We start from the raw sequence: 144,179 nt of genomic DNA on the forward strand, positions 1-144,179 counted from the left end.
TGTGAAAGGAATGATAGAATTTGAAAATCACCATTTGACAAACACCAAAGGAATAACTCTTGCAGGCAAGAATCTTCGAGGATGGTTTGTATTGGGCAAAAGAATGACGACAAATGGGATATTTGACATCTCGAAGAATCTCCCCACAAGATACTTATCAAAGACAAAGGGGAAAAGAGTTATCACTTTACAGTGGAGAAATCCTACAGACACCACCTTCACCAAGTGACCAAAGGTAACATCAGCAGTAATAATGAGACACACTGACTTCAGGTAACTCCTCATATGATGCACTAAAAAGGCCAAGTGTGGCATTTCCAAAAAAAAAAAAAAAAAAGGCATAATCGCTATCTAATCATGGGAAAACATAAGGGAATCTCAAACTGCGAAATATTCTTGAACAACTGGTCAGTACTCTTCAAAAGTATCAAGGTCATGAAAGATGAAGGAAGACTTTGAGTTCCAGATTCTGAACTGGATCTTGAGCTAGAAAAGGAAACTTAGTGGAACAATTGGCAACATTTAAATATGGTCTCTAGCTTAATATTGTAGCAAGGTTACTTTCCTGATTTTGATCTTTGTACTGTGGTTATATAAGATGTTGTCACTTGGGGAAGCTGGGTGAAAGGTTTTTCTGGGAACTCTGTACTATTTTTGCAACTTTTTTCTACATCTAAAATTATTTCAAAGGGGGAAAAAAGATCTAGGTTGGAGACAACAGTAACAGGATTGCTGGTCAATAGGTGTGCTGGGGAGGAGGGAGAGGGAAAAAATATTTACTGCTTTGTTGCTTTGTCATCAAGCAAGATAAGAAGAAACAGACACACGTAGCAATTCTGGGCCAGGTGTGGTGGCTCACGCCTGTAATCCCAACACTTTGAGAAGCCAAGGCGGACATGCAGAAAGACTGCTTGAGCCCAGGAGTTCGAGATCAGCCTGGGCAACAAGCGAGACCCCTCATTTCTAGCAAAAGAAGAAAAAAATAAAAAAGCCCTAACACTTAAGATAAACTGTATAATCCATGTATTTCCATCTGTTTGCATACAGTAAAATCTATTTTATACGTTAAGTGCATAATTGGGCATCATCTCATTCACACATTTCTGGAAGGGTTGCATGTGATGGTGAGGAGAGGAGAACAGCTTTATTAATTTATATCTTGATTTCATTATCTGAAATTAGAATATTTTCTGAATATTTGAGACCAAACACTAGAATTAGCCAGTATTTATTTTGTGTCTGTACCAGAGTCTATTTTGACAGGTCAAGAATTTTTGGAGGATCAAATACAATGATCCATTATTAACTGAGCACCTATTATGTGCCAGGATTTGGACCAGGTGCCAAAAATGCCTCATCTTACATAATCCTCCCAGCAACCCTGTGAACACCACTTAGATGAGAATGCTGAGCTTCCAAGAAATTGATGGACCGGCTTACGATCTTACAGTGAGGGAACAGTAGTGGAGGCATTTGGGAATAACTTGCCCAGGTCTCTCAGCCAGTGAGCAGCAGAGCTGGTCTGAGATGTGAGTCTACACTTTTTTCTCTTTTTTTTTTTTTTTTGAGACCAAGTCTCGCTCTGTTGCCCAGGCTGCAGTGCAGTGGTGCGATCTTGGCTCACTGCAAGCTCCGCCTCCCGGGTTCATGCCATTCTCCCGCCTCAGCCTCCCGAGTAGCTGGGACTACGGGCACCCGCCACCAGGCCCAGCTAATTTTTTGTATTTTTAGTAGAGACGGGGGTTTCACCATGTTGGCCAGGATAGTCTCGATCTCCTGACCTCGTGATCTGCCCGCCTTGGCCTCCCAAAGTGTTGGGAGTACAGGCGTGAGCCACCGTGCCCGGCCATGAGTCTACACTTCTGACTACAGCTGCAGGGCCTGTTCTGTCTTCCATTCTCCACAACTAGCTGAGGGCAGGACCATTTAGGGAGTCTTTACGATTTTGTCCGAGTCAGTGTGTTTACTTGCAAGAGCAACATAGCAAGTTTGTATATTTTGGGGACTGGATACTCAAATCCCATGTTTATGTTTTAGCTACCCCTGCCAACACGCGTATCACCAGGTGTAAAACGTCTGCCAGTCTTACAGTTGGAAACAATCTCGCTTGTTCTCAGGTCTATTTCCCTGTCAGGTTAAGTCCAGCTCTTTTTATGTGGCACTAACTGCGTCTGTCCTCTTCAACCAATGTCTGTCCACAGCTTCTGTCCACGTTCTCCCCAAAGGATCAACTTTTTCTGATTGATTTGAAGGAGTTCTTTGTGCACTCTGGATGCTGGATGTTAACCATTTGTTTAATGTAGGCAAAAAATATTTTTCCCCATAGCCTGCTTACCTTTTTACTTTCCTTTTGGTGTCTTTTTTTTTTTTTTTGAGATTGAGTCTCACTCTGTTGCCCAGGCTGGAGTGCAGTGGTGTGATCTCAGCTCACTGAGACCTCTGCCTCCTAGGTTCAAGCTATTCTCCTGTGTCAGCCTCCTGAGTACCTGGGATTACAGGTGCGCACCACAACACCTGGCTAGTTTTTTGTATTTTTAGTAGAGATAGGGTTTCACTATGTTGGTCAGGCTGTCTTAAGCTCCTGGCCTCAAGTGATCCACCTGCCTTGGTCTCCCAAAGTGTTGGGATTATAGGTGTGAGCCACTATACCTGGCCAATCCTATTGGTGTCTTATTACCATTACCATTATTGCTGTTTTAAATCTGGAGGTGTCAAATCTCTTTATTTGATGGTTTTGTATCTTTTAAATAAAGTCATAAATATATGCTTCTATATTTTCTGCCACAACTATCATAGTTTTTGCTTCTTAGGTTTTGTTATTTAATCAGTGAGGATTTATTTATTTTTTTTATTTTCGAGATGGAGTCTTGCTCTGTCGCCCAGGCTGGATGCAGTGGTGCGATCTCAGCTCACTGCAACCTCCGCCCCCCGGGTTCAAGTGATTCTCCTGCCTCAGCCTCCTGAGTGGCTGGGATTACAGGCATGCACCAGTATGCCCGGCTAACTTTTGTATTTTTAGTAGAGATGGGGTTTCACCATTTTGGTCAGGTTGGTCTCAAACTCCTGACCTCGTGATCCGCCCACCTCAGCCTCCCAAAGTGCTGGGATTATAGGCATGAACCACTGCACATGGTCCAGGATTTAGTTTTATAAGTAGAGTAAGGTAGGGAAACTAACTACTTTTTTTCCAAATTGACAATTGTTTTCCCAGCCAACTTTATTAAATTGTCCTCCATCTTCCTCTTCTTAAATTATATATAAGATTTAACTCTTTTAAAAATGAACATACATTATTTGTATAATAATAAGAAATACAATTACTTAAAAGGAATATAGATTGGGTGTAGTGGCTGAAACCTGTAATCCCAGCACTTTGGGAGGCTGAGGCGGGAGGATCACTTGAGTTTGGGAGTTCGAGACCAGCCTGGGCAACACAGTGAGAACCCCATTTCTACAAATAATTTTAAAAATTAGCCAGGTGTGGTGGCGTGCACCTGTGGTCCCTGCTACTTGGGAGGCTGAGGCAGAAGGATCACCTGAGCCTGGGAGGTTGAAGCTTCAGTGAGCTATGATTGCACGACTGTACTCCAGCCTGGGCAACAGAATGAGACCTGGTCTCCAAAAACAAAGAAACAAAAAGGGCTGGGCTTGGTGGCTCATGCCTGTAATCTCAGGCCTTTGGAAGGCCAAGGCGGGCAAATTATTTGAGGTCAGGAGTTCAAGACTAACCTAGCCAACATAGTGAAACCCCATCTCTACTAACATTACAAAAATTAGCTGGGCATGGTGGTGCACACCTGTAATCCCACTCAGGAGGCTGAGGCAGGAGAATCACTTGAACCCAGGAAGCGGAGGTTGCAGTGAGCTGAGATTACACCACTGCACTCCAGCCCTGGGTGATAGAGCAAGACTCTGTCTCAAAAAGAAAAGAAGACAAAGGAATACAATTATATGCTGATGCTTACCTTTCTTGCGTTTCTCAGTTGTCTTGCACGAGACCAGGCACATAACATGTGCTTAATAAGTATTTCTGAACTTAAGGCACCAACTTGTCTATTTTCTATTTTAAAAGATTACGGACAATACCTTCCTCTTGTTAACTATGGCACCATTCCAAGCATTTGGTGGTGAGATCACGGTACTGAAGGTTTTGTTCTCTTGGTGTCAGTTTTTAGTTAGATTGTAAAGAATCCCATTCTACAGATATAAAAACAGTAATGTTGGGTGCCAGGATTCGCTATTTGAAAACATGAAATTGACAAGCCACATGTAATCTTTACACCCTCTTATGCCCTTATTGGATTATTCATATCACACATTTTCAGCTATTCTTAAACTACTTTGCAGCAGTGCTGAATCTTTTCCCAAATAAGTAAACAAGGTTACAGAAATAAGGGTACAATGAGTAGCCTTTTATAGATACTGCCTGGGCCTGGTGCGGTGGCTCATGCCTATAATCCCAGCATTTTGGGAGACCAAGATGGGCAGATCACCTGAGGTTGGGAGTTCAAGGCCAGCCTGACCAACATGGAGAAACCCCATCTTTACTAAAGAAAAATACAAAATTAGCCGGGCATGGTGGCGGGCGCCTGTAATCCCAGCTACTTGGGAGGCTGAGGCAGGAGAATCACTTGAACACGGGAGGCGGAGATTGAGGTGAGCCAAGATTGCACCATTGCACTCCAGCCTGGGCAGCAAGAGCGAAACTCCGTCTCAAAAAAAAAAAAAAAAATAGACTGGCTGTGCATTTCTCCTTCCTTCGTTTTAAATATGTCAAGTTTTAAGGGATCTCTGGGGGAGGATTTCCTCCAGCGCCCGCCCTCGCCCCTCCCCAAGGCAGCTCCCATTCATTTTCTGACATAAGGAGCTTTGTCAACCGCTGCGCATTTCCAATTTTCAGGTTGCCCTCAGAGTTACTGAAAATCCGGCAAAGCTGTCCATTTATTTTATTGTGGCGCCCACCCCATTGGCTTTCCTTGATCACTGCTTTGTCCGGCGATCAAGATTTACATTTAAATATAGGAATAGAAACAGTCTTTGAGGCTATTAGCAATGAAAGATAATCAATTGGAAATGGTTCCCTGCCGGGCAATTTTCAAGCAGAGTCATCACCAAAAACCAATTGTGCTGGCAGCTTTTGGCCGTTGTGAACATCACCGTCCAATTAGAATTACAGCCCTTGCCGAGTCCCGGGATTTATACACAATTGATATTGAATATTGATTCAGCAAAGCAAGGCCTATGGGATAAATTCCCAACATTTGGGGAACAAAAAGATTTTAAATAATTCCTCTTTTTGCTGATGGTTATGTACAAAAATGATGAAACTTCAAATGATTTTATGCTTATAGCACTTACGTTGTCTGATTAAGGGGTTGGTAGATTTTATATATGTATATTGACACCTGGTCACTAGAACACTCATGATCCTTGATATTTTTGGTATACTTTTATTTAATATACTATATATCAGCTAAACAATGCAAAAATATGATCTCATATGGATTTTCAAAAATTCTTTACTAATGTCATTGAGTTATTAATGCTATAACAATAATCAGCTTATCTAAATTAGTACAGTACTTAACAAAAGAATATGCATTTTGGAAAACGGGACAGTCACCATTTTGGCCTTTCACCACTGCTGAGGGTAAACCGGTATAGTCCTTGTGGAAAACAATTTGGCAACGTTTAGCAAAAGCCTTAAAAATGTTCATAACCTTTAACCCATTAATTCAATTTCTGGGAATCTATCTGAAAAAAATAACCCTATATACGGAAAGAGCTTGAAGCATTAAGATGATAAATACAGCATTATTTTTAATTACAAAAATGCAGGGTGAGGTGGCACACACAGTCCTGGTTATGGAGTAGGCTGAGGTGGGAGAATCGCCTGAGCCCAGGAGTTCGAGGCTGCAGTGAGCTACGATTGCACCGGTGGATACCCATTGCACTCCAGCCTGGGCAACACAGCAAGACCTACCTCTTAAAAAAAATTAGAAGAAAACCAAATGTCTACCAAGAGATTAATGGTCAAGTAACATGTTTTTAAGTCATATGTAATAATATGAAGAAACGCCATATTAGTTTTCAAAGAAGGGAAAAGAAAATGTTCACATTGTACATACATTAACATACACCATACAATGATGTAAAAACATAATAGAGCAAAAGGCTAATAGAGCAAAATGTTAGCAGTAGTGGCCTATAGATTTGGGACTAGATTATAAAGGTAATTCTACTTTCCTGTATTATTTTGTATTTTCCAACATTTCTGTATAATACATGACTTTAATGCATATAATGAAAACGAGTGACTGTCTTATATTTTCTTTTCTTATGAAAATACCAATAATACATTAGTGTATTGTCTCCCAATACAATATTAATACTTCTTTTTTTTTTTTTTTTGAGACGGAGTCTCGCTCTGTCACCCATGCTGGAATGCAGTGGTGCCATCTTGGCTCACTGCAAGCTCCGCCTCCCGGGTTCACGCCTTTCTCCTGCCTCAGCCTCCCAAGTAGCTGGGACTACAGGCCCTGCCACCATGCCCGGCTGATTTTTTGTATTTTTAGTAGAGATGGGGTTTCACCACGTTAGCCAGGATGGTCTTGATCTCCTGACCTCGTGATCCGCCCGCCTCGGCCTCCCAAAGTGCTGGGATTACAGGCGTGAGCCACAGCACCCAGCCAATATTAATACTTCTTAAGAGGAGTGGTGGCCGGGCACGGTGGCTCATACCTATAATCCCAGCACTTTGAGAGGCTGGGGTGAGTTGATCATTTGAAGGCAGGAGGTCAAGACCAGCCTGGCCAAGATGGTGAAAGCCCGTCTCTACCCAAAACGAAAAACAAAAACCAAAAATGAGCTGGACATGGTGGTACAGCTTGTAATCCCAGATCCTTGGGAGGCTGAAGCAGAAGAAGCGCTTGAACCCGGGAGGGGTAGGTTGCAGTGAGCTAAGATCGCGTCACTGCCCTCCAGCCTGGGTGGCAGAGTGAGACTCTGTCTCAAAAAAGAAAAGGAGTGGTAAATTTTTGGTAATATTTTATTGAACAAAAGCGTAAGAGTGGGAGGTAAACTATAGATGGAGTCAGGCAATAGACCCACTCTATGATGGAAATGGGTTTTTTTTGCAGTAACAAGGTGAGCTGCTGAAATGACTGTTACACTAACTGAATAAACTCCTGTTTATCCTAAATTAGAATCCTGGAGGAATAACAAAGAAGACTAGGAAGGCAATTTTTTTTTTTTTTTTTTGAGATGGAGTCTTGCTCTGTCGCCCAGGCTGGAGTGCAGTGGCATGATCTCAGCTCACTGCAAGCTCCGCCTCCCAGGTTCACGCCATTCTCCTGCCTTAGCCTCCCAAGTAGCTGGGACTACAGGCACCCGCCACCTCGCCCGGCTAATTTTTTTGTAATTTTTAGTAGAGGCAGGGTTTCATCATGTTAGCCAGGATGGTCTTGATCTCCTGACCTCGTGATCTGCCCACCTTAGCCTCCCAAAGTGCTGGAATTACAGGCGTGAGCCACTGTGCCCGGCCCAGGAAGGCAGTTTGTTCTCCAGACTCACATCTAGAAAGGAGAGATTACATGCAATTCACAAATTGCATTATAAAAAGCTCTTTTCGGTTTGTCACCCTAGTACTTTCCAGACAGTGGCAGAAAACCAAGTTAAAAATATCCAGGCCGGGCGCGGTGGCTCATGTCTACAATCCCAGCACTTTGGGAGGCTGAGGTGGGTGGATCACAAGGTCAGGAGTTCAAGAGCAGCCTGGCCAAGATCATGAAACCCCATCTCTACTAAAAATACAAAAATTAACCGGGCACTGGGCCGGGGGCACTGGTTCACACCTGTAATCCCAGCACTTTGAGAGGCTGAGGTGGGTGGATCACCTGAGGTCAGAATTTCGAGACCAGCCTCTACTAAAAATATAAAATTAGCCGGGTGTGGTGGCAGGCGCCTGTAATCCAACAGACTGAGGCAGGAGAATCACTCGAACCTGGGAGGTGGAGGTTACAGTGAGCAGAGATTGCGCCACTGCACTCCAGCCTGGGCAACCAGAGCGAAACTCCGTCTCAAAAAACAAAACAAAACAACCCCCCCCAAAAAGGTGGTGGATTACCAGTGGGGAAATCTGGGCAAAATGTAGAAGAGATATTTCTTTATTATTCCTCATGGCTGCATGTGAATCTACAATGATCTCCATGTAGACTGAGATTCAAATAAAACTATTTACAAAAACAGGTGGCAGGACAGACTTAGTCCCTGGACTGTAGTTAGCTGATCCCTGGATAAGACTATTGGGGCCAGTTTTTACTTCCCTGGGATAGGATTCTTTGTGCACACCCTTTGTGATATAAATTTGCAGAGCTCTCCCACTGCACACAAAGTATATTTCCCCACCCTCTGATGCTGGACTTGCATCATTAGTAGTGGAACATTAGTAGACATGATGCAAAGAGGGGCTCTACCCTGTTTTGTGAGTTTGCTTGCCCTCTTGCATTCCTGTGATCTGCCATGAGAAAATCATTCATTGTTGACCCAGGGAGAATGTAGTGATCCAGGGAATAGAACTGAATCCAATCTAAATCTGAAGCCATGCCCAGTTACCCAGAAGCCTAGAACAGAGCTGCCCTGTTCAATCATGAGCCAGAAAAATAAGCACTTGCTGTAAGGCCCTGGGCTTTTGGGGGTGGTTTGTTATGGGGCATTATCTTAGCAATAACTGACTAATACACCATCCAGCATTCTTGGCCAACAAGCAATAGATGTTGCTTTGCACAGCCGGGGTGACCTCTGTCAGGGTATGTGTTTTGTTCACTCCACTACAGTCTCCATTTTCCAGATGAAGGACTATTGATTTGCAGCAAACAGTAGAATAAAACAAATGTGGAATTATTTTAATAGTCAACCATGTCCACTGGATATAAAAATGCAAGTTTTGGCCAGGCACCATGGCTCATGCCTGTAATCCCAACACTTGGGAGGCTGAGGCGGGTGGATCACCTGAGGTCTGGAGTTCGAGACCAGCTTGGCCAACATGGTGAAACCCCATCTCTACAAAAATTAGCCGGGCGTTGTGGTGGGTGCCTATAATTCCAGCTACTTGGGAGGCTGAGGCAGGACAATCGCTTGAACCCAGGAGGCGGAAGTTGCAGCGAGCCAAGATCGTGCCATTGTACTCCAGCCTGGGCAACAAGAGTGAAACTCCATCTCAAAAAAAAAAAAAAAAAAAAAAAGGTTTATTACTAGAGGAGGAAGAGAAGGAGGAAAAAGTCAGGGGATGTGTGCTCTTTTAGTCTTGGCTTACCCAAGAACAATTCTTAAATCTTGAATAATTTTAAAGGAAAGAAGAGCAGATCATCAATGCATCCTCAGTGCACTGACGCTTGAACAATGCAGGGGTTAGGGGCACCAACGGCACATATTTTGTACATGTATTACATACTGTATTCGCACAATAGTACAAGCTAGGGAAAAGAAAACGTTACTGAGAAAAGTGGGAGTGGATCATCATGCAAGTCTTCATTCTCGTCATCTTCACAGAGTAGGCTGAGGATGAGGAGGATGAGAAGGGATTAGTCTTGCTGTCTCAGGGGTGGCAGAAGAGGAAGAAAATCCACATATAACTGGACCCACATAGTTATAGTTCAAACCTGTTTTTTTTTTTTTCTTTTTTTTGAGATAGGGTCTGTGTTGTGTTGCCCAGGCTAGGGTGCAATGGTGCTATAACAACTCACTGCAGCCTTCAACTGCTGGCTTCACGCGATCCTCCCACCTCAACCTCCCAAGCACCTGGGACTACAGGTGTACACTACCATGCCCAGCTCATTTTTTATTTTTATTTTTATTATTATTTTTTTTTTTTGAGGCGGAGTCTCGCTCTGTCGCCCGGACTGGAGTGCAGTGGCCGGATCTCAGCTCACTGCAAGCTCCGCCTCCCGGGTTTACGCCATTCTCCTGCCTCAGCCTCCCGAGTAGCTGGGACTACAGGCGCCCGCCACCTCGCCCGGCTAGTTTTTTTTTGTATTTTTAGTAGAGACGGGGTTTCACTGTATTAGCCAGGATGGTCTCGATCTCCTGACCTCGTGATCCGCCCGTCTCGGCCTCCCAAAGTGCTGGGATTACAGGCTTGAGCCACCGCGCCCGGCCTTTATTTTTTTATAGAGACAGAATCTCACTCTGTTGCCCAGGCTGGTGTGAAACTCCTGGGCTCAAGTGATCCTCCTGCCTTGGCCTCCCAAGGGGCTGGGATTATAGGCATGAGCCACCATGCCAGCCAACCAAGCAGCTTTAATGAGATAGTCACAGGCAATGTGTTATGACAGATGGGAATGCGTCTCCAAGGTGACGGGCAGTGACCCCTGCAGGAACCTTGTACTGCACATCCTTCTCAGGTGGGGCACATGTGTTGATGGAAGCAGTGAAGAGAGAGAAAGCAGAGAGATGTCATTCACAAGATGGCGATGAGAAGGGTCATTGCTGCTTGGTGTGTAGGAATGACATACGGTGGTTAGAGGGATACATCGCAAAGAAATGCTCTGGGAGCACTAACTGCTGATGTCTGATGACTCTGCCCTGTGGGAGCCTCATCCATAATGTGGGTCAGCATCACTTACATTGGAAAGTTGCTGGATGATACTGAGGTGTTTGTGAAACTCACAGCAACACCTGGCACTGGTAGCTACTGTAATTGTTAATTTGTCAGCTAACACAAAAACAGCCACGATGACAAATTTTAAATCAAAACTTTTGGCTGGGCATGGTGGCTCATGCCTGTAATCCCAGCACTTTGGAAGGTCAAGGTGGGCAGATCACTGGAGGTCAGGAGTTCAAGACCAGCCTGGCCAACATGGTGAAACTCTGTCTCTACCAAAAATACAAAAATTAACCAGGCGTGGTGGCATGTGCCTGTAATCGTAGCTACTTTGGAGGCCAAGGCACGAGAATCGCTTGAACCCGGGACGCGAAGGTTGCAGTGAGCTAAGATTGCACCACTGCACTCCAGCCTGGGTGATGGAGTGAGACTTTACGTCAAAAAAGCCCCACAAACTTTTACAAATACACAAGACACTATTAATGATGACTGCTTTTTGGGAGGTAAAATAAGGGATAGTGAAAAGATATGTTTTCCTATACATCCCCAGGTATTGCTTGACCAAAAAAAAAAAAAAAAAAAAAAAAAAAAGCACATTATTTTAAAAGACAAAATGTTTTAAGGATGTAGGAGTTTTTATAAATGGCTTTCCTGGCCAGGCCTGGCGGCTCACACCTGTAATCACACCACTTTGGGAGGCCGAGGCAGGCGGATCACTTGAGGTTAGGAGTTCAAGACCAGCCTGGCCAACATGGTGAAACTCTGTCTCTACTAAAAAAAAATACAAAAATTAACCTGGCATGGTGGCGTGTGCCTGTAGTCCCAGCTACTTGGGAGGCTGAGGCAGGAGAATCGCTTGAACTTGGGAGGTGAAGGTTGTAGCGAGCCGAGATTATGCCACTGCACTCTAGCTTGGGTGACAGAGTGAGACTCCATATCCAAAAATAAATTAAATAAATAAATGCTTTCCTATTTAGAAAAGATGTGTTTAGTTTTGGAGTGGAATGAACATTTGACACATGCAAATTTACTTCATATCATTTATATATATTCTTGAGAAACACTAGTCTCTAAATATACCCACAACAAGATGACAAAGGCCTTTGTATTTGAGCTTAATATAAACCAATATTTGGGAACAGCATGTATCAGAAAAAAAAATCACAAATACTGTGTTCACGTCAAAAACAGTCTGAGAAATACAAGCAGTTTAATTCTCATGTTTATTGCTGCACTATTCACAATGCAAAGGTAAAATCAACCTAAGTGTCCATCAACAGACGAACGGATAAAGAAAATCTGGTACATATATAGATGGAATGCTATTTGGCTATAAAAAGAATAAAATCCTGTCATTCGCAGCAACATGGGTGGAACTGGAGGTCATTGTGTTAAGTGAAATAAGCTAGGCACAGAAAGACAAATATGCATGTTCTCGCTTGTATGTGAGTGAGAAAAAAAAAAGTTGATCTCAGGGAGAGTAGACTGACAGATACCAGAGGCTGGGAAGGGCATGTGGGTGTTGGGGTAGGGGGTGGTGAACAGAGGTTGATCAATGGATACGAACATACAGTTAGAAGGAATAAGTTCCAATGTTCAATAGCAGAATAGGTTGACTATAGTTACTACAATGTATTGTGTATTTCATGGCCTTTTTTTTTTTTTTTTGAGACGAAGTTTTGCTCTTTCACCCAGACTGGAGTGCACTGACACGATCTCAGCTCACCACAACCTCCGCCTCCCGGGATCAAGTGATTCTCCTGCCTCAGCCTCCTGAGTAGCTGGGATTACAGGTGCCTGCCACCATGCCCGGCTAATTTTTGTATTTTTAGTAGAGATGGGGTTTCACCACGCTGGCCAGGCTGGTCTCGAACTCCTGATCTCGTGATTCTCCTGCCTTGGACTCCCAAAGAGATGGGATTACAGGCATGAGCCACCGTACCTGACCTGTGTTGGTATTTTAAAGCAGCTAAAAGAGAGGACTTAAAATGTCCCCAACACCTAGAAATGGTAAATACTTGGCCAGGTGCAGTGGTTCATGCCTGTAATCCCAGCACTTCGGGAGGCCAAGGAGGGTGGATCACCTGAGGTCTGGAGTTTGAGACCAGCCTAGCCAACATGGCGAAACTCCATCTCTACTAAAAATACAAAAATCAGCCAGGCGTGGTGGCGGGCGGCTGTAATCCCAGCTACTCAGGAGGCTGAGGCAGGAGATTTGCTTGAACTGGGAGGTGGAGGTTGCAGTGAGCAGAGATCGTGCCACTGCACTCCAGCCTGGGCAACACAGTGAGGCTGTCTCAAAAAAAAAAAAAAAAGAATACTCGAGGCGATAGACACCCCAAATACATTGACTAGATCATGACACATTCGACGCATGTAACAAAATATCACATGTATCCTATAATCACAAATATCATGTATTAATAAAAAAAATTTTTAAAGCAATAGTTTAAAATTCAATACCATATTTCATAAGCTGCTCTGACCGGCTAGAGCAGGAGTTAGGAAATTATGGCCTATGGATCAACTCTAGCAAATAACCTGCTAGTTAAATTGAAATTTTTGAGATAATTGTAGATTCATGTGCAGTTGTAAGAAGTAATACAGAAAAATCCCTTGTATGCTTCACCCAGTTTCTCCAGCGGTAATCCACCTCTTTTAGGTAACCTACCACCATGCGCTAAGAACTTTTTTAAATTTTTTTTCTTTTTGGAAACAGGGTTTTTCTCTGTTGCCCAACCTGGTATACAGTGGTGCAGTTATGGCTCTGGACTAGAGACTGGGCTAGGATTAGTGAAGAGATGAGTATCTAGAATAAAAATTATTCTTTCAAAGATTAAAAATTTTAAATGACATCTGCACCATTGACTCTCTTAAACATTCATATAAAAACTGTTTTCTTGCAACCAGGGACAAATGGATAACTGAAGTACAGCTAATATTTGGTTTTTCTCAAAATCCAGGGTTGTCTATGCATTCATTCATTCATTCATGAAAAGTTCTGTTGCCCAGGCTGTAGTGGTGTGATCATAGATCATAGCAGCCTCAGTCTCCTGGGCTCAAGACATCCTCCTGCCTCAGCCTCCCGAGTAGCTGCAACTACAGATGCATGCCATCATACCTGGCTAATTTTTAAAGTTTTTTGTAGGGACGGGGTCTACTCTATGTTGCCCAGGCTGGTCTCAAACTCCTGGCCTCAAGCAATGCTCATATCTTGGCCTCCCAAAGCACTGGGATTACAAGCATTAGCCACTGCTCCTGGCCAGGTCTATGCCTTTTAAAAGAACTATACACAGAGAATCAATTTCTTTTAAAGAGATAGTTTATCAAAAGGATGCTTAAAGTTAACAAGTGCAGATGACACCGGACTGGGTACTAGAATTAACTGTTATTCATGTGTTGCCCCTCCCAACTATGGGACAAGAATCCTGCCCTTGGCATTAGGATGAAATCAGTCTTTTGTGACCTTTCAAGAAATAGATATCACACAGCGTGAGAAACAGCACTAGTGCAATGTCTTTAGAATTTTGGGACTGACAAATGTACATTTGTTTTCTGTATGCCTAAGTCCCTCAAACTAACACATGGAGATTGAGCCATCCTAAGAGCAGTTTATGGGGAAAAGACTAAGAGAGAGGTATTACAAAGAGCCCTGTTTGCAGAATCCTTCCCAAATGCAAGGGTTTTTTTTTATAGAGATGAGGTCTCACCATGTTGCCCAGGCTGGTCTCGAACTCCTGAGCTCAAGGGATCCTCTCACCTCGGCTTTCCAAAGTGCTGGGATTACAGGCATGAGCCACTGTACCTGGCCCAAAGGGTTTTTTTTTTGTTTTTTGTTTTGTTTTGTTTATGTGGGGGAATACATATTCAAATGCTGGTTCTACTTGTTCTGGTTAAGATGGAAGCAATTGCAAGTCAAAATTTTACCAAGAAAACTGGACCCCAGAAACTCCTTTAACATCAGACTTTGAGACAGAGCCTTGCTGTGTCACCCAGGCTGGAGTGCAGTGGTATGATCTCAGCTCACTGCAACCTCCGCCTCCTTGGTTCAAGCAATGCTCATGCCTCAGCCTCCTGAGTAGCAGGGATTATAGTCACATGCCATTACACCCGGCTAATTTTTGTATTTTTAGGAGAGACAGGGTTTCACCATGTTAGCCAGGCTGGTCTCGAACTCCTGGCCTCAAATGATCTGTCCTCCTCGGCCTCCCAAAGTGTTGGGGTTATAGGTGTGAGTCACTGTGCCCAGCCTTAACATCAGAGATCTGAGGTCAGGGGGACAGTGTACGGAATTTTGCAAGTCCAGGAACTTGTGTGTGAAAATCTTTTTAAAATTTTGTGTAGAGGCAGGGTCTCACTTTGTTGCCTAGGCTGGTCTCAAACTCCTGGCCTTCAGTGATCTGCCCACCTTGGCCTCCCAAAATACTTAGGTTACAGGCATGAGTCACTGCACCTGGCCAGAAAATGAATCTTTAGTTTCACTAGCCTCTGAACGAAATCCAGTATTTCTGCCAATTTTGGATGTAGGCACCAAATCACAGTAGCATTAGCCAACCTGTGCTTTAGTCAACAAAATAAATTGGATATTTTCATATAACATCATGGCCACTGTAGATTGCTAGTTCAAAATAAAAGTAGTGACTAGATCTGCTGCCAGAGCTTGTATTTAATGTTAATAAAAACACACCTAACGATTTAAAAAATATTTTGATAACTATTTTAATGGCAATGGTTCCTTTTGCAAACCTATGCATTTTATTCTTTTAAACATCACTGAGCAGATTCACGGATTTCATCGAATTACCAAACGGGTCCATGATTCAGAATGAACTGTCTTAAAGCAGGTCTCCTAAGCAAGGGGCATGGGGTATTGAAAGGGGATCTACCTCAGAGACCCAAGACACAGGTTCTAATCCTAACAAGCTGCTTGACCTCAGACAGGCTTCTGTCTCTCATGCCTTCACTTGCATCTCTATTAAAATAGAAGTGGGCCAGGTGCAGTGGCTCACAGCTGTAAAAAGCACTTTGGGAGGCCAAGTGGGGAGGATAGCTTGAGGCTAGGAGTTGAGACCAGCCTGGGCAACAAAGCAAGACCCCATCTCTAAAGAAAAAAAAAAAAAAAGCATCTGAAGCAGCCTGTGGGGAGTAAACGAGATGCAATCGTGAGCGTCTCCTAAGAGTAGCTTCTCAAGCTCAGGTGGCCACTGAAACTCACATAAATAATCCATGTTTGGTTACCAGAGATCAGCATTTGAGCAAAATTTATAATTTTGTAACCTGCCTATGTTGGGGGAATGCAATGTTGGTCATTCCCGCAATACTTGCCCCAGCACACACGCAGCCCAGGGACATTTTTCCAACCTAATGATACTCACATTTGAAATTTTTTCCCATCCTACTATAGACCTCATCATTCTTGCAAAAAAGACTTTGTTCTATCTCAACACTTAGAACTCATGATTCTGTTCCTGAGCTGCCCACCTCTGCAAGTGGGAGACGCCCTAGACTAAGGTGAGAGGTTAAGGAAGCTAGTAGAAGGCTGGGCATGGTGGCTCACACTTCTAATCCCAGCACTTTGGGAGGCCGAAGCGGGCGGATCACTTGAGGTCAGGAGTTCAAGACCAGCCTGGGCAACATGGTGAAACCGTCTCTACTGAAAATACAAAAATTAGCCAGGTGTGGTGACATGTGCCTGTAATCCCAGCTACTCGGGAGGCTGATGTGGGATAATTGCTTGAACCTGGGGGGCAGAGGCTGCAGTGAGTACCACTGCACTCCAGCCTGGGTGACAGAGCAAGACTCTGCCTCAAAAAAAAAAAAAAAAAAGGAAGCTAGTGAAGAAAGACTACAGGTGCCCGGGTCCAGCACAGCAGGTTAGACTCTCCTGTACCAGCTGCATGACGCTGAGTGAGTTAACGTCTCTGAAGATCAATTTTCCTTGCAAAGATGAAGGCAAATGCCTTCCATTGTGAGGTCCCATCAAAATCATGGAGGGGACGCGAGTGAATGTTAGTGGGCGCCAGTGCTTGTTCCTCCCATCCAGAGACCTGGATGGTCACCCCTATCCAGGAGTCTTGATTTCAATGGTCAAAGGCCCTTCCCACAGCTTATTAGTGATGCAGACAGGCTTAGGTATGCCCTTGTCTTCAGAAAACTGGCTATGTTATTTGCAAAGCTCAATGCAAAATATTTTCAAAATTGTTATTCAAAAAATTAAGCAATTTCCAGTTGGTGACAGAACATGCAACTCCACAGGGGGCCTCCTGACTACGGGGCCCTTCGTGACAGCACAGTCCGTGACCACGGTCCATCTCCAACTCGCGCGACTCTTCCCACCCTGGTTCCACGCTACAATCACCTGCAGAACTTTAGAAAGTAGAGATGCCCTTGTAGCTCCCCCGAGAGAGCTCAGACACCAACGAGGCTCCCAGGGGACCGCGGCAGGCAGGCGCGGTTGAGTGCTGCTGGAGTAGAGCCTTAGGATCCCTTGGAAGACTGTCTTGGCCCAACATCCACAAGCAGCAGGCAAAACTGTCCCCATAAAGCCCCGATAAGACAAATGCTTGTGAACAGAACACCTCAGGGTCTTTAGGACCCACATCACGTGCTTAATACCTCCAACCCCTATGAGCCTGCCTTACTGTGCAGAGCAGAGGATGCTCATGGGTTCAGCATCTCCCCTTCCAGGTTTTAACCGGCACAGCCCACTCCAGAGGAACCTGCTTCCCCGTGTCCTTTGTAGAGTTATGGTGTGTGACTAGGTGGGGAGGCAAGCAGCAGCTTATGTGTGACTTTCCAGCAGTGTTAAGGACACGACCTGCCGTCCTGGTTGAAGCTTAAGGTGTCATCTGGGACTATGTGTTAAAGATGTGTGTGGTGTGGGGCATGGGAAGATACAAGTCATGATCCCTGCTGATCATAAGGCCACAGTACCTAGATCTTGGTTATTCCTCCTCCCCCTACAAAAGAAAAAAAGCAAGCAGGGCTCAGGGGGTGGGGGAGACGGGGGAGCCAACTTCTCTTAAGTCAGTAGATTGTATCATTAGGCCAAATGCCGGGACGACCCATTTTACAGAAGAGGAAACAGACTCACGTGACATCCCTCTAGCTGAACGAGGCAGGGATATCCCATCTTCAACTGCATTAGCTTATAACTAAAAAAAAAAGGTGGCTTCTCAGAGTAGAAGGATGGTTGCCAGGAGTTGGGGGAAACGGGGAGATGTTGATCAAAGGGCACAATCTTTGTCATGACATGAACAAATTTTGGGTTGTAAGGCACAGCATGGGTTGTGGTGGCTGTGTTGATCTGTGGTAGTCATTACACAATGCTTAGGTATTTCCAGTCAACACATTATAGACACTGAATATATACAGTCTTTGTCAGTTAAATATTTAAAAGAGGCAGCTTTTGGCCAGGCACGGTGGCTCATGCCTGTAATCCCAGCATTTTGGGAGGCCGAGGCAGGTGGATCATGATGTCAGGAGTTCGAGACCAGCCTGGCCAACATAGTGAAACCCCATCTCTACTAAAAATACAGAAAATTAGCAGGTCATGGTGGCAGGCATATGTAATTCCAGCTACTCAGGAGGCTGAGGTAGGAGAATTGCTTGAACCCAGGAGGCGGAGGTTGCGGTAAGCCAAGATCGCACCATTGGACTCCAGCCTGGGTGACAAGCGTGAAACTCCATCTCAAGGGAAAAAAAGAGACTTCTAGGAAATCACCACCCTAACCCAATTTATTACTGTGTCAAATTGTTATGTTTTAGGAAGTTTCTTCCCCTTATCCTTCAGTTTCTGCATTTAAACGAGGGACAGGGGCTAGGTGGGGTGGGAGAGGCCATGGCCTCAGGCACACATTTAAGGTAGTATCCCAGATCTCAACTGATAAATACCATAATGCAACTTTTTAAAAACCAAAATGGATGCAAAAGAAACCTACAATGAACAGGATGTCAGAACTCTAATCATGGGCTCCAACTCTGCTTGCAGAGCCCTGACTTGCCCTAATCCCAGGCCAACTTTCCACAAAACTACGAAAACAAAGCAGATGACCTGTGAGGCCACCATTTGCCAATCGGCATTCAAATATTTTTTGGCGACTGAGTTCTCAGTACTCCCTTAAGTCTCATGTCCCAGGCGAGTGCCTCACCCTACAGAAAAACACCTGCAGACAGGTAAAGTTCTTACTGCAGTGCCTGGCTGAGTCATGATGGCAACCTGAATTGAGGCTCATCTGCTTTCTTAGAAGAGGTTAAATACAGGGAGACAAATGAGCTATTTGTGCTCTGTAGTGTCTAGAAGGCAGCAAGAAACCTTAAGCAGAGGGGCAGGAGATTGCCTTGATTTCTGCTCTTCAATGGGGATTTTACAAGCTGATCTGAGTCAAGATCAAAAGGATCCAGTTTTCCCCAATACCTGACGGGAAACTCATCTGTCTGTGGCATGAAGCAACACCTTCCTTAAAGTGGCCCCATGAAATTTTTTTAAAGATGGAGTCGTATTGCTACCCAGGCTGGACTTGAACCCTTGGGCTCAGATAGTTCTTTCCAGCTCAGTCTCTCAAGTAGCTGGGACCATAGACACTCATTACTGATGCTGGCACAATTTCGTGTTAACATTTCTCCCTTGCCTTTTATCCAAGGCCAATCACCCTGTTGCTTGTACTCAGGGGTTAATAGACTGGCCTTCCAAATCATGTCCTTTTTATAAATAAAGTTTTATTGGCCCACAGCCAAACCTATTTCCTTCCCTATTCTCTGTAGCTGCATTACAGTGGCTGAGTTGGAGCCTCTGTGCTGTAACAGCCGGGGCAACAGAGCTGATGACAAGTAGGACCAGCAAAGCTCAAAACATTTACTATCTGGCCCTTAACTGGAAAAGTTTGTGGATCCCCGGGGCTCAGGTGAAGTCAAACTGCAAACACTCTGTTTCCTCTTCCAGATCCAGAGGGCTCTGCAAATGGAGGCTGGTGTAAGAATTGCCATTCTGGTCTGTGCCATGTTAGCTGCTTCTATTAAGGCTGTTTTAATTGGTCATTACCTGTACATTTTAAGTCTCATTCTAGCAGGTTTAGCCAGTTCAGCCCCCACTTCTGAATGATTTAACTCCACTCACTGCCACCTTCTAATTTCCTAGAAACGGTAAGACCACCCCTACTCCTAGAAGTTTCCTGGTCCTAGACTTCCCTCTGCGCCTACTTTTCTGAATGTTGGAATTCTTACCAGTCTCAAAAATTCTTTTCCGTTTCCCCAAGTTTTTTATAATACTCATTCAGCCTTAGTCTCTTGAACTACACTCTCAGCTTTGTGCAAATCCCATTTGTGTCTCTGCCAGAAAATTTGGTATCTTTTCATGTGTTTTACAAGTCACACTTGCCAGTTCCGAGCAAAGTCCTCTGCAGGAGAGTTTGCTATATTCTAGGACCATGGGCCAAATTGAGCCTGCCACCTGTTTTTGTAAAGTTTTATTGGAACACAGACACATTTGTTTTTTCTTGCAATCTATGGTTGCTTTTGCACTAAAACCACAGAGCTGAGTAGTTGCAAAAAACTTTATGGCCCCTTCACTGCCTGAAGTATTTAATACTGGGTTCATAGCTTTTTACTCACCTCTGCTTTACTGGGAATCCAAGTTTGCTGGGTGATACCAGCTTGGATATAAAACCCTTAAAGTCCATACAGCTGTTAATAACAACAACAAAAAAGCCTTCTAAAAAGGCTGATATCTTTCCTCTTTATCTAAAGAGCTACAACAAGAAATACAAGGAAGGTTTATGTGATTTCAATCTATGGGTTCCCACTTGAGATGTCAACAACCTTCTAGAACAGAAACGCAGATCAGACTCAACGACAAACAGCAGAAAGGTAACAATAGCAACTGTACAATCGCACCAGCATTCAGTAACCAAACACTTTTCTGATCAAAACCATTATTTCCAAAGAGACTAATTCTATCCTGGGTCTCTTTTCTTCTTACAATAGAGACTCAGCAGTATGCTATCACCCTGATGGAAAACTTCAACGGAGTCAGATTTGCCCAAACTACCACCATTAACAAACTAGGTACCTCTAGTTCACAAGTGAAATAGTGCCTTCCATACCATCTATAACATTTTACATCCTTTTTTCCTCATTTACCAAGAACAATGGATCCACTTAATCTGTTTCAATTCCAGAGATATTCAGTTTGATGAGGGCACACAAGAATTTATATTAAAAAAGAGTATTTGAAGGCAAGATGCCAAAAGTAGAAACCAAGCAACTTTGGGTAAGTATTACATCCACTGAGATTTCATAACCTCCTAAGGATCCATCTATGAGAAGAGGTTGGATTTTCAGTAGTTTGTCAGTTCAGCAAACACTAAATGCTTTCCGTGATGAAACAGATGCTGGTGTGAGGCTGTCCCACGTATCACATATCCCAGCACTAAGCTCAGGGCCCACTGGGCCCCTAGACTTTTCTCTCCAAATAGAAGTAAACAGAATTTTGAATTCCACAACAGACAAGCACAGGCTGGGCTAGTTAGCTTGATCTTTGGCGCCACCTCCAGATCAAACTGCATTTCGTTTTACTACAGTAGGAACTCATTGAGAAATGCAACGTGCATTTATAATTAAGTTACTGAATGGGGTGGGGGCTGGGGATGGAGAACCTCCTACCATAACTGTCTGTGGAGGACTGCAAAATTGAGTATTCCTTACATCACACTACCATGAGTCTGCCTTTTTTATTGTAAGACAACAGGTAAAAGAAACCACACAAACATAAGGCAAACACTTAGAACAATCACCCAGGTTATGAAATAGAAGTTTTCCAGCAACCCCAGACCCTTCATGTACACCTTCCTCACCTTAACCCTTTCCACTACAGAGATTCGTTTTCGTTTTCTATATCGTCTAACTAGTTTAATAATTCCATCAGAGATGGATCAGTTTTAAAATTGGAATTCATTACGTAGAAGCTATCCCCATGGGAGAGAGCAGGGCTCGGTGGACCCCTCCTTTGAATGACCAAGTCGACTTGCTCAGATAATCCTTGGAGGGAAGGGACAAATGCGAGAAGTGTCTCCACAGCACTGTTTTGCTTTCATCACTGTCGCCCCAGCCATCGCCTCCGGAGGCCTGTGAAGTTGGAGCAGCCAGCCCCACAAGCGGTGCCCAAAACTTGTCTCACTGGCCTCACACCTTTGGAGGGCTGGGCAACAGTACCGCTCAGAAGTTCCGACAGCTGACGACCCTCTTCGGCTGAGCTAGAGGTCTTGGCTGGGCTCTAGCGGAGACTCGAGCTGCCCCACGGAGACCAGGGTGCTGAGCTGCCCCGACGCACCGCTTTCCGGTGGGAAGGTGACCAAGTCCGAGTTCTTGTTCTCGCTCTGATCACTGTGCTGCTTCTTGTGGCATCTCAGAGAGTCATCCCTGACGAAGGAGGCGCCGCAGGTCTCACAGCGGAAGGCCCTCTGTGTCACGATCTTGGCCACATGTTGAGAGCTGCTCTCTCTGAGCCCTTCCTTGACCAGAGGGGCCCAGTTCTCCGTCTTGGCCTCGTCCCTGTGCACTTTGTCGATGTGCTTGGCCAGGCTGCTGGGCCGCTTCGTGTCGAAGCTGCAGAAGTCACACTTGAAGGGACGGTCCTTACAGTGGACTCTGCTGTGCACGCGCAGGGCGGCCGCGCTGGAGCAGGAGTAGCTGCACTCTGGGCATTTCTCCGGGTGGTCGGCCTGGTGCAGCCGGCTGTGCTCCAGGAGGTCAGCCCGGTCCCGGCCCTGGAAGGCACAGTGCAGACACTTGAAGGTGTGCTTGATGCGGATGTGCGATTTGAGATTCGCCTTCATGGTGCAGCGGACGTCGCAGAACTCGCACTTGAAAGGCTTCTCCCCCGAGTGCACGATCATGTGCCTTTTCAAGTCCGAGCTGATTTTGAACTTGGCGCTACAGAGCCAGCACTGGAAGGGGGTATCCCCTAGCAATGGAAGGTGTGTTTCCATTAGAATAGGCAGGCAAAACAGTCCCTCCCACCCCAACCTGCCTCAGCACACTTGGCCGCAGTGAGATGGTTGAGTTTTGTGAACTCTACCTACAACCTCCTAAGGACACTTGTTGTGCATATTAATGCAATCTTCACTACAATCCTATGAGTGGGTACTGTTACTCCCACTTTACAGATGGGGCAACTGAGGCTCAGAGAGGTCAAGTTACTTGACTTAGGTCAAACGGCAGGGATTTGGAACCCAGGCACTATGGCACTCAAGTTCATACTCTTGATGACCCCTTCAGTTTCAAATCTAAACTCCCATTTAACTTGACATCCCAGAATTGAATGGGCAAGAAGAGGTGAGATTTAAATTACAAACAACTGCTTCAAATCAAGCTAAGACCTGTGAAGATGCTTACTATAGTGTTTAATCTATATGACATCAGTTATTGAGCTTGTATTTCAAGTTAAAGCTTCTTACTTTTATAACTACAGGCTGAATTTTATTTATAATATTAATGCATAATTATGGCACCAGGGGACAAATAATAAAGAGCCATGGTCTATTCTCTAATTTAGAGTCCCATTCCCTGGAGACATTGCTAAGGGTTTCTACTTGTTTTGAAGGTTGTTGCTTTAAACATCAGTTGAATATACACAAAGATAAGCATCTTATCCTACACACCCATCCTTTCCCTAACCTCTCCCTGCATTCTGGTGGTTGTGACTTTTACACTTTTTTTGTTTTTGTTTTTGAGACAGTCTTGCTCTGTCGCCCAGGCTGGAGTGCAGTGGTGCGATCTCGGCTCACTGCAAGCTCCACCTCCCGGGTTTACGTCATTCTCCTGCCTCAGCCTCCTGAGTAGCTGGGACTATAGGCGCCCGCCACCACACCCGGATAATTTTTTTGTACTTTTACAGTACAGGTGGGGTTTCACCATGTTAGCCAGGATGGTCTCGATCTGCTGACCTCGTGATCTGCCTGCCTCGGCCTCCCAAAGTGCCAGGATTACAGGCACCCGCCACCACACCCAGCTAATTTTTTTGTATTTTTAGTAGAGACGGGATTTCACCATGTTAGCCAGGATGGTCTCGATCTCCTGACCTTGTGATCTGCCCACCTCAGCCTCCCAAAGTGCTGGGATTACAGGCGTGAGCCATCGCGCCCGGCCGACTTTTATGCTTTTAGGCTGAGTAGTAGCCTCACATCTTAGTCCATCAGCTTGAGATTTTTTGAGGATTCACTCCTCTTCTCCACACTTAACTCCTCACTTGTTAGAAGTAGCTTTCTTTTCACCTTTAAGTAAAAAAAAATTTCCATTCTGTCTGGTGAATTCTCATACTTTAATCATTTTCAGATTTCAAGTTCAGAAGCCAACTATAAATAATTTAAATGGTGACTAGGAATGTGATATTCATCGGAGCCAAACACTGCACCAGGATTACAATCACTTCCTTCTAAGTCTGCTGTCACACTCAGGCCAGTGGATGGGGTAACCCATCAATATAATTTTGTTTTCTTTTCTTACATGCTGCTCATCTGGGGGCACATTTTAGCTTGCTTCTTGATTAGATTGTATTTCTGGAAAAAAGGCATCTCAATTTCAGAAGTCATCCACTCTCATAATTTTGTAACTTTCGCAAGGAATTTTTTAAATGGATTTTTAAAACTTCTGATTTAGTTTCTCTTGACCTTCTATACAAGTATCAGCCTGATGTTTCTCTTTGCTGCAATCCCAGTTAGCCATATTCAGGTATTCACATATCAAATATCTCATGCCAGATGTTTTCTCCCTTCCTTTGCTAGAGTTTATCTTCTAGTAACTCCCACTAGCATGGTGGCTGGGAGTAAAGTCTTGAGTCCTTGCACATCATTCTGTTTGGCCCTCACACTTGAGGTAGTTTGGCTGGGTATAGAATTCTAAGTTCAAAATCATTTCCCAACTCTTGAGGGAGGGCACTGTTCCATTGTCTCCTAGAAGCCAATACTACCCAGACATATTTCTAAATACAGATGTCCCCTGTCCACTCCCTTCCATCCTGTTGGAATCTTGTGAGAACTTTTACTTTCCTGGCCCCTTAGAAGTACGGACTTTATTTCTCATTTGATTTTCTATTTTCCCTCTATTTTCTTCTCACTTCCATTTTCTTTTCTTCCTAGACCTGGTTAGAAACCACACTTCAGGACTGGCTCTTATTCTCAGTTCACTCACCCAATTTTTCCCCCTAATCTCTGGGAAATTAATTTTATGGCTAGCAATCCTAGTTTTTTTTCATACCTCTTTGTTCTCATTATTTCTTCATAGGTCTCTATTTGGATGCAACATTTCTGCCAGTGGGTAGACACCAATTAGAATGTGAAAATTACCCAAGTACTCTTACTTCCAGGATTAGTTATTGACTTGGCTCATTTTATTCCATTCATTTCCTATAAATGACTCATGATCCTTGGTTGACTGTATTTGGGGAAGTAGACTGGTTTAATGATTAGACATGGACGCCAGAGGTTTCACCTGCTGCTGGGTTAGTTGGGCAGTTTCGCCAGGCCTTGGCTAGTCCCCCAAGCTTTGTGGCCCTGGCTGTCTACATGCTTGTTCCAAGCTCAGAGCCCTCAGGGCACTTGGATATTGGCTGGAACATTGGCTCCCAACTGTATGGCTGCCTCCCATTTGTCTGCTGGGATACAGCTCTCTATACTCAATTTTAAACATCACTATGTTCCTGTCTGCTCATCATTTTCCAGGAATTCATTGAAAATTTTCAACTTATGAGCATCCTTATGAATATCTCAAACCCCATTTTTCCATGCCACAATGAGTTGGTCCTACCGCTTCAGTAGGCTCCCATAAAGAAAGGAAGGAAGTTCCTAAGGTTAAAAGTTTGTGATTTTTAATTATACTTAATGGATCTTGCGTCGTTCCCAATTAAGCCATGCAATCAGTGTGTACGTTTACTGAAACATCTAGTTTATAGGCCTGACTGGAGATACATCCTTAGCTTCTTGGCAGTTATAGTGGGTATCCACCCCCAGCTGGATTCTATGTAGTCAAGATATAAAACCCAGCTGTCAGTCATATTTTACCAAAAGCTGCTCTTCCGGCAACAGAAAAATGACAAACCTCACAATGATTACAGAAGTTCCGAATTCTTGTACTTCTACCACACCAAGTCATTTAAGTTGCTTAAGTAAATGAAGGTTAAGAAATTAAAGAAAAAGTAAGGGACTGAGGTTTCCCGGTCAGGGACTCACCCGTGTGGGATCGCAGGTGGACGGTGAGCTGGCTGGAGTTGCGGCTGGCGTAGGGGCAGAGCTGGCATTTGTATGGCCGCTCGTCCGAGTGGATCCGCAAGTGCTTCTTGAGGCTGCTGCTGTCCACGGCGGCGTAGTCACACAGGTGACACTTGTGTGGCTTCACACTGGTGTGGCACCGCATGTGCATGGTCAGGTTGTCCTTCCGGCTGAAGCACTTGTCACAAAACTCACACTTGTGCGGTTTGTCTCCTTCAAACACATAAGGAGTCAAAGTTAAGGGTTTTTTGGTCAAAATGGCTACAGAGATTTGACCAAGATGGTAGCCTGGGCATATGGGTGTGCCGCCTCCTCCTCTCCAAATAACGAGAGAGGAAGATACTGAAGTCCACATCAGCATATTGGGAAATAAGAATGTGTATCATTCATTGATAGCTCAGAAATCCTAAGGGACAGATGACATAAAAATCAGATTGATGGAGGAAATTATAGGCCAAACCCTGTTTGGGAAAAATGGGAGTCATTTTAGAAGTACTCAGGATAAGTAGTGGCAGCTGTAGGGATCTTGGACAGCTTCATGAACCACATAGAGAATGATCAGGTGGACCCTTTCCTCTCACTTCCTCCAAACAGCGAGCAGCACGCCATCTCCCCCTGGGCTGTTGGTCAAAGGACGCTGAGGTCAGAAAAAGAATCCAAGGGCCTGGTAGAGATGCCAGGGATGGCAGAAAATCACATACCCAGAACATTTCCATCCAGCCATGTTTCATCACTACCCCCAAGCCCAACCATTCCAGGCTGATATCTAAATAAAAGTTAGTTTACCCAATAAACAAATGCTTGGGGAAAGCCAGAACCAGGAAGACACGCCCAAGTCAAGAACTTAGATACTAAAGCAAAGGGAGGAAATGAAATTAGCAAAATGAAAACTATGGACATCAAAATAAAAGTTCTAATACGTTGACTAGCAAAAAGGATGTTGAATGACAGCTATTGGTGGACATATGCCATCATACATTTGTCCACACCCACAAATGTACAACACCAAGAGTGAAACTTGGCCAGGTGTGATGGCTCACACCTGTAATTCCAGTGCTTTGGGGGGCTGAGGTGGGTGGATCGCTTGAGCCCAGGAGTTCGAGACCGGCCTGGGCAACATGGCAAAACCCTGTCTCTACACAAAATATACAAAATATTAGCTGGGTGTGGTGGTGCATGCCTGTAGTTCCAGTTACTTGGGAGGCAGAGGTGGGACGATCACCTGAGCCCAGGAGGTTGAGGTTGTGAGTGGAGATCATGCCACCGCACTCCAGCCTGGGTGACAGAGCAAGACACCGTCTCAAAAAAAAAAAAAAGTGGACCCTACTGTAAACTATGGTCTTTGGTTGAGAATGTTGTAGCAGTGCAGGTTCATTTATCCTAAAGATGCAAGACTCAAATGTAATATTGGTAATGGGGAAGGCTGTGCATACGGAGAAGCCGGGGGCATATGGGAAATATCTGTATCTTCTGATCTTTAAGTTCACTTTTGCTGTGAACCTAAAACCGCTCTTATAAAATAACAAAACAAAAACAAAAAACCACCTATTAAGAAAAATCTTAGAAATGGAAGATACGTTAAAGAATCTCCCAAAAGGACAACAGGAAAAGATGCCAAAAGCTAAGACACGAAAACTCATTCTAGATGGTCCAGGACAGAACAGAGAAGAATTATTTCCCAACACTAAAGACAATCATGTATCTTATTTAGAAGCAGGGTGGTCCAATTTCAGAACCCTAAGAATGGTGGGATCTGGAAGCTTCCAGAAAGAAAACCACCAGCAAAATGCTCACATCAGCATAAAGCTCCTCAGAACAGTGGATGCCGGCAAGATAGGAACAGGATCTTCAACTTTCTATAGAAACTGTTTTAATAGAATCTTATACTTGAATTAGCATTCAGTGAGAGGAGAAGATAGTTGATATATGACTTGGTATCACACTTAAACAGTGTACACCAGAATAAAAAATAAGGGTGATGGTGAAGGTAAGATGGGAATATGAGAAAATAGTACAATGGAAAAAATATAGCTTTCAGACAAGAGGAAAGCAAGCATCAAAAGACTTGGTTGGGGCAACTGGGCACAGTGGCTCACGCCTGTAATCCCGGCACTTTGGGAAGCCGAGGTGGGTGGATCACCTGAGGTCAGGTGTTCGAGACCAGCCTGGCCAACATGGTGAAACCATCTCTATTAAAAATACAAAAATTAGCTGGGCATGGTAGTGTGCACCTGTAATCCCAGCTACTAGGGAGGCTGAGGCAGGAGAATGGCTTGAACCCAAGAGGAGGAGGCTGCAGTGAGCCAAGATCACGCCACTGCACTCCAGGCTGGGTGACAGAGGGAGACTCCGTCTCAAAAAAAAAAAAAAAAAAAAGACTTGGTTGGGCACAATGGCTCATATCTGTAATCCCAACACTTGAGTCCAGAAGTTCTAGACCAGCCTGGGCAACATAGCGAGACCCTGTCTCTACCAAAAAAAAAAAAAAAAGGATTAGCTAGGTGTGGTGGTATACCCTTGTAGTCCCAGCCACTTGGGAGGCTCAGGTGGGAGGATCACTTGAGCCCAGGAGGTGAGCTCTGATCATACCACTGCACTCTAGCCTAGGCGGCAGAACAAGAACTCGTCTCAATGAAACAAAAAAAACCAAACAGCATAAAATAAAAACCACATCAAATATCAGATAACTAGATGTCAAACTAAATATTATAAACAAAAATGTATTACAGTTCCCTCTTAAAGATCTAAATTATAGGTCAGGTGTTGTGGCTCACACCAGTAATCCCAGCACATTGGGAGGCCGAGGCAGGAGGATTGCTTGAGGCCAGAAGGTTGAGACCAGCCTGGGCAACATAGGGAGAGCTCATCTCTAATAAAAGTATAAAAATATATTTAAGTTAAATTAAGAAAAAAAGCCACAAAATGCTCTGAAGATACATAAATCAAAGTGATAGGAACAGAATAAGAAATTCTAGAAAAATGCTTTAAAAAAGTAGGAATATCAATTTTAGCATCAGGCAAAATAGAAATCATGGTGAAATTCATTAAAAACTTCATACGGATGAGAGAGTTCAGTATGTAGATATAAATCAAACTTTCATGAGTATAACATGGCTTCACAAATGGTTTTTCAAAAATGTCAGCTTAGAAGTTTTAGAATGTCTTTTAGGACAGTTTTTGTCAAAATTAGATTACAAACTCTAGAAACAGATAAGAGTTTCCTATTTCAAAACCTATAGCCGTGGCTGGGCTCGGTGGCTCATGCCTGCAATCCCAGCACTTTGGGAAGCTGAGGCAGGCAGATCACCTGAGCTTGGGAGCTCGAGACCAGCCTGGCCAACATGGAGAAACCCCGTGTCCACTAGAAATACAAAAAAATTAGCTGGACGTGGTGGCAACATGCCTGTAATCCCAGCTACTTGGGAGGCTGAGGCAGGAGAATCGCTTGAACCCAGGAGGTGGAGGTTGCAGTGAGCTGAGATCGCGCCATTGCACTCCGGCCTGGGCAAGAAGTGCGAAACTCCATCTCAAAACAAAACAAAACACAAAACAAACAAAAAGCCTATAGCCTATAATGGCTTTAAAGAAGTTTGTAGACTTAAGTTCATTTTTAACAAAATGCTGAAATCAAGTGCACAGTATGCACTTCAAGAAACCAAAAGACAGAATTGAGGCTATGTACAGTACTTGATCAATAAAGGTAAAAATGGTGCCAAAGAAGGAAGGCTTAGCTCAAAAAGAGAGGATACCAACAGACCAGGGTTCTTAATCTCAACAGTACTGGCAATTCTTTGATGTTTGGTGCTTTCCCCTGCGTTGTAAGATGTTTAGCGGCATCCCTGGCCTCCACCCACCTGATGCCAGTAGAACCCTTCCTTCCCCAGTTGTGACAACCAAAGATGTCTCCAGACATTGTTCCCTTGGGGGGCAAAATTGTACCCGGTTGAAAACCATTCCAATGGACTTCGGAAAAGCAGAAGGGGAATACGGATACACAAAGTCAGTCGTGACTATTAAGCAGAACTTTACCACAATAAATTTAGAAGACTCCATAAGATGAGTGATGGTCCAGGAAGATGTAAAATTACAAAGCCTGGATTAAAAGATCGAAAACAAGGCCAGGCGCCGTAGCTTACACCTGTAATCCCAGCACTTTGGGAGGCCGAGCGGGTAGATCACGAGGTCAGGAGTTCGAGACCAGCCTGACCAAGATGGTGAAACCCCGTCTCTACTAAAAATACAAAAATTAGCCGGGCGTGGTGGTACTTGCCTGTAATCCCAGCTATTCAGGAGGCTGAGGCAGGAGAATCGCTTGCACCTGAGAGACAGAGGTTGCAGTGAGTGAGATCATGCCACCGCACTCCAGCCTGGGCGACAGAGCAAGACTGTGTCCCCCCCCTCAAAAAAAAAAGATCAAAAACAGGCTGGGTGTGGTGGCTCACACCTGTAATCCCAACACTTCGGGAGGCTGAGGCAGGCGGATCAGCCTTGACTTGAGGTCAGGAGTTTGAGACCTGCCTGGCCAACATGGTGAAACAGCGTCTCCATTGTAAAAATACAAAAATTAGCCAGGCATGGTGGTGCATTGCTGTAATCCCATCTACACAGGAGGCTGAGGCACAAGAATCACTTGAACCTGGGAGACAGAGGTTGCAGTGAACCAAGATTGCACCACTGTACTCTAGCCTCGGTAAGAGGAAGACTGTCTCTCAAAAACAAAACAAAACAACCCGAAATGAAACAGATCGGTGACAATGAAGAATTATGTTAAAGATCTACTCTCCAAGGTGAATTGTTTATTGTTCGCAAGTATGTGCTGTAACTTCTGTGGAGAATTATGCTTCGCTGTCCCAGCAGTCTCTGGTTTGGGCATGACATACTCTGGCTAATGAAATATGACAGAAAGTGACAAGAATTGTTGTCAAGGGCCACTGTGTGGTTCCTCACACTTGTTTCTCTTGCCCAAGATACCCTGCAGTGTTCCAAATCAGGAGATTTAACAAATTTTTTTTACAGACAGAGTCTCACTCTGTCGCCCAGGCTGGAGTGCAGTGGCGCAATCTCGGTCCACTGCAACCTGCGCCTCCCAGGTTCAAGCGATTCTCCTGCCTCAGCCTCCCAAGTAGCTGGGATTACAGGCGGCTGCCACCACATCTGGCTAATATTTGTATTTTTACTGGAGATGGGTTTCGCCATGTTGGCCAGACTAGTCTTGAACTCCTGACCTCAGGTGATCCACCTGCCTCGGCCTCCCAAAGTGCTGGGATTACAGGCGTGAGCCACTGTGCTCCACCATCGGGAGATTTTTATCTGGGGTCTGCATGTAAATTTCACAGTCTAAGATCTGATATGGGAAATGATTACATTTTTATCTTCCCTACCTCTAGCTACAGTTTAGCATTGCCTCCAATTATGGATGTAGGCAATAAACTACACTAACAACAGTGCTGAAGACGCTCGTCAATGGACCTGAAATGTGGTCGTACCACATTACACTCACTGTAGTTCTCCAAGTTACCACTTATGCTCACTTCTGCAATTAGGGTAATTAATTTGCTAGCCACTAGGCTCCTGACATTAAATGCAGGTCTCTGGGACGACTGTGCATATTAACCGCCTGGGCTTGGGACTGTCTCATTAAGATGCAGATTCTGATTCAGGAGGTCCGCGGTGCAGCCTGGGTTCCTGCATTTTGATCTACCAAGCTCCCGGCTGATATGGATATTTCTGGTCTTTGTACCAGTTTGGGTAGCAAGGGTTTAAAGTATGAAAATTGCACATTTAACATTGATGATTATATAATAATATGGTTTTTTAAAATGTCATATATCTTATTAGATTTAAAGACATCTTTTTGAGAAGAGTCCATCCAAATTGCCAGCAGTGCATAGCAGAACAAAGGTCAAGAATGCCTTCATCTGGCTGTTCTGGACAGAGGCAGATCTACCAACTGGATCCTGGAGAGAAGACCACAAGGAATGCAGCTGGGGTGACTGTGGGGGACAGTGGCATATACGGAGCAGTCTTCAGTTGTCACTGAGGTTGATATTGCTATCTCAGCCTGATCTATACCTCCTCCTATGCTCCTAAGGATTGGAGCAGAGAGGGGATTGTGTGTACGTTCTACCAAACTTTCAAGGAAAGGTGTTTCTATAGTCAACTGTTTCAGAGCACAAAGATTTTCACTTTATAACAGCTATCTGATAGCAATGCCAAATGAAGAAATGCAAATACAAACATAAATCAATCTTCTTTACAAAGCTAAATAAATGCTACAGGAGCTAGCAATACAGGGCTTGGGGGAACGGTGGCTCACGTCTGTAATCCCAGCACTTTGGAAGGCTGAGGCAGGAGGATCACTTGAGGCCAGGAGTTTGAGACCAGCCTTGACAACACAGACCTCATCACTATAAAATAAAATAAAATTAGCTGGGCATAATGGGGCATGCCTGTAGCCCAGCTACTGGAGAAGCAGAGACATGAGGAGCACTTGAACCTGATCGCACTACTGTGTTCCAGCCTGGGCGACAGAGCAAGACCCTATCTCAAATAAATAAATAAATAAATAAATAAAAAATAAAAAGGAAAACGCAATACATTTGAAATGCAACGACTATTTCCAATTAAACACACACCTCAGAAAACCAATCTCAGAAAGCTAGGAATAAACTGGAATGCCATAAGCGATCTTAACCAAAATCCCAGGGCTTCTAACCCTACAATGATGGCGACCTCAAAGCATGCCCACGATGAGGGAATAAGACAGCTGGTTTGCGTTGACTGCTCCTCTTTAATCTGAACGGAAGCACCAAAGCCAAGGCACACAAAGTACAAAGTCATACACAGAAAACTTATCTGCATATGTTAATTTACTTAGGCAATCCAAAAGAACCACGTTAGAATCATTGCCTCCCACTTATAGCTGGGTCAGAGACACCCTGATCTTTCCCCTCTTCCCTTGGTAACAGAACCTTCTTTGCAGCTGGGCACACGAGCACATAGGAGAAACTTCCTTTTCCCAGCCTTCATTTCCACAGCTGGGGGTGACCATGTGATTAAGTTCTGGCCAAACGGGTGAGCCCCAGCGATGTGCCTTTAAGGTGGCAGGAGGCCATTGTGGAGCAGGCTAATGAGAGCTGCACCCTTGGGATGACAAAGCAACGCAGGAGCCTGGGTCTCTGAAACCTCCAGGCCGGTCCCACACCAGCCTGATCACTTACACCTGGAACATCACGGGCCACAAATAGTCTGGCTTTAAACCACCATTACTTGAGTCCCAGTAGTCACAAAGGATGCGACTTCTGGGTCACGCCCCAAGGGAGGAATACTGTGAGGCTCCCCATGCCTCTTCTCCTACTTTCCATTAGTTAAATTCAGAGAACTAAAGCAGTCACCTTGGGCCAAGAGAAGTGGCCTAACTTTGCTTACACTAGGGAGGTGCGTCTGCTTCCCCCACTCAGGAACAAGGCCTTACCTTATATGTCCTGGATCCCCAGCATCCTCTGCAGTACCTCAAGAAAACATTAATCCAGCCCCTGTACATCTCTTGGGGTCGACCCCAGCACAGGGAACATTCTAGGCCTTTAATTCTTGTGAAGGTTATCTTGTGAATTTTAAGATTTTTGGCCTCCACCCATTGAAGGGCAGTAGCCTAGCCCCAGTTGACAACAAGTGCTCAAGTTGTTTTCAGGATAGAGTCACCCACTCTGAAATTCCTTAAACTGAGCTGCCTCATCTTTCTTCAAAGGGTTCCGGAACCTGCATGCTTTCACTGACATCGTCATCCTGGTAGTCTGTCTTTCAAGGTGAAGATCAAACATTTCCTTGCTAACATGCTTGTCATGATGCACCGTCCCCAGGCAAAAGTGGCCCTCTATTATAATGCCCTCTATTAAATATTACATAGGGCCTCTATTAAAAGTGACCCTCTACTATAATATTACAATGCCCATCTTTCTGGACAGAGACTGCCATCTTTGTGCAAAAATCTCTATCCTCTCAGTGAAGGGGCTCCAGAGGCTCATTTGGGCACATGCTGCTCCTCCTAAAACCATCCCTCATGTCCCCTTGACGCTCAGTATGGCCATGACTAAGTCCCGCTCATGTTCCCCTAGGTCACAAGGGCCGCTGCTTCTGAGTCACAGCCTGAGGGAGGCATGCCGTGGGACCCCTGGCCTGCTTCCGCTGCCCGCTGGCTAAGAGATGCAGAGAACTACAGCACCTGCCTCAGACCCAGAGGCTAAGCCACGTGTCCAGGATGGCAGAGCCATTGGACCAGCTATGGACTATGTGCCTCTGAGGCTGTATTCGAGAAATAAACCAGATTACGTTTAAGCCACTGAGAGTGGTTTCTGAAAGAACAAACCAATATCCTCCCTCAAACACACAAGTATAGGATTTGTACTATACACTAAGGGTTGGTAAAGTGTTTTGTAAAGGACTAGATAATATTTTAGGGAGGAAGGGGCCTGGTGGCTCATGCCTGTAATCCCAGCACTTTAGGAGGCTGAGGCAGGTGGATCACCTGAGGTCAGGAGTTCGAGACCAGCCTGGCCAACATTGCGAAACTCTGTCTCTACTAAAAATAGAAAAATTAGCCGGGCGTGGTGGCAGGCACCTGTAATCCTAGCTATTTCAAAAGGCTGAGGCAGGAGAATCACTTGAACCTGGGAGGCGGGGGTTACAGTGAGCTGAGATTGTGCCACTGCACTCCAGCCTGGGTGACAGAGTGGGACTCTGTCTCAAAAAAAAAAAAAAAAGTATTTTAGGCTTTGTGCACCCTACAGTCCCTGTAGCAACTACCCCCTTGTGAGGCCAGAAAGCTGCAAACAATAAGTAAACAAAGGAGCACGCCAACAGGCTGGAGTTGCCCATGGGCTGCAGTTTGTAGACCCCTGGTATAGATCATGGCACTCCTTTGCTTCAGCACATCTTATTTCTCTTCTCAGCAGCTCGCTGCCCTAAAAGAAAGCACCTTCAAGAAGCCACCTTATTGCTCTTCTAAGATTACTATAGCCACAGGCCTCTGTGTAGCTCATCCTGGCAACCTCTTCATCTTCATCTCATACCCCTTTGTTCCTTCTCCCAAGCCCACCCTACTAGACTGAGTTTCACGAGGCAGATGAGGCAGAAACCGTCCTGTTCATTACTGTGTCCCTAGTGCTTAATTCACATTCACTTCCTATCTTCTTACTGAGCTGTTGAACAGAGTGGATACCTACCCGTATGGATTCTGAGATGGCGGTCCAAGTCTTTCATGCCATGCACAGTTTTGAAGTGGCAACCTACAAAAGAAAAATACAATTTTTTTTTTTTGAGATGGAGCCTTGCTCTGTTGCCCAGGCCAGAGTGCAGTGGCATGATCTTGGCTTACTGCAACCTCCACCTCCTGGGTTCAAGCAATTCTCCTGCTTCAGCCTCCCGAGTAGCTGAGATTATAGGCACCCACCTCCACGCCCGGCTAATTTTAGAATTTTTGGTAGAGATGGGGTTTCACCATGTTGGCCAGGCTGGTCTCGAACTCCTGACCTCAGGTGATCTGCCTGCCCCAGCCTTCCAAAGTGCTGGGATTACAGGTGTGAGCCACCATGCCAGGCCTGAAAAATACAATTCTTTTTTTTTTTTTTTTTGAGACGGAGTCTCGCTCTGTCACCCAGGCTGGAGTGCAGCAGCACGATCTCGACTCACTGCAAGCTCTGCCTCCTGGGTTCATGCCATTCTCCTGCCTCAGCCTCCTGTGGAGCTGGGACTACAGGCGCTCGCCACCACGCCCGGCTAATTTTTTGTATTTTTAGTAGAGACAGGGTTTCACCGTGTTAGCCAGGATGGTCTCGATCTCCTGACCTGGTGATCCGCCCGTCTCGGCCTCCCAAAGTGCTGGGATTACGGGCATGAGCCACTGCGCCCGGCAGGAAAAATACAATTCTTAAAAGAGAACCTCAGTTGAGTGTGGTGGCTCATGCCTGCCATCCCCAAGCTTGGGAGGCCAAGGTGGGAGGATCACTGGAGGCCAGAAGTTTGAGACCAGCCTGGGTAACATAGAGAGACTCTCATCCCCTCCTAAAATGCTGGGATTACAGGCATGAGCCACCAGGCCCATCCTCACTAAAATATTACCTAGTCCTTGACAAAACACTTTGCCAACCCTTAGTCTATAGTACAAATCCTATACTTGTGTGTTTGAGGGAGGATATTGGTTTGTTCTTTCAGAAACCACTCTCAGTGGCTTAAACGTAATCTGGCTTATTTCTCGAATACAGCTTCAGAGGCACGTAACTTTTAAAACAAAAAAGTTAGCCAGACATGGTGGTGCATGCCTGTAGTCCCAACTACTCAGGGGGCCGATGAGGGAAGATCACATGCATCCAGTGAGTTGGAGGCTGCAGTGAGTTATGATCACACCACTATATTCCAGCCTTAACAGAGCAAGACCTTGTCTTGGGAGTCTGAGGCAGGAGAATTGACAGAACCTGAGAGGCGGAGGTTGCGGTGAGCCGAGATCACGCCATTGCACTCCAGCCTGGGCAACGAGAGTGAAACTGTCTCCAAAAAAAAAAAAAAAAAAAAAAAAGGGTCTGTATATGTATAACCTCAGGATGGAAGCTCCTACGAATCCAATGTTCTGGCGAGTCCCACGCTGAGCTCTGGATGCTACAGGACTCTTAGGCCCCCCAGGGAAGGCTGTGTGTGCTGATGCAGATGCTCGCGTGTTATCAGCATGCAAGAGTAACATGAGCAGGCAGCTCGGTCACACCGGGCTTGCATATCAGCACTTGGCTCAGAGGGGGCTCAGCACGCCGGGTTTTATTCTTACCTGGGTAGCAACAGTTGAATGTCCTCTCTCCAAGGGTGGCCATTTGCTCCCTTGCCCCTGAAGGAAGAGTGATGACAGGGGTCTTCTGAGTGTCACTGCTTTCAGTGGAGAGGCAGGCTGCTTTTGGAACATCGTTATCAAGCTCTGAAGCTGAAATTGAGGCATAAGGTTTTGCTTAGTTTTTCAATTATAACCACCATGCTAAGTCTTAGAATACAGTAGGTTTGAGCTTATTTCACCTTCTTTCACCTTTCCAGAAATAATTAAAAACAAAAATGAAAGCCATGTGCCCAGGCGCGGTGGCTCATGCCTGTAATCCCAGCACTTTGGGGGGCCAAGGTGGGTGGATCACGAGCTAAGGAGTTCAAGACTAGCCTAGCCAATATGGTGAAACCCCGTCTCTACTAAAAATACAGAAATTAGCTGGGCGTGGTGGTGTGCGCCTGTAGTCCCAGCTACTCGAGAGGCTGAGGCAGGAGAATCACTGGAACCCGGGAGGCAGATGTTGCAGTGAGCCGAGATCATGCCACTGCACTCCAGCCTGGGTAAAAGAGCAAAACTCTGTCTTAAGGAAAAGAAAGAAAAAAAAAAAAGCCACGTATGCTCTGTCTTGCAAAAGTCCTCTTCCCCTTACTACAGTTTCCAAGAAGTACAGGGGACAGGACACTGTCACATAACAGGGAAACTGGCAAAATCCAAACTAAAAAAACGTAACATATGAGTACTTCTTAAACGTGTGAAGACTAGGTTTTTTTCAAACAATTTCTAATCCATCCCAGGCTGATATTTCTGTAAAATATAATAAACACAAAATAGGAGAGAGTGGAATACGACGAAAACAGCCCAAATATCGTTACATACAGCAAAAAGCTGGATGACATGGCAATATCAAAGTTTTGTTTTTTTTTTTTAAGATGCTTACTCTGGATTTCTGATTTGTTTTGCCTCAGTTCAGCAAAAGGTCAGGGGCCACACATCACTGATCTCCAGGATAAAACAGTTGTTTCAACAAATAACTTGAAAGAAGATGGAAGAGGAGAAAAACCAAAGACCGAGACTTGAGATGGTCGAAAACATTGTGACTCCTGAGTAGAATACGCTGGAAAAGCTGTTTGAGATAGTAAGAAGTGTGCTCACTTGCTGGAGTTTTGCTACAAGCGTTTTATACTTTGGTGTGAAAATGGAATTAGAGCTTTAAAAGCATTCCCCATAGTCTAAGGATGAATGCTGAAACATTTACAAGTTGTATGATATGCGAGTTTTTCTTCAAAAATAATCCAGGGCAGGAGGAGAGCTGGCATAAGGAGAAATGAGATTGGCCACATGTAATTAATGGTTGAAGTGGATCCGTGGGTGAGAATTCACTATATTATTCTATTTTTAGGAAGGTTGAACTATGTGAAATTACCATTTTTGTTAGCCAAGACGGTCAAATAATTTCATGTTTCAATCTAATATGTAGGTTTTAAAATTCCTATAGCAAAGATTAAGTACTCCTAGAAGATTCTGAAATATCTCAAAATAGACTTAAATCTAAAAGGAAAAAAGGTCCTATCAAGGTCTGAAGTTTTGTTTTTGAAATGGAGCCTCACTCTGTGACCCAGACTGGAGTGCAGTATCATGATCTCAGCTCACTGCAACCTCTGCCTCCTGGGTTCAAGCGATTCTCCTGCCTCAAACTCCCAGGTAGCTGGGATTACAGGCGTGCACTACCACGCCTGCCTAACTTTTGTATTTTTAGTAGAGATAAGGTTTCACCATGTTGGCCAAGTTGGTCTCGAACTCCTGACCTCAAGTGATCCCCCACTTCAGCCTCCCAAAGTACTGGGACTATAGTCATGAGCCACTGTGTGCAGCCACCTAAAGTCTTAAAAGATTGACTAGCTTATGAATTATAGGCCAAGATCTGGGACTTTCCCTGTTCCAAGGTTATTATAAGAGGCGGATTTCACTTTATTGAGAGGATTTGTGGGGGTAAAGGAATCTTAGCATGAGAAGCTGTACAGCACTGTGGTGAGGGCTTCGGTTTTAGGCAGAGGGTTTGCTCAGCCATGTGCTGTGCTACTGGAGAGCTACTTAACCTTTCTGAGCTTCAGTTTACTCATTTGCAAAAGGAGACAACATACATGCCTCAGAGCTGCAGAGTTAAACAAGATGAAAAAATGTAAGTTCTCAGTACAGTGCTCAGTCTCAGTAAATACAATTATGTGGCTTCAGATGTCACAAAGTGAGGACTACAGATTTCACATCCTAGCAGTTGTGCTCGAAGCCCCTTAACAAGTGATCTAGTCCAGTGGCTCTCAACTGGGGACCATTCTACCACCAAAGGACACTCAGCAATGCCTGGGAACATTTTCAATTGTCATGTTTGCATGCATGCGTGAGAATGGCATCTAGTGGGTGAAGGCCAGGGATGCTGCTAGACATCCTATAGTGTGCAGGACAGCCCCCACAAGGAAATGATACAATCCCAAAGGTCAATAGGGCTGGGGTTGAGAAAGTCTGCATTAGTCCTACTCCCGATGTTTCTTCCAAGTGTAATCCTGATACTGTCACAATCACCTAGATCATGGGTTCAGTGTAGTTTCCCAGGCCTTACCCTATACTCACTGAAAACTTAGGGCAGGGAGAGGGGTGGTAGTGTGGATCAAGTAAGGATTTGTGATTCCAGGGACTTGCAATTTTTTTTGAGACACGGTCTCGCTGTCACCCAGACTGGAGCACAGTGGCACCAACATGGCTCACTGCAACCTCCACCTTCCAGGCTCAAGCCATCCTCCTACCTCAGCCTCCCAAGTAGCTGGGACCACAGGCATGCACCACCACACCTGGCTAGTTTTTGTTATTTTTTGTAGAGACAGGGTTTTGCCACGTTGCCCACGCTAGTCTCGAACCCTGAGCTCAAGCAATCTGCCCACCTTAACCACCGAAAGTGCTGGGATTACAGGCATGAGCCACCATACCTGGCCTCAGGGACTTGCATTTTTGAAGCTCTTGCCAGAGGATTCTGCTGTATTACTTGCAAGTCCTCGACTCAAAGGGCGGTCCCTAGAGCACCAGCATCACCTGAGAGCTTGTTAAAAATGCAGAGTCTCGGCCGGGTGCAGTGGCTCACACCTGTAATCCTACCACTTTGGGAGGCCAAGGCGGGCAGATCACGAGGAGATCAAGACCATCCTGGCTAACACGGTGAAACCCGTCTCTACTAAAAATACAAAAAAAAAAAAAAAAAAAATTAGCCAGGCGTGGTGGCGTGCACCTGTAATCCCAGCTACTCAGGAGACTGAGGTAGAAGAATCGCTTGAATCTGGGAGGCAGAGGTTGCAGTGAGCCCAGATCGTGCCACTGCACTCTAGCCTGGTGTGAGACTCCATCTCAAAAAAAAAAAAAAAAAAAAAAAAAAAGCAGCAGAGTCTCAGGCCTACAGAACCAATCTACACTTTAGCCAGATCCCTAGGTGATTCCTGAGCACAACACATTGCGATTTGAGAAGCACAGCTCACAGCCAGTGGTTCTCAGACATGAGCATGTATCAGAATTGCCTAGAAGGCTGCTTAAAACACAGGTGGCATAGGCTCCCCCTCCGGAGTTCCTGATTGAGTAGGTATGGGGTGGAGCCAGTGATTTTTCACTTCTGACAAGTTCCCAATTGATGCCGATGCTGGTCTGGGAACCATACTTTTAAGACTCTTACTCTGAGCAAGAAACTGGCTCAGATGCTCAAGGTTGCAGGACTGGAAGTTTTCAGCTCATTGGAACCCACACTTGCCAGATCTGCAACCCATCCTATGGCCCTCAGGGGAAGACACAAAGCCTCATTGCTTAGCAACTCAAATACTAGAAGAGAAAACCATGAAACTCGAGGGTTTTAATTTCCAGTCAAGCAAGACTGGAAACAAATCTAAGTGAGGTATGTATAACACAGTGGTTTGGGGGAACAGACTGGGAAACCAGCTGGTAAGTCTCAAGTTTTACCATTTATCGGCTGTGTCCCCCTGGATAAGATACTCAACTTCCCTGTTCCTCAGTTTCCACATCTGTGAAATGGGTATTATGGCCATCTCATTAGCTTAGATGAAGTTCTTTAGTATGTTTAAGAGAACCTCGTGTATTAAAGTCAATACTGTATAAATGCTATTAGTGTTAGTCACTGATATACACACATAAGATTCTACCAGATTCTCAGAGGGAGAAAAACGCGTTTTCAATGGAAACTAGAAAATAAGAGGTGGGTTAAAGGATGACCTAGATAGAGCCTCTGATGAGGAGGTGTGAGGAACCTCAGATTTTATTTACATTTAGACATTCAGGAAACCAAGGGCGGGCCGAAGCCCACTCTCCTGGGAAAGGTGCAGCTGGGGGAGGTTCTCGGCCTCTCGAAGTGGGGGTAGGCCACATCTGACAATTAGAACCCAGCTACTCGGGAGGCTGAGGCAGGAGAATGGAGTAAACCCGGGAGGCGGAGCTTGCAGTGAGCCGAGATCCGGCCACTGCACTCCAGCCCGGGCGACAGAGCGAGACTCCATCTCAAAAAAAAAAAAAAAAACCAGGTGAGCAGGGCGAGGGTTTTAATCCCTGGGGAAACGGATGATGTTCCCTCAGTAAGGTTCCTCTGGCCCCTCCGTCATTTTACTGCTGGTGACAGGAAGTCTACTAGTTACTTTCCATTTTATTTTCCTCCAAAAGCTACTTGAGTTGCAAAGACACTTGCACATTAAGAGTGGCCCAACCTTAGTAAAAAATGTACTCCCTTGCCAGTGTGGCAGACCAAAGATGCTAGGATAAAACGTCAGTTGGAAGACGGCTTTTTCTCCGAAGTGGTGGCTGAGGTTGAGGCACACTACTGGGCCGGCAGAGTCCGCGTTCTGTTCCCACAGAAGGCACCTCAGTACTCCAGGAGGCACAACACCCTCCCCATGCCCGAAACACTGGGTGCGGCTCCAGAAGGCGCCTCGCAGCGCCGGCTGCAGGAATCCAAAGTAGCTCAGTGAACTGGCTTTCCACCCCAGCCTGGGGTTATTCAGCAACTCTCTTCTATAAACACCTCCCACAAAGACTCAGCATCCCCAGTACCTCCCCAGCTTCCCCTAGGTGCAGAGATCAGCAAGAGCCCCGCCCTTCTCCCCAGGGGGGCGGATCCGGTAAGTCTCACCTGTCTATCTCCGTCCCAGGCCTCGGGCACAAGGGTGGTTATACTATTCTGGTTAGGGTAGCTCCACCCGGACAAGCTTTACTTTAACATATAAGCTATTAGTTTAGTGGAGCCTTCATTAAACTACTCCCCTCCACCACCTCCTCGGGAAGGTGTGGTCAAAGGCCACCAGACCGACTGTAGTGGAAGTTGATGCGGAAGTTGGAAAGCCCGCGTCTCTGGAGGGGTGAGCCTCCCCGGAGAGGGGACCCCGACATCCTCCTTTCCGCGCCAGGAAAGAGCGGGGGAGAAGAGGAAGTCCAGTTACAACTCCTTTCGTCACCCTCTTAAGGGAAAGGTACCGGCTAACCACGGGGAGCTGGTAGCCGAAGAGAAAGTAGGAACCTGCAATCTCGATCTAAGCTCAAAATAAGCAAAAAGGGAAGCGCCTTAGAAATGCAGATTCCCCAGCCCCACCCCCGAGATTCCAATGGAGGCGGGGCACGGGCGGGGGCGAGGGGGTCCCTAATGTGGGGGAGGAATTCGGCGAGCGAGAAAAGGTCCCCTCCCGTAGGCTCTTCTGAAGCGGAGGATCCCGGGAGGAGAAATGCTGCCCAGGGGGCTTAGGGTAGCCGAGGATCTCCTTGCTACATCCTGTGTCCACGTGGCAGCCGAGGAGGGGGTGTGGGAGCCGCCTGTTAAGTGAGACAGTATCACTGCTCTATCCCCACCACGGCTCCCACTTCGCTCACATAAAATGCAGAGCTCTTATCGGGGCTCATGGCCGCCCCCCACCCCCCACCACCTGCCCCCATCACCTCTCGGGACTCCCGTGACCTCTCCGGCTACAGCAGCGCTGACGCCCTGGGCCCCTGCGCTTGTGTTCCCTCGGCCTGGAATGCTCTTCCCCCGGGTACCTGCACGGCTCGCTCCCTCCCATCCTTCTGGTCTTCGCTCGAACATCCACTCCTCGGTGAGGCCTTTCCTGGACAATGCATTTGAAACGTAACCCCAGGGCAAGGAGCCACCTTTCAGGCGCGCAGCCGAAGCCTAGTGCCAAGGGGGCCGGGGACTCGGGTGCCCGCGCACCCCGAAAACAGCCTCTGAGGGGTCCTCTGAGCATCCTTCCAGCGTGTTTGGGAGGCAAACTCGTTGACTAGCTCTTGAGAGGAGTGGCCAGAGGAATCCAGGCGAGGAAGGGGACCAGTTGACTCCAGGAGGATGTCATGTACAAAGGCGGGGCGCGGGGACGCCCAGGTCCGAGTCCCTGGACTCTGCGCCGGACGCTTCGCCCGCCCTTTCAGGCCCCCTGCCCGGTCCTCGTACCCGCGCGGGTCCGGAGAACCTCTGAGCACCAGCCCCCAGCCCCCGGGCGGGACTCCAGCAGCCCTACTCACCCGGCTCCCCTGCCACCTGCGGGGCCACCTCCTCACATTCCCGGCGCGCAGGGCAAGGCTCCTCGGAGTTGAGGTGCTGGGGCTTGGCCTGCTTGCGCCGCGACATGGCGCGAGGACGGGGCTCCCCGCGCGTCCCTAGGAGTGGCCTACTTCACACAACGAATTCCCGGAGTTCGGAAATTACCCCCCTTCGGCTGGAACGCGCATGTCCCGGCAATTCTGCTCATCAGCCGAGCAGGGCGATTTATCAAGAGTCCTGACGGCTGATTGGCCTGGAGCCAAGACCCCAGGAGTCCGGTGAACTTGTGGTCCGTGCCCGGGCAGCCCGCGCCACCTGGGAGCTCGTTAGAAATGCAGACTCTCGGGCTCTTCCCCAGACCCGCTGAATCAGAATCTGCATTTTAACAAGATCCCCAGGTGATTCGCATGCACATTAAAGTTTGAGAAACCGTGTCTGCATTTTAACGAGATCCCCAGGTGATTCGTTGGCCCATTAAAATTTCAGAAGCGCAGCTCTCCTCCAACTTTAATGTGCGCACGAGTCGCTGGGGATCTCGTTAAAATGCAGATTCTGACTCAGTGGGTCTGGGGTGGGGCCTGAGCTCCTGTATTTCTAACGAGCTCCCAGGTGAGGCTGTGGCTGCAGCGCTGCACAGGCTGCGCTTTTAGATTCGGACTTAATTGGTCTGGGCTGGGACCTGGGCATTGGGATATATATTTTTTAAAAGCCGTCTCCCTCCCTCACCACCCCCCATCACACACAGGTTTTTCTGATGTGCATCCAAGCTGAGAAGCACGACCTCCACTCCTGGCTCTCAACCCTGGCTGCATACCCAAATTTAAATTTTAAAAGAGTTGGAGACACTCTGGTGTCTCCCTCCAACTGCAGAGAGAACATGTTCCTAGAGGACCCGGTTAAAAATGCAGATTCCGAAAGTTCTGGATTCAGGTGGCCGAGGCCAGGAATGTGTGTTTTTATACAGCACGTGCCCGCTCCCGCCCCGTGACTCGGGCGCACTGGGTCTTGGACCACACAGGAGGGCTTTTGGGGCCAACCCGACGCTGGCCCCACCCGGCAGGTGACGGAGGCGTGGTCCTCGGGGGGTTGAGCTAATTAGCGTTCGTGCTCAGACTGGCTGGGGCCTCGATGAGACCCGAGGGAGACCCCTCCTTGCGCCGCGTAAATGATATCCAACGGGGAGTAAGAGAAGCCACCTACATACCCCAGGTGTTTACTTTCCTCAAATTGGGGAGTTACTTAAGACAGGGTTGTAGGCCGGGCGCGGTGGCTCAAGCCTGTAATCCCAGCACTTTGGGAGGCCGAGACGGGCGGATCACGAGGTCAGGAGATCGTAGACCATCCTGGCTAACATGGTGAAACCCCGTCTCTACTAAAAATACAAAAACTAGCCGGGCGAGGTGGCAGGCGCCTGTAGTCCCAGCTACTTGGGAGGCTGAGGCAGGAGAATGGCGTAAACCCGGGAGGTGGAGCTTGCAGTGAGCTGAGATCCGGCCACTGCACTCCAGTCCGGGAGACAAAGCGAGACTCCGCCTCAAAAAAAAAAAAAAAAAAAAAAAAAAAAGACAGGGTTGTTGCCCCAAGCTTGCCCGAACCTGAGAATCACGTGGGGGCCCTTGTTTCAAAAAAGACCCAGCCTGGCTCTGCTCCGAGTTTTGGGGGCGGGGCCTGAGAATCTGTATTTTTAACAGCGCAGCGTATGAGTTTTACGGGGTGGTCCTGGGGGGTTAGCAGCATCTGTAACGAGCCTTCTATGAGGTTACCGTTGGCGAACCCGGGGCAGGGCCTGCGAGAACACATTTTTTGCTTGATTGTTTCCATTTCTCAAATGCTGACCTGTTTTCCTCAAACTTCCCTTTGATTTTCAGGTTGTGAATGGACTTAGGGATATTTGTGTAATGCCGGGTGAAGTCATGTCAGGTTACATTTCCGAGACTTAAACTTTTTAAAAAACACAACGCTTCAAGTCTTCTTTGGGATGTGTGTGTAGTTACACGTATCTGTAAAGACATTTGAAAATATATACACGTGGCCGGGTGTGGTGGCTCATGCCTGTAATCCCAGCACTTTGGGAGGCCGAGGTGGGCGGATCACATGAGGTCAGGAGTTCTAGACCAGCCTGGTCAACATGATTAAACCTTGTCTCTACTAAAAATACAAAAAATTAGCTGGGCGTGGGGGTGGACACCTGTAATCCCAGCTCCTGGGGAAGCTGAGGCAGGAGAATCACTTGAACCCGGAGGTGGAGCCGAGATCGCACCACTGCACTCCAGCCTGGGTAACAGAGTGAGACTCCACCTCAAAAAAAAGAAAAAGAAAGAAAAAAAAAATATATATATATATACACACACATACACACACACACTCATGTTTATCATGTCTCCTTTTGAGGAGACTGGATAAACAGTGGTTGCCTCTGGGGAAGTTGAAGAGGGAAGTTGAAGAGTTGAATCAATCATTGGTACATGAGGCATTATTAGTGCCCTATTGTTAGTCTACACTTGTACGCCTGCCTACCTTTTTTAGGCTGCTTGCTTGCACCCCTGTTTATTATGACATAATAAGTACCAGGGAACCTACTGCCCCAAAGTAGGACCTTAACCACAACCTACATCTCTCTTTATGTGGCTCCTGATGTCTCCTCCCCTCCTCTGCCCTACAACTGAATAACCATCAGCCTGACTCCTACAGATCTCATTCATTTGCTTTTTCTCTTTAGCAAGTTTTATTTTACCTACATGTATTCCTTAAAAAAATACAATTCTAATATTTAAAGAATATAAAAGGGTATATAATCTTCCAAGAATAACTTTTTTCACTTAATATTATTTTGCTAAGATCATCCAAATTGCTGTCATTGTTTATTGATTTTGACTGCTCTGTAAATATTCCACTGTGTGAAAATGCCAGTTTCATCACCTGCTCTCCTGTTGATGGGCACATGGGCCTTTGCCAGGTCTTTGCCATTGTGAACAGTGCTGCTTTGATCTTTCTAAAAAGTGTCAGCGTTTCTCCTGAGTGAATATATACCTTGGGGTAGTATAAGAGATAATGCCAAAATGATTGTATTAACTTATACTTCCCCAGCAAGGTATAAGAAATAACATAGGTCAGACTCAGTGGCTCATGCCTGTAGTTCTAGAACTTTGGAAAGTTGAGGTTGGTGGGTCACTTGAGCTAAGGAGTTTGAGACCAGCCTGGGTGACATGGCAAAACTCTGTCTCTATAAAAAATATACAAAAATTAGCTGGGTGGGTGACACATCTGTGGTCCCAGCTACTCTGGAAACTGAGGCAGGACGAAGCTGAGCCTTGGAGGCTGAGGCAGTGGGCCACGTTTGTGCCACTGCACTCCAGCCTGGGCAACAGAGTAAGAACCTGTCTTGAAAACAAACACAAAAAACCCAAAATGTGAAGCCCATTCTTTCTCACACTCAGGATTATAAAATGTCTTGATTTTTGCCAACTGTATTGACATAAAGTGGGGTCTCAGTAGAGTCTTGACTTGCATTTTCCATGTCGGTATACTTACAACCAAAAGCAAACTGAAAATTGTAAATGTGTTCCACAAATACAATGACAACTGATAGTCTTATTTTTGAAAAAAATTGTTTTTAGTCTTTTGCAAAACATCCAATCAGAGTTCTAGTCCTAAATTAAGGTTTTTTTGTTTTGTTTTTTTGAGACGAAGTTTCACTCTTGTTGCCCAGGCTGGAGTGCAATGGTGTGATCTCAGCTCACTGCAACCTCCACTTCCCAGTTTTAAGCAATTCTCCTTTCTTAGCTTCCCGAGTAGCTGGGATTACAGATGTCCACCACGACGCCTGACTAATTTTTTGTATTTTTAGTAGAGATGGGTTTTCACCTTGTTGGCTAGGCTGGTCTCAAACTCCTGGCCTCAAGCAATCCATCCGCCGTGGCCTCCCAAAGTGTTGGGATTACAGGCATGAGCCACTGTGCTGGGCCACCATGTTTGGTTTTGGTTTTAATGGCTTTATTTCAAGGCTTAAAATTTAAAATCTGAAAACAAAAAAATCTTACAGGGTCTACAGATGCAAATGAAAGCAAAGTATCATTGGCTATGCATAATCAGTCATGATTCTCCTCTTTCAATCCCATTTGCCAATTACACAGGTTGACTATTCTGTTGAAATCCAGCTAGTAAATTTTCATCTTCCCTCATAATCAGGAGCTTCTGCAAATTAAAGTGAAGAAGACACATCACTATATTGTACCTGGAACAAATGGATTTCAAACCCAGGGAAGCTCTTTTTTTTAAAAGATGTTTAAACAGGCTGGAAAAATCTGCTGGCTGAGTGCAGCAGCTTATGCCTGTAATCCCAGCATTTGGGAGGCCAAGGCGGATGGATCACCTGAGGTCACGAGTTGGAGACCAGCTTGGCCAACATGTCAAACCCCGTCTCTACTAAAAATAACAAAAATTAGGCCGGGCGCGGTGGCTCAAGCCTGTAATCCCAGCATTTTGGGAGGCCGAGGCGGGCGGATCACAAGGTCAGGAGATCGAGACCATCCTGGCTAACACGGTGAAACCCCGTCTCTACTAAAAAGTACAAAAAACTAGCCGGGCGAGGTCGTGGGCGCCTGTAGTCCCAGCTACTCAGGAGGCTGAGGCAGGAGAATGGCGTGAACCCGGGAGGCGGAGCTTGCAGTGAGCCGAGATCCGGCCACTGCACTCCAGCCTGGGTGACAGAGCAAGACTCCATCTCAAAAAAAAAAAAAAAAAAAAAAAATTAGCTGGATGTGGTGGCACATGCCTGTAATCCCAGCTACATGGGAGGCTGAGGCTGGAGAATCACTTGAACTCAGGAGGCAGAGGTTGCAGGGAGCCAAGACTGTGTCACTGCACTCCAGCCTGGGCGACAGAGCGAAACTCCGCCTAAAAAAAAAACAAAATCTGTTGCTAAGTTTAAACACATAGATTGAGGTTCTCATAGGTGACTTTTCATTGTTTTCAGCAACAATATCACATAACAAGGGAATCATGACCAAACATGCATTTAAAAGTACTTTCTCCATAGGATGTTTCTGTTGAAAACTAGTTACTTCCTCATTCTTCATATATCGCCTTTGTCCGGATTTCTTTTTTTTTTTTTTTTTTCCACTTAAGCAAAACACTGAAACTTTAATTGAACCAGAATTACACCTGTCAAAGATCCGGGCGGTATACTCCTAACTCTTCTCTATAGCACCAGTTCCTTGTGAGAGGTTATTTCATCAGCCACCTGAGTAAGTGCTCCAGCTATCCCCAGATCAGCTAGAGACATCCCAAGCATGGCCATGTCAGCATCAATGTCCAGGCATACTCAGGGTTCAGAATCGTGGGTTAGTACCACTTTTCCCACCACCCCCCTCTATTCCACAAAAGACTCACAGCCAGCAGGTTAACTCTTCCCTCCCCACCCCTACCAAACCCTGGAAAACCATAAAGAGCCTTCTTTATGCGTTCTCAGCCCACTTCTTTATGCGTTCTCAGCCCACTTCTTCTGGAAGGCAGTTAGGATGTTTAAGGTCTTCTGGAACTCCTCCTTCTTCCAGTCACTCAACTTGTTCTTCTCAATCAGCCTGGAGATCCATGTCATCTCTGATGCTGGGAAGTCCTCCCCTAGGTCTAAGATTTTCCCTATGATCTTCAGGTGTTGCTTGGCCCAGTTCTTCTCAGTCTCCCTCACACTTGAGAGGTGGTCCTGCCCCTGTTTCAAGAGGGCCTGGCGGGCCTCCACTCCAGAGGCCCTGACCAACTCTCCGGCCAGGGCGTCGTATGCAGGCAGGCCACCAGGCCACCAGGCATCCCTAGATAGACGCCTTTCCCCTTCAGCCGGCGCTGAATGGCTCCAACCTTAACTGCCCCAGTACACGGGACTGGGTTCTCCTCCCAGAAGAGGTAGAAGACCGGGTAGCTCTCCTTGTGCAGCTTGTATTTCTCACTCAGCTCCATGTTCAGCTTGTCACCATAATCTGAGATCCCCCTCTCTGCCACCAAGAGATCATCGCTGGAAGCCGAGTTTTCAGGAAGACGCCTGAACTCATCCTGCTTCTCACCATAGCGGTACTGGGTGTCGAACTTCACCAAGACGAATCAGCTTTTGGGAATGACCTTGTAGAAAGTGACCGTATCCAGGGGGAAGGGCGCCCTTGGTGTGCAAGCCGCTGCCGCCATGCGGACGGAGAGGAGCAGGAAGCCCAGGAGAAGGGGAAGCAGCGGGGAGAGAGACGCGGAGTGGGGCACGGCGGCAGCCATATCGCCGGGTTCCGCAACGGGGAGGTGGGGAAACCGTAGTGGAGAACGGCCCAAGTCAGCGGTCAATTTTTTTTTTTTTTTTTTTTTTTTTTTTGAGACAGAGTCTCGCTCTGTCGCCCAGGCTGGAGTGCAATGGTGCGATCTTGGCTCATCGCAACCTCCGCCTCCCGGGTTCAAGCGATTCTCCTGCCTCAGCCTCCTGAGTAGCTAGGATTATAGGCATGTGCCACCACGCCTGGCTAATTTTGTATTTTTAGTAGAGATGGGTTTCTCCATGTTGGTCAGGCTGATCTTAAACTCCCAACCTCAGGTGATCCGCCTGCCTCGGCCTCCCAAAGTGCTGGGATTACAGGCGTGAGGCACCTTGCCCAGCCTGCAGTTTTTGTTTGTTTGTTTTTTTAATAGTTGTTAGGTAATCCCCTTTATTCACACAGAAAATTAATAAATTTTCAAACATTGTTGCTTTGTAGAAGAAAAATGGAGAATATCTGTAATTCTCACAACTCTTAAGTATTTTGCCAAGAGATAAACAGCATACTTCTGAATTATACAACAGATTCTCCTGGTCACTCTACCTCTCTTTACAAACATAAAGATTCCAGAGGCAGGATAATGTAGTAACTAAGAGCACAGTCTGGAGCCAACCAGAGTTAGAATCCTGGCTCTGGCTGGGCACGGTGGCTCACACCTGTAATCCCAGCACTTTGGGAGGCCGAGGAGGGTGCATCACTTGAAGTCAGAAGTTTGAGACCAGCCTGGACAATCTGGTGAAACCCCATCTCTACTAAAAATACAAAAAATTAGCTGGGCATGGTGGCCAGCACCTGTAATTCAGCTACTCAGGAGGCTGAGGCACGAGAATCGCTTGAACCCAAGAGGCAGAGGTTGCAGTGAGCCAAAATCGTGCCACTGCACTCCAGCCTGGGCAACAGAGCAAGACTCCATCTCAAAAAAAAAAAAAAAAAAAAAAAAAATCCCTGCTCCTCGCTCTGGCTCTGTTCACATCCCACCTGCGTGATCTCGACAAAGCTGTTCTGTGTCCCATTTTTCTCATTATAAAATGGCAATGCCAAGGGTGGGTTGAGGATTAGAGAATTTATATATGTAAACGGGTACAGAACAACATCTAGTATGTAAATACTACTCTAAGTGTTAACAGTTGGTATGAAAATGGGGTAAGAGTTATAGTTATCTATGAAAGTAGCACTCATCTGTCATTGGTTATTCCATTTAGGCACAGTTACTGTTTTACATGGAAATAGATTTGAAGCAAACAAGCACGTGTAACCTTATTCCATTCTTCTGAGTTGCAGAATTCCCATGCTTTCACAGTTTCAATCCACATATTAAATGAGGAAAGCTTACTCTTCTTTTTAAAGAGAAAGAGATAATAACAAAGTATCAATACAATGTCGTTTCTGATTGTCCTGGGCCTCTGGGGATGTGGGCACCCTGGTTGTGTTCTCCTACCTTTTTGTTGTTGTTGTTGTTGTTGTTGGGACAGGGTCTTTCTCTGTTCCCCAGGCTGGAGTACAGTGGCGTGATCTTGGTTCACTGCAGTCTCAACTTCCAGGTCTCAAGTGATCCTCCCACCTTAGCCTCTCCAGTGGCTGGGACTACAGGCACATGCCACCACACCCAGGCTAATTTTTTTTTTTTTTTTTTGTAGAGAATGTGTTTCACCATGTTGCCCAGGCTGGTCTTGAACTCCTGGGCTCAAGTGATCCTCCCACCTTGGCCTCCCAAAGTACTGGGATTACAAGTGCAAGCCACCATGCCTGGCTGGGTTCTCCTTCCTAAGCATCCTCATTAAAGTTGTATCATTAATACTACCATTCTCTACTGTGAATACCAGAATGAACAAATAAATGTTTATCCAGGCACAAATGATTCCCCAAAGGGGTATAAAACTAGACAGGAGGCCGGGTGCAGTGACTCACGCATGTAATCCCAGCATTTTGGGAGGCTGAGGTGGGAGGATCATGAGGTCAGGAGATCCAGACCATCCCGGCTAACACGGTGAAACCCCGTCTCTACTAAAAATACAAAAAATTAGCTGGGCGTGGTGGCGGGCGCCTGTAGTCCCAGCTACTTGGGAGGCTGAGGCAGGAGAATGGCGTGAATCCAGGGAGCGGAGCTTGCAGTGAGCCGAGAATGTGCCCCTGTACTCCAGCCTGGGAGACAGAGCAAGACTCTGTCTCAAAAAAAAAAAAAAAAAAAAAAAAAACTAGACAGAAACAAATCTTATTTATTGATCATTACACTTGTCAGGAATTCTTTTTTTTGAGACCGAGTCTCACTCTGGTGTCTGGGCTAAGGTGCAGTGGCGCGATCTCAGCTCACTGCATCCTCTGTCTCCTGGATACAATCGATTCTTCTGCCCCAGCCTCCCAAGTAGCTGAGATTACAAGGCGCCTGCCACCATATCTGCTATTTTTTTTTTCTTTCATTTTTAGGAGAGACAGGGTTTTACCATGTTGACCAGGCTGGTCTCGAACTCCTGAATTCAGGTGATCCACCTGCCTCGGCCTCCCAAAGTCCTGGGATTACAGGCATGAGCCACCATTAGTTCATTCGATAACAATTCTTTGAGGCCACTTTATTGCCTGGCTCTGTTCTAGGTGCTGGAGATAGAGTGATAAAGACAGACAAGATCCAGAAGGGATTCAGAGAAGTAACCAGAGAATGTACAAGGTCACTTTAGAGAACGATAGGTGCTATGATCAAAATATTGTGGTAGCGTGATCAGGAGTGACTGGGTGGTAGCGGTGGGTACCTGATTTTCGCTATAAGTGACCTTTGAGCTAAAACACTTATAGCCAGCTATGGAAGGAACCAGGGAGAGAGCGTTCCCAGGGGAGGGAGGAGCAACAGCAAAGACTCTTTTAAGAGACCAATTTTGGTATGTTTGAAGCCAGTTAAGGAGATTCAGGGGCTAGGTAGCTCCCAGATAAGAAAAACATGATATGTAAAAATTTGGGAAAAAAATGTTCACGGTCACTGATGATTAAAGAAATGTTAATTCAAATAAATGGAAACGCTGGTTTTCGCCTGTCCCGATAGAAAAGATTAAACACACACACATGCTGAGTGTAAGCCAGCTAGCTATTCCATGCCTATGCTGTATTTTTCAAACTCACTGTGCAGAGAAGTCACCTGGGGATCTTGTTAAAATGCAGATTCTGATGCCAGTGTGTTTCAAAATGTAACATGTATACAGATCACCTGGGGACATTGTTAAAAGTCACATTCTGATTTCAGTGCTTCTCAAACTTTAATGGACAGAAGAGTCACCCGTGGATCTTGTTAAATGCCGATTCGGGGCAACAAACATGGAAGGGGTGTTCAGTCTTACTAATTACAAGGGAATGGCTAGGAAAGCTCATTCCCACTGTTCTTTTCACCTATCGGATCAATACAAATTAAAAACACTCAGAACATCTGTTAGCAAGGGCACAGGGAAATTGGTTTTCTAATGCATTACCAGTGAGAGCATGAATGTTTATAGCCACTTTCGAGGGCAATTTGGCAATACGTTTTTAAATATGTCCTGCCAATCTATCAGTTCTGCTTTCCATCTATTCTCCTCCAGAGAAACATTTGCACAGGCGCACAAGGGAGAATGTCCAAGAATGTTTGTTGCAAGTCATTGTTGTAACAAAAAAAAAATGAAGAAACATCCTCAATGTCCAACAATAGGCAAGTGGCTACATTAAACTGAGGTTTAGCCACATCATGAAATACCAGGCCAGATTTATGAATATAAGCATGCTTAGATCTCTAAGATATATTGCATTAAGAAAAAAAGCAAGGCCCACATAGATATATAGATCTAAACACATACTCCAATCTATACATATTTTCTTTTTTTTTTTTTTTTTAGGCAGAGTCTCACTCTATCGCCCAGGCTGGAGTGCAATGGTGGTGTGATCTTGGCTCACTGCAACCTCCGCCTCCCAGGTTCAGACGATTCTCCAGCCTCAGCCTCCCGAGTAGCTAGGGTTACAGGCATGCACCACCATGCCCAACTAATTTTTGTAATTTTAGTAGAGACAGGGTTTCACCATGTTGGCCAGGCTAGTCTTGAACTCCTGACCTCAGGTGATCCACCTCAGCCTCCAAAAGTGCTGGATTACAGCAGAGTGAGCTACTGCGCCCAGCAGACTGACTCCAATTTTGAAAGAAGTTCTACTGCGGTTAAAATGCTATCAAACAGCGTTGCATGTTACAGATAAATCTTTTGTGACAAGAAGTGTTAATTGATGCAGAAAAACTTCATTGTTGTCTTATTTTAAGAAATTGGCACAGCCACCCCAACATTCAGCAACCACCACTCTAATCAGTCAGCAGCCATCAACCTCCAGGCAAGACCCTCTACCAGCAAAAGGATTATGAGCCACTGAAGGCTCAGATGGTCACTAGCATTCTTTAGCAACAAAATATTTTAAAATTAAGGCATGTACACTGTTTTTTAAGACATAATGCTATTACACACTTAGTAGACTCCAGTATAGTGTAAATATAACATATATTATTTGATTGCAGATACCTTCATACTGTTTTGTTAGTACCTGGGCCTCATAGGCATTGGAGCCCTGGTTTCAAAGTCACTTTAAGAATGAATTGGTTTCCCATGAGTTGACATGAGTGATTTCTGAATCTACAGCCCCTAGAGGGTGGCATGTCTGTTACAGAGAAGTAGCTTGTACACAGTGGTGCTTAGTAAACTTTTTTCTTTTCTTTTTCTGAGGCAGAGTCTCGCTCTGTCGCCCAGGCTGGAGCGCAGTGGCGTGATCTCGGCTCACTGCAAGTTCCACCTCCCAGGTTCACTCCATTCTCCTGCCTCAGCCTCCCGAGTAGCTGGGACAACAGGCGCCTGCCACCACGCCGGGCTAATTTTTTGTATTTTTAGTAGAGATGTGGTTTCACCATGTTAGCCAGGATGGTCTCAATCTCCTGACCTCGTGATCCGCCCGCCTCGACCTCCCAAAGTGCTGGGATAGTAAACTTTTCTTAAGTGAATTCTGATTAAAAGATACATTGTTAAATGTAAAAAAAAAAAAAAAAGTCAGACTATTGGCCACTATGTAGAGTAAGAGCCCATGAAAAAGGATGAAGAAAAAAACTGAAACAGAAAAATAAGCTTGTGTCTGGACAGAAGTTTTCTGAAAATGCACAAAAGAAAACACTACAAATGATTGCTTTTGGGGAGCGGAGTTGGAAATTCAGTGCGAAAAGGAGAATAATTTTTCACCGCATATCACATTGAAATCTCTGAATTTTTTTTACCCTGTGCATGTATTACTTTTCAATGAAAAATTTACTGTAATAGACAGACATATGATAAAGCAAAATAGTAACATGTGAATGATACAATTTTGTGGTATTGAGTGTTCAATAAAAATTCAGCTTTGCTGTATGTTTGACACTTTTTACAAAAATATTGTAAAAAAGCAAATATTTTTTACTTTATTATTATTATTTTTGAAACGGGGTCTTGCTCTGTCACCCAGGCTGGAGTACAGTGGTGCAATCACTGCTCACTGCAGCCTTGACCTCCCAGGCTCAATTGCTCCTGCCTCAGCATCCCAAATAACTGGGACTACAGGCATGCACCACCATGTCTGGCTAATTTTCTTTCTTTTTTTTTGCACAGGCTGGTCTCGAACTTCTGCACTCAGGTGATCCTCCTGCCTTTTCCTCCCAAAGTGCTGGGATTACAGGTATGAGCCACCATGCCCAGCCTAAAAATTTTTACTTTACAAAGTCCTACCACTATGATGAAATCAAAGGCCAGTCCTGAAGCACATCCAGCTCTCAGAAGGAAGGAAAGCATTCGTGGTGTGCTGGGGCATCTTTCAGCGTAAAAGCACCAAGTTTTGTTTGCACTGTTCACGTGAAACCATCTAAGCTGGTGTCCTTGACAAGGGCAAGGGCTGAGCTCACAGCAACGAATTCTACGTTGGTATGGTCACAAATTCTGCCCAACTGGAGTCCTCACTGTTGGTGACAACAGATGCAACCAAAGCTTCTCTCTCTGGGAATGTATTAAGTGCAGTTTGTTGATTACATACACCAGAAACTGACACTGACCAATTAAACCAGGGTGGAAATTTATAGCAGCATATGAAGGAGCTGAGATCATCAATGGGAGGAGAGGAGAGCCAGGCTCAGGTGATGGGCAGAAAGTGAGGTGGGTCTAACAGCCATAACCATGACCAAGGCTGTCTTCTAAGACTGCCCATGATGCTCCTGGTGGCATACTGGAACTGATGCACTGGGAGCCCCTAAGCTGCACCCCACTGCCCAGAAACCCTGCAGCAGCCATCATACACTAGTTCAAGCTCTGCTGAAATGCTGCTACTGCGAACAAATATTAATCTCTTCCCACAGTTTTGTGTGCTTCCTTGGTCTTGGGTGGCAGCAGCTGCCTGGCCAAGCCTACATTACGTGCTTGTTGTCCAGCTACTAGGACGTGGGAGGAGCAGCTGGTGCCTGCCAGCCTGTACAATGCGGGGTGGGTCACTATCTTCCACTGAGATGAACATAATGACTGATACCTCTGCACAGGGAGAGGGTGGACCTGAGCAGCCCTAATGATGACAACTATAAGCCACTGATGGTTTAACACAAGCTATACTGGGAAAACAAATTATTAGAGCTGCCACTGAACATGGCTACATTAATTGACTGCCTACAGTGTGCCAGCTACTTAACAACTTAACATGGTTTTTTTTTTTTTTTTTTTGAGACAGTCTCACTGTGTCACCCAGGCTGGAGTGCAGTGGCGCCATCTCGGCTCACTGCATACTCCGCCCCTTGCATTCAAGTGATTCTCCTGTGTTAGCCTCCCAAGTAACTGGAATTACAGACACCCGCCACAACACCTGTCTACTTTTTGTATTTTTAGTAGAGACGGCGTTTTACCATGTTGGCCAGGCTGATCTCAAACACCTGACCTTGGGTGATGCGCCTGCCTCGGCCTCCCAAAGTGCTGGGATTTCAGGTGTGAACCAGTGCGCCCGGTCCAGGATATGTACTGTTCTTTTTAATTCTTCCCTATAACATTATAAAGTAGGTACTTTTACTATCCCCATTATAGAGAAGAAACAAATTGGGGGAAGTTATTTCACTCATCTGGGTCAGATAATCTGGGAAGATGTGGAGCTGGAATTTGAACCCAGTTCTTTCTGACTTTGGAGCCCTTTGCTTAACCATTACCCTCTACTGTCAATCAGTCTGGTTCTCCATGGGCCTGTTTAAAACTACAACTCAGGCTTAAAAGCTCTTTGAATGACAGCACCTGTCTGCTTAAAGGTAATTTGGGTGCGTCTGTGCTGTCTACACCAGAGGTTGAAAGATGCTCTATAAAGATGACTGCTGGTTGGGTGCAAGAAATTTTAATACTGAGAAAAATTTAAATTCTCATTGCGCATTCAACATATCAATCTTTCAAATCAATCTGAAGTCTGACTCTCCTTCTGGAGATACGTGGTAACTTGGATTTGGCCCAAAACGAATAGAATCCTCTTTAGGATTTTATGTAAAGTCTCATAAAAGCTTAGACATCTCCAACCCCTTATTCCTTTTCTGCATCTTCTCCTGTGAGGTGCTGAGTCTTAGAGCCAATAAGGAACATGGTGCCTTTAATGAAAGACACCCTATAGAGGCAAGCAGGTGGTGGGCAAATTGGGTGGGGACTCCTATGGGCAGGTTTTCTGTCAGTGGAAAGAAGTTTTCTTTTTCTTTTTTCTTTTTAAAGGAAGTGATATGGTTAGGTTTGTCGGAATTATTTTTTCTTTTTTCTTTCTTTTTTTTTTTTTTTAAGACGGAGTGTTGCTCTGTCGCCAGGCTGGAGTGAAATGGCCTGATCTCGGCTCACTGCAGCCTCCACTTCCCAGGTTCAAGCCATTCTCCTGCCTCAGCCTCCTGAGTAGCTGGGATTACAGGCATGCACTACCACACCCAGCTAATTTTTGAATTTTTAGTACAGACGGGGTTTCTCCACATTGGCCAGGCTGGTCTCAATCTCCTGACCTCGTGATCTGCCGGCCTTGGCCTCCCAAAGTGCTGGGATTATGGGCATGAGCCACTGCGCCCGGCCCAGAAATTTTTTTTAAAGGAAGTGATATGGTTAGAAATTTTTTTTTAAAGGGAAGTTTTCTTTTTTTTAAAGGAAGTGATATAGTTAGGCTTTGTGTCCCCACCCAAATCTCATCTTGAATTATGATCCCCATAATCCCCACATGTCAAAGGAGAGACCAGGTAAAGGTGATTGGATCATGAGGGTGGTTTCCCCAATACTGTTCTCATGATAGTGAGTTCTCACAAGAGCTGATGGTTTTATGAGGGGCTCTTCCCCTTTCACTGGGCACTTCTCTTTCCTGCCTCCTTGTGAAGAAGGTGTCCTGCTTCCCTTCGCCTTCTGCCATGACTGTAAGTCTCCTGAGGCCTCCCAAGCCATGCTAAACTGTGAGTTGATTAAACCTTTTCCCTTTATAAATTACTCAGTCTCACACAATTCTTAACAGCAGTATGAAAATGGATTAATACAGGAAGCAAGACAAGAAGACAGGATGGGAAGAAATTTTACAAAGACGAATACTTTTTTCACCATACTTGTGTTGAGAGTGACTTTAAAGCAGTATTGTAGTGAAAACGTGATTTTCACTTATCCAGATATTGAACACTGTCTTCAGCATCTCAGAGGAAATAATAAGTTGAGGATATTCACTAGTAGTCTACTACTGTTTAAGACAGTTTTTGCTATGCAACAACCTCAAAATCTCAGTGGTTTTCCACACAAATGTTTATTTATTTTCCTGGGTCTGTGGGTTCACTGTGGCTCTGTGGAGTTTGGCTGTGGCCTGTGGGTTGGGTTGAGGTCTGCTCCATATGTCTGCTCATTTCTGCTTAGGCCATCAGTTACACAGGGTCTGTTCTAAGGCAGATCACTCCAGGGCAAGAGGCTATGTCAAATTCTACAGCCACATCGAAAGCCCCTGTTCCTGGGCTAGATGTGGAGGCTCACGCCTCTAATCACAGCACTTTGGGAGGCCAAGGCAGGAGGATTGCTTGAGGCCAGGAGTTTAAGACCAGCCTGGGCAACATAGCAAGACTCTCTCTATTAAATAATAATAATAATAATAATAATAAAGCCCCTGTTCCCATCAGGTCCACTGATATTCCACTGGCCAAAGCAAGTCAAATGGCTTTGCCCCATTATGGTGGTGCTCCACCCACCATAATGTCAATGGACAAGGTGGGTAAATATTCTGCAGCTGAAGAAAGTACAGAATTTGAGACCATTATCTAGCCTACCATAGCGACTAACATGAAGACAGGAATAAAATCATATAGCTGGGATGAGAACAGATTGATAAGATGGACTCATTTACAGTATTAATAAATGTATACCTAAACTGCTAGGTGGAAAAACCAAACCAATCTGCTTTGAGGCACGTGATTTGTTATTCTTGGAAAACTGACTGGAGGGAGGTGAAATTCTTTTTTTTTTTTTTTTTTTTTGAGACAGAGTCTCGCTCTGTCGCCCGGGCTGGAGTGCAGTGGCCGGATCTCAGCTCACTGCAAGCTCTGCCTCCCCCGGGTTGATGCCATTCTCCTGCCTCAGCCTCCCGAGTAGCTGGGACTACAGGCGCCCGCCACCTCGCCCGGCTAGGTTTTCGTATTTTTTAGTAGAGACGGGGTTTCACCATGTTAGCCGGGATGGTCTGGATCTCCTGACCTCGTGATCCGCCCGTCTCGGCCTCCCAAAGTGCTGGGATTACAGGCTTGAGCCACCGCGCCCGGCCGGGAGGTGAAATTCTAAACTGCCTTGTGTTGAGTTGCTGCACTCCACCACTGGAGGGCAGCATTAGTCACCATTTTACAGCTTCTGAGCTTGGTCTTCCGTCAGCAACAAGGGCTGATTTCCACCTGGTCTCCCACAGTCTTTACCACTTTCAAAAGTGTCCCAGCTTAGATGATAAACTACACGATCGTCTTATATACATGGTATAACAGTGGCATGTGCTCTCCAGAAATGCACAAAATTCCCAGAAGCTAACACTCCACAAGGACCTCTGACCTCTTTTTTTTCCTTTTCTTTTTTTTTTCTTTGAGACTGAGTCTCATTCTGTCACCCAGGCTGGAGTGCAGTGGTGCGATCTCGGCTCACTGCAACCTCCGGCTTCCGGGTTCAAGTGATTCTCCTGCCTCAGCCTCCCAAGTAGCTGGGATTACAGGCACGCACCACCAGGCCTGGCTAATTTTTGTAGTTTTTTTTTTTTTTTTTGGTTTTTTTTGGTTTTGTTTTCCAGTAGAAATGGGGTTTCGCCATATTGGCCAGGCTGGTCTCGAATTCCTGACCCGCCTGGTGATCTGCCCGCCTCAGTCTCCCAGAGTACTGGGATTACAGGCGTGAGCCACTGTGCCCGGCCTGGAACAGCAACTGTCTTAACGAGAACATGCGACCTGGCTTCCTGATGTGCCCACTTCAGGGATTTCCCTTTTTGGTTTACTGTGCCTTGGGTAGTGGTTTCTCCCTTCTTCAAGAAGGACTTTTTGTCTGGGCATGGTGACTCATGCCTGTAATCCCAGCACTCTGGGAGGCTGAGGTGGGTAGATCGCTTGAGTCTGGGAGTTTGAGATCAGCCTGGGCAACGCTGTGAGACCTTTTCTCTACAAAAAATACAAAAATTAGCCGAGTGTGGTGGTGCACGCCTGTGAACCCAGATGCTCGGGAGGCTGAGGTGGGAGGATCACCTGAGCCCGGGAGGTGGAGGTTGCAGTGAGCCGTGATCATGCCATTGCATTCCAGCCTGGGCAACGGAGCAAGATCCTGTCTTAAAAAAAAAAAAAAAAAAAAGGAGGACTTTTCCCTGTTGCAGGAAATCACACACTCACGCCACTGAGAACTAAATGCTAAGGCAGATTGACTGTGAGAATGCTGAAACTGAGGATCCCTCGGCTCCCCAAAGCCCCTTTTAAGTCCCTGTATTTGTAATTTTACATTTTTTTTAAAAAAGCCTCCCTAGTTGGCATACACTTCAGGCCCCATAAAAACTGGATCCACTCCTGATTTAAAGTCAGATTTTATCCAGGCTGCCTCTCTGCTAAATTTCTCATCTAGTCAGGAGAGAAACTTGCCTGTTCTGTTTCTGGAAGCCAAGCCTTCCACAGTAAGCCACTGAAAAACTGAACTCAAATTCACAGGTGTTTTACAGCAGAGTCACTGATTTATATAAGCAGGAGGTTATTAAGATATTTCAGTTTGGTGGCAAGCACCCTGTTTTAATCAAGCGTCATTGTGACTTAAGCCAGAGCCACTGGGGGGCTGTCAGCTTTTCAGCCCAAAGGTGCTTCTTTGTGATGCTTTAGGAAGGGTGGCACCGAGGTTCACAAACTGCCTTATGCCTTTTCAGGAGTTTATAGGCCAGTTCCGCTACAGGATACACAGTGACTTGGACCATTTCAGGAAAGGGTCTCATACATTTGTTTAATCACGTGCCAACAACAATAGCAACAATCAAAAACCCTACAAGGGGTCTAGTTTTTAAACAGAATTCTCCATTCCAATATAAAAAGAAGTCATAAAATATAAACTCAATCTAATTTGAACTTACGGACCACTTTTTTTTTGTATGATCTGTGAGCTAAGAATGGTTTTCACATTTTTATTTTTATTTTTATATTTTTTTGAGATGGGGGTCTCACTCTGTCACCCAGGCTGGAGTGCAGTGGCACAATCTCATCTCACTGCAACCTCTGCCTCCTGGGCTCAAGCGATCCTCCCACCTCAGCCTCCCAAGTAGCTGGGACCACAGGTGTGCGCCGCCACACCTGGCTAATTTTTTGTATGTTTGGTAGAGACAGAGTTTCACCATGTTGCCCAGGCTGGTCTCGAACTCCTGACCTCAAGTGATCTGCCTGCCTCAGCCTCCCAAAGTGCTGGGATTACAAATGTGAGCCACTGTGGCTAGTCTGGTTTTCACATTTTTAACTGGTTAACAAAAATCAAAAGAAAATTAAATTTTGTGAGGTGAAAATTTTATGAAATTGAAATCTCAATGCCTAGGAATGGAATTTTATTGGAGCACAGCCATGCCGACTGCCCCAGATATTGACTGTGGCTACTTCCCTGCTACCCGGCAGAGCTGAACAGTTGCAACAGAGAAGAGACGACCCACAAAGCTGAAAACATCTACTATCTGGCCCTTTACCGAAAAAACATTGCTGACTCCTGCTCCATGGCAAAAGGTCTTCAAATTGAGGGTTTTGTATTGTGGAAATACACAAAGATTCTTTCCTTCCTTCCTTCCTTCCTTCCTTCCTTCCTTCTTTCCTTCCTTCCTTCCTTCTTTCTTTCCTTCTCTCTCTTTCTCTCTGTCTCTCTTTCTTCTTCTTCTTCTTTTTTTTTTTTGACATGGTCTCACTCTGTTGCCCAGTCTGGAGTGCAGTGGCATGATGATGGCTCACAGTTCACTGCAACCTTGACCTCCTAGGCTCAAGCAGTCCTCCCACCTCAGCCTCCCAAGAAGCCAGTACTACAGGCATGTGCCATCAAGCCCAGCTAATGTTTTGGTATTTTTTGTAGAGGCAGGGTTTTGACATGTTGCCCAGGCTGGTCTCAAACTCCTGGGCTCAAGTGATCCTCCTGCCTCAGCCTCCCAGAGTGCTGGAATTACAGGCATGAACCACTGCCCCTTGCCAAGATTTTCAGTATATACAGGCATGATTAGCTGGGCCCAGTGGCTCACACCTGTAATCCCAGCACTTTGGGAGGTTGAGGTGGGTGGATCATTTGAGGTCAGGAGTTCCAGACCAGCCTGGCCAACATGGTGAAACCCCACCTCGACTAAAAATACAAAAATTAGCCAGACGTGGTGGTGGGTGCCTGTAATCCCAACTACTCAGGAGACTGAGGCAGGAGAATTGCTTGAACCAGGGAGGTGGCGGTTGCAGTAAGCCGAAATCACGCCACTGCACTCCAGCCTGGACGACGGAGGGAGACTCTCTCTCTCAAAAACAAACAAAAACAGGCATGATTAAGGACATCAATTCTCAGATCCTTAACTTCTAGGCATACCTTTTCCTAAAACTGATCACCTAAGAACACACAGAGAAAGTGACCCATTATTAATAAACCATACTGAACCAGTGCCTGGAGCCATAAAATCTGAGCTATCACAGCATCAATGTTGAGAAGGCAAGTGATTCCATAATTGGAAAAGAAACCCAGATTGTTTTCAGTTCTTTGTTTTTAACAAAATTGACCCAATTAATGATAACTGATCAATATGTGATTTTCTGGCATAGAATTCAGAAGAAATTAAAATAATCGAGAAATATTGCTATAATAATACAATTTGTATTTCTATATTCTTATTTATGTGAATAAAACTCAGAGTTTACATAAATAAAAGAGAATTTGACACATAACTGAAAATAAACTGTATCTCATTCTAGCAACTGCTGAAAAACAGTTTTTTAAAAAAGTAATATTCATAAAGAATATATAAGCTGACTAAAAACCAGGCCTATCTACCTCATTAAAATAAAAAAACACCAGTACATTGCTTATATTTAATTGCTATTTTTCAAATTATATAATCTGTGTATGTTGCTTTGGTCAAAAGTTCCTAATTATCTTGTTTTTTGAGACGGAGTCTCATTCTGTTGCCCAGGCTGGAGTGCAGTGGCACGATCTCAGTTCACTGCAACCTCTGCCTCCCAAGCAAGTGATTCTCCCGCCTCAGCCTCCTGAGTAGCTGGGACTACAGGTGTGCACCACCACGCCCAGCTAACTTTTGTATTTTTAGCAGAGATGGGGTTTTGCCATGTTGGCCAGGCTGGTCTCAAACTCCCAACCTCAGGTCATCCACCCACCTTGGCCTCCCAAAGTGCTGGGATTATAGGCGTGAGCCACTGTGCCTGGCCCTAATGGTAATCTGATATTGAAGAAATGTCTAAAGCTTGGAACCCTGTGATCATAGAAAATAAAAGATGTGAATTTCAATTTATATAGGCATAATTTTGTTGCTGAGAAGTATGATGAAATAAACAATTTTTAAGATTAATAATATTTCCTACTTTCAAGCCCCGCTCTCTATCCAAGAAGTTTCAGAGACTGGTTCTCTCAACCTGCTGGCTAGGATGAGCCACTGCCTCACTTTTTTCCCCAGTAACACCATCATTTTGTCTCAACTTTGCTGGGCTACAGGACCTAAGGCATCTAAGAAATAGATCAGATTGGGATTCAACTTTTCATGTCCAGCAGAACAGAGTTTAATGACTACTGAAGAGAAAATAATCTTATGTCCAAGGGTATAATTCATCTGCCAGGACAAAAGAATTCCCACCTATGTGCCCTTCTGAGTAACATACTCCAGGACGTACTCTAACCAAATGAAAATGAAATCAGAGTAAAGGCACAACATAGCGAAGTTGAGGGGTATAAGAAACTATGGTGAACGATGAATGCAGTCATTTTTGGTTAAATCTAAATGGAGATGGTAAACTGACTGAGAATTTGAATGTAAGTTTGCCCCATAGGGCAAAACTTAACAAAAGCCTAGAAATAAACTTATAAGTCATCTCAGCAAAACTCAGAATTTGAGGATGGGGGCTGTAGAAGATGAAGTCCAAAAGCTTCCTCTCATCAGGGAAGAATTTCTTAATGGAAGATTGAGGCATGATTAATGTTTACTTTTTATACAGCAGTAGGCAAATATATATTTAACAATCACAATCATTGTTAGATATTGGAAAATAGGCCAGGTGCATTGGCTCATACCTGTAATCCCAGCACTCTGGGAGGCAAAGGTGGGCAGATTGCTTGAACCTAGGAGTTCGAGACCAGTGTGGGAAACATGGAAAAACTCCATCTTTACAAAAAAAAAAACAACCAACCAAACAAAAATTAGCCAGGCATGGAGGCACACACCTGGAGTCCCAACTACTTGGGGGACTGAGGTGGGAGGATCACTTGAGCTGGGGAGGTCAAGGCTGCAGTGAGCCAAGATCACTCCACTGCACTTCAGCCTGGGAGACAGAGACCCTATCTCAAAAAAAAACAACACACAAAAAATTGGAATGTAACTGTCAGCAGAATGGAGATGGATATATACCTTTCTTTTTTTTTTTTTTTTTTGAGGCGGAGTCTCGCTCTGTCGCCCGGACTGGAGTGCAGTGGCCGGATCTCAGCTCACTGCAAGCTCCGCCTCCCGGGTTTACGCCATTCTCCTGCCTCAGCCTCCCGAGTAGCTGGGACTCCAGGCGCCCGCCGCCTCGCCCGGCTAGTTTTTTTTTTTTTGTATTTTTAGTAGAGACGGGGTTTCACCGTGTTAGCCAGGATGGTCTCGATCTCCTGACCTCGTGATCCGCCCGTCTCAGCCTCCCAAAGTGCTGGGATTACAGGCTTGAGCCACCGCGCCCGGCGGATATATACCTTTCTAGAGAAAAGAAATAAAAAGGAAAAAGAAGAAAACTGCAAACTTTAATAAATAGCAAATACTAAATAAGATGGAAGTGAATAATAGCATGTATATATTACTGTAATAAATACAAATGATTTGAATTCTCCTATCAAAGACAAGGAGAGGCTGATAAAGAAAGATACTGAATAACAGAATGGGCAGACATGAACCAGGCAAATGAAATAAAATACAAAATAAGACTTAGAATGTTATTATGAGATAAAGTATGATTTAAGGCCAGAAGCTATTATTAAATAGAAGGAACAGGTATATAAGAACAAAAGAAAAAAATGACAAAGAACATAGAATAGCTATAAACTTTGTATACATCAAATAACATATGGCAAAATATAATTTAAAAAAGCACCCTGGTAATATAAGGAAAGCTTGGTTTTAAAAATGCAATCCTCATGAGAGATTTTAAAATATTTCTTTCAGAGTTTACCAAATAGACACAAACTAAGAAAGGATTAGAAGAACTGAATTCATAAAAATTTAAACTTTACAGAGACTACACATTCTTCTCTAATAGTCACCAAATAGGTACAAAAATTGGTCATGTAAATAGCCATACAGAAAACTATTAAATTATAAGAAGACATACAAGCAGCCAACAAACATATGAAAAAATGTTCAACATCCTAATCATGAGAGAGATATAAATCAAAAGCACTGTGAGATACCATCTCACACTAGTCACCGTGGCTACCATGAAAAAGGCAGAAAACTAAAGATATTCACGAGGTTGAGGACAAAAGGAAACATTTGTACACTGCTTGTGGGAATGTAACTTAGTTCTGCCAGTGTGGAAAGCAGTTGGGAGATTTCTCAAAGAACTTAGAACTACCACTTGACTCAGCAATCCCATTAATACAGATCATTCTACCAAAGCCACATGCACGCATATGTTCATCACAGCACTATTCACAATAGCAACATGGAACCAACCTAGATGTCCATCAGTGGTGGACTGGATCAAGGAAATGTGGTACGTACACCATGGAATACATCACAGTCATAACAGCATGAAATCATGGACTTTGCAGCAACATAGATGCAGCTGCAGGTCATCATCCTAAGTGAATTAATGCAGGAACAGAAAACCAAATACCACATGTTCTCCCTTATAAGTGGGAGCTAAACATTGAGTACCTGTGGACACAAAGATAGGAACAACAGACACTGGAGCCTACTTGAAGGTGGAGGGAGGGAGGAAGGTGAAGGTTGAAGAACTACTTATTGGATACTATGCTCACTACCTGGGTGACCAAACCATTTATACACAAAACCCCAGTGATATGCAATTTACCTAGGTAAAAAACCTGCACATGTACCCCCTAAACCTAAAATAAAAGTCAAAACAAAAACAAAAACAAAAACAAAACAAAGAAAATAGCATAATGAGGGAGAAAAATATTTATTTTACAGGTCACATTTTCAGGCCAAAACCCAGTAACATCAGAAACCAAAAGCCAAAATATAGCTTCACAAATTGTAATCCAGGCACACCTTGTTTGATTGTCCTTAGCTTTATTCTGCTTTGCAGATGCCCAGTTTTGTTTTGTTTTGTTTTGTTTTTCCACACATTGAAGTTTGTGGCAAGCCCGCGTTGAACAAGTCTTATGGGCACCATTTTTCCAACAGCGGGTGCTCACTTTGGTTCTGTGTGTCATATTCTGGTAATTCTCACATTTCTTTTTTTTTTTTTTTTATTATACTTTAAGTTCTAGGGTACATGTGCATGACGTTTATATCATGTATAACTCCCCAATGCAATCCCTCCCTCCTCCCCCCTCCCCATGATAGGCCCCAGTGTGTGATGTTCCCCTTCCCGAGTCCAAGTGATCTCATTGTTCAGTTCCCACCTATGAGTGAGAACATGCGGTGTTTGGTTTTCTCTTCTTGTGATAGTTTGCTAAGAATGATGGTTTCCAGCTGCATCCATGTCCCTACAAAGGACGCAAACTCATCCTTTTTGATGGCTGCATAGTATTCCATGGTGTATATGTGCCACATTTTCTTAATCCAGTCTGTCACAGATGGACATTTGGGTTGATTCCAAGTCTTTGCTATTGTGAATAGTGCCGCAATAAACAAACGTGTGCATGTGTCTTTGTAGTAGAGTATTTATAATCCTTTGGGTATATACCCAGTAGTGGGATGGCTGGGTCATATGGTACATCTAGTTCTAGATCCTTGAGGAATCGCCATACTGTTTTCCATAATGGTTGAACTAGTTTACAATCCCACCAACAGTGTAAAAGTGTTCCTATTTCTCCACATCCTCTCCAACACCTGTTGTTTCCTGACTTCTTAATGATTGCCATTCTAACTGGTGTGAGATGGTATCTCATTGTGGTTTTGATTTGCATTTCTCTGATGGCCAGTGATGATGAGCATTTTTTCATGTGTCTGTTGGCTGTATGGATGTCTTCTTTTGAGAAATGTCTGTTCATATCCTTTCCCCACTTTTTGATGGGGTTGTTTGCTTTTTTCTTGTATATTTGTTTGAGTTCTTGGTAGATTCTGGATATTAGCCCTTTGTCAGATGAGTAGGTTGCAAAAATTTTCTCCCATTCTGTAGGTTGCCTGTTCACTCTGATGGTAGTTTCTTTGGCTGTGCAAAAGCTCTTTAGTTTAATTAGATCCCATGTGTCAATTTTTGCTTTTGCTGCCGTTGCTTTTGGTGTTTTAGACATGAAGTCCTTGCCCATGCCTATGTCCTGAATGGTACTACCAATTCTCACATTTCAAGCTTTTTATTATTATTATATCTGTTATGGTGATCTGTGATTGGTAATCTTTGATATTACTCTTGTAATTGCTTCGGGGTGCCGTGAACCATGTCCATATACAATGGCGAAGTTAATTGATAAATGTACTGTGTGTTCTGACTGCTCCACAGAACAGCTGTTCCCGTCTCTCCTGCTGCTTAAGCCTCCCTATTCCCTGAGACCCAACAATGTTGAAATTAGGCCAATTAATAACCCTACAATGGCCTCTAAGTGTTCAAGTGAAAGAAAGAGTCCCACGTCTCTCACTTTAAATCAAAAGCTAGACAAGGTTAAGCTTGGTGAGGAAGGCATGTTGAAAGCCAAGACAGGCTGAAAGCTGGGCCTTTTGCACCAGTTAGCCAAGTGGTGAATGCAAAGGAAAAGTTCTGCAAAGAAATTAAAAGTGCTACTCCAGTGAACATATGAATGATAAGAAAGTAAAACACCCTATTGTTGATGTGAAGAACGTTTGAGTGGTCTGAATAGTAGTTCAAACAAGCCACAACATTGTCTTCAGCCAAAGCCTAATCCAGAGCAAGGACCTAACGCCTTAAATTCTATGGAGACTGAGAGAGCTGAGGAAGCTGCAGAAGAAAATTGGAAGCTAGCAGAAATTGGTTCAGGAGGTTTAAAGAAAGAAGCCATCTCCAGATCATAAAAGTGCAAAGTAAAGCAGCAGGTGCTGATGCAGAAGCTGCAGCAAGTTACTCAGAAGATCTAGCTAAGATCACTGATGAAGGAGGCTACACTAAATAGATTTTTCAATGTAGATAAAACTGTCTCCTACTGGAAGAAGATGCCATCTAGGACGTTCATAGCTAGAGAGGAGAAGTCAATGTCTGGCTTCAAAGCTTCAAAGGACAGGCTGACTTTCTTGTTAGGGGCTAATATAGCTGGTAACTTGAAGTTGAAGCCAGTGCTCATTTACCATTCCAAAAATCCTAAGGCCCTTAAGAATGATGCTAAATCTACTGTCTAGGCTCCAGAAATGAACGATGAAGGCTGGATGACAGCACCTCTGTTTACAGCATGGTCTACTGAATATTTTAAGCCCCAGGTTGAGACCTACTGCTCAGAAAATAGGTTCCTTCCACAATATTACTGCTTATTGACAATGCACCTGGTCACCCAAGAGCTCTGATGGAGATGTACAAGGAGACAAATGTTGTTTTCATGGCTGCTAACATAACCTCCTTCCTGTAGCCCATGGATGAGGGGGTAATTTTGACCTTGAAGTCTTATTATTGAAGTAATACATTTTTTAAGACTAGAGCTGTGATAGTCATTCCTCTGATGCATCTGGGCAAAGTAAATTAGAAACCTAAAAAGGACTCACTATTCATTTTTTGTTTTTTTCACCAGCACATCAAGATGAAGGATTCACCATTCTAAATGCCATGAAGATCATTCGTGATTCTTGGGGGGAGGTCAAAATATCGACCTTAGCAGGAGTTTGTAAGAACTTGATTCTAACCGTCATAAATGAACTTGAGGGAGTTCAAGACCTCAGTGGAGGAAGTAGCTGCAGAGATGGTGGAGATAGCAAGAGAACTAGAATTAGAAGTGGCACCTGAAGATGTGGCTGAATTGCTGTAATCTTATGAGAGAACTTGAATGGATGAGGAGTTGCTTCTTATGACTGAGCAAAGGAAGTGGTTCCTTGAGATGGAATCTACTCCTGGTAAAGATGTTCTGAACATTGTGAAAACGACAACAAACAACTTAAAATATTACATAGCCTTAGTTGATTAAGCAGTGCCAGGGTTTGAGAGGATTGAGTCCAATTTTGAAAGCAGTCTTACTATGAGTAGAGTGATATCCAACAGCATTGGATGTTGCAGAGAAATCTTTCATGAAAAGATTTAATTATATCTTTTGCAGCAACACAGATGAAACTGGAGGCTGTTATTTTACATGAAATAACTCAGAAACAGAGAGTCAAACACTGCATGGTCTCATAAGTGGAAGCTCAATAATATTTATACATGGGCATACAGTGTGGAATAATAGACATTACAGACTCAGAAGGATGGGAGGGAGGTAAGGGATAAGAAATTGCTTCATGGGCCTGGCGTGGTGGCTCATGCCTGTAATCCCAGCACTTTGGGAGGCCAAGGTGGGCGGATGACCTGAGGTCAGGAGTTCGAGACCAGTCTGGCCAGCATGGTGAAACCCCATCTCTATTAAAAATACAAAAATTAGCTGGGCGTGGTGGCACGTGCCTGTAATCCCAGCTACATGGGAGACTGAAGCAGGAGAATTGCTTGAACTCGGGCAGTGGAGGTTGCAGTGAGCTGAGATTGCGCCACAGCACTCCAGCCTAGGTGACAGAGTGAAACTCCATCACACACACACACACACACACACACACATACACATACAAACTGTTTAATGGGTAAAATGTACATTATTTGGGTATTGTTTACATTAAAAGCCCAGATTTCACCTCTATGCAATATATCCATGTAACAAAACTGCACGCACTTGTACCCCTTAAATTTATACCAAAAAAGGCAAAAAAGAGGCCAGGTGAGGTGGCTCATGCCTGTAATCCCAGCATTTTGGGAGGCCAAGGCGGGCTGATCACAAGGTTAGGAGTTTGAGACCAGTCTGACCAACACGTTGAAACCCTGTCTCTACTAAACATACAAAAATTAGCTGGGCGTGGTGGGGCGCGCCTGTAGTCCCAGCTACTCAGGAGGCTGAGGCAGGAGAATCGCTTGAACCCAGGAGGTGGAGCTTGCAGTGAGCTGAGATCGTGCCATTGCACTGCACCCTGGGTGACAGAACGAGACTATCTAAAAAAAAAAAAAAAAAAAAAAAAAAAGGCAAAAAAGAGGAAAAGTCCATTGATGTGGCAAACTTTGTTGTTGTCTTATTTTAATAAATTACTACAGTAATCCCAACCTTCAGCAACCACAACCCTGATCAGTCAGCAGCCATTGGCATTGAGGAAGATCCTTTAGCAGCAAAATGACTGCAACTTGCTGAAAGCTTATATGATTGTCAGCAGTTTTTAGCAACATAGTATTTTAAAATTTAAGTATGTACTTTTAAAAGTCACAATGCTATTGTGCCCTTAATAGACTTTAGCATAGAATAAACATAACTTTTATATGCACTGGGAAATTAAAAAATATGTGTGACTCACTTCACTATGATATTTGCTTTATTGTGGTGGTCTGGAACCAGACTCACAGTATCTCCGAAATATGCCCGTACTTGCAAAATAGGAAACATACCTTTATATAACCCCTGGATTCTGGTCCTATCCCCTTCAAAGCAACCAACTAACCATCCCTAAAACTGAAATAACAAAGTCTAGAAGTTTATGGAAAGAAGGGCATGTCATATAAAAGTTTATGGGGATGGATATAAGGAAAATTTTTGAATGATTTTGTAGGCAATAAAGATTACATGATATCAGCCGAGCACGGTGGCTCACGCCTGTAATCCCAGCACTTTGAGAGGCCAGGGCGGGCGGATCACGAGGGCAGGAGATGGAGACCATCCTGGCTAACACAGTGAAATCCCGTCTCTACTAAAAATACAAAAAATTAGCCGGGAGTGGTGGCGGGTGCCCCGTAGTCCCAGCTACTCTGAGGCTGAGGCAGGAGAATGGCGTGAACCCGGGAGGCGGAGCTTGCAGTGAGCCGAGATCGCGCCACAGCACTCCAGCTTGGGCCACAGAGCGAGATTCCGTCTCAAAACAAAAAAAAGATAACAGGATATCCTGTCAGTTCCCGGTTCTGGATTATCTGCTTCTATAGAGGTTAGTGCCCTTTAATGGTTTTGAGCTATTTTACACCTTAGTTTTTTTTTTTAGACACGGTCTCACTCTGTCACCAAGGCTAGAGAGCGGTGGTGCATGATCACAGCTCTCTGAAACCTCAATCTCCCCAGGCCAAGTGATCCTCCAATCTCAGCCTCTAGAGTAGCTGGGACTACAGGTGCACACCACCATGCCCGGCCAATTTTTTTTTTTTTTTTTTATTGATAGTATTTGTAGAGACAGGGTCTCCCCCATGTTGCTCAGGCTGGTCTGGAATGCTTGGACTCATGTGACCCTTTTACCTTGGCCTCCCAAAGTGCTGAGATTATAGGCGTGAACCACCGTGCCTGGCCATTTTACAACTTTGCGGGTTACAGAAACAGATAGTATTGCAAATGACTCATCCACAGCACTGCAAACAGGTTTCGTTTGATGGAACGCAAATGATTGCTACTCTGGAGATACTGACCAGTTTTGCATCTGTTGGTGAATTTATTTCAGCATTCCTGATTGCCTATGTAATCATGCATTTGTTGATTCTCCTTTGAGCCTGTTGTATCTTACTGATTCCTCATTTAATTAATGAATTAAATACTTGACATATGCTAATCTTATGTTTGTATGACAGTCATGATTTTAACTCAAAAAATTATCTTTTAACACAGGTGAATGCATAATGGAAAATATATAGCTTTAAATATTGTTATTACTAAAGACTGAATAAATGAACTTAATATATGAAATTAGAATAACAAAATAAAATGAAAGAAAAGCAGGGGAAAGAATTATTAAAATAAAAGCTGAGACCGGGTGCAGTGGCTCACACCTGTAATCCCAGCACTTTGGGAGGCCAAGGCGGGCAGATCACGAGGTCAAGAGATCGAGACCATCCTGGCTAACACGGTGAAACCCCGTCTCTACTAAAAAATACAAAAAACTAGCCGGGCGAGGTGGCGGGCGCCTGTAGTCCCAGCTACTCGGGAGGCTGAGGCAGGAGAATGGCGTGAACCCAGGAGGCGGAGCTTGCAGTGAGCTGAGATCTGGCCAGTGCACTCCAGCTTGGGTGACAGAGCGAGACTCCGTCTCAAAAAAAAAAAGCTGAAAGCTGAAATGAATGAAATGGGGGAGGGGTAGAGAAATAAATAAAAGCAAAAGTGCTACTTTCACTTTAATACAAATGACTAAATAAGTAAACCCTTAGCATGCTAAGTAGAAGACTAAAAAATACAACAATAAAAAAAGAAACCCCAAAACCAGTAGTAACAAGAAAGGTGATGGACCCTCAAATGCCAAAGTTATTAAAATATTTTAAAAAGAAAGTTAAATGGAATCATAGGGCCACATAATTGAAAATTTAGAGCAGAGTAAACGATTTTTTTTCTTTTGCTAAATATAAACTACTAAAACTGATCCAGATAAGATATACAACCTGAACAGATCAGTAATTACAGAAAATAATTGGGAAGTTTGTTAAGAATGTTACAGTGAAAAAGACTGTCAGCCAAGATAACAGAACAGATAATTTCTGAGATAGTCAAACTATTGCAGGTCACCGAAAAAGAAGAGAAGAGCTCCAGTGTATTTTTAGAGTTGCACAAGCTCCAATTTATTTTTAGAGTTGTGTAAGAAACAAGCAAAAATCAGAGATAGCACTAAAAAAGAAAACTAGAGACCAGCTGCATGTATGTGTATACAGTCGTTGCCACTTATCAACAGGGATCCATTCTGAGAGATACGGTGTGTAGCCTATGGTTCCTAGGCTAGAAATCCATACAGCACGTGAATGTGCTGAGTACTGTAGGTAATGGTAACACAATGGTAAGTACTTGTCTATCTAAATGTAACTAAACATAGAAAAGGTACTGCAGCCCAGGCGTGGTGTCTCGTGCCTGTAATCCCAGCACTTTTGGAGGCTGAGGTGGGTAGATCACTTGAGCCCAGGATTTCAAGACCAGCCTGGCAGCATGCCAACACCCATCTCTACAAAAAAAAATGTCGTGGTACATGCCTGTGGTCCCTTGGGAGCTACTTGGGAGGCTGAGGTGGGAGGATCACCTGATCCTGGGGAGGTCAAGACTGCAGTGAGGTGAGCTGTGATTGTGCCACTGCACTCCAGCCTGCGTGACAGAGTAAGACCCTATCTCAAAAACAAAACAAAACAAAACAAAAGTACAGTAAAAATATGATATAAAAGATAAAAATATGGTACACCTGTTTAGGACACTTATCATGAGTGGAGCTTGCAGGATTGGAAGTTGCTCTGGGTGAGTCAGTGAGTGAGCGGTGAGTGAATGTGAAGGCTTAGGTCATGACTATGTACTACTGCAGACCTTATAAACACTGTACACTTAGACTACTCTAAATTTATTTAAAAATTCTTTCTTCAGGCCGGGCGCGGTGGCTCAAGCCTGTAATCCCAGCACTTTGGGAGGCCGAGGCGGGCGGATCACAAGGTCAGGAGATCGAGACCATCCTGGCTAACACGGTGAAACCCCGTCTCTACTAAAAAATACAAAAAACTAGCCGGGCGAGGTGGCGGGCGCCTGTAGTCCCAGCTACCCGGGAGGCTGAGGCAGGAGAATGGCGTGAACCCAGGAGGCGGAGCTTGCAGTGAGCTGAGATCTGGCCAGTGCACTCCAGCTTGGGTGACAGAGCGAGACTCCGTCTCAAAAAAAAAAAAAAAAAAAAAATTCTTTCTTCAGTAGTAAATTAAGTATAGCTTATTGTAACTTTTTAACTTTATACATATATTAGTTATAAAGATTTTGACTCTTATCAACGTCTTTTGTAATAACACTCAGCTGAAAACATTGTACAACTGTACAAAAGTATACTTTCTTTATATCCTGATTCTATAAGCCTTTTCTATTTTTTTTTCTTTTACTTTTTCAACTTAAAAAAAAAAAAAAAAAACTAAGACACAAACATGCACATTAGCCTCAGCCTATGCAGGGTCAGGATCATCAAGATATCAGTAGGCAATAGAAATGTTTCAGCTCCATTATTATTATGAGATCACCATTGTAACATGCAGTCTGTTGTTGACCAAAATGCCATTACGCAGCAAATGGCTAGAGTTGTAAAACTTCCAGGTAAGATATTAGAAAATGAAATCCAGCAGTATTTTGGACGAATAATTCAACATGACCAAGAGGATTTGTTCCAGGAATGCAAGGTGACTTAACATACCAGGGTATATGCTATATGAATTCACTGTGTCAACATATTTAAGTGCAAAACCTAAATACTTGTGGCTAACAATTTTAAGAAGATATTTGATAAAATTCAGCAAGCTACCCTGATAAGTGAAATTGCATCAGTATTTTATATGAACTTATCAAAAGAATTACTATGAAAATATTAAGTCTTCTACTCAAAAACCTTTATTCAACTCCATTGTAAACATTATTCAGTCAAATTATTTAGTCTATTTTTATTATATAAGGTCTGTGTTTCTTCTTTTTTTTTTTTTTTTGAGGTGGAATTGCGCTCTGTCGCCCAGGCTGGAGTGCAGCGGCGCAATTTTGGCTCACTGCCGCCTCCACCTCTTGGGTTCAAGCGATTTCACTCTAAGTGAAAACTGGAGCAGAAGAAAATGACCTAAGTATATAAAAACCATTATCCAAAGGAGTGGTGTATATTACATTGGAAAATTCTAAAGTTAGAATTAGGAATCACAGCAAGGATGCCAGCTGTATCAGCGTTGTTTGGAGGTTCTGGCTAAAGCAACAGGACAAGAAAACAAAATAAGTAGTAAAAATATTCTAAGGGAAGAGATAAAACAATATGAAAATAAAAGACTATATCAGATAATTATAAATCATATTTATCGGAGACCAAGTATTTCTAATAAATACAATTCATTACTGAGAATTTTTCTTTAATATAGACAAATAAACTCTATTTTGGTTTTTCTTGATGTTTGCAACAAATGCAAAAATTCTTATTCACAATTATGATAAAATTATGGAATAATAAAAAAACACAGGGCCGGGCACGGTGGCTCACTCCTATAATCCCAGCACTTTGGGAGGCCGAGGCAGGCAGATCACTTGAGGCCGGGAGTGCAAGACCAGCCTGGCCAACATGGCGAAACCCCATCTCTAGTAAAAATACACACAAAAAAATTAGCCAGGAATGGTGGCAGGCGCCTATAATCCCAGCTACTCAAGAGGCTGAAGTGGGAGAATCGCTTGAACCCAGGGAGCCAAAATTGTGCCACTGCACTCCAGCCTGGGTGACACAGCGAGACTCCATCTCAAAAAAAAGAAACACAGACCTTATATAATAAAAATAGACTACATAATTTGATTGAATAATGTTTACAATAGGAGTTAAATAAAGGTTTTTGGGTAGAAGACGATATTTTCATAGTCATTCTTTTGATAAGTTCATATAAAATACTGATGCAATTTCAATAAAAATTTCCAAAAGGTTTTTTTTGGTGGGGGTGGCTTAGGTACTGGATAAAATAACAGTTCCTTTGGAAGAATAAATATCTAAGAATTGCTAAGAAAATTTTGGAAAATAATAGCTGGGGGAAGCGTTGTAAGTCTAAAAGATTAAGCTTACCTTAATGCTAATATGATCAAATAAGTGACGTTAGCAAGCCAGATCTTCTTCTGGAATCTCAGATCTCTAATCTTCCAGAATAAAGAAGTTCTAGAAGTATATTTGTGAACTTTATCTACATGAGTTAAATTAGGATTTCAGTTTTCAGGAAAATCATATTTAACAAATAGTTCTGGCATAAGCAGACAGTCAAACCTGTTCATCATAACATATAAATATGAGTTCTGGGCATGAGCTGTAATCCCAGCACTCTGGGAGGCTGAGGTGGGCAGATCACTGGAGGCCAGGAGTTTGAGACCAGCATGGCCAACATGGTGAAATCTCATCTCTACTAAAAATACAAAAATTAGCCAGGCATGGTGGCACATGCCTGTGATCCCAGCTACTTGGGAGGCTGAGGCAGGAGAATTGCCTGAGCCTGGGAGGCAGAGTGGGCAGTGAGCTGAGATCACACCACTGTACTCCAGGCTGGGCGACAGAGCCAGACTCCATCTCAAAACAAGAAAAAAAAGAAAGAAAGAAAGAAAAAAATTCTGGCTGCAGCAAGGAACCAACGAAAAACAAACAAGCAAGCAGGAAAAACACTAAAGGGAAAACCAATTTAATCTCAGGGGAAGGATGGATGTTCTTAGAAAATACAGGTGCCACAAATGAAGCTACAGGAGCATCTAACCACAGAAAAAGATAGTCATTTTTATATGGTGACAGCCCCACAAGTAAAGTCAAAACACAATGACAGGAGGGGAAGAAACTCAGCAATGTGTGACTGACGTCGGGTTAGTGTTCCCAACTTCCCAACAACCAAGGAGAAAAAGGAGGGAGTAAGAGTTCTAAGTTCATAGAAAAGAGAAGCACACATGGTCAACCAGCCTATGCAGAGATGTCTCAGAAAACGCAGACCACAACACCAGCTAGGGGAGTGCATAAAGGCCAGATAACCATTTTCACACAGCAGATTGACAAAACTTCCAAAGGTAGTTAGGCCCACATCATGGATGAGACTATCATTGTGAAAATTAATCCATATTTATGTAAGTACAAACTATGCAAGCTCCATGAAACTTACTCTTTTGAATCTACTTACAGAAAAAAAAAAAAAAGAGCAGAATATGAAAGCTTACTGGGGCAGTTTGTAATGGCAAAACTATTCCTCAAACAACCTTAATAATCATAATAGCAAGATGACGGACTAAAGCCTGGCATGTCTAAAACATTTGTTTAAAACAACTAGGTCTAGTTGTGTTGACCCACAGGACTGTCAATAGATGGAATAATCAAAGCAAGTTGCAGAGAAATGTGCAGACTATGATATAATTACTGTAAAACTAGGAAAACCTTTTCTATGTTATCTTTTGAGTCTACATATATTGGTAAGAATACAGAGCACCTAACATTACTTACCTTGGATGGGGTGAGAATATGGAGGGGCTGGAAGTTGTTGGCTTGGTGTTTGTACAATTCTGTGTGTAATTTATTCCAAAGAATAAGTTTTACTATTGTAGTTTGTAAAAAGACAAAACAACCAACAAATCAAATATGCATGTGTGTACATGTCCATGCATGTGTATGTATGTATGTGTATGTATATATATGGAAGGCAGCCGGTACGTAGAGATCTAAGGATGCAAAAAGAAATATAGAATATAAAAATATTATGCTTAATTAAACTACAACTTTATAACTGGAGTAGAAAACATATATACATAAGCATAAAAAAAGAGTGATGGGGCTGGGCGCGGTGGCTCACACCTGTAATCCCAGCACTTTGGGAGGCCGAGGTGGGCAGATCATGAGGTCAGGAGATTGAGACCATCCTGGCTACGGTGAAACCCTGTCTCTACTAAAAATACAAAAAATTAGCCGGCCATGGTGGTGGGCACCTACAGTCCCAGCTACTCAGGAGGCTGAGGCAGTAATGGTGTGAACCCGGGAGGTGGAGCTTGTAGTGAGCCCAGATTGCGCCACCGCACTCCAGACTGGGCGACAGTGCGAGACTCTGTCTCAAAAAAAAAAAAAAGATTGATAGGAAGTCCATCAAAGTGGTTACAGTCTGTATAGTTTGTATCTGGACAGTAAGATTATTAGTAACTTCTATTTTTTTCCTAGTAATATTCTGTTTTTCATATTTTCTATCTTGAATACACATTATAATCAGGAAAAAATCCTTTACAGTTGAAAAAAGTGGGAAAAAAGAAAGATGTAGAAACTAGGACCAGGACAATGGAAGTTTCCCAGCTGAAATTCAAAAGCAGAACAGTTTTCTAAAGGGTTGTAAGTAATGAGTTTAAAGTGACAAAATTATTTAAATCACTAACATTGTATACTGCAAGCCTTTTCTGTTTCCTACCAAAAACCATAGTTAATAACTCACTATTATCATTGATGATAGGAAAATAAAGAAATTATGGCAAATATAATATAGCAAGTCATCAAAATTGTGTTCAAATATTACGGATCAAAGAAAGAAGAATTAAAGCGGTAAAATGTATCTAAATATTCTCATAATATTCTAAATATGCTTCTGTCGCAAGAGTAACCTCCCCTTCTCATCAATCCTTGCTGACAGCAGAAATGAGTGCTATTACAACACTGGAGAATGGCTTAAGGTACAAATATGGGTGATTCTAGCTTGCTCTCTGGCACCACCTACTGATCAAACAACATCTCAACGGAAAACCGCACAATTTGAATTTTCCTCTTCTCAATACAACCTGTGCTCTGGAAAAAACCTAGGTACTCTCTCAGTCCACTCATCTGGGTTCTGCACAGATATTAACATTTCAAAAATGGCATTCTAGAAAATTCTGTCTTGTTAGTAGGAACTTTGATCATTTTTGCATCTAAACAGAAATGCCAGGATTGTCAGTCTGTTTCAAAATGAAAACGACAGTGGGATGGATCACTTTATCACGTTAGGTACTACATCTATTTAATGTGACTGTGGAGGAGGTAAGATGACTGTGTGACGTTTATGAGAGGATTAAAAACCTTTGCTGCTTCAGGTTGTTTTTGACTAATGACTCACACCCCATCATTCCCAAACCCGACCTTGGCTCTAAAGAATCATTAACATTCAGTATATTTTAATTCAGATATCAATTTATTAGGGAACCATTCATTTGCTGCTTATTAGCACTAAATATATATATTTTTTTTTGAGTCAAGTATCCATGTCACATTATGTAGAAAATGGTCCTTCATGCCAACAGACTTACATGTATAAAACATGAATACCCCCAAACTCTGGGGAGTATTCCAGAATGGGGCGAAAGAGAGGCTGGGAAGTACCATTTACTACACACATTTAATAAGATGGACAAAAACCTTTATCAGAGTTGGAAAATCAAGTTGGAAACAAACACATATATTCACTACTTAATGCATTTAATTCCAACCCCTCACTGGAATCACCTTGGTAACATTTAAGATTCTACAACAGTATGATGTGACGATTCAGAGGTGGTCTCAAAGTTGTTACAGTGTTAAAAAAATTATAGTAAGCAGTATAAAATTACAATTTATTATGGGGCCAGGGGGATTCACAGCCATCCTTAAAAATATTAAGAGCAAACCACGGCCAGGCATGGTGGTTCACACCTGTAATCCCAGCACTTTTGGGAGGCTGAGGTGGGCAGATCACTTGAGGTCAGGAGTTCAACATGATGAAACCCCGTCTCTATCAAATATACAAAAATTAGCCAGTCATGGTGTCGTACACCTGTGGTCCCAGCTACTCGGGAGGCTGAGGCACGAGAATCACTTGAACCTGGGAGGCTGATGTTGCAGTGAGCCAAGATCGCGCCACTGCACTCCAGCCTGGGAAACAGAGCGAGACTCCGTCTCAAAAACAAAACAAAACAAAGAAAACATGAGGAGCAAACCTTTTAGAGAATTCTACTTATGATTTCTTTTTCTCAGTTCCTTTCCCCCACTCCTTTTGTTTTGTAAGCACTAATCTGGTATGGAGTCAGCAGGACAGAGCAAAGCTGGATGGGCTGCCCCTTGAATGATGGAGTAGGTCTGCTTGGGTAGTTCTTGCTGGGAAGAGGAGGAGAAGACCGGCGGCGCCGTGGTGGCCACTGCGATGTTCTGGCCTCCATCGCTCACCACTGTCACTTCTGCTGTCCCCTCCTGAATCAAGGCGTTTAAGCCTTCAAAGTCAGTGCAAGTAATACCCGAACTGGTGATGAAAGTCTGATTGCCAGAGCCTTCCTGGGGGCCACCTGGGGCCGTGGGGATGAGAGTCTGGTGCAGAGTGGCTCCTTCCGTCTGGTCGTGAGTGGTCAGCAGGACAGCCGGCTGGGTCATTGCGCCCGCCTCGCTCGGACACCGTGAGGACTGAGGCGGGGCGATCAGACTGACCTGGCGCAGGATCTGCAGCCGGCTGTTGGCTGGGAGTTCCTCTGGGTTCTGGGCCACCAAGGCAGGCGGGACGATGTTCACTGCAGCGGCGGCAGCCTGGACGATGGTGTTCGCCTGTGGCACCTGATGCCCGACGATGATTTTGACTCTTCCCTCGCTGAACTGGGGCACTTGGCTGGGCTGGAGGGGTACCTGGAGGTGTCCCACAGTGAGGGGCGTGGCGGGCTGCTTGCTGGGGTCGATCTGAAACTGGAGGACGGTCACGTCCGAGTTCTTACTTTCATTGTACTCACTGTGCTGTCTCTTGTGGCTGCGAAGCGAGTCCTCCCGCATGAAGGAGGCATCGCATATATCGCAGTGGAAAGTCTTCTTGGCATCCAGCTTGGCCACCTGCCGGCTGCTCTGCCTGCCGGTGTCCTTCCTCTCCAGAGCCTCAGTCTTAACCATGTCCGCATGGAACTTCTTCATGTGCTTGCTCAGGTTGCTAGGCTGTTTGGTGTCGAAGCTGCAGTAGTTGCACTTGAAAGGGCGGTCGGTGCAGTGGATGCGCTCGTGGATGCGCAGGGCAGCCTTGCTGGAGCAGGAGTAGCTGCATTCCGAGCACTTCTCAGGATGCTCCGACTGGTGCACGCGGCTGTGCTTCCGGAGGGTGGCTTTGCTGTCACCCAGGAAGTCGCAGTGCGGACACTTGAAGTTATTCCCGCTGTGCTTGATGCGGATGTGCGACTTGAGGTTCCCCTTCATGGTGCAGCGGACATTGCAGAACTCGCACTTGAAAGGCTTCTCCCCTGAGTGCACCCGCATGTGCCTTTTCAAGTCCGAGCTGATTTTGAACTTGGCGCTACAGAGCCAGCACTGGAAGGGGGCGTCCCCTGTCAACACAAGGTGAGTTTCGATAAGAACAGGCAGGCAACAACCACAGCGGATCCCCCCGAAGCACACACCAGAAAATCGCTTATACAAGGTGGGTGGGTGCAGACCTTCTAACTGCAGCTTCTAGCAGCCCCTGGGAGTGGGGCAAGAGGGGCAGGGTTTCTTTTTCTTTCCCTAGACCCAAACCACCACCACCGGCATCAAACCCAGAAGAAAAATGGGAGATCGAAAAGAGCAATTTAATTGTCCCAGATAAAATAAGATTTACAAGTATACTTGTTATATTCTTTAAAACACTCAAACTATCTTTCATACTGTTAATGTGCCCACTCGGCTAGTTAATGGTTCACAGTTGAAGACTTTGGCACAACCCGCTGATTTTGATTGAGTTACATGTTGTAACAGATTCAACAATACATTTTCGAACGGGTCAGCTCCGTGCTGCACTCATTGGAGTATGGTTTTACAATGATTGAAACACCCAGCTTCTATTTCATGCAGATCTTTATTAATAAAGATGTGTTTATTGCACAAAATTTATTTATCCCATATTGCCAGCTGCGTTCTTTATTTGTGAAGTTACAAAATCCAGCTGCTTGATTTTTTAAAAAAAATTCATATTCGCTGAAAGATGAGCAAGGCAAGTGAAACTGCAAAGATCTGAATGTATATCATATTCCAAATTTACTTCCTCAATGAATGCCAAGTCCAAATTATCGGAGGCAATGACAATTCAAGCAAATTGGCGACCCCTCATTTCAATATTGTTTAAGTAAGCAAAATAGCAGCTAATATTCTTCAGTGGCTTCCGGGATGGCAGGCGCTATGCTGAGCACTCCACAAGCATGGTCTCGCTTGATGCTGGGAAGATGGCCCTGTGGTGGGTACTATTATTAATATTGTTTTTCAACACAGTTACACAGAGAAGGCTGAGACCCAGAGAGACTACATAACTTGTTCTTGGTCACCCAGTAGTGCAAAGCAGGGCTTGGATTCCAATCCAGGCTGACTCCAAATCTGGTATCTTTAGATGCTAGGTAATTATCTGTACATATAACAGATGTTTGCTTTCTTAGGACATAAACCCACAAGACTGGGATGGTGTTCCAGCTTTTTGACATAGGATCTGCTACTTCACCATGAGCTGCTTAAAGAATGCAAACAAAGATGGCAGGGGGCAATTGAACAAGCTTCTAGAACACTGAGAGGCCTAAACATAAACCTAAAAAAATGCTTTGTATGACTGAATACCACCAAGATCATGCATACTAAACTCTAGAACAAGGAACAATAAGCTACAGCCTCTGGGCTAGATCCTACCCACAGTCTGTTTCTATTAATAAAGTTTTACTGAAACACAGCCACGCATATTTGTTTACATATGGTTACTTGCCTGCCGTAATGGTAGAGGTGAGTATTTGTGACAGATACTGCATGGCCCACAAAGTCTAAAATATTTACTATCTGGCCCTTTCAGAAAAAGGGCCTTTTGCTGCCTTAGAATGTTGTTCTTAACCTTTTTTATGCCATTACCCCTTTTTGGCAGTTTAGTGAAGTCCATGGAACCCTTCTTAGATAATATTTTAAATGTACCAAAAAAACTAAAAGAAAAACCAATAGGAATATAAAAGAAACCAATTATATTAAAATAGTTATTAAAGAAAAAAACTGTGATATGCCAATGTGTGTGTTTCATTAATGTGTTCAAGAATCAGTCTAGTGGCAGGTCTAGTAACTACAGTCATTTCTAAATAAAGAGGAGTGTAAAAGATATTTTACTCTATCTGCAGCAATCATTATGAAGAGATTTTTGATTTTCACTGGCGACATGCACTGTTATCAGATTGGTTGCCTGTTTTCATAATTGAAGAACATGTCAAATTTCAATACAGGCTAGTGAAAATGAAGACTTTTTTTTTTTTTTTTTTTTTTTCCCCATCCAAGGACCTCCCTCCCAAATCTACTCATGGATTTCTCAGGGGCAGACATCTGTAGACTCAAAGTCAGAATCCTTGCTCCAGAATGTTTTACGAGGTTTTCCAGTTACATCCCTGCCAAAATTATAGCGACAGTCTTTTTTCACTTTTTTAGCAATCTGCAGAGGTGAGACCCAGAAAATCCAGAAAACCAAATCTCACAGCTAAGTTGCAGAGCTTAACAACACTCTTTGGCATGAAAGCAAAGGTTATAAATTCCTTTGTCTTTTTTTAAAATTTAACCATAAACATTACTTTAATGAAGTATACTGGTCAAATAGTCCCACTGGACACTAAGGTTTTCAAACCTAATGACTCTGTTCATTCTTGCCTACTACCTGATTCCCACTGTGTCTGGCACATAGTGAGGTTTAAAGAATGTTGGATGAATAAGCAACATACATTTAAGTTGACAGATCTTCCTTGAGTTTGGGTTGCTACTCAAACAAATGTTGATGTAGTCTATCAAATCAACGAAAGGGTAAAAACAAATTCCTATTAATTTACAGTTTTACAAGTGCCACAGATTTATAAAAGGGAAAATGAACATTCCACGAAGACCATGCATAAATAGCACACATTTAAATTTTTGAAAAACACACCTTTTCTAGACCAATTTAAAGATGCTGCTATAAATAGTAACTTCAGCCTTATAAATCAAAATGAACCATTTATTTTCATACATGAATTGTTCAGCTTCTCTAACTTAGGCTGGGGGAAATTTCTGAAGCAAATCAGTTGGGCATCGATTATGCCAATGTCTTAACTTGCTGTAGATTACTAAAATGTTCCCACATCTCCCCACCTCCCACCCCTCCTTGTAGCACAGCCTCTGCCATGTATGTCATTAGGCATGTTCTCCCATGATCCGTGACAAAAGCCTCAACCTTACCATTGGATTTGGCCAAAGGTATGTTTAGTCACTTGAAACAAATAATGGCTTGAAATGGACTTGTGCACTGGGGCTTGCTTGCTTACACCTCGGTCATGACCGTGAGGTCAATCCTGGCCTAACTACTGCCGGTCTCAGGAGAAGACCAAGAGACACATGGAGCAGAGCTGATTTCCTCAGCCAAGGCCAGTGGACAGCCAGTCCATAACCAGCAGATCCTCAGACTAATAAGAGAGCCCAGCCAAGGTCAGCTGGTTTTGCCCAGCTGATCCTCACACGTGAACAGAAAAAGCATATTGCATCTATTGAGGTTTTGTGGGCTATTACACTGCATCACTGTGACAACAGACAATGGATACAGATACAGGTATCTAGAAAAAGGGTGATGCCATAACAGAGAACCAAAATACAACCCATTTGAGATTGGGTTGCATGTGGAGGCTGGAAAAATGACAATGCACACTACTTAATGGCAAACATTTGGTAAGACTGTCACTCGCGGTAGCTTAGAAGACAGAAAATGTACATAATGAGTTTTGGACTTGAATAAAGAGATAAATTCTAGGCAGAATAGTGAAAGTGTCTTATAAGCTGCATATGATAAAAGACTACAAGAAAGAGACAAACTCAAAAAAAGAACTGGACATTTTCTAAGTAGAATTTAGAAGGAAGATAGAAAGTCAAAGATTTACTGGATATAGTTTCTCATCTCCAGCCAGCTTCTCCAGCCAGCTTTCCCAAGTAAGACAAAAGTCTGAGACAAAGACCATATCTAAGAAATCAGTCTCAGAGTGAAGACCAAATCTGAAATAAGGGGTCTAAATGTAAGACTCTTTATTAAAATCTCCAAAAGGGAATTAAGAATGGTGAGAATGAAGTTGGTGCCAAGTATGTTCTCTCAGCTGGACAAAGGACTCTTAAAACCCACAGATGGTTAAATGCCAAAAGTACCTATAATTGAGTTTAGAAGAAGAGGCAAGATTCCAAAAGAATTGTGGGTATCACTTTTGGCAAATGGATACATAGGAAACTCACATAGTTTTTAAAGACAGCTCTACCAGCAACACTGTCACCAGCCTTACTAAAACAAAAGGTAAAAGACCTCTAGCTTTTGGCAGACAGGAAGCAAGCTGAGAAAGTTTCTCAAAGGTACATTTTGCAATCTTTTTTAGAAGTAGCTTAGGAAAGTGATGGAAAGGATGCTCCAATGGCAGGGTTAAGAACCAAAGAGCTGAGCCAAGGCCTAATCAAGAAACATTCCCTATCCCCTGAGTAGGGGGAACCTGGGAACATGTGCTCAGAAGAATTTCAGAAATGCTATGGACCAGGGACTGACAAATGCCTCCTGTTCTTCTTTTCTTTCTTTCTTCTTCCTTCCTTCCTTCCTTCCTTCCTGTCTCTCTCTTTCTTTCTTTCTTTCTTTCTTTCTTTCTTTCTTTCTTTCTCTCTCTCTTTCTCTCTCTCTTTCTCTTTCTTTCTTTCTTTCTTTCTTTCTTTCTTTCTTTCTCTTTCCTTTTAATTATACTTTAAGTTCTGGGATACATGTGCAGAATGTGCAGGTTTGTTACACAGGTATACATATGCCATGGTGGTTTGCTGCACCCATCAACCCATCATCTACATTAGGTATTTCTCCTAATGCTATCCCTCCCCTACCCCCCAACCCCTTGACAGGCCCTGGTGTGTGATGTTCCCCTCCCTGTGTCCGTGTGTTCTCATTGTTCAACTCCCACTTATGAGTGAGAACATGTAGTGTTTGGTTTTCTGTTCCTGTGTTAGTTTGCTAAGAATGATGGTTTCCAGCTTCATCCATGTCCCTGCAAAGGACATGAACTCAACCTTTTTTATGGCTGCATAGTATTCCATAGTGTCTATGTGTCATATTTTCTTTATCCAGTCTATCATTGATGGGCATTTGGGTTGGTTCCAAGTCTTTGCTATTGTGAATACTGCTGCAATAAATATACATGTGTATGTGTCTTATACTACTTTCAAATGGTAGAATTATGGTAATTATTTTGGGTTTTTGTTTTACCATTGTATATTGGGTGTATCAGGACAGACAACTTGTTTTTTATTTCAATCATCTCTAGATGAAGATAAACCATATCCAGACCCAAGGGAGATCACACAACTGTGGTCTTTAAGGCTGATCCTATGACTGTATGAGACTTGTGGGGTTCTTGGGAAAGTGTGAATGCATTTTGCTTGTCAGAGAGATGTGAATGATGGTGAGGATAAAGGTGGACTATGGTTGTTTGCAAAAATGGTCCCAATTCAGCCCGGCGAGGTGGCTCACGCCTGTAATCCTAGCACTTTGGGAGGTTGAGGCGGGCAGATTGCCTGAACTCAGGAGTTTGAGACCAGCCTGGGCAACATGGTGGAACTCCATCTCTACTAAAATACAAAAGATTAGCCAGGCATGGCAGCATGCGCCCATAATCCCAGCTACTCAGGAGGCTGGGACAGGATAATCACTTGAACCCAGGAGGTGGAAGTTGCAGTGAGCTGAGATCGCGCCACTGCACTCCAGCCTGGGTGACAGAGCGAGACTCCATCTCAAAAAAAAAAAAAAAAAAGGCCCCAATTCTTCACCTTCCCTGCATCCCTGACCTTTGCCACGTAACACTGTGATGACCTCTCACTGTAGGTGAGCTCAGTCCCACCCTTGACACCAGGATGAAACATGTGACTTGCCTTAGCCAATGTGATGCTTAACAGCTTACAGAAGCAAAGACTTGAAATGGGCTTACACTGGGGCTTCCTTGCTTGCACCTCTGCCATCCTCATGAGAAGGACAAGCCTCGGTTAGTCCATGGTCCCAGGAGGACGATGAGAGATGCACAGAACACAGCCAGATTGCCTCAGCCAAGGCCAGTGGACAGCCAGCTAGCCCACGGCCAGCAGATCCCCAGGCAAATCTGGAAGGCACCCAGCCTTCCCCACACATGTGGTTAAGCCAAGCCAAGATCAACAGAGTTGTCCAGTCAACTTCCTGCTGACCTAAAGTATGTTAGCAACAAATGTTTATTATACAACACTGAGATTTCATGGTTGTTATCGCAGCATTATTGAATCATTATCTAACTGATACACCACAAGAAAGAAGTATGTAATTTGTTGAGTTACCTACTCTGCTAATTTTGCTGAATGTTTTTTGGTCAAGCTGCTCCATGCTGAACTAGAGTGTGCTTCAAAAATGACTGGAATGCCTAATCATTATGCAGAATTTATCAAAGATACATGGCTTATACCTGTATTTTATTTTGTGTGCCTCCTCAATTACATACTTTACAAGTGAATACGTTATAAAGTTATATAAAGAGATATACATATGTATAAAGCTATAAACTTCACGGTTTTCTCCTATTTTACTGAGAAAGGCTCTTCAAGGCAGCTGAAAAGCAAAACTGCAAATGGGCCAAGCACAGTGGCTCACGCCTGTAATCCCAGCGCTTTGGGAGGCTGAGGTGGGCAGACACTTGAGGTCAGGAGTTTAAGACTAGCCTGACCAATATGGCAAAACCCCATCTCTACTAAAAAATAGAAAAAGTTAGCCGGGCATGGTACAACATGCCTGTAATCCCAGCACTTTGGGAGGTTGTGGTGGGCAGACCACTTGAGGTCAGGAGTTCAAGACCAGCCTGACCAATATGGCAAAATCCCATCTCTGCTAAAAATACAAAAAATTAGCTGGGTGTGGTGCAACACACCTGTAATCCCAGCTTCTTGGGAGGCTGAGGCACAAGAATTGCTTGAGCCTGGGAGGTGGAGGTTGCAGTGAGCTGAGATAGCGCCACTGCACTCCAGTCAGGGCAACAGAGCGAGACAAAACAACAACAACAACAACAACAAAACAAAACTGCAAACAACGGGATGAGCAAAGGTTCCAACTCGATTTCTTCCATCGTGGCTGAATGCTTTAAGGTGATTATGATTTATGCCATAGGAAGTGTAGAGAGCAAAGAACAGGCGGGACTCACCCGTGTGGGATCGCAGGTGGACGGTGAGCTGGCTGGAGTTGCGGCTGGCGTAGGGGCAGATCTGGCATTTGAAGGGCCGCTCGTCCGAGTGGATCCGCAGGTGCTTGTTGAGGCTGCTGCTGTCGGCAGCGGCGTAGTCACACGTCTTACACTTGTAGGGCTTCACGCCCGTGTGGCACCGCATGTGAGTTTTCAGCTTGTCCTTCCGGCTAAAGCACTTGCCACAGACTTCACACTTATGAGGTTTGTCTCCTTCAAACACACACACACACAGATGGCAGCAGGAAACAAGATTAAAAAAGGAAAAGGCTTATTTCCCACTGCCTTACGAGAAAAGTCATATACAACCACCAAAGAATATCCAGAAAACCCTGAAACACTGGGTGGATGATTGGCAAAGAGCTAACATCTTGGGAGAGGGGAATTTTCTTCCATTTTCCTTATTGATATTACTTGAATTTTTAAAATGATGAATATGAATTTCTTATAAATTTTTTATAAATTAAAAATAGAAGGCAATTAAAATAAAATTTTAAAACATAGGTAAGTAAAATAATAACAGTTGTGTTAATTTTCTCTTCTATTCACCCTCTCTTTTTTCCTTTTCACAACAGAGATGCACCTTAAAATTTAGAACACCTAAGTTTCAGCAGAGTTCATGGCTGACCAGCGAAAGACTACACTTCTCAGCCTCGCCTGCAGCTAGGTGTGATCTGTGACTAAGTTTTTATCAAAGCGATGGCAGAGAAAGTAAAGTGTGTCTCTTTCACAAGAGGAAACTGCTTGCCTTTTACATTTTCTCTTTTCTTGCTTCTAGCCATGGTATGGGGGTAAGGCAGCAGGTGCGGGCAGGTGAGTGAGTGGGTGAGGACAGGCGAGTGAGCGGGTGAGGGCAGGTGAGTGAGCAGGTGAGGGTGGCATACCTGCAGATGGTGGAGTCATGTAACAGAATGAGGTGGGAGGAACTTAAGTGCCTGGATGGTCCCTAGGACAGAGCTGCCCACCTGTCCTGACCCCTGCCTGCTCACCTCTGGATGGTTACATGGGACAGATACAAACCCCTATCTTGCTTGTTAGAGCTGGTGTTTCAGTTTCATTCTTACAGCAGTTTAATCTGAACCTCACTAATGCATATGTCAACTTGACATCTGTGAACAACTGCTAACTTTTTGGTGTATATTTTTCCAATCTGTGTGTGTGTATGTTTTGGGTACATAAAAACTCCTGGCTAACATCAATTTAAACACTTTTTGAATGGCACTGAGCCTTTGAATTACTATATTTAATCCTTGCAACAGCTGGGATTAGAACCCAGGACCATCTTGTGTGTTTTGGCAAATACTGCACTGCCTCCCTATTGACTACTTTCTTGCACTTACAGTAATTTCTATCACCTGTTTCATATCATTACATATCCACAACATCTTTGTTAAGGTTGAAGTATTTCACTGTATGCATATGCATAAATTATTGAATCCATTCCTTACTTGGCCATGAAAAAGGGTAAGTCGATATGACATACTGATGTGAAATGATGTGCAAAAGTAAATGAAAAAAAACAAGTTGCACTGATAGCGTGTATTGTATTAACTTTATAAGACATGGAAAAAATTAAATGTGTGTGTTTTTAGACCTGGTCTAGGCATGCAAATATTTCAGAATGAGACATAGAGGTCTATTAGGACAGCTGACTTTTGGTCATGGAAGGAGGTGGCTGTGAGTTAGGATTTTCTTTTTTTTACATTATATATCAAATATTATCCTGACCAAATCGTAACTAGCCAAGTGCTAAAATAGTCAGCCAAAGCTGATCAGTCATCATAAAATAAATATTTGGGGTTTAAGAATACATCTAAAAGTTTATTAAAGATCAGCATTTTGACTGGGCATGGTGGCTGTCGCCTGTAATTCCAGCACTTTGGGAGGCCGAGGCAGGCAGATCACTTGAGGTCAGGAGTTCGAGACCAGTCTGGCCAACATGGTGAAACCCCGTCTGAACTAAAAATACAAAAATTAGCTGGGCATCGTGGTGGGTACCTGTAATCCCAGCTACTCGAGAGGCTGAAGCAGGAGAATCACTTGAACCCAGAAGGCGGAGGTTGCAGTGTGCCGAGACTGTGCCACTGCACTACAGCCTGGGTGACAGAGTGAGACTCCATCTCAAAAGGAAAAAAAAAAAAAGCATTTTTATTATTAAACACTTTAGTAGGCAAGGCACAGTAGCTCACGCCTATAATCCCAGCACTTTGGGAGGCCGAGGCGGGCGGATCATGAGGTCAGGAGATTGAGACCATCCTGGCTAACATGGTGAAACCCCATCTCTACTAAAAATATAAAAAATTAGCTGGGCATGGTGGCAGCCGCCTGTTGTCCCAGCTACTTGGGAGGATGAGGCAGGAGAATGGTGTGAACCTGGGAGGTGGAGCTTGCAGTAAACTGAGATCGCACCACTGCACTCTAGCCTGGGTGACAGAGCAAGACTCTGTCTCAAAAAAAAAAGAAAAGAAAAAAAGAAACACAAAAACAAACAAACAAAATTTTAGTCATCAAATTAAAAAGCCCAGTAACAACAATTTACCAGCATTGTCAGTGGCTCAGTAGTTCCTGTGGTCACTACACTGTGTATTTGCAACACTGGGCAGATGCTGGATGTTGGCAGAGCTCAATGGTTTTTGGCCAACTCCGCTGGTAAAGAGCCCTGTTGCTGTTGCTCCCCCAAACCCCAACCCCAGGGGTAATTAAGCATGCCCTCACTCTCTGAAGGTAACTAAGGTGAGGATACACTTAAACTTGAAAATGTAGACAGAGACACTTCAGTTATGCAGAAACTATCCTACAAACACCAGGTGGGCTAACTGTGTAGAAGATGTTTTCTGTGGATTTGCAGAAATAGACAAAGTTGTGGCCCTCACTTGTACTTTCACAACGCTTTCCCTATCATCATTAATAATTATAGTACTCAGCCGGATGTGGTAGCCCACGCCTGTAATCCCAGCACTTTGGGAGGCCGAGGCAGGTGGATCACCTGAGGTCGGGAGTTTGAGACCAGCCTGACCAACATGGAGAAACGTCATCTCTACTAAAAATATAAAAATTAGCCGGGTGTGTTGGTGTATGCCTGTAATCCCAGCTACTTGGGAGGCTGAGGCAGGAGAATTGCTTGAACCTGGGAGGCGGAGGTTGCGGTGAGCCAAGATCGCGCCACTGCACTCCAGCCTGGGCAACAAGAGTAAAACTCCGTCTCAAAAAAAACAAAAAACAAAAAACAAAACAAAACAAAAATTATAGTACTTTATTCTTTCAATAACAAATATGCTATGGCTTGATGGATGAAACCTCAACAGATGAAACCCACATGGAGAGTTTCATTGCTTATTACACTAGAATGCTTGCCAATCAATACTTGAAACTTAGTATTTGGATCATTAGAACAAATCCAGATGGCATGACACTGTGAGGCTGATTAGATATGATGGTGACCCCAGTGCAATAAGGCACTTATTGGTCATGGCCAAGGAATATAAGAAATAACTCTTGGCTACTCATCTTCCAAAGGCTGAAGCTAAATAGCAGGCTTTGGGCAATCAGTGAAGCCAAAGCCAAAAGTCACTGCATCTTATACACATTTATATTTTTTAAATTTAAATCTGTATCATTTGAATATGAGCATCTAACACTTTGTTAAAAAAGAGTCTAAAGGCAATTCCTTTTCCATGCAGAAAGTCTGGGAAACATAAAAATAATATATTAAAGAAAAATAAAATCACCAGAAATCATCACTTTTTTCTTTTCCCATGCATTGATCTTTTCCTCTTGTTTTAAAACAAGTATTTATTAAATTCTCCTTTCTAAATTACAAAAATAACACACACTCACTGTATTCAGTGATATAACGTAAAGATACATAAAAGGAAAGTTTTGGCCAGGTGCAGTGGCTCACAACTATAATCCTAGCACTTTGGGAAGCCGACGTGGATGGATCGCTTGAGTCCAGACATTTAAGATCAGCCTGGGCAACATGGTGAGACCCCCCTCTCTATAAAAAACACAAAACATTAGCCAGGTGTGGTGACGCCTGCCTGTAGTCCCAGCTATTCTGGAGGTTGAGGTGGGCAGGTTGAGTGCCACTGCACTCCAGCCTGGGTGACAGAGTAAGACCCTGTCTCAAAAAATAAAAGAAAAAGACAAAAAAAGAGACAGTTTCTTTTCTCTCCCATTGTTCCTCTCTTTACTAATCATTACACACACACATGCACTTGTAGGATCATCTCCTCAAAATGAGAATATGTGCATTCAAATTTTAATTAATTTTGGCAGAATCATTTTCAAAATGGCTATAGCAGTTCATATTCCCACTTAGCTAAGTTTGCTCACATCCTCTCCAGAGCTGGATTTTATTATGTTAAAGATTTTTCTGCCAAAATCATGTGTACAAATGGCACCTTATTTTTTGAAATCTGGACTTGTATTCCCATAACAGCCAGTGACGTTTGGAGTGGTATCATTCATCTGACCTATGTGGGTCCCCAGCTCCTAGCACAGAGCAGGTGTTGAGGGCATATGTGCTAAAGAAATGCTATTTACCCGTGTGAATTTTTAAATGCCGCTCCATGTCCTTCATGCCATAAGCAGTCTTGAATTGGCAACCTAAAAAAAAACGGAAAAAGGAAAGATTAATCATAAAGGGAAACTTAGTAACTTTTAGCGGGGAGAAAACTGGCAGAAACGTCCTTACCCAAGTGACAAGAGTTAACACCACAGTATGGGGAAAAAGAGATCTCACATGCCTTCGTATGTGATGACCAGGAAAGACACAATGTCATTTTGTGGTTCCTGCCAAAACTGCGTAACCTGAATCTAATCATAAGGAAACAGCAAATGAACCCAAACTGAGGCCCTTTTGACAAAATCACTGGCCTATACTTTTCAAAAATGTCAAGCTTATGAAAGATAAATGCTTAACTGTTCCTGATTAGAGGAAATGAAAGCCATAAAATCTAAATGCAATCAGTAATAATTGGTTGGAAACTGGATCCTGAGGGGAAAAATGTCATTCTTTTGATAATGGTAGAAAGGACATCAGTGGGACACTTGATGATGAAATCTGACTCAGGTCAGAAGGTTAGATAATAGTACCTAAAAATGTTAGTTTTCTGATCTTGATGCTTGTCCTGTGGTTATTTAAAAGAATATTCTGGTTTTTAGGAAATACACACTGAAGTATTTAGGAACAAAAGGGCATCGCATTGTCAGCAACTTTCAAATGGTTTGGGGAAAACTACACTTGTATATATATTTGTATATATACAAAGAATGACAAAGCAAATATAATAAAATGGTAACATTTGGGGAATCTAGATGAAGGGCACACAGGGATTTTTTTGGTACAATTTTTGCAAACTTTCTGTATGTCCGATATTATTTCCAAGTACATTAAAACCAAGGTAAGGAAAGAAAATGTTTACTGGATATCTTCCTAAGCTATAGCATAGGAAAAAAATTTACAGCAACCTGAAATTTTCAAATTCCACTTCAAAGGCCTATGGCTAGAAAAGTCTTAGAACCCAGGTGCAGAATGACCCCAGTGGGAGACAGGTTGTATGTGCTGATGCAAATTCCAGGGGGCTCTGATTTTTATGCCAGCTAGTTTGGGGCACTTCCATGAGCACTTGTCAGGAACTCATGAGGAAAAGCCCTGGAGCCTGGTTACATGTCACACCTTCTACACAAGTAGAACATAACGCTGCCTTTACCTGGATAGCAACAGTTAAGCCTTTTCTGAGCAGGTGGCGTTGTGGGCTTTTTGGTGCGTGACTTGGCAGGGAGAGAGATGACAGTGGCTGTTTGGTTTTCATTACTTTCCGTGGGCAGATAAGTTTGATAGCCATGTTCAAAAACAAATTCTGGAGCTGAAACTAAAAGATATGGTGATTATTAATTTTCTTAATATAAATGCCCTCTAGCTATGCCCTCTGCCTGCTTTCCTTTGTAGAGTGAATGCACATACTAGTTTGCTTTCCCAGCCTCCTTTGTGGCTTCAGAGTGATCATGTGACCCAGTTCTAGCTAATGAGACACTAGACAGCATTTGCTGGGAGGCTTCTGTAAAAGATTGTCCTCCCTGATTTAAAATAGCATGGGGGGAAAGGGTAGGCAGGGCAGATGGAAAACGACGCAGTTGAGAAAAACTCATCTTGTTGCTCTGGCTGCTGTACTTCCTATCTTTGTACATGCTGCAATGATGATGCAATGCCCGGATCTGTGGCAGCCATTCTATAACCGTAAGGGTAAACATGAAAATCAGATGCGGAATCAGAACTCCGAAACCACCCAAATCTATACGTTTTTCTTTTTCTTTTTTTTTTTCCTGAGATAGGGTCCCACTTTGTCACCTAGGCTGGAGTGCAGTGGCGCAATCACAGCACACTGCAGCCTCGGCCTCCTAGGCTTGAGCAATTCTCCCACCTCAGCCTCACGAGTAGCTGGGACTACAGGCATGCACTACCATGTCCGGCTAATTTTTGTATTTTTTGTAGAGACTGGGGTCTTGACATGCTGTGCAGGCTGGTCTCAAACTCCTGAGCTCAAACGATCTACTTGTCTTGGCCTCCTACAATGTTAGCCACCATGCCTGCCCTAGACTTCTTAAATGAACAAACGAACAAGAAATGTCCCTATAATTTATGTCTCTATAATTTATGCCAGCTAAATTTTCTGTTAGCTGCAGCCAAATGCCTTAGGTGCTTTCTAAGCTATAGGACAAAATCCTAATAAAACACCAAAAGGGAACTGATAGAAGGGATTTGGGGCAAAACTAGTCTAATTGACATTCTCCTCAGCATTTTCCCCCTCAAAAAATTTCCTTGTACTCTTACTGAGGTTCTGATGCAAAAGGAAAAAAAAAATAGCAAAACACAGACTTAATATAAAATATAATTGTAGGCCAGGTGTGGTGGTTCACACCTGTAATCCCATTATTTGGAGGGCCGAGGCGGGTGGATCACCTGAGGTCAGGAGTTTAAGACTAGCCTGGTCAACATGGTGAAACCCCGTCTCTACTAAAAATACAAAAATTAGCCAGGCATGGTGGCAGGTGCCTGAAATCCTAGCTACTCTGGAGGCTGAGACAAGAGAACTGCTTGAACGTGGGAGGTGGAGGTTGCAGTGAGCCGAGATTGTGGCATTGCACTCCAGCCTGGGTGACAAGAGCGAAACTCCATCTCAAAAAATAAATAAATAAAATTTAAAAGACAAGATAGGCAGTCTCAAATATTTTCGTTATAAAAAATTCTGTGACTACTTTGCTAACTACATTTACAGTCTGGGACTTAAGCATGTTTCTTTCCTCCCTTCCCTTCTTCCCTCCTTTCTTTCCCTTTCCTTCCTCCCTCCCTCCCTTCCTCCCTCCCTCCTTCTCTTCCCCTCCCTTCCTTCTTTCCTTCTCTCCTTCTCTCCCTCTCCTCCCCTCCCCTCCTTTCCCCTCCCCTTCCTTCCTTCCTCCCTTCCCTCCTCTTTCTCTTTTTGGTTCTATCTTTCTTAGAATGTAATTTGTCACATGAAGATTTGTCTTCAAATATGGAGTAAATATGACCAATGGAGGCTTGTTCAATGAGTGAACCTTTCAGGCTAATAGGCCTTAGTGATGATTTTGAAAGCCACTGTAATATTCTGTTTCCCAAACTTCAGTCACTCAGACACCACCTTTGACATTTTTGACATTTATTTACAGATGATGTTAGGCACAGGCCTAACATCACTATTTATTTTAGCTTTGTCCAAAGCACTAATATCCATGCCACAGGCTCCAGGTGCTAGTTATGTTTTCTCTTAAAACAAACACTATATTTCTTTGAATCTAGGATGTTTTAGATTGTAAAATGCATCATAATTTCATATACGATAAAAAGGCTGCCAATTAAACACATGATGACACCGCTTTCTTTTTTGAGGTATTTTATTTTATATTTATCAAATGGGCTTTTCTTGACTTCTTTGGACATTTGGCAGGAAACTCAGGTTCCTGATGTCCATCTCTTTGGCACCTTCAGTAGTGACCATATCACTCTGATACATGTCAAATGATACCTTGGTGCTGTCAGCATTTGGTATTTGAGTAAAGCCATAGTTTCCATTTTTCTCAATGGAAGTATGTGTAGGGAAGTCAAGGGCTTCAGTTTAAAGTCAGCTGAAAGATTCCGACAAACTGATATTTCCTGTCTTCATGCCAAGTATCTCTGACGCATGAATCAGTTGTACTTGCCTCTTGTTGAAATGTTTTCATTTACTCTGTGGGATCTGGCTATTTCCCCCGGTTTCTCTTGCTCTGCTTGGGTTCTCAAAGCATGGTCCCTAGCCAGCAGCATTGGAGCTGCCTGGGAACTTGTTACCAAGGCAAATTTTTTGGGCCCCATCTCAGACCTACTGAATCAGACACTCTGGGGGTGCACCCAACAATCTGTGCTCTAACAAGCCCTCCAGGTGATCCTGATACACACTCAAGTTTAAGAACCACTAGCAGAGACCATCCTTTTCCATCTATCTTGGCAGTAGAACTTCACCCAGCTCTGTCTATATGAGGAATTCCACCTTTCTTGGTTGTTGCTTTGCAAGAACGTGCAATTGCAGTCACTCCTCCAACAATGCAGATTTGCTTCATTAATACCAAATTTACCCCTGTTACTGTTTTCAGGCATTTCTGGGTAAGCAATTACTTTTCATCTTCAACTTGCTTCATTATGCAACATCTTGGAAGACATTTTAAACAGCAATTAAACTCAAGACATATAGTTCCAAAATTGCACACCACGCAGCTGAGGTGAGAAAAATGTGACCCACTGAAATCAGGTTTGTTCATATGCACAGCAAAGTAATGTTTTTGGACTGCCTGTTGGTTGACAGAAATCTCACTGATTCTAAAATGCATCACTGTTTCAGATATGTTAAAATGCATCTTCAAACTGATATAAGTCCAGGTTTGACCATTCACTGTGGATGTGACCTCAGGCCAGTCATATAACTTCACTGAACTTGTTTTCTCACTATAAATGGGGAAAATCACCATGCCCGCTTCATAAGGATGTTGCAAAGTTTAACACGAGAATTCAGTAGCACAGGATGTGGCCATGGTTGAATCTCAATAAATGTCAAAGGGGATATATTACAGTTCAATAGAACCAGACTCTGGCACTTGTGCATCAAACTCTCAACTGAAATGCTCATAAGCTAGGATGATCAACCATCCCTGTTTGCCTTGGACTGGGGTTTCTCAAGAATTTTTGGTGCTAAAACCAGGGTGCTGGGTCATGGTCATACTCCCATGGCCTCCCAACCTTCTGCTCTACAACTTCCTGTACAAGTGACCCCCTGTGCTGGAAGGTGTTCACTGTGGGATGAGTATGGATGGCCAGGCCCTCCCTACAAGTCAGCTCACAGGCTCCTCAGCACTCTCTTGAAAGGTAGGTGGTAGGCCCTTCACCCTCCTGCCACTTTCTGCTCTCCCCAGGGATTGGCTGGGCTCCATCTCTTAACTGTCCTCTACCATAAGCCTGGGCAAGTCCCAGCAGAGGGAAATGCAGTAGTATTTTGTATATCAACTCCTTCTCAGATGTATAATTTGCAAATATTTTCTCATTCCATAGGCTGTATTTTCATTTCTGCTGTTTCCTTTGATGCACACAAGTTTTAAGATTTAATGTACTCCCAGCTGGGTACAGTGGCTCATACCTGCAATCCCAGCACTTTGGGAGCCTAAGGCAGGTGGATCACGTGATGTAGGGAGTTCGAGATCAGCCTGACTAACATGGAGAAACCCCGTCTCTACTAAAAATACAAAATTAGCTAGGCGTGGTGGCACATGCCTGTAATACCAGCTACCTGGGACGCTGAGGCAGGAGAATCGCTTGAACCTGGGAGGTGGAGGTTGCAGTGAGCCCAGATCATGTGACTGCACTCCAGCCTGGGCAACAAGAGCAAAATTCCATCTCAAAAACAAAACAAAACAAAACAAAAATTTAATGTAGTCCCATTTGTCTATTTTCACTTTTGTTGCCTGGGCTTTGGTGTCTTGGAGAGGAAGCAGGAAGCATCATGAGTGGGTAGGTTAAACACAGCAAAGAGCCGGGTGCGGCTGTAATCCCAGCACTTTGGGAGGCTGAGGCGGACGGCTCATTTGAGGTCAGGAGTTTGAGACCAGCCTGGCCAACCTGGTGAGACCCTGTCTCTACTAAAAACACAAAAATTAGCCGGGCGTGCTGGTGTGCACCTGTAGTCCCAGCTACTCAGGAGGCTGAGGCAGGAGAATCACTTGGACCTGGGAGACAGAGGTTACAGTGAGCTGAGATCATGCCACTGCACTCCAGTCTGGGTGACAGAGGCAGACAGTCTCAAACAAACAAACAAACAAACAAAAAATAAACAAACAAACAAAAAACAGCAAAGGGATTCAGGAACCCAGGTGCAGGGATTATTTTGGGGGCAGGGCTAATCCCATGTAACCTGAGTCATCCCAAAGTAGATGGCTATAGACCAGAAAGGGTTTGCTCCAGAGCTTAGGCTGTGAGGTCTTACCTCCTTGATCCTCAGTTTCTTTACCTGGAGAATGGGGACAATTTCCATTCCTGTCTCCTAGGACGTTATGATGATCAGAAACCAGGCATGTCAAGTTGCTGTTACTGATGACTTTATTCACTAATTTATTCAGCAAATGTTTATGAGGTACTGTACTGACTGTGTGCCAGGAACTGTTTTAAGCACTAGAAACAGAGCCCTGACCCAAAGAGACAAAAATCCTTGCCCTCATGGAGCTGACATTCTAGTTAGGAGTGGTGCAGGCAATAAGTATTTAAATACATAGTGTGTAAATCAGGTGGTGTAAATATTATGGAGAAAAATAAAGCAGGACTTTGGGAGGCTGAGACAGGCGGATCACGGGGTCAGGAGATCGGGACCATCCTGGCTAACACAGTGAAACCCCGTCTCTACTAAAAAATACAAAAAACTAGCCTGGCGAGGTGGCGGGCGCCTGTAGTCCCAGCTACTCGGGAGGCTGAGGCAGGAGAATGGCGTGAACCCGGGAGGCGGAGCTTGCAGTGAGCTGAGATCCGGCCACTGCACTCAGCCTGGGCGACAGAGCGAGACTCCGTCTCAAAAAAAAAAGAAAGAGAAAAAAGAAAAAGAAAGCGGGGAAGGGAACCAGAAAATGCTGGTGGGCATGTACTTTTTTTGTTTGCTTGTTTTTTGTTTTTTGAGACAGAGTATTGCTTTGTGCAGTGTCATGATGTCCACTCACTGCAAGTTCCGCCCCCTCGGGTTGACGCCATTCTCCTGCCTCAGCCTCCCAAGTAGCTGGGACTACAGGCGCCGGCCACCACGCCTGGCTAATTTTTTTGTATTTTTAGTAGAGACAGGGTTTCACCATGTTAGCCAGGATGGTCTCGATCTCCTGACCTCGTGATCTGCCCGCCTCGGCCTCCCAAAGTGCTGGGATTACAGGCGTGAGCCACCGCATCCAGCGAGCATGCAGTTTTAAGTAGGTCCAGGAAGGCCTCAGTGAGAAGGTAACATATGAATATAAAACATGGAAGCATATAATTATTATATTAATAGTATTCTGTTGCAGGTGTCCGGAATTCAATAGCAACAAAGGGGCATCGGGTGCTAAAGACTCTCATCCAGATAGTGGGCTTGCTGGCACCTCCTGGCTGGATTTATCAAGGGCATCCCTTCACACACACATGGCCTTTCTAGAATCTGCTGTGAACAGCAGGACCTGCAGAGACACCCCAGGGAAAGGCTTATGGTAATCACTGAGAGACTGCTGGTGACCAGAGGCCTTCTTCATTCCCTTTGGTTGTTCGCATGTGATCTGATGGCACAATAGCCACTCATCCCCGGGGGGATGTGTGTGTGTCTGTCTGTCTCTGTGCATGTGTGAGCATGTATGGTCAGACTGACCTTGGACCAATTTGGGTGTTTTATTTTATTTTTTTTTGAGATGGAGTCTTGCTCTGTTGCCCAGGCTGGAGTAAAATGGCACCATCTCGGCTCACTGTAACCTCCCTCTCCCGGGTTCAAGTGATTCTCCTGCTTCAGCCTCCCTAGTGGCTGGGATTACAGGCACGTACCACCACACCTGGCTAATTTTTGTATTTTTAGTAGAGACAGAGTTTCATCATGTTGGCCAGGCTGTTCTCAAATTTCTGACCTCAGGTGATCCATCTGCTCGGCCTCCCCAATTTCTTTCTTTTTTTTTTTTTTGAGATGGAGTCTTGCTCTGTCACCCAGGCTGGAGTGCAATGGCATGATCTCGGCTCACTGCAACCTCTGCCTCCTGGGTTCAAGTGATTCTCTTGCCTCAACCTCCTGAGTAGCTGGGACTACTCAGTCCCAGTCATGGTGCCTGCCACCATGCCCAGTTAGTTTTTGTATCTTTAGTAGAGATGGAGTTTCACCGTGTTGGCCAGGCTGGTCTCACACTCCTGACCTCAAGTGATCCGCCTGCCTCGGCCTCCCAAAGTGTTGGGATTACAGGCGTGAGCCACCGCGCCTGACCAACTGGGTGTTTGTATGCAATTTGATGCCAGAGTACCTACTCATCCCCAGGTGAGTCTGTGTGTGTGTGTGTGTGTGTGTGGTCAGACTGAACTTGGACAAACTTGGGTATGTGCATGTGATTTGATGCTGGAGCCACCACTCATTGACAGGGGTGTGTGTGTGTGTGTCTGTGTGTGTGTGTGTGTGCACAGTCAGATGACCCTGGACCAACCTCTGTCTCCACTCAATAGCTGTAGAGCCTTGACCAAGTCACTTCTCTGCTCTTCAGTTCTTTTGTTGGTAAAATGGGGATATTGCAGTGATCTCAGAGCTTAGATCTTGTTGTTCTAGTAAAGATTCAAGGGAAGGATAAGGCGTACTGCGAGCCGGGCACACTGCAAGTTCTTGAGAGTTCTCAGTGGACATTATGGTAACCATGCACAATAGGTTATTATTTGTCTTTATTCAGGTTTGGCATAATGAGTGACATGGGCCTTGGGGAATCTCAGAGCACCCTAGAAGAAAGTGAAATGCCCCACATCTGCTGAGGCGGGATGACTCATCACCTTGGGGGGAAGTGCTTCCAGTAGAGGTGTGACTTGCCCACCCCCCAAGAATATTCTCTAGTCCCTCTTTTCACCGAGAATGCAGCAAGGGCCACCTCTTTATGTAGGGGTCTTATGTCTAACTTTTTGCAAGAGCTCAGGGCTTCAGCCCCTACCTTGGTATGGCCATTAAAATCAAGTCTCCTGTTTAGTGAGATCAGACCCTGTCCCCGATACCACAAGACGCTCACAGCCTCATACACCTGCTGCTGCTTTTGGTTTTGTTTTCTGGCTCCAGGGGATTTCCCTTCTTTCCTGCGTGTTCAGGTGTGCATCTGAGAATTGCTTATTATATTTAGTTCTGGTTTGTAGCAGGGACATACTGAGTTGTTTGATCATGATGTTGCTTAAAATGTATGACTATTATATGAATTTCATAGATAATCCAAATCTATTTCTCTGAAGTTTGTCTCTGTGGTGCCTTAGGGCTCACATGAACCAACTGTAGCTCCTTTCCTACCAAATTGCCTTTCAGACATCTCAAGACAGCTTTGATATCTCCCTATCTAATTTGCTTCCTCCTTCCCTTCTTCAACTTAAAAATTCCATTTAACAAATCCTTTTCTCTTTTTAAATTACAATGTTAATTTTTGCAAAATAAAAATTAACATGAATTTTACGATTTTCTTCTCTACATAGAAAAGTGCAGAGAAGAAAAAACTAGGCTAAGTTTTTTTTTTTTGTTGTCCAGGCTCATTCCTATAATCCCAGCAATTTGGGAGGCTGAGGCAGGATGATCACTTGAGACCAGGAGTTTGAGATCAGCCTGAGCAACAAAGGGAGATGCTGTCTCCACAAAAACATACAAAAAATAGCTAGGTGTGATGGTGTGTGCCTGTATCCCAGCTAATTGTGGGGCTGAGGTGGAAGGATGGCTTAAGCTCAGGAGTTCTAGGCTGTAGTGAGCTAGGATGGCACCAGTGCACTCCAGCCTGGGTGACAGAGCAAGGCTGTCTCTAGAAAAACAAAACAAAAAACTTCCCAATGCTGTCAAAACATGGCAATACATATTCTTGCTTTTTTTTTGAGATGGAGTCTGGCTCTGTTGCCTAGGCTGAATGCAGTGGTGTAGTCTTGGCTCACAGCAACCTCCGCCACCCAGATTCAAGTGATTCTCCTGCCTCAGCCTCCCAAATAGCTGGGACTAAAGATGCGTGCCACCAGGCCCGGCTAATTTTTGTATTTTAAGAAGAGATGGGGGTTTCGCCATGTTGGCCAGGATCGTCTTGAACTCCTGACCTCAAGTAATCTGCCTGCCTCGACCTCCCAAAGTGCTGGGATTACAGATGTGAGCCACCGGTGCCCAGCCTACATCCTTACTTTTTATACAAAGCTCCTATCGCTACTGTGATTAAATACTTACTTGAGAAATTATTTAATGACTATTCTCTCTTCTATTTGGTTGGAGGAGTTAAGTGAGGATAGACCCTTGTTTGATTAAATACTTACTTGAGAAATTATTTAATGACTATTCTCTCTTCTATTTGGTTGGAGGAGGTAAGTGAGGACAGACCCTTGTTTCTTTCCATTACTGTTCCCCCTGCACCTACCACAGAACCAGGTGAAGGGGAGGAGCTCAAAGAACATTTGTTGAATTAATGATCAGCTAAAAGGCTAACCTCTTTTTTATATAGAAAATATATTTTAAGGCTGGGCGTGGTGGCTTACGCCTGTAATCCCAGCACTTTGGGAGGCTGAGGCAGGCAGATCACCTGAGGTCAGGAGTTCGAGACCAGCCTGGCCAACATGGCAAAACCTTGTCTGTGTTTTGTAAAGATACAAAAATTAGCTGGGTGTGGTGGTGGGTACCTGTAATCCCAGCTACTCGGGAGGCTGAGGCAGGAGAATTGCTTGAACCCGGGAGGCGGAGGTTACAGCGAGCCAAGATCACATCATTGCTCTCCAGCCTGGGCAACAGAGCGAGACTCCGTCTCAAAAAAAATAAAAAAGTAAATATATTTTAAAAGTATAAAATGTATCTTTAAAGTATAAAACTAGGATCATGGCTTAAATCATTTTTTTTTTAATTAAACACTTTTGCCATGTTAAAACATCATGTTGTCATTCATCAAAAATACAACCTCTAATGGCCACATAATATTTCATCATTTTGGTTGCTGAATAGTTTAATTAACCATTTCCCTTTCTTGGACGTGGAGGAGATAACTAGGAATTGACTTTTAAGAGTAAAACCTGTCCAGAAGTTTAAATTTATCCCTCGTTTCTTTGGGTACATTCCTTGACATTGAAGAGTTGGGTTAAAATGGTATGAATGTTTTATTACTTGGTGATTATATAACATCCTTTCAGAAAACTGAAATAATTTGCATTTTCCCCTTAACCTTGGCTGTCACAGAGAGACTTGACAGGACAAAATGAGATCACTTGAGTTTAATTTGCATTTCCTTTATATGTAATTAGTGAGATTAAACTCCCTTTCAACATTTATTCTTCCAACGACATGCCTTATTTGGTGAACTTCCGGTTTATTCTATTAGCTTGTTTTTTTTCTATTGGAATTTTTATTTTTTTCCTGATTTGTAAATGCTTTTTACAGATTAAGGATACTGTCTTGTTTTGTTTTGTTTTGTTTTTGAGAGTCTGGCTCTATCTCCCAGGCTGGAGGGCAGTGGCATGTGCCTCCCGCTTGCCTGGGAATCCAGGCGTCGGCCACCATGCCGGGCTAATTTTTGTGTTTTAGTAGAGACAGGGATTCACCATGTTGGCCAGGCTGGTCTCAAACTCCTGACCTCAAGGGATCTGAGAACCTAGGGCTCCCAAAGTGCTGGAATTACAGGCGTGAGCCACCAGATAGTGAATTCTTAGTTTACATTTGGGATACTTGCCTGGAGATCAAGAACCCTAAATGAGAATCCTAAGCATGAACAACACTGCAAAAAACAACACACACACAAAAATCAAGAGACCTGAATATATGATAATATCCTGCTGGGCGCCGTGGCGCACGCCTGGAATCCCAGCACTTAGGGAGGCCGAGGACGAAGGATCGCTTGAGCCCCGGAATTCAAGACCAGGCTGGTCAACATGGCGAAACCCCGTCTCTACAAAAAATACAAAAATGACCTGGGTGTGCTGGCACACACCTGTTATCCCAGCTACTTGGGAAGCTGAGGCAGGAGAATCTCTTGAACCTAGGAGGCAGAGGTTGCAGTGAGCCGCGATGGCACCACTACGCTCCAGCCTGGGTGACAGAGCGAGACTCCGTCCCCCTCCCTTCCCATCCCCGCCCCCAAAAGAATTCACTTTCTGAGAGAAGATTCACCCTTTTCACTTACACTGTTCCCAAAGCGCCTTTACCGTCCACAGAGGGCGTTAGACCGACCCAAACACTCCTCCCCAGGGGTGAGCCCTGGTGGAAATCCTGACCACGCCCCTGCTCTGCCATCGCTGATTGGTGCAGTGGAAGACACCCAACAGCAATTGGGCCAATCGACTCTCTTGCTCTGAAATTGAATCCTGCAGCCAGGCGTATTGGCGGCTGCCGTTAAGTCCCAACTATGACCCAGGCTGAGGTGGGAGCATCGCTTGAGCCCAAGAGTTCGAGTCCAACCTGGGCGAGAGAGTGAGACCTTCCCCCTACCGCCCAATCTCTTAAAAAAACCCAAACTAGGACTAAGACGCTCAGGTTTGGTGTGGACTTTCCTTCTGAACAAAGAAGACATAAACTTTGGGAATGGTCACGGAGGCAGCAGTGCTTCTCCAGCCACAGTCTCTCTAAAAGGCGGATTCTGATCAGCAGTTCTGGATGGGGCCGAGATTCTGCCTTCCCAGCATTTCCAACAAGCCTTTTGAGCTGTACAGTCTAGAAAACCCTAAAATATTTCTAGCTTCTGGTTCAATCTCTTTGAGATCCAGCTGCGTGCCTGCCTGTAATTCTCCCTTATGCCTATATCCTTCTAAACAAAGTCACCCCTCTGGCTTGAATTATAGTCAAAGTAGGGGGTCTGTTCTAAGCAAATGAACAGTCCTATGTAACAGAAAATTAACTTGCCCTACACTAGGACTTCACCAAATAGGAAAAAAACCGTAAGTGGAACAGAGCTTCCTCCCACATCCCACCCTACGCTCCCTCCCACAGTGGGCCGTTCATTCATTCCTCAGATCTGTTGAGCAGCTACTGTGAACTAGACTCTAGTGCCCGTGGGTTTCCATCCCTTCAACCCCTTCTGGTTGAGTGGTTCTCAAACTTGATCATGCATCACAGATTCTGATGTAGAGATTTGGGGTAAAGCTTAGATATCTTTATAGCTCTATTTTAAACACATTTTCCTGGTAATGTTTTGCACAGCAGCATTTGAGAACTGCCACTCTAGTCTCTTTAACGGGGCAGTGGTAGGAACGTGGCCCTGCAGAAGAGGCTTGGGATTGGGTTCCACTGGTAGGACCCTTCTCTTTGTCCCTTGGCAGCCTAGCTGCCTCCACTACAGTGCAACTGGGCAAAGCCATGTGTCCCAATTTTGGCCAGCAGGATCTGGATTTTGGGAGTTTATCAGGGAGGAAATGCTCCCTGATACAGACAAGTTGCTCCTTTCCCTGTTTGTGGGTGTGCCTGAGAGATCTGATGCCCAAGGCATTAGCCGCCACTATGTGGCCATGGGGAGGGTGGGAGGGCAAAGGATAAAAGCCCACCACAGAGAACAGGGGGAAGATGCAAAGAACTCCGCACCTTTGAGCTGCCGAACTGACCTTGCCTGTTCTGGCTATGAGAGATAATACATGTCTTAACTGTTCTGTGCACTTTTAGTTTGCTGTTGTTAAGAGCAACAGAGGCCGGGCATGATGGCTCATGCCTGTAATCCCAACACTTTGGGAGGCCAAGGCAGGCAGATCATGAGGTCAGGAGTTCGAGGCCAGCCTGACCAACATGTTGAAACCCCATCTCTACTAAAAAATACAAAAACTAGTGGGCGTGGCAGTGGGCGCCTGTAATCCCAGCTACTCAGGAAGCAGAGGCAGGAGAATTGCTTGAACCTGGGAGGCAGAGGTTGCAGTGAGCCAAGATCGCACCACTGCACTCCAGCCTGGGCGACAGAGCGAGCCTCTGTCTCAAAAAAAAAAAGCAACCGAAAGCATCTGATCCAACCCAACCACTCCCTGGCTGGTTGAGATTCCCAGGACCCTGCTCAGACCCCCTAATATATTATCCCCAGGAAGGGTCTGGATATCTGCATTTGTCACCAAAGCTCAGATGATTTTTATGCACAAGCAAGTTTGAGAAACGTTGCAATGAGGAATTTACTAAGTGGCAGTACTGATTAAGAGCACAGGTTCTGCAACCAGACAGCCTAGGTTTGAGACCCAGTTCTGACACTGTCTGTTTCTGTCATCTGGCCAAGTTATTTAACCCCTCTGTGCCTCGGTTTCATCATTGGCAAAATGGGGATAATAATTATTACTACCTAACTTTTGGTTATGAAAAACTACTTCATATAGAGTACTTAGAAAAGTGCATGGCATAGAATAAGCACGGTATAAGAATTTGCTATTATTGTTTCCGATCCTGGCAATCACTACATAGTTTGTCTTACTAAATCACTCATGTGCTCACGAACTTCATGGATCGCCAGCTCCTTCAGAATAAAGGCCAGAGCTGAAGCACAACCCCCACCATGTTCCCCTATGCCATCTTTAGCCACTGTTTTCCAACCTTGCCCCAAGCTTCCCCCACCCCCTCCAAACCACCATTAGGAAATGCCCCCTTTCCCACCATCTTTCTCCCAAAAGCCAATGGGTCTTTCAAAGCCGGTTATACATTTGCTTTCATTCACAATTCTTTTCCCTGACTTTCCCAGTTGGAACCAACAGACTCTGTGAATTCTTCGCACCTTTAAGACGGCACTTGTCACAAACAGCTGGACTTCAGTGTCTTACAACTAAATCCTCTTCCCCTCCCCGAGGGGCTTGGAATTCTCCAATGGCAAGCATCTCCATTATCTGAGTTCCATCATTTGCCACACAACAGCCCTAAAGCCACTGATACAGTTTGGCTGTGTCCTACCCAAATCTCATCTTGAATTTAACTCCTACAATTCCCACGTGTCATGGGAGGAACCCCGTGGGAAGTGACTGAAGTTTGGGGGTGGGTCTTCCTGCACTGTTCTTGTGATAGTGAATGAGTCTTATGAGAGCTGATGGTTTTAAAAAGGGGGGTGTCCGTGCAGAAGCTCTTATCTCTTGTCTGCTGCTATTCAAGACGTGTCTTTCACCTTCTGCCATGACTGTGAGACCTCCCCAGCCATGTGGAACTGTGAGTCCAATAAGCCTCTTTCTTTTGTAAACTGTTCAGTCTCCAGTATGTCTTCATCAGGATCATGAAAACTGCAGATCTCACCATCCTTTCACCACCTGTTTATTAGTCGCTACATTAATAAAAGCCACCATCACCAAGTCCTCATTGATGAGGCACATGCCATCCACACCATGTGCTTCAGACACATGAACACATTTAATCCTCACAGCCACCCTTTTCCGCCCTCATTCAATAGCTATTTTATTGAGTGCCTATGATGTGCCAGACCTGGTGTTGGGTTGTGGGAAAATAAGACTGATTAGGTCTCTGCATGCAGGGAGATTTACAGTCTAGTAACCTAGAAATTGAGCCACTAATTTGGGGCTCACAGGCCAAACTGAACCTTCAGATTCTTTTTTAAGGCTTTCAAAATCAATTAGGTGGGCAGGGCCTTCCCTGTGTCATTGTCCTTTGGCCAAAGACCAATAGAGACACCCCTGTTGCTGAGTAAGTTTATTACTCATTGCAATAAGGGAAACCTCAGAAGGTGTTAGAAAGAACTTATTTTATTTTAGGTTTGGGCTCATGTTAGATGCTTTTGGAGGAGGTTCAAGAAAACCCGCATCAGAGGCACCAGCAAGTGGAGCTAATTCTATGATTTGTTATTTTAATACATATTATCAAGAGGGAAAGAAGGCTAGATAGAGCAAGACTCAAATTTTAACAGGCAAAGAAGTAACTGTCACTCAGATTGACAGAGGGGAGGAGGACGTTTGGTATTGTGTGGCTTGGACAGTGTTCCCATTTTGTCTGGGCTCACACACGATGACAGATGTGGTTTTATTTTCGTCTTGCCCACCACGATCAGAGTGGCCTGGTCTGATGTTGGTATTTTGTGAAACTGTGAACAACTGTGTATGTTCAACAGTAGAACAGCATGGCCTACCTGCGGGCCAGCCCAGTTCCTAGCAATACCAAGACCCAGCTGATCATGGCTGCTAGCTGTCAGGGGCTGCTGTCCTCTTTCTCTGCTAGTTGGCCACAGGCCCTCTCCCTCTCTATGGTAGTATCTGCTGCTGCAAATGCCACTGCTGAGTGCCCTTGGAATTGCACTGGAATTCACTTCTCTAAAGACTAATTAGTTAACAATTGTGATACATGCTAGCTGAGAAAACAGAAACCTACTTGTGGGAGTAGGGAGAAGGAGAAATCAGAGCGGGCTTCTAGTAGAGATGACTTTTAACCTGCGACTTAAAGAGTAAGAATTAGCCAGAAATGGCAAAAAAAAAAAAAAAAAACATTCTTGGTCAAGTGATCAATTCAATTAATATTGACTGAGGGCTTGCCATGAGCTCTGTGCTAACATTATCCATGTGCTGTTTTGTTTACTTTCATAGCCTCCTGATTTGGTAATGAGAGCTAACAGTGACAGCTCGAAATGGCTTCCATGTAGGACCCACTGAAGCCCACTGAGGCCCACTGAAGCCTGGCTCCAACCCTCGGAGATGAGTTCTAGCATCACTTTCATTTTACTATTGTGGAAATGGAAACACAGTGTAAGTAACCTGCCCAAGGTCACATGGTTAGCAAGTGGTACAGCCAGGATGTGAACCCAAGCAGTCTGTCTCAGGACCCCAGATTCTTTATTACCAAACCCTGTTCCCTCTCTGCTTATTTTTTTATTTTTGTTTTTTATTATTTATTTATTTATTTTTTAGATGGACTCTCATTCTGTCACCCAGGCTGGAGTGCAATGGCGCGATCTCCACTCACTGCAACCTCCACCTCCCGTGTTCAAGCGGTTCTCCGGCCTCAGCCTCCCAAGTAGCTAGGATTACAGGCACCCACCACCATGCCCGGCTAATTTTTGTAGTTTGAGTAGAGATGGGGTTTCGCCACATTGGCCAGGCTGGTCTCGAACTCCTGACCTTGTGATCCACCCACTTCAGCCTCCCAAAGTGTTGGGATTACAGGCATAAGCCACCACGCCCAGCCCTCTCTGTTTACTTTTACCCTCGCTTTGAAATGAATGTAATGTAATTTGCCATGGTCATGGGGTTCCTAAGGCCTTATGCAGCCAAGATTTAAACTCAGGGACCTGACTCCAAAGCCCCGTGATTTGAAGCCATGGACTTAGAAAATGTACATGGGATGTATTTCCACCAGCATCCACATCTAATTTTACGGCTCCCATATGAAAATCCTTAAATCATATGCCAGACAACGGGCAGCTTTCAAAGCTAGCAGGCAGATAATAAATTTTACTTTAAACCCAAGTATTATCAGGCAGAGGAGACATAGAAGAAGAGCGAGAAACGCTCTTAATCAAGGACAAACGAGTCTGGAAAATGTCCAGATGAGGATATCTGCAGAAATCCACTATTTGGGGGGTTGGACTGTGGTTTTGAGCAGTGAATAACTGTCTAACCTGGCTGAGACCCGGAATCCCCCAGGAGCTTGTTAAAAATACAGATACCTGAGCCTCGGCTCCAGACATTCAGATTCAGGAGGTGGAGCCCAGGCACCAGTATCCTTAACAAGCTCCCAGGGGATCTTGGTCCATAGGCAGGTCTGGGAACTGCCAGTCAATGGAAACTTGAAGCACAATAGGGGGAACGGCACCCAGAAAACCAATCTAATAAGTGTAAAAAAGAAAAGAAAGCAGAATTCTGCTTGTTTAGTTGGCAGAGAGGCAGGAACCATCAGGAGGAGCAGCTGAGTCAGGCAGAGACAACGTACGCTGCAGATCTCACCATCCTTTTGCCACCTGTTTATTAGTCTCTAAAATTAATAAAAGCGATCGCTCATGAACCCAATTTCTCTATCTCAGGTCCTTTATGTGGATTATTGCAGAATTCTCACAATAACCCAACGATGATTAGGTATTATAACCTCTTTTTACAGATGGGGACTGTTAAGTGAGAGGGAGAGTAAAAGATTTGCCCACAGCCTACGGCTGTTAGGTGGTGGATTGGGATGCAAGTCAGTCCAACAGTCTGTCTCTGAGCCTGTGGCTCCCTTCAGCACTGTGCAGGGGAGGGCTCTGTGTGCCAGGCACAAACAGGACTCCAGGACTGGCCTGAGCATTCAGGGCAGTCAACAAAACTCAGGCATGGCAAGATCCAATGATCGCAGGGCCGTGGAAATGCTAAGAGGAGGGCAAACTTCTTTGAACAAAGAAATAGAAGTGCTGGGTGCAGTGGCTCATGCCTGTAATCCTAGCACTTTGGGAGCCCAAGATGGGAGGATCATTTTAGCCCAGGAGTTCAAGACCAGCCTGTGCAACGTAGCAAAACTCTATCAGTAATTTAAAAATTGGCTGGATGTGGTGGTGCATGCCTGTAGCCCCAGCTTCTTGGGAGGCTGAGGTGGGAGGACTGCTTGAGCACAGGAGATCAAGGCTGCAGTGAGCCATGATTGTACTACTGCACTCCAGCCTGAGCAACAGAGCAAGACTCTGTCTCAAAAAACAAAACAAACAAACAAAAAAACTAGGAGGACAAAAAAGGGAGCCGTTATTATGTTGTGAGGTCAGCTTTACTGATGTATATGAGATTTGAGCAGTTGTTCATACCCAACAAATAATAAGTGCCTTGGTGCTGGGATCCAGTGGTGAACAGGAGCAGGGCTTACAGGTCAGGGATGGAGATCGACTTTAAAGTCATTCCTCTATTAATCATTTAAATATGGGACATGACCTGATCTGGGAAAAGAGTGAGTGGTGCAGGGAAGGGGTCTTTGAGAAAATGCCCTTAAGCCCAGCTCTGACGTAAGAATTAAGGCAGTTCCAGGCAGAAGGAACAACACAGGCAAGGTCTGAGCCTGGAGGAAATGCGGCTCATTCCAGAAACAGAAAGGAGTTCATCATGGCTGCTACAATATAGAGGGGAGGGGAGTGTCCCCAAGAGGAAGGCAGACGCTTTTTTGTGAAGATTGTCATGAAACTTAAGGTCTTGAGGTTGACTTGGCATCAGCCAGGCCAAGGTGGGAAAGGTATTTCAGGCAAAGGAAAAAGCATCAGCGAAGGCTCAGAGCCCAGAAAGAAGCAACGGCCCAAACGAAAAAGTGTGGGCCTGGAAGCCTCCCACATGGCAGGGCATCCATTTTTCTATGGCGCCCACCCAATGTGAGAGGTACCGGGATTTTGGTTTTTGAGGACAAGAAAGCAAACACTGTCCTCACGAAAAAGGTCACTAGGATAAGGGGCAAAACACATGTCCCAGGACTGTCCCGAAGTTCTGATGGGACCTTGGCCATGTCCCTTCCCCAAAGGCAGCTTTGCTTGATCCTGGTGCAAAATAATTAGGTCCTACCAGGCCCACCTTTAAGGGTTTTCTGGTTTTCACCTTTTCTTGGTGACTTCCTTTAAGATGGGAATGAAGATAAACTCAGGAGACAGTGGGAAGATCTCAGTGTTCTTTTGTTAAGGTTTGTAAGGCGATCAGTTTTATTGTATTCCAAAACGTCTACTGTTTAAAAACTCAGCAGAAACATTATTTTGGATGCATTAAAAAAAAAAAACCCACAAAACTTTGCTTATTGCCAAAAAAAATTCAAACATCACCCCAGTAGATACCTCATAAGGGGAAAGTTGGTTTCCTGACTTTTTTTTTTTTTTAATGGACTCTCACTCACTCTGTTGCACAGTGGGGAGTGCAGTGGCACTATCACTGCAGGCTCCGCCTCCTGGGTTTAAGAGATTCTCGTGCCTCGGTCTCCAAAGTACAGGGACTATAGACATGTGCCACCATGCCTGGCCAATTTTTGTATTTTTACTAGAGATGAGGTTTCACCATGTTGGCCAGGCTGGTCTTGAAATCCTGACCTCAAGTGATCCACCTCGGTCTCCCAAAGTGCTGGGACTACAGGCGTGAGCCAACGCGCCTGGCCCTGACTTCTGGTGCTCCTAACTCTTCAGTTCCAGACTATTGGGTAAACATTCTCTAAGAACAAGCTAGAAGAACCTTATGGAATCAGTCAGGCTCAGAGATGTATTGTTTGGCAACAAAGTTTTATATTTGGAAAATTTCACATTTTCAGCTTCTCTGAAAAACTGAAATATCTAACTGGCTGGATCCAAAGAACAGCTGCACTTTTGGATGAGGCATGTGTGATTTCTCCACTTCACCACAGTCCCCACCACTCTCTGACACCTCCCCCAAAGACAACTTCTCTCATTTACATCACCTGCCCCATCCCTGTTCTAGAAACTTCCCTGAAATATAAGACCATATAATATGTAGGCTTCCTTTTTTTTAATATATATATGCCTTGAGAATCTTTCTGTGACCACACACAGATCTAAATTTCCTCCTTTCCAACGCTAAGTCATATTCCATGGTTGGAATCTTTGATATTTATTTATTTATTTAAATCCCTCTTTTATTTTTATTTTATTTAAGAAACAGGGTCTCACTTGTTACCCAGGCTGGAGTGCAGTGGTACGATCATAACTCACTGCAGCCTCAAACTCCTGGGCTCAAGCGATCCTCTTGCCTTAACCTCCTGAGCAGCAAGGACTACAAGTACGTGCTATCGTGCCTGACTAATTTTTAAAATTTAATGTAGAGGTGGGGTCTTGCTATGTGGACCAGACTGGTCTTGAACTCCTGGCCTCAAGCAATCCTCCAGCCTTGCCCTCACAAAGGGCTGGGATTACAGGTGTGAGCCACTGCACCTGGCCATCTCTAACTCTCTCTTGACGTATACATACAAAGGTTCCACTTTCTCTATAGTACATGCTGTAAATGAATATCCTTGTACATTTGTTTATGAAGTTTTTTATTTTTATGTTTTTGAGACAGAGTCTCACTCTGTTGCCCAGGCTGGAGTGCAGTGGCATGATCTCAGCTCACTGCAACCTCCACCTCCCAGGTTCAAGCAATTTTCCTGCCTTAGCCTCCCGAGTAGCTGGGATTACGGGCATGTAGCACCATGCTGGGCTAGTTTTCATATTTTTCATAGAGAAGGTGTTTTGCCATATTGGCCAGACTGGTCACGAACTCCTGACCTCAGGTGATCCACCTGCCTTGGCATCCCAAAGTGCTGGGATTATAGGCGTGAGCCAACGTGCCTAGCCTGTTCATGAAGTTTTATAGGATGAATACCTAGCTGCAGGCTTATTGGATAAATGTCTTTATGTACATTTTAAAACTAAGAAATTTTAAATTTAAGATTTGAAAGCTGTCACAAAATTGTCCAGGTTATAAGAATTTACATCCCCAGAAAATGAAATCAGTGTCCTTCCCCAAGCCTTGTTTAGATTTGCATTTTTGTAATTACTAAGGTGACCAAACCTCCCTTTATGGCCACTCGTCCCCTGTATATAATCCACTGACCTTTTCACTTTGCACTTTTTTTTTTTTTTTGAGATGAAGTCTCACTCTTGTCCCCCAGGCTGGAGTGCGAAGGCGCGATCTCGGCTCAGTGCAATCTCCGCCTCCTGGGTTCAAGCGATTCTCCTGCCTCAGCCTCCTAAGCAGCTGGGATTACAGGCACCTGCCACCATGCCCAGCTAATTTTTGTATTTTTAGTAGAGACGGGGTTTCAGCATGCTGGCCAGGCTGGTCTAGAACTACTGACTTCAGGTGATCCGCCTGCCTTAGCCTCCCAAAATGTTGAGATTACAGGCGTGAGCCACTGTGCCCGGCCTCCACTTTGCACTTTTTATATTTTACTGGTTTTAGCAGTTCTTTGTATAAGAGGGATATTGGACCTTAATTATATATGCCACAAATTTTTCCCCAAGTTGATTGTCTTTAGACTTTGCATTTTACTTTAGAAAACTTGTAACTTCATTTGCAATCACATATGTGATTCTTTTTCTTTGAGGGTGTGGTCCATAACCTGCTTTCTTTGGTAGGCATATTAGTACATTTTTTAGAGTTAAACGTCTTTAGCTAAGGAATGCATTCTCTGTTTCCCCACAAGATCCAGTACTATCCCATAAATGGGCTACTTCATAATTTTAAAGTTATCTTCCTGCCCCTTAAGACAAATTACACAGGTATAACTGTGTGTGTATGTGTTTGTGGGTATATCTCCTCTAGGACTTTTATGGTTTTCTTATGCACATTTAAATGTTTGACCCATCTGTAATTTATTTTTGGTGGAGTGAGTGTACACAACAGAGAACAGGGATGTTTTCCTGATCAGCCGCACAAGGGGGAGGAGATACCAATGCCTGTTTATAGATTTTTTTTTAAAACAACAACAGGCTTTTTGGCCCTTTACACAAGTAAATGCAAACTCAAGGATTGTAGCCATACTTCTACCACCCAAAACAACCACTTTTTTTTATTGCAATGTATTTTCTGCTAGTCTTTTTTTTTCCCTTAGTATACAGATTTTTGTTTCAGAAATCTTTTTTTTTTTGGTCTGTTTTTTTATAACATGTGACAACTGCTAACATTTAATGTTTTAACCCAGCAGCTCCCAAACCTGGCTGGGCAGCTGGCTTCCCGGTGGAGCTTGTTAAAAATAATGAATCAGCAACCCTAGGGGGTGGGCTCTGGGAATCTATATTTTTAACAAGTTCCATGGAGGTGTTTGAGACATAGCCAGGCCAACTCTGGCCGACTCCCCCATGCTGCAGCTGTACCTGTGATTGTCTGGGTCTCCGATGTGATGGTTCTGGTGGTGGTCTGAGTCTGGGTGGCAGGCACTGTTTCCTCCGATACAAACTGGACCGTGCTGGGGGCTGCCGCGGATGTGCCCGTCAGCTGGCAGCCACTTTGCTTGTGAGCTACAAAGGCATCCAGGTTGTTAAACTGCTGCTTGCAGATGCCGCAAATATGGATGTCGGGAGTCAGCTCCACCAGCACCGTTGTGCCACCTGGAACTCCATGGGACAAAGGGAAAGTAACAGATTAATTCCAAACAGCTTGGAATTCTAATGCAAACCAGATTCATGGTAGGAAGAAAAGGCACGGTGGCAGACATGGCTGAGTGGTGGCCCAGTATCCACTCCACCTTCCACTTCTTGCATTTGTGGCCCAGTATCCACTCCACCTTCCACTTCTCCTAATTGTGTCCTAGCAGCAAGGTATCATATTTCCACACAGAGATTTCTTGCCTTAGTTAAACCTGGGGAAAACTGGACATAATGTAAATATCTTAGAAATCTTCAGAAAATTGGCCGGGTGCAGTGGCTCACGCCTGTAATCCTGGCACTTTGGGAGGCTGAGGCAGGCGGATCACCTGAGGTCAGGAGTTCAAGACCAGCCTGGCCAACATGGTGAAATCCCATCTCTACTAAAAATACAAAAATTAGCTGGGCATGGTGGTGCGTGCCTATAATCCCAGCTACCCGGGAGGCTGTGGCAGGAGAATCACTTGAATCCAGAAGGTGGAGGTTGCAGCAAGCTGAGATCACACCATTGCACCCCAGTCTGGGGGACAAGAGTGAAACTCCGTTTCAAAAAAAAAAAAAATTTTTTTTTCAGAAAATTATGATGCATAATTTTATCCAACCATACATGCACAAAAGTATTCTTGTATTATTTAACTTGGGGAAAATTAGATATAATGCATAGCAACCAACCACGTGATGGTTCATGCTGCATTGTTACCCATGGGACACTAGTCGCGTTGTTTGCAAGAAAGTTATTTGATATGCAGGATTTGATATTTGAAGTGCAGGATGTCCTGCACTTGGCAGAACTAGCAGCCACCTCCTATCCTAAATAAAAGATAATTATGAAAACTGATCCTCCTGCACATTTCCAAACATACTCACCCAACACACATACTCTGAGAACCACTAGTCTAAATAATCTTGGTCCCCTACATATTTGTGAACTTCTCCAGCACAGAGCTGGAGGAGTTTCTGGGAAGAGTTTGGCATTCGTGATAGAAAGGGAGGAAATGTGGCTAGCACTGCGCCCCTTTTCTTCTGGCTTTGGATGCAAATGTGATGCTGGGGCTTCTGCAGCCATCTTGTAACTATGAGGAAAATGCCGAGACCCCTATGGGCTCAGCCCTTTATTTCACTGATCCCCCTGATTCAATGCTGCAATCAATCAATTCCAGATTTCATTAGACCAGTATAATTTGGGTTTCTGTTACTTGTAGCCAAAATTCATTCCTAACTGGCAGGGACATTATTTGTTTTGTTTTGTTTTGTTTTGTTTTTTTGAGACAGAGTCTCTCTCTGTTGCCCAGGCTGGAGTGCAGTGGCGCGATCTCGGCTCACTGCAAACTCTGCCTCCTGGGTTGACGCCATTCTCCTGCCTCAGCCTCCCGAATAGCTGGGACTACAGGCGCCTGCCACCATGCCCAGATAATTTTTTGTATTTTTAGTAGAGACGGGGTTTCACCGTGTTAGCCAGGATGGTCTCAATCTTCTGACCTCGTGATCTGCCCGCCTCGGCCTCCCAAAGTGCTGGGATTACAGGCGTGAGCCACCATGCTGGGCCGACATTATTTCTTGATACTAATCATATCAATAGTTAATACTATATTAATACCTGCAAAGCACAGTACTTGGCACTGTACTAGAAGGTACTATATAAATATTTGTTCAGTAAAGACATAGCGGGTGGATCATGAGGTCAGGAGATCAAGACCATCCTGGCTAACATGGTGAAACCCCATTTCTACTAAAAATATACAAAAAAAAAAAAAATTAGCCAGGTGTGGTGGCACACACCTGTAATCCCAGCTACTAGGGAGGCTGAAGCAGGAGAATTGCTTGAACCTGGGAGGCGGAGGTTGCAGTGAGCCGAGATTGTGCCACTGCACTCCAAGCCTGGGCGACAGAGCAAGACTCCATCTTACATAAAATAAATAAATAAATAAATAACTCATGTTTGTAAGAAAATTTAGAAGAAGCTTAAAAAGAAGGGGAAAATCACTCAATATTTCCATCTCTGCCTGCCATGAATATAAAATTTTTTTTCCATTCATTTTCTTCACACTTAAAAGTTGCATAAGATGGCTCACGCCTGTAATCCCAGCATTTTGGGAAGCTGAAGTGGGTGGATCACAAGGTCAAGAGATCAAGACCATCCTGGCCAACATGGTGAAACCCTGTCTCTACTAAAAATACAAAAATTAGCTGGGTGGGGTGGCATGTGCCAGTAATCCCAGCTACTCTGGAGGCTGAGGCAGGAGAATTGCTTGAACTCAGGAGGTGGAGGTTGCAGTGAGCCAAGATCATGCCACTGCACTCCAGCCTGGTGACACAGCGAGACTCCGTCTCAAAAAAAAAAAAAAAGTTGCATAAGATCATAGTATTATAAATATTCAGATCATAGTATAAAACTAATCATTTTCCTAATTTTTTTTTTTTTTTTTTTTTTGAGACGGAGTCTCGCTCTGCCGCCCGCCTGGAGTGCAGTGGCGGGATCTCAGCTCACTGCAAGCTCCGCCTCCCGGGTTGACGCCATTCTCCTGCCTCAGCCTCCCGAGTAGCTGGGACTACAGGCGCCCGCCACCACGCCCGGCTAGTTTTTTGTATTTTTAGTAGAGACGGGGTTTCACCGTGTTAGCCAGGATGGTCTCGATCTCCTGACCTCGTGATCCGCCCGTCTCGGCCTCCCAAAGTGCTGGGATTACAGGCTTGAGTCACCGCGCCCGGCCTTTCCTAATTTTTTTAATCTTTTTTTGAGATGGAGTTTTGCTCTTGTTGCCCAGGCTGGAGTGCAAGGGCACGATCTTGGCTCACTGCAACCTCCGCCTCCTGGGTTCAAGTGATTCTCCTGCCTCAGCCTCCGGAGTATCTGGGATTACAGGCATGCGCCACCACACCTGGCTAATTTTGTATTTTTAGTAGAGACGGGGTTTCCTCATGTTGGTCAGGCTGGTCTCGAACTCCCAACCTCATGTGATCCGCCTGCCTTGGCCTCCCAAAGTGCTAGGATTACAGGCGTGAGCCACTCCACCCGGCCCCTTTTTCCTAAATATTGCATAAACATTGTGCTATATCATTAAAATCTCTTCATATATATCATTATTTAATGGCAATACATTATTCCATGGTGTCCATGCATCATAATCTCAGCAACAATAAGGTATTTACATAATTTCCAATTTTTCCCAAGTTAAATGATACAAGACTACCTTTGTGCATATATGGTTAAAATTATGCATCAAACATTTCTGAAAATTTCTAAGATATTTACATAATGTCCAATTTTCCCCAGGTCTAACTAAGACAAGAAATCTCTGTTCAGAAATACAATTTGGTTCACTTGCTAAGGAGAAAGGGCTGAGCACTGTGATAAGCCATCTTGCAGAGATACACTTAAGCACTTTGCAATCAATGGATGGAAGGAACCAAACCTTTTCTTCTTGGCAGCTACTAAGATATCCATGGAACTAACAAGGAAACAAGGAAGTGAGACATGAAGTAGCTTGCATTGCTGACGATTCCTTAATGATGGAACAGGACTGACATCCAGAACGAAATAATTTTAATAACAAATAATGTCACTGGTATGTGGAAAGTGCAAAAGTAATGACATAGACCTTCGTTAGAATCTTGACATTGTCATTTAACAACAGTGACTTTAAGCTTGGGTTTTCTCATCTGAAAAATGGGAGAAGAGAGGTTTCTAGTTCATGGTTTTCGTTTGCTTGTTTGTTTTTAATTTCTCCAAGAAAAAACACGGGCTTATTATGAGAATTAAATGGGATGGTGCTCGTACCAGCACAGTCCCCACTTCCCGCCAGTCCCCCAGCATGTTACCTGCTGGGGTTATTACTGAGGTACACTATTTAAACATGGACATATCTGAGCCCCACCTAGGAGATACTGAGTCATAACAGGGTGGGGTGGAGAGGATGGTGTTTAGGAAAATCTGTGCTTTTCACAGTCATGCAAGGAATACCCCGCCAAGTTTGGGAACCGGTGTCTTCCAAACTGTTAACAGTAGCAGCTAACAAGCTGGGAGCTTAATATGTGCCAGGTTTTCTGCAAACCCCTGGTAGACAGGTTCTCAAACTTCATGTGCTTCAGAGTTGCCCAGGCAGCTACGAAGGACAGCGGATCCCCAGCCCCACCCCCGAGATTGAATGGGTGGGGCCCAGAAAGCAGTTTTAAAATACACGCTCTCGCTCCCAGGTGGCTGGTTGCACTCAGTCTCTGGACCACACTTTGGGAAACAATGCACCGGGAGAAACCAGGGACTTGAAAAACGCTGATGTCCTCATCGGTTAAATAAAAACTGAACCCCAAACCCAAAGAAAGCGATCACAACCCCGTTTCCCATTCAGATCTCCACCCTTAATGTGGAAAAGGCTTTGCAATGAGCCGCAGGACCTCGTGAGATCTGGAGACTCCCCCAATCTCCAGGCTCTAATTTTGAGCCACTGAGGCAGAAGTTTTACCATCAGTGTTGCCCCATTTACCCCAGATTCCTTCCTCTCTCCTGCCCGCCCCAAACTCCGCCTGGTGGGGCGGGAATGCCCTTAGGGGGTGGCGATTGTCTGAACGGCGTGCCCTCCCCCACCGTTCCCTTCCAAGGTGTCTCGCAAGGCTGGAGGGCGCCTCCCTTCTTGCGCCAGGTCGGGTGCGCCCCCACCCCAAGCCCATTCCGGCGCCCCCTGCACCGCGCGCCCGCCGCGGTCCCCGAGACGCGGCTCCGAGCCGTCACCCCGATTTCGGGGCCCCGGGCCTGCTGGCTGCGTCGCAAACGTGCTTGGGCCCGGGCCCCGGAGCGCGCACTGGGCCCCGGAGCGCGCACTGCGCCCGGAAAAGCACTTACTTTGCACCGAGCCCGCGAAGCTCTCGCCCTCGCTGCTCCCGTTCATGGCCGCAGACTAAGAGATCCCCGGCCAGCCGGGATGCCAAAGTAGGGGACGCTGATCTACATGGTGCAAGGACTTTTCCTTTTATTTTTCCACACCCCCCACCCTGCCTTCTCCCAACTCTGCGAGGCGGGGAGGACGGATGTAAAGCAAGCTGCACTTCCGCTGCCTAGAGGGCGCTGGCCGGGCCCGGAGCCCCAACCTGGCTTTGCAGCAGCGGCTCTCCGGGGAAGCGGCGGGCGAATCCCGAGGCCCAGGCCCGCGGAGACCCCCAACGTCCCCGGGGAGCTGGATGGCCACGCGCGTCCGGGCGTGCTGGGAGACCGCGGGTGGCGAGGGATGCGCCCCTGCCCGCACTCTGCGTTCTCCGCGGACGCGATTGGCTTCCCCAGCTCGGGGTGCCTTTTGCACCTGCAGCCCCAGGCTTCGGGCCCCAGCACTGCAGTGGAGCAGCGCTGCTCCGGGGACGCCTGGGTGGTTTGCGGGGAGACCCGCGTGCGGCTGCCGTTGCGGGGTGGGTGCGCGGGGCGCGGCGGGCTCCGGAGAAACCCAGGTTGGGCGTCAGTGCTGGGCAAATCAGCAAAGCGCTGGGCGGGTCCCCTGCCCCGCTAGGGAGACTGAGAGGACCGCGATGAGCTGGGGTCGTAGCGCGAAGGGTCCTCTGCTCCAGGAGCTGCCAACTTTATCGTGCATCACAGTCGCCTGAAAAGCTTGTTAGAACACAGGCTGCTGGGCCCACCCGAGCGTTTCTGCTTCAGTAGGTCTGGGGCGAGGCCTGAGAACGAGCATTTCTAAGTTCCCAAGTGATGTCCCTAGTGTTGGTCAGCGTCCACACTCTGAGGACACTGCCCTCTCTGCTCTGTCCCTCATGTCTTACTCCTACTCCCTCCCCCGGGGCTCCTGAGTTAGCCCTATTGTCTCTGCCTATCCTCCCGAGCCTCAGACCTCTCCAGCCTCGAGGTATTTGCACATAGAGTCTGCCCTGCCTCTGAAGGTCAGCATTCAAATTCACACTCAGGGAGAACAGGCTTGGCCTAATCTTATCATTCAAATATTGCAGCTCCCTCCTCCCCACCCAACCACTCCCTGTCTCCTTCCTGTTTTTCTCTTCTCTTCTCTTCTCTTCTTTCTTCTTTTTTTTAGAGAAGGGGTCTTGCTCTGTCTCTCAGGCTGGAGTGCTGTGGTCGGACCCTAGCTCATTGCAGCCTCCAACTCCTGGGCTCAAGCAATCCTCCCAACAGGCGTGGGCCACCACCTTGGCTCACTTTTTAATTTTTATTTTTGTAGAGATGTTGCCCAGGCTGGTCTCGAACTCCTGGTCTCAAGCCATCCTCCTGCATCAGCCTCCCACAGTGCTGGGATTACAGGTGTGAGCCACCATGCCTGGCCTGCTTTGTCCTTAAAAGGTATTACATGGAACATATTATGTATCTCTATGAATATGTATATCTATCTGCACATACAGATAGAATTTAGTTGTATATTATCTGTGTTCTCCTCCCCCTTATTTTCAGTAAGTCCCCGTAAAAATGGGGATTTAAAAAATCTCTTTGCTTCACTGATGTGGTCCAGTGACTTGGCTGGTGCCTGACACATAGTAGGCTCTCAGTAAATATGGCTTGTGTAACGAATGGGATATCCTCTGCTGCTTCCTCTAAGGCTTAGTTTCTGCCTGCAGCAGCTGTTTGTTCTCAAGTGTTTGTGATGTGCCAGGCACTGGACTAGCTGCTGGAGGTAGGCCAGGGAGGCAGTCAACATGAAATAATCAAATCAGTACTGTAATTATAGATAGATAGACAGATAGATAGATAGATAGATAGATAGATAGATAGATAGATAGATACAGATATATAGTACTTCCTTTTTTTTAAACCTTAAGTTCTGGGATACATATGCAGAATGTGCAGGTTTGTTACATACGTATATATGTGGCATGGTGGTTTGCTGCAACTATCAACCCATCACCCAGGTTTTAAGCCCCACATGCATTAGGTATTTGTCCTAATGCTCTCCCTCCCCTTGCCCCCCACTCCCCGACAGGCCCCGGTGTGTGATGTGTTCCCCTCCCTGTGTCCATGTGTTCTCAATATTTTACTAGTGAAAAGGGCTCCAAAGACCATAAAATGGGGCTGTAATAGTGGCTGTAGAAGTGGTCATGGTAGTCCTTTCTGAGCAGGTAATATCTGAACGAGGAGCTGGGGAGGGTGCACCCATGTGAAGATGAGGTGGGACCAATTCCAGCCTGAGGAACTGGTGGGAGCAAAAGCTCTGGGGCAGGAATGAGCTAGATGTAACTGGCTGTGGTCTGCCAGTCCCACTGTAGATCACATCACTCTCACCCTGCATTGCCCAGGCCAGCTCCCCCAGGCTCCTTGCTGTTGTTTAAACAAGCCCAACCCTTCCTGACCCGGGGACTCTGCATCTGCCCTCCCTCTGCCTGGATTGCTCTTCCTGGTCTTTGCAGGACTATTTTAGGTCATCCAGCATCAAATGAAATGTCACTTTCCCTTGGCCGGGCGCGGTGGCTCAAGCCTGTAATCCCAGCACTTTGGGAGGCCGAGACGGGCGGATCACGAGGTCAGGAGATCGAGACCATCCTGGCGAACACGGTGAAACCCCGTCTCTACTAAAAAATACAAAAAACTAGCTGGGCGAGGTGGTGGGCGCCTGTAGTCCCAGCTACTCAGGAGGCTGAGGCAGGAGAATGGCGTGAACCTGGGAGGCGGAGTTTGCAGTCAGCTGAGATCCGGCCACTGCGCTCCAGCCTGGGAGACAGAGCCAGACTCCGTCTCAAAAAAAAAAAAAAAAAAAAAAAAGAAATGTCACCTTCCCAGAGAGACTTTCCAGTGTCTTACCTAAAGTATTCACTCCCCCTGTGACTCTACCACATCACCTTCATGATACCTATCTAGCTAACATGACCCAGCAGGGCACCGCAGCTTATGGCAATATTTATTTTTTATTGCTTGATGAATGTTTACATATGTGCACACCTGGGGAGCCCCCATCCAAGACAGACATTTCTAACCCTGGTCGGCTCCCTCATGCACCTTCCCAGCCAATAATACTATTCCAGCCGGGCAAGGTGGTTCACATCCCAGCACTTTGGGAGGCCAAGGCAGGCGGATCACCTGAGGTCAGGAGTTCGAGACCAGCCTAGCCAAAATAGCGAAATCCCATCTCTACAGTACAAAAATTAGCCAGGCTTGGTGGTGCATACCTGTAATCCCAGCTACTCCAGAGGCTGAGGCAGGAAAATTGCTTGATCCCAGGAGGCGGAGGTTGCAATGAGCCGAGATGGAGCCACTGCACTCCAGCCTGGCTGACAAGAGCGAGACTGTCTCAAAAAATAAATAAATAAAAATAATACTATTCCCACTATCCAATCCTGCAGAGGTCACCATTTTAACTTCTATTGTCACGATTCCTTTTGTTGAGAGCAATACATCTCACATTTGCCTGAAGAGAAGAAGCACTGGAGGGCTCGCTGAGGAATGAATTCTTGAGTCCCAACCCACGCTTACTGCATCAGAATTTTCCGGGGTAAGACCTGGTAATCTGCAAATATCTCAAAAGTGCCCCAGGTAATTCTTATCATGATGTAAGTCTGGGCCTTACTGGTTTGGTGGTTAAGTGTGTAGGTCCTGGAGTTAGGCTATTCCACTGCCATGCAAATCCTGGAGTTGCTGAACTAGAATTAGTTGCTTAACCTTGAGTAGGAGATTCAACTGCTCTGTGTCCCAGTTTTCTGTAGCTTGGAGACAGCAGTAGCACCTAGTTCATTAAGTTGTTTTGTAGGAGGAACCAATCAATATCTGTAAAGTGCTTACAATAGTGCCTGACTCATATAACTCGGCATAAATCCTAGCATTATTATCTCTTATTGATTTTTGGTTATTATCTGTCTCCCTACCATGTAAGCTCCAGGAGGGCATGGACCTGGCCTATTTTATTTACCTTGTATCCTCTGAGGCCTAGAACAGAGCCTGGCACACAGGCATCCTCAGTTCATTTTTTGTTGTGAAATTATTTCATGCATGTTTCCGTGAGCTCCATTTTAACTTTTTGCTACTGTGTCCAGCCAACCTTCTCTATTACTATAAATATCCTAAAATAACAGTTGGCATATGCTGTTTGTCCCTTCTTCTTTATCTCTTCCTCTTTTCCTTCCTTGGGATAAGGGTATGATGGCTGGAGCTCCAGCTGCCATTTTGGACTATGAGAATGAGGTGATACTTACTCTAAGTATGGCAGAATAGTGAGCTGGAAGGAGCCCAGGCCCCTAATTTCTTGACCACTGCAACAGTCTTTTTCTGGTCTGAAAATGTTCTATTTTCATTTCTTATTTTTCTTTTTATACTTTTTAAAAATGTTATTTTTCAACATAAGCTACATCAAGGTCAACACACTCTTATTTATTTATTTATTTATTTATTTAGAGACAGAGTCTTGCTCTGTCACCCAGGCTGGAGTGCAATGGTGCGATCTTGGCTCACCGCAACCTCCACTTCCCAGGTTCAAGTGATCCTCCCACCTCAGCCTCCTGAGTAGCTGGGATTATAGGTGTGTGCCATCATGCCCAGCTAATTTCTTTGTATTTTTGATAGAGACAGAGTTTCACCATGTTGACCAGGCTGTTCTCAAACTCCTGGCCTCAAGTGATCTGCCTACCTCGGCCTCCGAAAGTGCTGGAATTACAGGTGTGAGCCACTGCACTGGCCCTATACTTGTTTTTCTTATTGCAAAAGTATTAGAAATTGGTGGTTAGAATTTGAAAAAAAATATACAGGAAAACATAAGAAAATAAAACCCACTTATAATTCACTACCCAGAAGTAACATTTTGATTGATGAATATTCCTAAAAGTCTTTTTGTGTGTGTGTGTATGTGTGCATACACACATATAAATCATATTCATATATTTTATAAAATTGTAATTACAGTTTACATGTTTTTCACTTCCACATGAAATATACACAGCTATCTGAAATCTCACCAACCAGAGAGAAATACTTACATCTTTATGTACTGCATGTCTATTTCTTTATAGGCTTTTTTCTATAGAAATGTAACAGAATGAATCATATGAATTGCTGATATATTTATTTTTTACTTAAAAATGATAATTTTATATGGTTCAAACCAATATGTACTCACAATATTAATATTATACTTCTTTTTTTTTTTTTTCTTGAGATAGAGTCTCACTCTGTCACGCAGCCTGGAGTGCAGTGGTGAAATCTCAGCTCACTGCAACCTCTACCTCCTGGATTCATGAGATTCTTCTGCCTCAGCCACCTGCATAGCTAGGATTACAGGTGCCTGCCACCAGCCTGACTAATTTTGTGTTTTTAGTAGAGATGGGGTTTCACCATGTTGCCTAGGCTGGTCTTGAACTCCTGACCTCAAGTGATCCACCCGCCTCAGCCTCCCAGTGTTGGAATTACAGGTTTGAGCCACTGTGCCTGGCCTAATATTATACCTCTGATAGAGAGCTCTGTTTGTGTATCCAATGTCTGTTCTCTCAAATTTTCTTTTCTTTCTTTTTCTTTTTTTTTTTTGAGTTGGAGTCTCCCTCTGTCACCCAGGCTGGAGTACAGTCATGTGATCTCAGCTCACTGCAACACCTGCCTCCAGGGTTCAAGCTATTCCCCTGCCTCACCTCCCGAGTAGCTGGGATTACAGGCACCTGCCACCATGCCTGGTTAATTTTTGTATTTCTATTAGAGACAGGGTTTTGTTATGTTGGTCAGGCTGATCTCAAACGCCTGACCTTGTGATCCACCCGCCTCGGCCTCCTAAAGTGCTGGAATTACAGGGGTGAGCCACCATGCCTGGCCTCAAATTTTCTTAATAATACAACTCCTAATTTATAGCTTAGCACATGGCCTCCTGAAAAGAGACTCCCCAGCTTCCTTTGTAGCTAGGCATGGCTATATGACTAAATTCTGACAACATAAATGAAATGTGATGCAGCTTCTGGGAAATATCCTAAAATAACAGTTGGCATATGCTGTTTGTCCTTTCTTCTTTATCTCTTCCTCTTTTCCTTGCTTGGGATGAGGATATGATGGCTGGAGCTCCAGCTGCCGTTTTGGACTATGAGAATGAGGCAATACTCTAAGTATGGCAGAATAGTGAGCTGGAAGGAGCCCAGGCCCCTAATTTCTTTGTGGAACTGCCAACTGGATTGCCTATTTTCAGACATCATATATGTGAGAAATGCACTTTTTTCAGCTATCGTTATTTGGGGTGGGGGAATGTTTCTTTTGCATGCACCTGAATCAAATCTTATTCTAACACAATGCTATGCAAACTATTCCACAACTGGCTTTTGATCTTGATTTGGTGGGTAGCATTAGAATCACCTGAGAAATTATTACATATCCTAATCCCTCTCCTTCAGAAGGATTGGGATGAGGCCTGGGTATCTGTACGCTTGACAGTCTTTTTGGGTTGTTCAATCAGCACTTGGTGTTTGCAAACCTCTGCTCCCTACCATTGGTTTTTTTTTTTTTTTTTTTTTTTTTTTTTTTTTTTTGAGACAGAGTGTTGCTCTGTCGCCCAGGCTGGAGTGCAGTGGTGCGATCTCGGCTCACTACAAGCTCTGCCTCCTAGGTTCACGCCATTCTGCTGCCTCAGCCTCCCGAGTGGCTGGGACTACAGGCGCCCGCCACCACGCCCGGCTAAGTTTTTGCATTTTTTTTTTTTTTTTTTTTGGAGAGACGGGGTTTCACCATGTTAGCCAGGATGGTCTCAATCTCCTGACCTCATGATTCACCCGCCTCAGCCTCCCAAAGTGCTGGGATTACAGGCATGAGCCACTGCACCTGGCTCCTACCATTAGTTTTAATGGTCACATAATATTTCATTATAGGGTTGCATCATAATTTATTTGCTATGTTACTGGATGTTTGTTAATGATTTTCCTTCTTTCTTTTTTTTTTTTTTGAGACAGAATCTTACTCTGTCACCCAGGCTGGAGTACAGTAGCATGATCTTGGCTCATTGAAACCTCTGCCTCCCAGGTTCAAACAATTCTCCTGCCTCAGCCTCCCGAGTAGCTAGGACTATAGGCATGTGCCACCATGCCCGGCTAATTTTTTATATATATATATATATATATATATTTTTTTTTTTTTTTTTTTTTTTTGAGACGGAGTCTTGCTCTGCCGCCCAGGCTGGAGTGCAATGGCCGGGTCTCAGCTCACTGCAAGCTCCGCCTCCTGGGTTTACGCCATTCTCCTGCCTCAGCCTCCCAAGCAGCTGGGACTACAGGCGCCCGCCATGTCGCCCGGCTAGTTTTTTGTATTTTTTAGTAGAGACGGGGTTTCACCGTGTTAGCCAGGATGGTCTCGATCTCCTGACCTCGTGATCCGCCCGTCTCGGCCTCCCAAAGTGCTGGGATTACAGGCTTGAGCCACCGCGCCCGGCCAATTTTTTATATTTTTAGCAGAGATGGGATTTCACCATGTTGGCCAGGCTGGTCTCGAACTCCTGACCTTGTGATCTGCCCACCTCGGCCTCCCAAAATACTGAGATTACAGGCGTGAGCCACGACCCTGCCGTTAATGATTTTTTAGATATCATAAGTAATATCATAGTAGCTTTTTAAATTGGCCCATGCGAACACATGGTGTCTCCATGCCAGCCGTCCCGAAGAGCTGCCAGAATAACTTGTCTCAACACCACGTGGAAGGGCTTTTTCTTCCTTTCTTTTTTCAGATTATTTTTTTCAATGTGGATTCTATCCAGATCTATTTCTCAGTAAGAATCACAGTTCTTGAAAAGTTAACAGCCTTTGTTTGACTAGAAAGCTCACGATTTCTTCTGTTCTCAAGTTTTTGACCACTTCGCATTTAATAGATAAAATATAATATAGAAATGGCAAATGTCTTGCAGGGTGCAGACATATTGGTAATCCTACTCCATGTTCTAAATCTGGCAACTAAAATAAATTTGAATTTGTTACCAGTGCTTAAAAGTTGATGTATTTCTCATAAGAATTGGGATTTACAGCTTTTTGCAAAAATGGAAGGATCTGGCAAATCCGGACCTGGATTGTCAAATGGTAACCCTTGGCTGGGCCTGAGAAGCTCCGGTGGATGAAGTCCAGCCTCTCTGATTTACCCCAGTCCCCATTCCTCCCTGTTATTCTTTTTTTTTTTTTTTTTTTTTGAGACGGAGTCTCGCTCTGCCGCCCAGGCTGGAGTGCAGTGGCCGGATCTCAGCTCACTGCAAGCTCCGCCTCCCGGGTTCACGCCATTCTCCTGCCTCAGCCTCCCGAGTAGCTGGGACTACAGGCGCCCGCCACGTCGCCCGGCTAGTTTTTTTGTATTTTTAGTAGAGACAGGGTTTCACCATGTTAGCCAGGATGGTCTCGATCTTCTGACCTCGTGATCCGCCCGTCTCGGCCTCCCAAAGTGCTGGGATTACAGGCTTGAGCCACCGCGCCCGGCCTGTTATTCTTGATAACAAGGCCGAGAATCAGTTTCCCTCCTTCATTGCCTCTGTGAGTCATGTTGAATTTAACCAAAATGTGTAACATGTTTCTGATAGAAAAAAAGAACTTCTCCTTCCCCATGGTTTCAATATTTCTGTTAACTAAAAGACTTCACTAAGTTACTTACATTACCTCCACTACGTCCAAATAAATAAAAAAATTAAAAAGCCTATTTTATAACAAAGTGTTGGATGCCTCATGTAATTTATTATTCTTGACTGTCAGAACAATAGTCAAGAGGTAAAAACTATTATCACTATTTCATAGATGCAGAAACTTAGTCTCAGAAAGCCTAAATACATTTTCTTCAGGCAAAAGACCAATAAAAGACTACGCTAGTTAAGAATCTTTGGCCAGGCACGGTGGCTCACGCCTGTAATCCCAGCACTTTGAGAGGCAGGCCAGGAGTTCAAGACCAGCCTGTGCAACATGGCAAGACGCTGTCTCTACAAAAAAAATCAAAATTAGCTGGGTGGTGGTATGCACCTGTAGTCCCTGCTGCACAAGAGGCTGAGATGGGAGGATTCCTTTAGCCCAGAAGGTTGGGGCTGTGGTGAGCTGTGATGGCACCACTGCACTCCAGCCCATATGACAGAGCAAGCCCCTGTCTCTAAATTTAAATAAATAAATAAATAAATAAGAATCAATGATGGCAAGTAACAGAAACCGTAGAACAGATTTTCACAGTATTTTAAAATCAATCTATTAGAATTATTTACTTAAATTATTTCTGGCAAGTGACTTTCAGATACTATCTTAAAGTATTAAGAGAACACGCAGGGTTTTTTTGGGGGGGGTGTGGTGTCTGGTAATGTTGATAACAAGAATAATGAGGACACAGTAACTGAATTAATTATTGTAAGTTTTTCGAGCAAATATATCCTTCTAACAAAATACAGATGCTTGTTCAACTTCTGTATGATGTGCTACGTCCTGATAAACTCATTGTAAGCTGGAAATGTTGTAAGTTGAAAATTCATTTAATAGATCTAACCTACCAAATACCACACCTTAGTCTAGCCTAAATTAAACATGCCCAGAACACTTACATTAGCCTATGGTTGGGCAAAATCATCTGAAACAGCCTATTTTGGCCAAGCGTGGTGGCTCACGCCTATAATCCCAGTTCTTTGGGAGGCTGAGGCGGGCGGATCACCTGAGGTCAGGAGTTTGAGACCAGCTTGGTGAAACCTCGTCTCTACTAAAAAATATGAAAGATTAGCAGAGCGTGGTGGCATGCACCCATAGTCCTAGCTACTCGAGAGGCTGCGGCATAAGAATCACTTGAACCCGGAAGGCAGAAGTTGCAGTGAGCCAAGATCATGACACCGTACTCCAGCCTGAGCGACAGAGTGAGACTCCGCCTCAAAAATAAATAAATAAATATATACATACATAAAATAAAAAAGCCTATGTTATAAGAAAGTGTTGGATGCCTTGTGTAACGTATTTGATACTGTACTGAAAGTGAAAACAGAATGGGTCACGGGTGCTGCCCAGCAGCATGAGAGAGTATCACACTGGATATCTCTATCCTAGGAAAATATTCAAAAATCAAAATGGAAAGTATGGGTTTCTACTTAATGGGTATCACTTTCACACCCATTGTAAAGTGGAACAATCATCAACAGTACTATTTTACATCAGGAATCGTCTGTAGTTTATAATTTCAAGTGACCAAAATTTTTCAACACTAGGTATTTTAACATACGTAGTTTCCTGTAGTAATCATTCATAGTCAAATGTCAATTCTCTCTTTTTTTTTTTTTTTGAGACGGAGTCTTGCTCTGTCGCCGGGGCTGGAGTGGCCGGATCTCAGCTCACTGCAAGCTCCGCCTCCCGGGTTCACGCCATTCTCCTGCCTCAGCCTCCTGAGTAGCTGGGACTACAGACGCCCGCCACCTCGCCCGGCTAGTTTTTTGTATTTTTTAGTAGAGACGGGGTTTCACAGTGTTCGCCAGGATGGTCTCGAATCTCCTGACCTCGTGATCCGCCCGCCTCGGCCTCCCAAAGTGCTGGGATTACAGGCTTGAGCCACCGCGCCCGGCCAAATGTCAATTCTCAAGGCAGGAAATTCTATTTTCTTTCTTGTATACCAGCACCTATAACAGTACATGGTATTTAGAAAAGGTTGGATGGATATGTTGACGAATGAATGAAAGTGCCTTTTGTCAAGATGGCTTCAGAATATAACTATTAAAGCAAACATTTAACTATTACAGGAAAACATTTTTTTCCTTTCTAGTAAACATATGGAGAAAAAATGTGACATAATAACAGAATACAGCAAATTATAGATTCCATTTAGACTTTATGATAACTGGAATTGTTAAACCTCCTATATTTTTCTCGACAAGGGCTAACAACAATGGGTATCCTGGGGCTTGGCATTTTCAGAAGTACTTACGTGGATAATCTCTCCACTTACAAAGTACCACAGAAAATTGTGGCTAAGGTTTCAATGATAAATTTATCGAAGGCTGGTGGGCTGGTCCAGAGGCTGTCGCTCTGTGATTCTTCCTTTGCTCCCGCTATTTGTCAGGGATGCTGACCCTTATTTCTTGTGTCCAGGGTTCTGGGGGCTTCTAGCTTCCTGCTGGGTTTGGGTAAGGGGTGGAAGGGAGAAGGCAGAGTATTTCTCCTTTTCCCCCTCTATCTTGGTAGCAGTGGCTGTGTCTCCTCCATGGCCCTAGATCCTATCGGATGGGCCCACTGTGGCCTCACCTTCTGCCAGGTGACTGTGGTCTCTGAAAACACCACCTCCTCCCTCTGTCTCTCTCCCTGTCACCTTCCCTGGAGAGAAAAGGCAGTGGCTTCCAGGTGTTAATGTCTGGGTTGCCTAACCATTCCCATTTGATCTCTCAGCTCTTGCATCACTTGGATATCAAATTCCCTGTGTTACATTTACTGAAATTCTTAGAATTGCTTCTCTTTCTCTGGTTAGTCCCTGACTGACATAGCTGTACTAAAGTTTGCAGGGATTACACTTTCATTCTTGCTTTTCTGGACACTCCACGGGTGATTCTTAGACTGGAGAGTGCCTCAGACTTTGAAGGGAACTTGTTGAGGACACATATGCTTGGGCACCATCCAGGGGCCTGGGGTCAGAATCTTGGAGCCTCTGCTCCGGATATGCACAGCACGGAGAGATGCCTCAGGTGACTCCAGTGAGCTCCTCCTAACGTCACTGTCACTGAATCCTGATCCCAAATATTGGAAGGGGACTAAGGGAAATTTCTCTTCCAAAAATTGATTCATTAACAATATTTAGCAATTGCCTGCAATCCTTTATGTAAACATAAATGACAATGAAGAAACACTTGAAATTTAACCTAAGTGCTAAACTCTCTGTAATGAGATATGATCCAGACTAAACCCGCTGGGCATTAAGTGGTAGTTACACAACCAATCATTTTGATGACAGCTGGCTTTGAGTCTTGCCTGGCACATAACTGAGTGTGCACACCTGTGTTTTAATGATATACTCACTTGGATAATTTCACACAAGCAAGTATGCACAGGCCTGATTTTTTTGTTGTTCTTTCATATAGTTAATGCATCAACACAGAAATTCTCAAACGGCACGAAAGGGTAAATAGTGAAAAGTGGATGTCCCTTCCCTTCCCCTCCCCTCCCCTCTGATGGAGTCTCCCTCTGTCCCCCAGGCTGGAGTGCAGTGAGGCGATCTCGGCTCACTGCAAACTCCGCCTCCCCAGTTCACACCATTCTCCTGCCTCAGCCTCCGGAGCAGCTGGGACTACAGGCGCCCGCCACCACGCCCGGCTAATGTTTTTTGTATTTTTAGTAGAGACGGGGTTTCACGGTGTTAGCCAGGATGGTCTCCAGCTCCTGACCTCGTGATCTGCCCGCCTCGGCCTCCCAAAGTGCTGGGATTACAGGCGTGAGCCGCCGCGCCCCGCCCCTAGTTTCTTTTAGGAAGCAACATTGTTACCAGTTTCTTGGTTGTTCTTCAGAACTTTCTGACATACATACAAAAAGACATACACATATTCATCACCCCTGCTTTTTTTAAACAACAAATTATATTCTAATGCAAATAGCATTCTATACCCTGCTTTTCTGCACAAAAATATATCTTGAAAAATATTGCTTATCAGTGCATCTAGATTTGCCTTATTGCTTTAGGAAAAATTCAGTTTTTCATTGTACATGTACACATATACTAAAATTTAAGCAACTCTCATTAATGGACACTGTTTCTAGTTTTTTGTTGCTATAAACACAGCTGTAATGAATATCTATAATTGCATCTGTACATGAAAGAGTCTATCTGCAGACTAATTTGCTAAAATGAAATTGCTAGGTCAAAGGTGCATTTAACATTTTGACATTTTCAATGGGGTACTGCTTAGAACTCCCACCAAGAACTCATTAGAGGACCTGTTTCCTACAGCCTCACTCACACAAAGCCTCACATTTTTTATCAATCTGACGGGTAAACTATGGTTTTCCATAGGGTTAATTTGCATATCTGAATTTAAATAAACAAAAATCACATACTTAACACCTACCTCCAAAAAAATTGCTAACAATTTGTAATTGTTGACTTAGAAGAGGTGCAAATACAATGCAGAGATGGCAAAGGGGATACTTTGTTACAAAGTTTGAATGCCAAAGAGCACATCTGAAAGTTGAAGTGAACTTGTTGGGAGCCTCCATGTGTTAGAAGTTAGAATGTAATACTTTTGAGTGTGAGCTTACAATTGTACTTGATACAATTGTATTTGATACAATTGTGCTTGATTTTCTTTAAAACATCCTAAGAAGGATTTTAGTAAGGGCCACACTGGTTACTAAAAATCAATAGTCCCCCAAATAGAAAGGCTCAACATCACAGAAACGTATTTCTCATTCTCAACAGTCTGAGATAGATGTTACCATCAGTAGGACATTCTCCATCAAAGGCCTGGACCCCTTCCATCTTATGGCTCTGTCTTCCTTTGGGGCTTAACTTGGAGGCCACTCACTTCCCATGGGCTTTGTCTGCGACACATCTATTTCCTGCTTAAGTGCCATTGGCAGAATCCAGTCACATGGTCCATCATGGAAGCAAGTGGGCAGGGCTGGGAAATGCAGCCTCTGGATGAGCAGCAGCCTCTCAGCTACAGCACTACACTAAAGGTGGGGCAAATTTTGATAGACAGTTGTCTCTGCCACAGAAAGGGTTTTCCACTTTGCACATCTAGAGATCTGTGGAGCTAGGTTTTATTTCAGAGAATTGTTATTTAGCTAACTCTACTGGACTTTTTCTTTCTTTCTTTCCTTCTTTCTTTCTCTCTCTCTCTCTTTCTTTTTAGACAAAGTCTTGCTCTGTTGCCCAGGATGGAGTGCAGTGATGTGATTTTGCTTCACTGCAACCTCTGCCTCCCGGGTTCAAGGGATTCTTGTGCCTCAGCCTCCCAGGTAGCTGGAATTACAGGCACTCACTATCACGCCTGGCTAATTTTTGTATTTTTACTAGAGACAGGGTTTTATCATGTTGGCCAGGCTGGTCTTGAACTCCTGAGCTCAAGTGATCCACCCACCCTGGCCTCCCGAAATGCTGAGATTACAGGTGTGAGCCACCACGCCCAGCCTCTAGTGGACTTGTTTTTTGTTTTTTGATTTGGTCAGCCTGGCATCCCCTTCCTACTTCTGATAACAGAAATTTTGTTCTATGATTTCCTTTGGGGGAAATAGTTTCCCATTATTTTACATAACATTAATCACAGTCTCCCATCCCAGTGGTCACAAATGTGGCCATGTCACCCAGACACAGCCAATATCTCCTACTGTACTGAATTATTTTGAAGCTCCTCCCAGCTTCTGTACCATGTAGTTTGTTCTATTTCCCATCTGAAATTCTGTTTCCCATTTGATTTCCTGGGACCACTTCTACTGCTTCCATTTGAGCTGAAGAACTGCCTTATGTGGAACCTCTTTGAGAATCGCCTAGACTGATTTGGGATCCCCTCCCTAGATCCCTAAGTGTGGCTACACTCCAGAACTCACCACAGTGTATCAATTTGATTTGTTGTTCTGTACTCACCACAGTGTATTGTATTGGTTGATTTGTTCGTGTGTTTCAGTTAAGACACCTTTGGCTGCAAGCATCTTACATGAAGCTTTTCTTGGGTATACCTCAAGATGCATATGCCATCAGTCCTTCCAGTAGCTGAAGAGGACTGGGTTTATTGGAACTCTTAGATTGGTTACATCAGTCAGGACTAGCTTTTGACTGGGGCTGTGCCCAGTCTCACTGTAAACTATACACGACAATCTCATTTCCTTTGGCCAGTGATTGGGCTCCCAGTGGGCCAAGTTCTGCTCAGTAAGACATAGAGGAAATCTCCTGATGGCTTTTGAGAATGATTTTCCTTCCTGGAAAGAAAGAGGCATGTGAGAAGAAAGCCCTTGTCTGCCCTCTTCCCCACCTCCATCCTTTCTAGTCTGGTCACTGCCATGGTAGACCTTTTTCCAAGGTGGCAGCAGCCATGTGGTAGACATCCTGTGCAGCTTGGGAGGAAGCTGGGACGCTGAGGTCGGTGGAGTAGAAGGATGAAAAGAAACTGGGTTCTTGCTGACAGTGCTGAGCCACTGAATTCACTCTAGGACTGCCTACCTTCTGATTTTTCATTAAATATCGTAATAAATGGCCTTAGAATTTAAGACAGTTCTCCCCAACCTTATTCCCACTGGGACACATAATTAAAATAACAATTGTATAGCACAAGGTTAAATGGCAGAATATTTGGGGCTTTGATATGGATACTGTTCACAGAAATTAATCGTATTTATGTATGTTGTTTTCTTAAAGTATAAAAAATACAAAAAATAAAATAGGAAGTTTTAGAAATAAGTAATGTATTTTTATAAAAATCTTTTTTTTTTTTTTTTAACATGAGAAACTTGAATTTGCTTTCATGGATAGAACGTTCCTGTGTCAGATTTTATGTTTAAAGTAACTACATGCAATTTCTGTTCAGGCCTTTTTAACGACGACCTGGCCACATATTTGATAGGCACTGTCCACTAAAAGCTTTATTAGTACAAAGAAGCTACATACAAATATAAAGCTTTTTTTTCTTTTTTCTTTTTTTCTTTTTTGCCCAGGTTGGAGTGCAGTGGTGAGATCTTGGCTCACTGCAACTTCCACCTCCCGAGTTCAAGTGATTCTCCTGCCTCAGCCTCCCAAGTAGCTGGGACTGCAGGCACCCACCACCACACCAGGCTAATTTTTTGTATTTTTAGTAGAGATGGGGTTTCATCATGTTAGCCAGGCTGGTCTCGAACTCCTGACTTCAGGTGATCCACCCGCCTCAGCCTCCCAAAGTGTAGGGATTACAGGCATGAACCACCACGCCTGGCAGAGACAGGTTCTTGATGTGTTACCAAGGCTGGAGTACCATAGTGCCACCATTGCTCACTGCAGCCTTGAATCCTTGGGCTCAAGCAGTCCTCCCACCTTGGCCTCCTAAGTAGCTGGGATTACAGGTGCATGCCACCATGCCTGGCTAAGTTTTAATTTTTTTTTTTATTTTTATTTTTGTAGAGGTAGTATCTTGCCCAGGCTGGACTCAAACTCCTGGACTGAAGTGATCCTCTCACCTTAGCCTCTCAAAGTGCTGGGATTACAGGCATGAGTCTTTGCACCTCGCCAAACTAATTTTTAAAACACCTTTTCAGAAATTTCCACTGCTAACATTTTATTTAAAGGCTTTATGAGTAAGTATCTTCTTTTCTTTCATTGACAAATGTTGGTATTTGGGATTTCTTGTGATAATGCAGATGGCTTGCAAGTCCAGTGAATTTTTCTAGATGGAATACTGTCTATTTCACAATAGTGTAAAGTGCGCACGGGCAGAACATACAAGCCTGGTTAGATCAATTCCCTGCTGCTAGCCTGGATTCACTAAAAGGGAACAGATGAGAAAGTACAGAAGTAACTAGGACATATAAAGACAGAAATCAGAACAACTACCTGGAAAGGAACTCAGCAAGAGTTCTGGCCAGACCTCCCACCAATGCCTTGTTAGCTTGGATCTCATATTCCTTGGCATTTGGAACACAAATTCCCCCAGCAGCTCCATTGTCCCTTGGGCAGTGTACACAGTAGCAAGGCTTGCAACTGGCCAGTAAGGCAGATGTCTGGCTGGTGGAACACCTTTTGACCACACTGCATGCATCAAGCACTGTCAGCACTGTTCAGTGGAGGACCTAATTGAAGACCGGTACTGCTTTTTGGCATGGAAGGTCCACACCTATTGTATTTGTCAGGATTCATCTGGTTGCTAATGGGAAAAACCCAAATTTGAACTGACTTTAAACAAAGGAGGGAACATGACTTTCGCTTCAGAGAAGGCTTCTGGTAAGACATCATCAGGGATGGCTCTCTCTCTTTCTTAGCCATGATTTATTTTTGCTTCATCATGTGAAATTAAAATTTTTTTCTTTTGGAGATAGAGTCTTGCTCTGTCACCCAGGCTGGAGTCCAATGGCATGATCTCGGTTCACTGCAACCTCTGTCTCCTGGGTTCAAGCCATTCACTGCAACCTCTGTCTCCTGGGTTCAAGCCATTCTCCTGCCTCAGCCTCCCGAGTAGCTGGGATTACAAGTGCCCACCACCACAGCTGGCTAATTTTTGTATTTTTAATAGAGACGGGGCTTCACCATGTTGGCCAGGCTGGTCTCGAACTCCTGACCTCAAGTGATCCACTCACCTCGGCCTCCCAAATGCTGGGATTACAGGCGTGAGCCACTGCACCTGGCCTAAAATTTAAAAATGTAGTTTCAACTTTTATCTACATTATAAAGGTACATAGTTTAAAGACTTAAATACTCAGCTGGGTGCGGTGGCTCACGCCTGTAATCCCAGGACTTTGGGGGGCTGAGGTGGGCAGATCACGAGGTCAGGAGATCAAGACCATCCTGACACAGTGAAACCCCATCTCTACTAAAAATAAAAAGAATTAGCTGGACATGGTGGTGGGTGCCTGTGGTCCCAGCTATTTGGGAGGTTGAGGCAGGAGAATGGCATGAACCTGGGAGATGGAGGTTGCAGTGAGCTGAGATCGCGCCACTGCACCCCAGCCTGGGCGACACAGCAAGACTCCATCTCAAAAAAAAAAAAAAGAGTGAAATACTCTACCAGGCTTGTTATGAAAAAGATCTTCTCATCTCTATTTCCCAGGCCTCAAAGGAATTATGGTGTAATTATGTTTAGACAAATATTCAACGTTTACATTATGTAAATAGTAGTCACAGCTGAGCCATCGTACATTCTGATTACTTTTCCTCTTCTGCACAACTTTTTGTTTTCGTTAGAGTTAAAAAAATTCTTTTCTGTTTGTTTGCTTACTTTTCTATGCACTAACTCATCTGAATTATTCACCACTGGTTGTGTAAATCTCCCCTCAATGTACTCAGACACATTACAATCTCTATCAGTTTGGTCTTTTTGAAGAGGATTTTTGTATCTGGATTGGGGCAGCTGAGCAGTGGTTGTCTTAGGCTATTTTCTTCATGGTTTTCCTGGAATTTCTTATATTTCTTCCTAATGAGAGATCCTCTGGTTTTATAGACTTCATGTCTTCACTTTTTCAGTTTTTTACCTTTTTTTTTGGTGTAGTAGACTCCTGTGACAATGCACAAGTGAGGTACATTTTAAGATTTAACATGTATATTTTCATACTTTTTTGATAATTTGCTTTTAAAATTCTATGCTAGTTAGTATATTACTCAGCAGTAAAAAGGAGCAAACTATTGATACATGTAAAAACTTGGACGAATCTTGAAGACATTACATTGATAAGAAGAGCCAGTTTCAAAAGGTTACATACTGTGTGATTCCATTTATATGACGTTCTCTAAAAGACAAAACAATGGTGATGGAGAAGAGATCAGTGGTTGCCAAGGTTTAAGGGTGAAGGGAGGGTCTGACTACAAATGGACCACAGGAGGGAGTTTTTTGGGGTGATAGAAATGTTCTGTATTCTGATCTTGGTGGTGGTTATGATATGGCTCCGATGAGTGGAGGGACACCAGGGCTCTTGTCTCACATGAATTGGATAAAACGACATGGACACACGTGGAGTGTTTTTTTTTTTTTTTTTGTGAGATGGAGTCTCGCTCTGTCGCCCAGGCTGCAGTGCAGTGGCGCGATTTGGCTCACTGCAAGCTCCGCCTCCCGGGTTCACGCCATTCTCCTGCCTCAGCCTCCCGAGTAGCTGGGACTACAGGCACCCGCCACCTCGGCCCGGCTAATTTTTTGTATTTTTAGTAGAGATGGGGTTTTACCGTGTTAGCCAGGATGGTCTCGATCTCCCGACCTCGTGATCCGCCTGCCTCGGCCTCCCAAAGTGCTGGGATTACAGGTGTGAACCATCGCGCCCGGCCTACGTGGAGTGTTTTTAAGGAGCAGAGAGTTTAATAGGCAAGAAAGAAGGAGGAAGCTCCCCTACACAGAGACAGAGGGAAGGGGCCTCTAAAGCCAAGAGAGGAGATCCTAAGTGTGGCAGATACCAGTTATATGAGGAGGCGGTATCTGATTAGAATAGGGCTTAGGGGACTGGTTTGACCAGGCATGTCGTTCATGTGGCCCACAAAAAAACTGGCCCTCCCACCCTAGTCTTTTAATATGCAAATTAAAGTTGCCACGATGTTCTATACACCTTGGGATACGTGGGGGTGGCAATGTTGCCAGGCACATGTAGGGCAAGGGCAAGAGGACAACGGTGGGAATTGCCATGTTTGGATAGACTCAGTTTCTAACGGCCTGCATTTGCATATCAAAGGTTGCCTGCCTGGCTCTAAGAAATGGGACTTTCCTGCTAGACAAGAAACGTTTTTGGAGCTGCTTTAAAAGAAACGAAAACTTCCTAAGGACTCCTTTTCCTATCTGCCTAAGATAATTTAATAACTCCCATAACAGTTAAACACATCTATATATATGTTAAAATTTGTAGAACTGTACACTGAAAAAAGTCATTACGTATGTTATAAATTTAAAAATAAAACAGAATTATACATTATAAAGCTACAGTTGATTCTTACAGTCTTATAAAGTCATCATGAACACTGAATTTGTGAATACTGAACCATTGCTCCTGGGGAAATAAAGGGTTAGGTTCCCGTGAACCCCAGGTACAACATTTTCAGCAGCCAATCAATACATAACCTTATTTTACGTGTTTCTAAAGGAACCTTATTTAATGTATAGTGTGATCCATTATCATTAAACTCACAGCCAACAGCACTGTAATGCATGCTTGAAGGAAGCTCATCTAACGCACTGGCGTTCTCTGTAAGGTACACTGCAACCTTCTTGCACTTAGGAACACTAGACTGAACTTCCTTTCTAAGCTTGGGTGATGTTTTAAACAGTGAACTTACCAACAAAAGGCACAAAAATGCAAAAAAAGATGCAGCACAGCACCAAATAAGCTGTGAAGAGGACCCTAGCTTGCAGTAAGGTCGTGGAACAAGAAGGCAGAGTGCTGACCACTTCAACCTCAGCTGGGAATGTGGGCATTAGGCAAGTCAAATTTTTTCTTGCTCTGTGCATATCCATGAAGGCACCGGGATCATTGATTTTCAGACTGCAAATTAATTGTAGTGGGTAATCCAAGGCTCTTGTATTGGTTCGAACCCCGAAAGTGCGCCAACAGACAACACGAGGAGGTGTGGAGCAACACGCTGCTTTAATAAAAAGCACCGCACGCAGCTAGGCTGAGGCCTAAAACGGCGTCAGCGCCAAATAAGGACTGGGCAGGGGTTTTATAGTCTCCTGCAAACAGGAAGTGTCTGACGCAACTGTGACGCTTACCAGAACCGCCTCTTTCTTGGTCTTCAGGGGGTACGTGTCTTCCGGCCAGCCCTCTTCCTGCTTCTGCTATCTTGCTGACGCACGCTGCTGACGCAAGTGGTCTTGCACCTTGAGAGTGGGCCTGAGAAGGGAGGAGTTATTCATTCCCTTAAGCTTTCAGGCCCCAGGGAGAATCTTTCAGGTAAGCAAATTTGCAAATATTGAACTCACAAGTAATGAGAACTGACTGTAATTGACCCTCAGAAATTTGAAGATAGGGCCGGGAGGATCTATTGAGCCCAGGAGTTCAAGACCAGCCTGGGTAACATGATGAAACCCATTTCTACAAAAAAAAAAAAAAAGCCAGTTGTGCTGGGGTGTGCCTTTAATCCCAGGTATCAGGAGACTGAGGCAAAAGGATTGCTTGAGCCTGGGAGGAAGAGGTTGCAGTGAGCCAAGATTGCACCATTACACTCCAGCCTGGGTGACTGAGTGAAACTTGATTTCAGAAAAAAAAAAAAAAAAAAAAAAAAAACCCGAAGGTATTACTCTATTTTCCTTGAGTTGCTCATGTTGCTGGTGATATAACTCTGATGCCATTCTGATTGTTTTATCTCTTAATGGAAACTGTTCATTTTTTTCACCAGCTTTTAGCTACTTTCCTTGCTCCTTAGTAATCTAAAACTTAATGATAGTATTTATCGATTGGGTCTCTTTCCACGTATTGCCTGTGATATGCCTACCATCTAATAACCCTGTTCTTTGCGGGTTCTGGGACAATTTCTTAACATTTTTTCTGCCCTTCTGGTTTTCTTTGTTCTCTGTCTGGAACTCCTGGTGTTTGGAATAGGAACTCTTGCGCTAATCCTCTCAGTTTTAAATTTATCTTTTCTCCCCAGTTTGCGTGTCTTGGTCTTTCTGCTCAGCTTTCTGGAATATTTCCTTAATTTTATTTTTCAGGCTTTCTATTTAATTTTTCATTTCTGCTGTCATATTTTTAATTTTTCAGAACCTTTTCTATGATTTGAATGAAAACAAATTGGCATCTTATTCTTATTTCGTGAGTGTTGTATTTTCTCTTATGTCTCTGACAATGTTAATGTTTTGAAGGAGGGACCTTTTTCCTCCTGTCCGGTTTTGGTTTCACCCATGTGGCTTCTGCCTTTTTCCCTTTGGCTGTTTTGGCCTTTGTCTTTCAGGCCTGCTCAAAGATCTTGTGCTCCTTGGCTATCTGATCTTATTTATTATTATTATTATTATTTTTGAGATGGAGTCTCACTGTTGCCCAGGCTGGAGTGCAGTGGCGCCGTCTCAGCTCACTGCAACTTCTGCCTCTTGGGTTCCAGAGAGATTCCTGCCTCAGCCTCCCAAGTAGATGAGATTACAGGCACACACCACCACTCCTGGCTAATTTTTGTATTTTTAGTAGAGATGGGATTTCGCCGTGTTGGCCAGGCTGATCTTGAACTCCTGACCTCAGGTGGTCTGCCCGCCTCGGCCTCCCAAAGTGCTAGGAGTCTGATCTCATTTTAGAAAGAGGCACTGAAGAGCTGATTGATAATTCTGAGAACACAGGGTAGGGGTGGGTTGCTTGTCAAGCCTAAGCATCAGTGTAGGGTGACCTGGGTGGGCCGTGTCCTACCTGCTCCAAAATATCAGTGTATTTAGTTTTCCTTTTTCTACGTTGGGTGCATTTCTCAGAGAAGACTGGATCACTCGCCTGCTTAGAGGATATAATCCCTCCTGCCAGTGCTTTTGGGACATGGTAAGGAAGGAAGGTTGCAGAGATTTCAGCAATCAGTATATAAGCTTCCCCCTGTACCCCCTGCTTAGTCCCTGTACCTGAAGCTCCCTGTCCAGAGACTCTCTCTTTTATCCTCTCAAAAGAATAAAGTGCAGTCATCTGAACAGGACAGAGACAGTCAGAAGCCCGTGGCATAGGGGAGGAAACCTGGGATCTAACTCTTGCTTTGATTTTCAAACACTCTATTTTTTGCCTCACTTATGCCTCCAACCTGCAGAGGTATCTGGTGCTACTAATTCCTGAATGTTTCAAGGCCCTGCAGGATACATGGGTTCTTTCTTTTTCTTCTTTTGTTTTTTTGTGGCTTTTCCCACTGCTAGCTTGGGATTCAGTTTTCCTGAGTCTGCTACTGCTTATTGCCTGTTCATCTACTTTCTAGTGTTAAAAGATTTTTTTTTAAAAAAAAGGTAAAATTATGACTCTCAGGAAAAAAAATGAACACACATGAAAGATTTTATTGAACTCACGAATGGGGAAGCTGGTGAGGTGTTAGAACCAGCTCAAAGGAGAACGCAAAGAGCAGATCAGAAATTTGAAATTCACTGATCAGAAATTTGAAATGAATTTGCAAATAGAGGAGTCTCAGTTTCCTACTGCTGCTTTTACAAGTTGCTTCAAATTTAGTGACTTAAAATACTAAGTGGCTGTGAATCCCAAATATCAGAGACAAGTCTCAGTCAATTTAGAAAGTTTATTTTCTGAAGGTTAAGGACACACCCATGACACAGCCTCAGGAGGTCCTGACGTCATGCACCCAAGAGAGTTGGGGTACAGCTTGCTTTTGTACATTTTAGGGAGACATGAAACATCGATTGATATGTGTAAGATTACATTGGTTCAGTCTGGTTAGGTGGGTCAACTAGAGGTGGGGGCTTCCAGGTAATAAGTAGAAAAGAGACAAAGGCTGCATTATTTTGAGTCCTTGATCAGCCTTCCACTGAATACACAATTTAGTCTGGCTCATTGAGTCTGCATTTTTACACAAAAATAAGTTAGAGGAAGTAATCATTACGCATTTGTCTCTGGTGAGCCTCAAAGGGATGACTGAGTTCTGTCTGTCCTTTGTCCACAAGGAATTTCCTTGTGGGCAAATTGTGAGGGAGGTATATAGCTTTTTATCTTTGTAACTATCCTATTGAATAAAATGGGAGGCAGGTTTGCCTGACATAGTTCCCAGCTTGACTTTTCCCTTGTATTAGTGATTTTGGAGTGCCAAGATTTATTTTCTATTGCTTCTCAGCCTTTTGGCTAAGATCAAGATTTGTTTTCCTTCCATATGACTTATTAGCGTACAGTTCTTGTGGTAAAAAAAAAAAAAAAAATCTTAAAACCAAAGACTGCTTTCTTTCTGGAGGCTCGAGAGAAGAATCTATTTCCTTGCCTTTTCCAGCTTCTGGGGGTGGCCTGCATTCCCTGGTTTGTGGCCCCTTCCATCTTCAAAGCCAACAGCATAGCCTCTACAAATCTCTCTGACCACTGCTTCCATTGTCACATCAACCCTGACTGACACACCAGCTTCTAGAGACCCCTCTGACTACAGTGGACCCACCCAGATAACCCAGGATGATTTCTCCATCTTAAGATCATTAATTTCTTCCCATTTGCAAAGTCCTTTTTGCTACGTTAGGTAACATACTCACGGTTTCTGTGGATATGATGTGCAGGGGGTGGGAGCATTATTCTATCTACCATAGAAGACAAACTGGTTTTTCCATGGATGGGTGTGGGAGCAGGAGATAGGAGGAGAATTGCCCCTTCACTGGACAGAATCCATT

At 44.4% G+C, this 144,179-nt stretch overlaps 1 protein-coding gene and 1 pseudogene across 4 annotated transcripts; both read right to left on the minus strand.

Annotated features, from left to right (window-relative positions):
- Nucleotides 1-21,308: 21,308 nt before the first annotated feature.
- On the minus strand, nt 21,309-120,775 carry ZFP64 (ZFP64 zinc finger protein). Of its 4 annotated transcripts, XM_033186762.1 has the most exons (9): nt 120,251-120,645; nt 115,144-115,383; nt 93,912-94,073; nt 92,743-92,805; nt 88,159-88,410; nt 36,674-36,823; nt 35,082-35,144; nt 25,822-26,073; nt 21,309-22,559 (listed from the first exon to the last, which is right to left on the minus strand). In XM_033186762.1, the coding sequence occupies exons 1-9, from the start codon at nt 120,294-120,296 to the stop codon at nt 21,850-21,852; spliced, it is 1,938 nt and encodes a 645-aa protein (XP_033042653.1). In that variant the 5' UTR covers nt 120,297-120,645; the 3' UTR covers nt 21,309-21,849. The 4 variants fall into 4 exon arrangements, with proteins under 4 accessions (XP_033042653.1, XP_033042654.1, XP_033042651.1 ...); XM_033186760.1 differs by lacking the exons at nt 21,309-22,559; nt 25,822-26,073; nt 35,082-35,144; nt 36,674-36,823 and adding an exon at nt 79,150-81,306 and having other exon boundaries at nt 120,251-120,775; XM_033186761.1 differs by lacking the exons at nt 21,309-22,559; nt 25,822-26,073; nt 35,082-35,144; nt 36,674-36,823 and adding an exon at nt 79,161-81,306 and having other exon boundaries at nt 115,144-115,377; nt 120,251-120,439.
- LOC117068940 lies at nt 48,649-49,478 on the minus strand (annotated as a pseudogene).
- Nucleotides 120,776-144,179: the final 23,404 nt, after the last annotated feature.

The sequence above is a fragment of the Trachypithecus francoisi genome, unplaced genomic scaffold (assembly GCF_009764315.1).
Source record: "Trachypithecus francoisi isolate TF-2019V2 unplaced genomic scaffold, Tfra_2.0 Lachesis_group21, whole genome shotgun sequence".
Classification (NCBI taxonomy): Eukaryota; Metazoa; Chordata; class Mammalia; order Primates; family Cercopithecidae; genus Trachypithecus; species Trachypithecus francoisi.

Excerpts from the sequence above, each read along its gene's own strand:
- ZFP64 (XM_033186760.1), bottom strand. The coding sequence starts at position 120,296 with ATGAACGGGAGCAGCGAGGGCGAGAGCTTCGCGGGCTCGGTGCAAA. Across the intron at positions 94,074-115,143 it reads GGAGACCCAGACAATCACAG|TTTCAGCTCCAGAATTTGTT; the intron begins GTACAGCTGCAG and ends CATATCTTTTAG. Across the intron at positions 88,411-92,742 it reads GCATTTAAAAATTCACACGG|GAGACAAACCTCATAAGTGT; the intron begins GTAAATAGCATT and ends GTGTGTTTGAAG.